Source organism: Pinus tabuliformis, chromosome 1_1, assembly GCF_031772625.1.
Source record: "Pinus tabuliformis cultivar Carrire ecotype Pingquan chromosome 1_1, CPIR1, whole genome shotgun sequence".
Taxonomy (NCBI): domain Eukaryota; kingdom Viridiplantae; phylum Streptophyta; class Pinopsida; order Pinales; family Pinaceae; genus Pinus; species Pinus tabuliformis.
Window position 1 is genome coordinate 443,317,948 of NC_142297.1, and position 144,179 is coordinate 443,462,126.

Here is a 144,179-nt window from a genome sequence, read left to right on the forward strand (position 1 = left end):
CAAAGTCCTCAGGAAATTTTTAGCGAATGCCTATGAGATACAGCTGCCACTAGGGATAGGCATTTCACCCATCTTTAATGTGGCAAAACCTGTTCCCTTACACTGCTGACCCAAAAGAAGAAGACAAAACCACACGGCCTACATGGAATACCCAGGATGGAGGAGAAACCTGGATGAGACAGATGCCTTACGTTCAGCCTCCCGAGATCGAGAGAATCCTCGACACTCAGGTGGCCAAACGAACTCGGCGGAAGGAATATCTGCAGTACCTGGTCAAGTGGAAGAACCGTCCTATTGAGGACAGTTCGTGGCTTGATGCCAAGCAAATTGAGCAGGCAGGTTTTTCAGTCGAGAAGCTCATGGACCGGAGTCATGATTTCTTTTTGCCCCGGGAGCCTGATGCAGGAGCATCCAGCTAAGGCACCATGACCGGGTGTTGGTCTCTGCCAGGGTGGAGAGTTGAATTAGCATATTGGTTTTCTTTATGTTCAGTTTGTCAAAGTAGGATGTAGGATTTTGTTTTTATTTTTAATCTCAGTATTAGTCAAGGGTAGTTTGGTCGGTTAGGGTCATTTATTTGTTTGTCTTTAATCAACAGTAGATTAATAATTGTCCTGTCATTTTAAAGGAAAAAGACAAATGTGTCCAATGTAAAATCTTGCCATATAGGCAGAACCGAATACTTAAATAGTTATGTAACTATAAGGTCTACAACTGAAAAAGTAACTACACAGTTCAATTAACTGTAGACAAAGAACATAAATGTAACATCGAAAATCATTGACAAGGTTCAGCATTTTCAGATACAAGTAATAAAAGAAGACAGAGAACAAATTTAACATTCATCCATCTGTACTATCATCTTCATACTGTGTAATTTTATTTCTCAATTATTAAATGCTTCAGCAATGACAAACAAAGTGCAGGCATATAGTTTTATGTTTTTCCTCTCTTAATGAACAAAGTATTGTCGAACGCATACAAGTTTCCAGGACCAGAATGGACAAACAGTGAACAAGCTCGTGGCCAGGAGAATGTCAACACAGCAAAACAATTGAACGAAGAAAACAGAATCCGAGTATTGATTGGACAAACCAAACAAAGGTAATTCGTTACAATCTGTTGTACACCATTTCTTTTCATTTCCAACGAAACAGAAACCAAAATATAACTGTTATTACTTAAGAGTCCAGTATTACATTGTCGAAGTAAATAGAGGAAACAGCGACCAAGAGACAGAGCAGACCCTAGCCAAGGGTTTTTCATCATGTAACCCTTGTGTCCAACTAAAACGTTCAACCAACACGAATTACAAACTGGAACTGTAAACAGAGGCATGCCCAGGTCATTTAGCGACTTAAAAAGAGGCAAGTGAACGAACACTGAGGCGTGGCTACCAGAAACTATAAACCCTAACTACAACCCTACAAGTTTGTGGTGATAGAGCCTACCAGAGAAGTACCGAAGGGTTTGGGAACCGGAGCGTTGAGGCCATCCACGCCCGAGGTCGAAACCTTGACCTGTGCAACCAGAACAGGCCATTGTCAATCACACCACGCATAACAGAGAAACGAGCAGAGTTATAATTCAAGCAAGGGGAGAACGAAACCTTACCTGGGAGTGTGTTTGACCAAGAAATCGCATGCCACAGAGCCACAGAACACAGAAATTACCTGAGACAAAAGGAGCAGACATTGTTAGCATTTGAAACAGGAGAAGGCAGAAGTAAATCATGGAAAGACGAATTACCTGAGAAGACATAGCAGAACGAACCATTGTGCCTGTAACCTGAGCACACGGGAGCAGTAACAAAACAATTTTAGCAGCAGAGCCATAGCAAAATAACCAACAGTAGGAAGGAACGGTTGGAAACCAGACAGAACCAACCAGCAATCGATTCTAAGTTCGAGCAGATGAAATAACCAATTGTGCAGAGGAAAACGAACAAACCAACCTCCAGAACATGTAACAGGACCATACAGCAAAGAACATAGTCGCCAATAGCACAGGCAAGCCCGTGGTTCCACATTCATTCGCAGACAGAACCAAAATAGAGCATCACCATAGAAACCCTCGCGGAGCTCTCACAGCAGAACAAAAATGTCGAAATGACCAAAATGCCAAAGGGTTTTGTGTAATGACCAAGCGGGAAACGAGGATCGAGGCAGGACAGGTCAGTATCACATTTACAATCCATAATAAATGATTGCAACCACCACCGAAAATATCCATTGATCATAACAGTGATTAAAAGCCAAATCATCAACCAAATCCGAGTTAATCAATAGTGTCGGACAAACATTGTGTCAAGTTATACATTGGAGTGTGACCTGGGTCCCATCAGTTGTGAAAGTCTCCATGTGGAATTGGCTCAAACCAAATATATCCAACGATGATGGAACACTCAGTGCGAAGAGGCTTTCAACTCAAATATTGGGAGCCTACAAGCAGAGGCATCCTCACTAAGGGAGACACTCAACAAGGCTAATAAATGCTACAAACACCTTCAAAAGGAACTCACTTATCTACAAGAAATCGTCTCTACCCAACATTGTCGAATATCCTCCCTTGAACAAAGAATATCTTTGTTGGAACAGAAAAATGTAGAAGTGTGTGATTCAAACAACAAAACCCAAAATCAAGCCATGGAATAAGACAAGTCCATCAACCAATCCGAGTAGGTATGAACAAATAGAAGTCAAAAATATAATTATCAGTACTTAAAACAATTTTGTATCTAGATATGAAATGCAAATATGTACTTCTTATGTCTCAATTTACACATTATTATATAAACAATACAATAAAAAATAGGTGATAGTTTAATGTATAATAATAAATAGCAATAACCAAGTAGAAACACTCTCTTGGGAACCATTTCCCTCTTTTGCACTTATGTGCTCAGGCATATGTCTCAACTTTTTTTTTTGAATTAATACAATATAAGTGTTCTTGTTAAAAAAAGAAAGAGAGGTTAGGGTAATACACTAACACAATGACATCTATAATAAAATACTTAGTATGCTAATATAATTGAAAAAAATAAACTAAAATAAAATACTTAGGTTATAAAATAAACTTTATAACCTAACATGAATAAAAAAGAAATCCACAAGTGTATTTCTCAAACACGTCTAATAAAATACTTAGTATGCTAATATAATTGAAAAAAATAAACTTTATAACCTAACATGAATAAAAAATAAATCCACAAGTGTATTTCTCAAACACGTCAGCCATGTATTCCATTGATAAATTTCCCAACCTTACACGCAATAACACGTCCATGACCAGTCTTACATTATTCACTACTTGCATCATTATCCAAGGTATTATAGTCATGTTTTATGGAATATGCTTGAATTTAGGACCTATCTTATGAGTGCTTACTATAAATATTTTACATCTTTGAACCCTTTGAATTTTTTATTACAATGTTATCCCACTTAATGGAGGCAATTTTACGGATCATACTCTCTCCTTCCAATGTTGGATTTTATTTATTTATTTTGTTTATGGTTACATTTCTTTTGTATTTTTTTTAGCAACATTTTTTTCCATTTAAAAAAAAAAAAAATCACCTTTTGTGTTTTATTTTGTTTTTAAGGTTTTGTTTTTTTTATTTTTTTGTTTTTCGAAAATATTGTTTTTAGTTTTTTAAATTTTTTCAAAAGTGGGTTGTAGGAAGAAAAGAAGGATCATATGATAGAGAAACTTCATCATTCCCAAAGAATCAACATCTTATTCGCACATTTCTTTGTTTGTTACATGCACATATTATTGATATACCTCCCATGTGAATTAAGAATTTATTTTTCACAAACCGGTAACTTTTTTTAGCACAAGCAATAAGACTAACAATGTTGAAAAAGAACTTCCTAAATTTGAGGAATTTCAAGGCATCACTAATGAAGGAGAATTGAAATGATGGTGATCATTCTCCTTAAAAATAATGATAGCATCGATGATGTGGAAAATATTGAAATTTACCTCTAAGTGTTTATTTTGATGACAGTTTAAATGATTGGGATGATAACTTTCCTTCTAGTGATGGATTTGATGAAAGAATATTTTGCTTTATGGAAAATATGAAGAGTTTTATTACCATTTTTAAGTTCATTCTTTGAGGATATATTTTGCATTTTGGAGGAGGATTATTGATCCAAAATCAATGACTTGATTTTCATTAATTAAGTGTGATTAGCTTGGTGAGTGAATGAAAAGGATGTATTGAAGAATTAGATAGAAAAAATAGAGACAAAAAGAACTTGGGTCGTTAATGAAGTTCACCTAGTGTGGGCTACATCTCTGGGCCAAATTCCAATGAATAGTTTCTCTATTAAGTGATGCAAAAGTGAAGTTACAATCACCAAGTCTCCAACTAGAAACGACACTCATCCCCCGCTTTACTATAGAGGTAGTGCTATCCAGAAAAAACCACTTTTTTCCCTTTGGTTGCCCAAAACAAGCCCAAAATTCCCACTTATTTAATTGCACAAGCTAAAACACATCTCAAAAGAACAATAGTTTGATAATACTTTCACATTTTCACTAGAGGCTCTAAGGTCAAGCTCACGAATCGTTGGGATATTTTAGCATTCGATGTAATTATAGTTTAAAAATAAATATATCATTGGCCTCTACAAATAGTATCATTGGTGCAATGGTTGGATTGCTAGTTTGTTACTATAGAATTTGTGGGTTCAAACCCACAAACCTCACCGGACATTAATTTTAATCATAGGTTAGAACCATAAACTTTAAATAGTGTTTGTTATGGAACTTTTTCAATGAACAGCAGTGGTGTACCTGTACATCGTTGGACTTGCGCCAAAGAGGTTGGGGTTTCATTTTCTCCTTGATCGTTCGTTTAGTAACCATTACTCAAACCTTCATGGCCAATTGGTGGTTGACACATAGTAGCTTCTTATTCTCCCACGTCACTGCATAGTCAACTTTTCATATCATCCTACCACATTACTATTGAGTCAGTTGCGATGTCACCTTGCCACTTCATCGTATGTATTGTCTAGTCAGCTTGCCATGTTAGTGCCATGTCATTTCCTATCAACATGAAATCTTAGTGCCACATCACCATGTGTACTACCATGTGTCAGTCCTTGGTGATGCCACATGTCCTCCTATGGTGCTGCCAAGGTAACCCTACAAACCTTTTGCTCTTTTTTCAAAATCTTCATAATGTCATAACTTCACATACAACATTCATTTAACTTCGTTCAAATGTCTTCAGAAAGCTCTCAATGAGATCTTCAACATGGATACCTTTGCATCAACATCAATTTACATCGATTGCGAAGATCCACTTGGATCAATTACTTTTGTGAACTTGCCTATTATTGCATGGGTCATCCTTCTCAAGAAAGAAAGTGGACATGAAAGAAAATTTTTGACACGAATAAGAGTTGGAATAGAATAGAACTTTTATTCCATACGAAAAGTTATGGTATTTTTGTAAACCTCTATGCCTATTTTATAAAGGAAAGATGGGTAGTGAGGGGAAGGGTTGGGTCTATTAGAATTTTGAAGATAGTGAAAGAAGCAAAACAAAATACAAGAAGCACAAGGGATTTTAATTTGGAAAACCTTTACAAGGATAGCTAGCTATTAAGATATCTTTATTACCCTTGGTCATTCTAAGAAATTTATCACCTCTTGGAAATATATAGTAGAGTATGCAAAGCCTTTAAATAGGCCTCATTACATCAATACAATATGTGAATACCATGGATCAAGTCAACATTATCTGAAAATTTCACCTTTTACACTCGATTTGGGATAAACATCCACCCCCTTAAGTTTTATAACCAGGTATTCCATATTACAACATATTCCCATTAATTATGTCACCTAGGCATACTTCTAGAACTTACATCAATGAACCAACAAACTTCTATTACACATGCCCAAATAATATTTTACAACCCTATGCCCATTTACATGTGATTAACCCCAAAAACAAATTACATTATATGCATGAGGATATGATGCTTAAAGCTTGTGGATACTTCATTACCCACAACACTCCTACTCTAAGCACAACTACATATGCCAACACGTGTACTTAGTATATTTCATTTCATATCATCTTTTGATTCTATGATGTCTAGTTTCCAAATTCCTACCCATGGTATATTGATTTTATACACACCACCCAAGTGGCTTAAGCCTTCAATATCTCTACTAGATTATGCTAAAAATGTTAACCAAATACATGCATTACTCTTGTGAACCATGATTTATTCCTTGTTCCACTTAGGATGAACATTGTGCACAACTAGTAGAAGGTAAAAAATCAAAATTGGGAAACACTTTTTGGAGTATAGGTAAATAGCGTTGTCATTTATAAGTTTCTCGACTAAGAAAAATGTCAATAAATTTTATTATACGAAAGTGCAAATTTTTTCTCGAATGAGAGTTCTACAATATTTTATTGAGGGTTTAGTTCTCAAGTTAAAAAATTCTCAGAGAAGAGTTAGACAAGTTTTCAACCCAGAAGTTTAGTGAACAATCTTCTTGGGACAAACTCTCAACTAAGAATTTAGATTCTATATAAAACTCAAAAAACAACTCAAATGCCATTACTCCTGAGACAGGAATTGGCCTGCAAAAGTGACCTGTCGACTGCAATGCCATTTCCCCTACGACAAAGTGTTGGGCCTAGGTAAGTGAATCTTTTTTCTAGGATTAGGGTTCGTTTGAATGGTATTGTCTGAAATTCGTTTGAATTTTGATTTGTTTGAGCCTCTGATAAGTTCAGAGTTTAGATTCTATTTAGAACTCAAAAAACAACTCAACTGACATTACTCTTGAGATAGGAACTCGCTTGTGAAAGCAACCCGTCAACCACCATGCCATTTCGCCTACGACAAAGCGTTGAGCCTAGGTAAGTGAATTTTTTGCCAAGATTAGGGTTCGTTTGAATGGTATTGTTTGAAATTCGTTTGAATTTTGGTTTGTTTGAGACTCTGAAACTCCAAACTTCGACTCCACGTTGGCACCCATTTAATTTGAAATACCATTCAAAGTTTGCCTTTGAAGGAAAAATTACTGTGTAACATGACTCAAGAGTAGAAGCATTGGTTAAGATTGAATTTGAGGCATAAAGGGGTTTTTCCAATCCCAATGGTTTAAAGGTCACATTCTAGAGACTCAAGAAGGTTTTCACCTTTGTTACTTCGATTACTAATAATATGCCTAATATTTGATACCTAATTTGTCACTAAGTTGTTTCGGGGTTTATTTACTATTTGAAAAATAACTAGGAAGAACCCCACTACAACATGCTTGGAGATTGTAAAAAAATTTGTTTATTGCTTTTCAAATAAATAAAAAACCAATTAGCCTTTGTTGTTGTGACCTTCAATTTGGTGACAATGTGGCGAATCATTTGTAATAATCAATGCCTGATTTAGATATCTCAACTTCCATACATTAAAACATTGATATTTCTCCTTTTTATTTTTATTTTTTACAGTCTGGTGCAATCATAAGTTGTTCCTAATGACTTGTATCAACATTGTATAACAATCTACCTTTATTTTTGCGATATCATTTTGGTTATTTGCAGTGTATCTCCTTTAACGAGCTATCTCAAAATCTAGTGTATGTATTTTAGTGATCTGATTGTGATTCGGTTGAAACAAAACCTAGTTGGGATCTTCATCTCATAGCACAAACACCATGATTTTGATGCATGTTATCTTCATACTTGATTTTTGGAGTCCTCTCAGCATTTTGTGGCAGTCCACTTCTTGTTTAAAGTGTTGTTTATGACCTTTCATTCCACTCCTTTTTACTTGACATGGTTTTTTTTAATGCATTGTTAGCTTCACTTATTATTTATTGACTAGCTCAACATTTCTTTTCGATTACCCATGTCTCACAGTTGGACTAAGATTCATTATATTGGAAGGAAACAGAAGGGGAATAGTTTCTCTCCAGGAAAAAGTATGTTTTCGGAGACATCTAATAAAATTGGAACGATACAAAGAAGATTAGCAAATCCCCTACCCAAGGATGACACACACGAATCGAGAAATAAGCTACTTTTTAGCCTTCCATGTGATTTGAGAAAATTTTCTATGGAAGCCTCATCATATAAAACATTATTGGAACACAACCTGCTTGATTGAGAATGACTTATCCTTTTGCACCAGTAATAAGATGGCCCTCAATTGGTCTATACCACAATCATATGAATCATATTTTCCCAACAAATGAATTTTGCTATGAGCATATTTAATAATTGACAAAAGATATGTCCATATTGCAAAATGATTTAAAACCATCTGCATATTTGCATTAATAAGTTCTCTAAGTTCTGAAATTGTTGCCTCATTAATTATGAAATATTCATAAACCTTGTCATATTTACCCTCTAAAGGAAAACATGTTCTTAGCAAAGAAACCTCTCTCTCATGTCAAAAAAAATCCAACCTATATGAATCCGCATATTGTGCTACATGCCATAGTATAGCTCATTAGGGGAATTTTGAGGTCTAAAATGGGCCTCCTAAGAAAAATGTAGAGCTAAAATAAACTTTATAAGAACCAATAGGATTCAAGATGATGATGTCAACCATGGGGGATGATTCACCATTTTTGGAGTAAAAAAATAAAAATATTAAAAAATAATAAATAATAAAACTACTTTTTCAATTCATATTTTCAACTTATCTCCCTAAGGTTTTACTCAAATTTTGAGCGAGAATACTCGTTAGATGTAAATTTAATTGCTCATCCAAGGAGTACCCGTGTTTCATACTTTTGATAGACCCTACTACACGAAAAATGAAAAATACATGAAAAAATGTGATTGCAATCATGTTTTTCATGTATTTATTATTTTTTCGTATAGTAGGATCCATCAAAAGTATGCAACATGGGTACTCCTTGGATGAGGAATCAGATTTTTCATCCAACGAGTGTTTCCACTCGAAATTTGAGTAAACCCATAGGGAGATAAGTTGAAAATACGAGTTGAAAAACTAGTTTTTTTTTTTCCTCTAAAATTTGATTATGTAATCTAATCTTATTTTATTTTTTCCACTATTATTTTATAATTTCCTTAGGAGATCCATTTTAGACCTCAAAATTTCCCTAATGACTAGCATGAGCTCAACCCACTTCTCTCGAAATTGGAATAAAAACCTCCAAGATCCATTCTAACCACGAGAATTAGAATATTTATATTCTATGAGATGAATGCAAGCTATAGATAATGACATCCTTGAAACGTAATCAAATCCAATGAAAAAGAACCAACAGAAGCTGAACACGCTCAAGAGGTTGGTTGGAGTGATAGAGATTTAGATGTACAAAGATTTACCTTTATAACAAAATTGGCTTCATCTGACTTTGTTATAACCTTAGCATTCCAAGTAGAATTTATGCAGCATACCAAATCATATTAGATTGATAATTCTCTATCTACTTCTACTCTATATGTCTCTTTTGTCCAAATAGATGGTACATTCATTTCCTCCCTTGTTATGGGAAGATTCATATACAATGGTGTAAAGAGATATCATTTGCGAGAGTGAGTGTAAAAGATTCTATATGGGAGAAAAGAGTATAGAATATTAGAGTTTTCTATGTAAATTTCTCAAGTTTTGTAATGGAGGATGTATATGATTTTTTTAGGTAAAGATCATGTTTTTGTGATAAATGATTGAAACATATGTCAAATATTAGCTATTAGCTTTTGTGAGTCTATATTATTAAAATGATTGGTCTACTTTTTAATGGATATTTAGTAAATTAGTGTATGTCTGGTTAAAATATAAATGTCATACATCATGTTAAAATACCTCATCTTCTAAACATATAATTGTCTTTGGTGAGACGTCCGGTTTTTTGGGATAGAAAGTGCTAATACTTACCCGGTTTTGTTGGCCAAAAAGTTGAAACCCTAAATTTGATTTCCTACACTAAAACTTAGTTATTTTTTATGTTGATAAGAAACCATTGGTAATGTCTTTTAGATACTAAAAACAATCATTTTAATTTTAATTTTTTAATAAAATTACTAAGGTTAATTTTCTAAACATTTCAAAATTATATTACCAATAAAAAAATAAAAATATAATTTGTGTTCAATAGACATAAATGGTTCTACATGTTCATAGATTGTTTTACTAAGCTACTTTGATAGGTATTTCTTGAGCGTTCTTTAATATTTTTTACATTTAGTAATTTGATGAGTAGCATTTGTATATATTTCTTAAACTTGCACATATATGAAATATTTGGAGATTATGAAGTTTACTTCTAATGTTGTTATCTTATAAAATATTAGTTCATTTAAATTTAAAAATTTCCATTTGGCATATTAATGTTTTGGAGTAATCACCATAATAATGATAGTGCAATAATTTAAAATTTTCCATTTGGTGTATTAATGTTTTGGAGTAAGATCCATAATAATGATAGTGCAATAGGTATCACATTGGTTATTACATTAATATGCATATGTATATTTTCAATTTATTTATTAATCAATAATTATATGTTTTTATATTATTAGTAATTTATTATTTTAAAATAAAAAAGCTATTTATAATAATAATAATTTAATTTTAATTTGATGTTTAAGTTAGACATCCCATTAGTGTATAGGATCTTTTTTTTGTAAGGCAAAGTTACCTCCTCAAAGCTACTTTATTGTTAATGTTTAAAGAGATATACATACTTTATCTTCTCTAGATTTCAACTCATGACCTTAAGATACAATAGATGATATATTTCCTAAAATGTAAATCATTATTTTTGTATTTCTACTACTTTTAATGTTAGTAAAAATTAACATATTTAAGAAAAATAAGAATAATAATAAATCAAATCTATCTATCGATCAGTCTATATTTATTTAATTCAAATGTATATATATTTTTATATGGATAGGGTGTTGATAAGTTGGGACACAACAAGCACTTTGGTCATGTGTCTACCACCCCACTTTACCTACCACTACTATCATCATCAAGGGTGGCATAGTCTTTGGTTTCCTAGTGTGAAGGGAATGCAAATAATAGGGATGAGAGGGAACTCACAATTGAGTTTCACGGGCTAACATTATGATAAGGTAATCTGAGATAATTGAGTAAGAATTACTAGTGTTCATTTTATGGAGTTCATTTCAATTATTTCCCTAGTAAATGTTTGAATGTGGTTGGTACTCATTTGAGTTTATGGGGAAGGGGAAGCAAACTAAAAACTTTACTAATAAAGCCAATTAGTCTACATGATCAATACACTTTTTTGTTAGTTTGTATAACTCTTGTTTTTCTTCATATTTTTGTCTCATTATATGTTGGTTGGGCTCTATTATTCACCATTAATTATCACCATTATGGGTTTATGTCAAGAAAAAGATGAAACTAAGGTTTGGGGGTTGTAAGCTAGACCTACCTTACCTTAAATTATTCCTATTTAGTGTTGTCTCTTGTTTGGTTTATGCAATGGTATGGTTGATAATTAAAGGAGTTTGTGTAACTAATGGGAATTACTGAGTTGACAAGGGTAAGACACACAAAATAAGGTTGGGTGTTGGTTAATCTTATGCTACTTCTCACCCCACTCACCTATACAAGGCCCCTATATTATGGCCTTTTCTCAAATGTGGCACAAAAAGAAATGGAGTGGGTTAAGAAGGCATTGGAAGAGAGAGGAGAAGTTATATCTGCGACATATATTTTGGAGAAGGTTCATGGGCTAGTCTGCGACCCAACTCACTATATCAATTTCTTTGTTTTGGTGGAGAATAAGGTTGTTACTAGGATTTCAGAGGATAATGGTGCTTTTTATTTTAGGCCTAGTTATTTTTCTTAGAGAACATTGATACTGATATTTCTAGATATAAATCCTTGCCATGTTGAGCATAGTGTGCCATTATGCAGATGTTGTTCATTCTTTCCAAGATTATGTTGATACAACTTAAACATGTTTAAGATCATATTAGAGAATACTTTGAGATGTGGATAAATTTTTCAACAAAAGATGAATTTAGCAGTGAGAGAAAAGCATGGAAGATTTTAGAAATTCCTCTACACCAAAATAAGTAGATTGGATCACCACTTTCACAAGGACAAATGTGGAACTTTGAGAGAGTAAAATATATTGGTGAATTTACATCTTTTTCTTTAAGTTTTCTTAGGTTCTATGTAGTTTTTTTCTGAAATTATCATTCATGTGCATAATTTAGGATAACCATGTACACATTCTACAATTATCATGTGCACCATATTCATGAGGTGATTCAACATTTCAGGTGCATGATTATATGCATTTAGGTGATACCACACATTATGTAGCATTTCCACCTTCACTTCTACCTACATTTAATGTGATTCCATCCTGAAATTACTATATATAAGGATGCTTGTAACCATTTTGTTCAAAGGTTGAGTGATTCATATAGAAAATTTCATCGCGCGTCATCACTCTCTTGGTTCTCGTGTGGATTTGAATGAGTGCTTCTTGTTTGTTTTTTTTTGTATTGAGGATAGCTTGTTTAGATTATGTTGGAATCCAAATTTCACAAGGTATAAAAGCAGTTGGTGCAACAATTATTAGAGATCTAAATTTTATTTAACTTTTTTCCTTCATTTGTTTCCTTCTTTTTTTTGTTTTATTATAAAAAATGAATCTTGATCACTTTGTATTTTTGGACTCACGGATCTTGTATTTTATCTCCTTTTTTTATGTGTGGCTACGGCCCCTTTGTAAGCTCATAGTTATTCTATGTTACATGCATCGTCCTCATACAAAATTGGTGTTTCTTCTCTACATTTCCACACTAACTCCATGCTACAATAATAGGCTCTCCCTCCTCCAATAATCAACAATTCAAAACAACCTCCACAATGCTCCAGAAGTATCAACAACAACAGGCCCTCAATCTACATTATCTAGTTAGAATATCCACTGCTAATCAACATATATATTTCTCGAATATGATCAGTTCTTGATGAATTTGATCAATTGAATTAGTATAAGTATGATGTGGGGACTATCATTCCTCTACAATTGCAGATGAAATTCTAATTTGTATGCACTCATTCGTCATCCATTCTTGCAAGAACATTGTTTTGAAGCTTCATATTATTGTGTTAGTGGTTCATGGATTTACACACCAGAAATGGGTTTCCAATGATATTGAATTTGACTAATTAGATATCAAGATCCATCATTTTAAAACTTCATGACAATTGAAAAATGTCTTTTATAAATTCAGTAATAAATCTTATTTTGTGGTTGATATGAGGGACTGAGATTTGTTTGGTTAGCATCTTTGTCTGTCTATATCCCAGCAATGTCTTTAACTGAGTTTGATTGATTCAATTAATTTAGTGATCATTAGAGAACTCGATGATTCATCATAGGTGTTTGGCATGGGGAAGGCAATGTAGGAAGTTATAGGGTAAGTTCCTCAGATAGAACACCAAAGGACACCGCTCACACACAGATCACAGATCAATACACCAATATTTTGACGTGGTTAAAACCCTCAAAGAGGGAAACAGTCCACGGCCTGAGCCAACGTGGCCACTTCAGGCAATTTATTAATAAAAGAATGAAATTTTACATAAGCTTCTCTCATGAACAGTTAACCTACAAATGACCCTCCATGCTCTTTAAATAGAGATCATGGACCAATCGGGTGTTAAGCCACGGATCAAGTGTCAGTAATACCGAGGAGAGAATGAACTGTCGGATCACTACATATCATGACCGTCGGATTGTAAGTTACAAAATGTACATAGTAAAGAAACACACTTTACCTACCTCTAGACTAGACCAAGTTATACTTAACTATTTCCTATGTGTTGGAATATCCTAACATCCCCCCTTAAGAACAACTTGGGATAGGATTGAAGGATTTACAAATATGACACAATAGGAGAAGGAAGGAGGCACTAGAGCCTATCCCCCCTTAGTGACAACTTCCTGAACTCCAACCATAAATCGAAGTTTAGTAAACTTCGCCTCTGTGAGAGCCTTTGTAAAGATGTCTGCAACTTGATCATCTGTTGAACAATATTGCACTTCAAGAACATGGTCGTGAATGAGCTTTCTGATGAAGTGCATGTGCAGTTCAATGTGTTTTTTGCACTGATGTTGGACTGGATCTTTGCATAGTTGAATGGCACTTTGATTATCACACCAAAGTGTAGTCGGATGTTGCTGTTGAAAGCCAAACTCTGACAGGATCTGACGAAGCCACAAGGCTTCCTTACCGGCTTCTACAGCACCACGATACTCTGCTTCTGCTGAAGAAAGAGAAATGGCACCTTGTTTCTTGCAAGCCCATGTAATAGGTCCTAAACCAAGAGTGAACACATAACCTGCAGTAGACTTCCGATCATCAGGGTCACCAGCCCAATCGGAATCAGTGAAACCAACCAATAGAGGAGCTGCTTCGGCACTGTAATGAATCCCAAACTGAACTGTACCTCGAACATAACGAAGTATTCTTTTAGCTGCTTTCCAATGACTTTCATGTGGGTTTTGCATAAACGAGCAATAAGGCCAACAGCAAAGGAAAGGTCAGGACGAGTATGGGTTAGATACAAAATTTTTCCTACAAGTTGACGGTATAAGGTAGCATCAACTTCAGGAGAAGGACAAGTGACTGAAATTTTGACTCCAGATTGAAAGGGAGAAGGGGTTGGCTTACAGTCTTCCATGTGAAAATGGCATAGAATATCACAGGCATACTTGGACTGGGAAAGGGAAATACCTTCCTTGGATTGCAAGACTTGAAGACCAAGGAAATAATGTAAGTGTTCTAAGTCTGTCATTTCAAACTTCCTTTTAAGGCTAGACTTCACATGGTTTATAAGGTTGGGATCACTACCAGTCAGGATAAGATCATCAACATAAAGAACAAGAAAGATAAGAGACTTGCCCACTTTCTTGGTGTAGACAGTATTGTCAGAATGACACCTAGAAAAGCCATTTTCTAAAAGAAAGTTATCCATTTTGGCATACCAAGCTCAAGGAGCTTGCTTGAGACCATAAAGGGATTTCTTAAGCTGACATACAAGGCTGGAGTCTGTTTGTATAAAGCCAATAGGTTGTTCCATATAGATTTCTTCATGCAAGTCCCCATGCAAGAAGGCAGATTTAACATCCATCTGATGGACTTCCCATTTGAAAGAGGCAGCAAGGGAAAGAACAAGGCGGATAGAGTTCATTTTGGCAACAGGGGAGAAGGTTTCAATGTAGTCAATGCGTTCAATTTGTGAAAAACCCTTAGCAACAAGACGAGCTTTATGTTTATCAACTTTCCCATCTAGTCCATACTTGGTTCTGTAAACCCATTTGCATCTAACAAGTTTTCGTCCCTTTGGTAGAGGAACAAGATCCCAAGTATCATTTGCCAATAATGAATGATATTCTTCATTCATAGCTGCTTCCCAATCTGGATGGCCTGAAGCTTCTGCAAAGGTGTCAGGATCATAATTCACTGAAGCTTGAGCCAGTAAAGAAGAGGCTCTATCAAACTGAGAACGTGTACGTCGCTGATCTGTAGGATCACCGGAAAGATCACTTTCTACATCCCGAGTAGCACGGACCCATTTTGAAAGTTGAGGAGCTGAAGGAGGATCTTGAGAAGGTGGGGGAGGATTTTCATCCTCGCTTTCATCATCTGAAGAAGAAATATTTTCAAAAGTATAAGAGATAGGGAGAGGTGGCACATCCGCCGAACTAGGCTCGTAGGCCGATATATTTTCAGCAAACTTTACATCTCTTCTAATGATAACATTTTTGGACTTAAGTGGAATAAGTCTATATCCTTTGACATATTCAGAATATCCAACAAAAATACATTTTTCACTCTTAGGTTCTAAAGCTTTATGTTTCTCATCTGGAATATGGGCCCATGCTTCACTTCCAAAAACACGAAAGTGACTTACATCTGGTTTAATTGAGCTCCATGCTTCTTCTGGAGTGATATTCTTTAAACCTTAGTAGGAGTGCGATTTATTATGTAATTTTCACAGTTAATTGCTTCTGCCCAATAATTAAGACTAAGTCCTTTAGATTGAAGCATACAATTAGCCATTTCCTTTAAGGTGTGATTCTTCCTTTCAGCTACACCATTTTGTTGTGGAGTATATGGAACAGTATGTTGCATTTGAATTCCATTCTCAGTGCAAAAGTTGATGAATTTTTTGTTAACATATTCTCCGCCATTATCAAATCTTAGCTTAAGAATTTGATGTCCAGATTGTTTTTCAACAAAGGCCTTAAAGGCCAAGAACATGTTAAATACTTCACTCTTGAGTTTTAAGAAGTATACCCAAGTGCGTCTGGAGAAATCATCAATGAAAGTTAAGAAATACTTGTAGCCAGAGAATGAAACAACTGGAAGTGGACCACATAAATCACTATGCACGAGCTGTAAAGGGGTTGAGGCGTGCCAAGAGGCACGTTTTTCAAAACTGTCCCGATGATGTTTTCTGAGTACACATCCGGAACAAACACCATCTCTGCAAGATACCATTGGAAGACCTGTCACCATATTTTCTTTACATAAATTCTGAAGAGAGCGATAGTTTAAGTGACCAAATCACTCATGCCAAAGTTTGCTCACTTCATCATTATGAGAAACAAATACCGAGGGAAGATTTGATGACCCAAAGTTGTGAAACTTATACAACCTTGTAGAATCATCAGCAATGCCAGTAGCTAAAATCTGTCTAGGATCTCTTAGGTCCTTACTTACAACATCGTGAGGTGAAAATTCAACGATTTTACCTTCACCTGAATGAGTTATCTGATATACAGATAGAAGGTTGCAGGATAAGGTTGGAACACATAATACATCATTAAATTGACCATTGTCTATATGAACAGTTCCATTCCCTACAACACTAAGAGATCTATCATCACCAACATATATATTTTTGGTGTTACAATCATTTAAAGAAGAGAACATGGCTTTGTTTTTGGCCATGTGATAAGAAGCTCCAGAATCAATGAGCCACTCATGAGAATGAGAAGAAGAAGATACATTTAGTGCATAGCCAGACCGAGACGCTTGACAACCACATGCAGAAAGTTCCATTCCTGAAGATGAAGTTGAAGTTGAAGAGTGCTCCAAATGGATATTATGTTTCTTCATTGTTGCTTCCAAGGCTTCCATCTTCTTAAAGCATTTGGATTCTAAGTGGCCATCTCGATTACAAAAGTTGCAATGTCTATCAGTCTTCTTCCCTTTGTTTTTATTTGTCTTATCATTTTGTTGAATGATTTTTCATTTTGAGGCTGAAATTGCTTAGGACCCTTGTTTGGTTTAGGACCATTCCTTTTAGGATACAACTTCTTAGGATTCTTTGAATTTGGTTGCTGTTGGGCGGCTAACGCTTTCTTAGAAGAGTTTCCAAGATTAAGAAGACCAAGGTGTAAGAGTTTTTCTTGTTCTCTTATTAAAGAATCACAAAACGAATCAAAGGAAGGGGACTTGTAGGCTTGTCCTTGAGAAATGAAGGCTTCTCTTGTAGAATGGAAGGTGGAAACAAACACAGAATAGGCTGGTCCCAACTTAGTAAGAATGGAATAGATAAGGCTACTATCTTCTTTCTTAACCTTAACACCTTCCAAGAGAAGTCTAAGGGTCTTGAACTTGGACAAAAAACTTCAATGCAAGAAAAATTATTGGGGTCTAATGTAAGCAACTCATTTTCGAGTCGATGGGCTTTAAGTTCATTTTTAATTCCAAAAACATTAGTGATCTGTTTCATTGCTTCTTCAGGAGTATCAAGTTCTGCAATATGGAATCTAAGATCTGGAGAAATAGACATCCCTATCAACCCACGTGCTTGATCTTGCCTATTTTCCCATTTAGCTGCCTTATCTTCATCTTTCGGTTTGGTTTCTTGGCGTGAGGCTATTCTGTAGAGACCTTTACTTCTAAGTAAATCCACAATGTAGGACCACCATTGAAAGTAGTTGGTGCTCTCAAGAATAACTTGGCATGGACTTTCCATTTTAACAGAAACTGAAGCTATAGATGCTGAAACTAAGTGTTCCAATGGAAAGATCTCGAAAAATTAGGTTGGTTCAAAAAAACGGCTTCCAGATGAAGAAGTTATGGCTTTTTGAAGAAAATTTGATGAAGATGCCGACGAAGTGCGGGAATGTGCGGAAATGAAAAATCTGCCCCCACAAAAAGGAGACTTGAACTCAAGACCTCTACTCTCATAAATTAGCTTTGGACCAAGTGAGCTAAACAAAAAGTTTGAGAGAGAGAGAGAGAGGGGGGGCGTTGAAGCTTTGGGTTGCGTGCTTGCTTTGAGAAAGCTCTTTTCCATACAAAACAAAGAACACAAAACCCAACACGGACATACCAAAAAAAAATGAACCTTGCGGCTCGAAGTTAGCTTTAGCCAGAAACTAAATATTTTCCTCAATGTTTCTGATTTTTTGAGATCACACTAAGGTGCAGCGGAAAAGAGCATACACATGAGAAAAATCCTTCCTTTCTGTTTCTGATTTGCCCAGATCGCACAGAGTCGCGGGGCAAAGAGCATATGCAGATATGAAAGGTACATATCTGGTAATAGAAAAGGCTAAATAAACCGAAACCGAAATAAACAGAGAGAAAATAATTGTAAACTGCAAATAAACATTGTATACCTCCAAATCTTAAAAATGACGTAGCTAGGGCTACCGGAAACCTTTTCGCGTGAAACAAAAGGGGTTCCTCACTGGAACAGATGCTCCCAACACAATAGAGCAGTCCTCTCAGCCCGAAAGTAGTCAAAAACAGTAGATCTTGGAAATGACAGTCGAATGCAGTTCTACCGGCTTCAGATTTGGATCACCAATGGACGTGGCCCTCAAATAGCTCGGATACCATGTAGGAATTTACAGGGTAATTTCCTCAGATAGAACACCAAAGGACACCGCTCACACACAGATCACAGATCAATACACCAGTATTTTGACGTGGTTAAAACCCTCAAAGAGGGAAACAGTCCACGGCCTGAGCCAATGCGACCACTTCAGGCAATTTATTAATAAAAGAATTAAATTTTACATAAGCTTCTCTCATGAACAGTTAACCTACAAATGACCCTCCATGCTCTTTAAATAGAGATCATGGACCAATCGGGTGTCAAGCCATGGATCAAGTGTCGGTAATACCGAGGAGAGAATGAACCGTCGGATCACTACATATCGTGACCGTCGGATTGTAAGTTACAAAATGTACATAGTAAAGAAACACACTTTACCTAACTCTAGACTAGACCAAGTTATACTTACCTATTTCCTATGTGTCGGAATATCCTAACAGGCAAATCATAGTGGTCACTTGTATTATTTTTCACAATTAATGCCAGATTCACCTTCTAATGTTTTACTTACACTGATGAATTGAGTAATTGTGAGATGAGTGGGGTGATCATCTAAATTACCACTATTTCCAACCACTGAGCATGAAAAATATAGTGATTGTCCTACGATCAAAATCTTATAGTCATATAGTTAGTATTCATAGAGACTCTAAAATCTACATTTACATTCCTACATGTTAACCATAACTTTGAAATTGTATGCATATGAAACATGATAACATATATTTAAAAAAGGATGTGGTTCTTCAATCAGGGTTTTGTCTATTAATGGAAAAAATTATAGATTCAAAAGAGAGACTAATGTTGGATTCCATTCCCTCCTTCCATATGGTTCTTGTCCTAATGTAGACTATGTAAACCATTCCCTCCTTCCATATGGTTCTTGTCCTAATGTAGACTATGTAAACATGTTTCCTCTGCTACCAAAGCTTGTTTGCATGTCAAAATAGCACGATACTTTTCTTGCATTCACATTCTTGCATGTTAATCATAAGTCTGAAACTATGTGCATATGAAAGCTGATAACATAGCTTTGAAAAAAGATGTGGTTCTTCAATAGGGGTTTTGTCTATTAATGCACAAAATTCCAGGTTCAAAAGATAGATATTGATGTTGGAGTTTGTCCCTTCCATATGTTGATATTTATTCATGCACTGTTGATATGAATATTTTTTTGAAATTGGTACTGTATTCATGTGATGCTAACCATGCTTTAAATTGCATATTACATCGTATGCAGGAATGATTTAGTTATTGTGGAGTTAGTTATTTTATATTGAAATTTAGCATCCAATAAATGGTATGTTAATTTCGTTCCATTTGGGGATTTCTTATTTTAATGCAAGTTTAATTTACCCCCTCGTGAACTTAAACTTGCCTCGGTTATTAGACAAATCCTTTTTAAGTACATGGGGTTGGCTTGAGGATGCTACTTAATTGATAGCATCTTTGGCAATCAGTGGGATAGTGAGAATACTTTCCAATGCCATCTTGGAGAACTACAACGCAACAATACATATAAGTATTGATTTCTAAATGTTAATTTATTTATTTGTAATAATAAAATGTTGAATTGAAAACTCTTTAGAATAAAATAAATACTCCATGATAAATAGTATAGAATATATGTTTTCATGATGATTTATTTTAAAGAAAACAAGTTGTATGCGAAAAGCAAGTTTGATGTTTATCAAAAGTAAATCCAATATTAATAACTAGTCCTCTTGTATATAGGAACAATGGCATCGAACAACCCCTCCAATGACCCCTTGCAAGGCCGCTCCATGGGAGGAGCAGTGTCAGGTACATTTGAATTTTAGAGTTAATCCATATTTTCAAATAAGCTATATTTAATTGTTATTGTGAAATCATGTTTTTAATTTGTGGAAACATTTTATCAAGCACAACTGTATATATCCATATGACTCATATGTTGACATGTGTCTCGTCATTGATGCATCGATGTGAGCCATTTGGATCCACTGAGAGCCCTGGTTTCCACACACATATTGAACGTCATTACAAGGGGTCCATTGGGCATGTTATAGGTACACATTTGATTTCCAGTTAACATGTTCAAGTCTACGCTATAAATTTAATGTTTAACACGTGAATAATATTTATTGACATGTGTTGAATGTGAAAAAATATCATCATCAATAGGTGCATGGGTTGAGCCTCAAGTTGGTCATATTGATTCAAACCCATGTGTGCATTTAGTGTCTTATTCTAGTACTCTACCTACAAGAACCAACCCACCATCTAATACAGTTGGCTAAGGTAAAATCTGAACATTAATATTGAAGTGAGATGTTTAATGCATATAAATTTTTCATGTGTTTCACACTTTTGATTGACAATCTGATGTTTTGTACAGGTCCTCCATATAGATCTATTAACAGGGCTTCCCTCATGCATAGACACAATTTTGAAGGGTCTATAGGGTGTGCTAATGTACATGTTCGATTACGAGTTAACATGTTGAAGTGTACAATATAAATTTAGTGTTTAACATGTGAATAATTTCTTCTTTGAAACGCATGTAATCTAAAAAATATCGGCATCCACAAGTGCATCAGTTGAGCCTTAGGTTGGCCATATTGATTTCAAGCCATGCGTCTAGGGGCGTTCAAGTGAAATCTGAACAAAAATATTGTTCAAGACATGTTTAATGTTAAAAGTTATATTTTGTTGCATACTTGTGCATAATTAATGATTTGATGTTTTGTACAGGGCATAATAGCTTTCAGTTTGTTTCCTCAGAAGGGTACAATCGTGCTCCAACAAATAGCTCAGAAAATGAGATGGTTTGTTTTTCCATTAAGTAATTTTAAATATATACATATTTTTTAACTATGAATTGTCAAAACACAATTTATTTACATTTAAATAATATGTGAACATTTAACATGTTACAGGTTTTGATCGTCCTCCTCCTACTGGACCTAATCATAGGAGAGAGGTCGTAGGGCACAACAATATGCCCACAATCCAAGCTATGACCCTCTTTACACCCATCCTAGATATATTCTTAAGGAGGTGTCTTAGGAAGACAACATATTCTTAGTTTTTGTTGATGGGATGAGGGAGCATTCCATGAGATTGTGCAATGAGCTAGAAAGTAGCAATCTCTTTAGCCCTACTCGAGATTGTCTCCAAATAGTTTTTTCCAAGTTTGGAGAGTCTCATAGAGACGTATCGTGGGGTTGGACCATCAACCAAGGTTTTTTTTACATGATATGTAGGAGGAGATCAACAGTTATTGGTAGACACTCTTATAATGAAGTGAAAAGTAGGGTCACTAAAGAAATGGCCTTGCCATTATTTGACTTGTGACCTAAAGACAAAAAACGTCTGAAGGTTGCAAGATTTAATGATCCTAATATTGCAACATTTGTTTATGAGAACTTCTTGTATGCATACGGGAAGTTCCCCAATAATGATGAGGTGCCACAATATTTTTCAAGGATGTTGTATGTTGAGTTTCAATAGCACATGGACCCCAATTACACAAATATAGGATCCAAATTTTATCGAGTTGGAAAAGATCGTAGATATGAATGAATTGATGCTATGTGAGATGTTGAATTTAGGGATCCAATAGCTCATTTATCACCTCGACTAATTAGAGTGGTTTCACTTCTAGATGAGCTTGTTGTTACATCCAACACAACAACTCAGGAAAGGGATAAGATTGGGGATAGTATTCAGGTTTCTTTGGGAAGGGTAGCAATTGGCTTAGGGAAGAGGCAACGTTCAGAGAGTGAGGAACATATTCCACCATTTGTTAGTAATCCAGATGAGGTGTTGGGAGGTATGGATCAACCAGATCTCGAGAGATATGCATCGCCTTGTAGAGATCATTGTGAATGATTCATGGCTCACGACATTCAGAGCATTGGCGAGGTATGTTCTAGAAAGCTATGATTAATGAACTAAAAAATCACATTTACAAGATTAGCTATAATGCATGTTACATAAATTTATTATGTTGAACTGTATATACATTTTGTCTCCAAATATCACCTACATATATATTTATTTGAACTTTTTCAGTTTTAATCCATTTTAAATAATGAATACTTCAATGTCATGGAATAATTTCTACATCATGAACATGCTAATGTACAAGCAACACATGTATTAATATGCATATATATTTTTTTCTTGAAATTGTGAATGACTTTAAGTCACATAAATTTTATGGTGTGATTGTTATATTTTATGTTCAATTTTTAGGTTAGCAAGATAAACCAAGGAATAATTGAGAAGATAATACCTACACAGTTTCCACTAGTTACACAGGTATCGATAAATATTTTTAGGAATATTTTATTATGTTTAGTATATTTATGAATTCCCAAAGTTATATATTTACTTTGAATTTCATTTTTTAGTTTATAGCAAATGATGAGATGATGGAAACAAAGGCCTAAGGAGATGGTACATTTTATTTTACTTTGTTCATGTGTTTTAAATTTTACCTTATATTTGATGCTTATTTTTAAAAAATGTTTTTTATGTGAACCAATAATGTTGTGCATAGATTCGCATATGCAAAAGCAAGGGATTTCTGAGGAGGGCCAACCAAAAAAATTCCACAAGGGGTGTAGGTTTCCATGATTGGTTTTAAGAATATTTTATTATGTTTAGTATATATTTATTTTCCAGCACATATAAAATTTGATTTTCACTTTTCAGGGAACAAAGACTGATGAGATAAGGGAAAATTAGGGCATATGGTATATCTACATGATTGGGTACTTTTAGTAATTTTGAATGTTTATGTTGTTCATCATTTCCAACAATATGTGTTTGTAGACTAATGCAGTTCAACTTTGTTGTTTTGATAAAAGCTTTTGGTTTTAAGCTACCTAGATTTATAGTTAATTTTTTCCTAGTAAAAAATTCGAATACCATAGTTTGAATTTTAACATGTAAAAGCACAAAAATGTAACTCAAGTCTTCCTAATATTGACCTTGCTTTGATTGTGATCTTTATCAAGGAAACAGGATTAGTACATGAACCAAGTCAACACTATCAGTTCTCCCATTTGTCCCCTACATGTATGAGAAAAACTCTTATATTGACATATTTTTGGAATCGGATATTAGAAACAAAAGAAAAGAGAGGGATGATGGAAACCTCACATATAATTTCTTGTACCGTAACTTCCTCCTACAAGAAGTTCAACTAGGATTAAAAGGGTTTTCCTATCAACTCAACCATGAATAACAATGTAGGGATAAAATCCTTACATAGATTTGAGCTCCAACTTATTTACAATATAATATCATTTATTATGGAAACCGTTGGGGGTTTCAAGTAGAGAAAATATATTTCTTTTCTGAAGGCATTGGCAGCAAGATGTTTGTGGATTCTCACTCACTCGCAATGAATGTCTCTCTAGAAGTGAGATGAAATCCAGGTATTTATAAAACCTATCAATCAAATTGGTATAGGTTTCCATGAAAGTCCTCGAAGGGTTCTATCATGTGGAAGGATTTGGTTGAATCCTTTCTTATTATGTGTTCTTTTTGCAAACTTTCAACCTCCTCGAGAGTTTCCACCATCATGATTCATAGAAGAAGAATATAATTTTTTAGGTTGTTTTCCTTCTTGATTTCCCTATTTACATTTTCATATTTCCCTTCCCTTGGCTCTTTTCCTTCTAGACGACAATGCAAAATATTGGTGTGCCTAGATAATGGTGTTTGACTAGAATATTCTAGTACATATATGTCACCACCTTTGCTCACAATGTCCCTTGCCTCTAATGCCTATGATATAGAAGTTGATTATCATCCTTTTAATACCAAGGCGTGCAAGGACTAAGGATGTGAGTTATTATCTCATATTTTTCATCCCTATTTCAAGTTCTTATTGAAAACCCAAATCATGTAATCCATTTTAATGAAGTAATATTACATACCACCAACAATTAAAGATAAGGTGTGGTTATGGTTACCATAAGAAATATCTTGTTGAATTTATGGTGACAATAGGCTTTCATTTGGCTAAATATCAAGTCACTACAACATTTCACATTCGAGGTTGCAAGAGGCTTAAGCGAAGGAATTCCTATCCTTGTCTTGATTATAAAATCAAGGGTTGTATAAGTCCCATTCCAAGTCAAAGGAATGCAGTCAAGGTAATTCCAATTTGTTTTCATATCCCTTAACCTTATGTTGTCGTTGAGACAAACACCCTCCAAAATTTTGTTTACACTTTAATTTTGGAGCCTACTTATGATCTTATGATCTGTCACCTCAAGTTGTCCATTGTCGCTTCATGGTCAGTTGATGTTTTTCTTAGTGATCAAGTCTTGTTTTGAGAATCTAAGTGTTGAAGCCACTTGCTTACACATGCTTAGCCTTTTGATGCATTCTCAAGCACACCTTTTCTGGCAAGCTCAATAGTCAATGTTTACCCTTGAAGATATGCATTGCGCAATCCTTGAGAGTAGTGCCTATGCAGTCTCTAGAAGTAGTGTCTGTGAGGTCCCTAGATACAATGATTACATAGTGCCCAATGACAGTAATTGCACATTTCCCAGTGACAGTAACTGCACAACTCTTGATGATAGTCACTGGGTAACCCTTGCTAACAGTGACTTCGTAGTTCATAAAGGCAGTGACTGTGTAATTCTTGTTGACAGACAGTGTGCAATCTTAGTTGAAAGTGCGCACTGAATCCCGTGACTTAGTCATTCACTCACTCTTAGTTGCAATTGTGTTATCATTACAGTGAGTTTCCTAAATTGTTGTTTTTGTGTGCCTTTGCTTTCACGAGTGTTGCTTTCACTTTTGCGATTGTCTTTTTTCTTGCTTTCATTTTAACAAGTGTTGTTTTTTCTTTTTCTTCGCTCTAGCATGTGTCGCTTTAATTTTTTCGAGCCTTTGCAAGTGTCATTTTCACTTTTTTCTTACTGTCGCAAGTGTCACTTTTGATTGTTTCACTCTTAGATGTGTTGCATCTTAGCGCACCACTAGAGGAAACTCTAGCACACATTTTTGCATTAACTAATCATATATATCATAAGGATATGCACTAGACACTCTCCCACAGCCTAGCGCACTTTCTAGTTGAAGTCGACATATGTTTCGTAACTTGTATTCTAAGTGTCGCAAAGCTACGTTTCAATTGTCGCACTTAGAAATAAGTATCGCTTCAAGGTATGCATGGTGATTTTGGGTAGTGAGCATTCCCTTAGCTTGTTATCATGTTATTTAGTGTGAGATCATTGTTTCGGGACTTGTTTGCATGTTTTTTTCTCTCTTATCTTGTTGGTCCCACACTCAGTCATTTTTCTGAGCTTTCATTATCTATGCAACCTATCAACTTTTCTCCCTCCTAGAATTGTGAATTGCTTAGTATTAAGTCACAGAAATCCACCCTTTCCTCCTATAATGGTGAATTGTGTAGTCACTGCCTCCAAGGACTACGCATTGCATAGTCACAGTGCTAAGTCTATGCCTCCTATCCCTGAAAACTGCACAATCTTTCTCCTAGTTAGTCTTCCATTATGCACTATGCAGTCTTATTCAACAATCAAGCATCACTTCCTCCATGACCTACGCAACTATGCAATCACTTGACTTATTTTTCCCTGAAATGTGCATTGTGCAATCACAGTGAGCAAGCCTTCCTCATTATGTCACAATCTCCCTCAACTGCGTAGTTTTGTCTTCCAATCCCTCGACCATTGTGCATTGCGCAATCATAGTGACTGGACCTTCATCATTACCTCCTGGAACTATACATTTCACAATCCCTGAGTCTCATCCTCAATCCTGACCTCTCAATTTAGCTTCCCAAATTCCAAAATTATACATTTTTACCCTGAATAATTTGGATACAACTTTGAGGAAAACAACATTAAATAAACTTCCCATAGTGTTGAAGATGAGGCATTCAAGGATTGTATGGATAAAGTTTATTGTTAGGATCTTACTGAAATATTGATCTAAAATTATTCTCTCATATAGTAATACAAAACCTCCCAAGGTTAATTTACTCCTTTCATAATGGTTAGCGCCAACTTAGTGTCTCCAACCTCCAAGTTGTTGGAAAATGTAACAAGGTTCGGTCCTCATTTAATATACTTGAGTCATCATGTAATGTACTTGTCAAAAGAATAAAGAAAAAAAATATTATTATTGTCATTGATTAAAGCATGGGTTTCATGCTTGGGTCACCATATTTTAGGTCAAAGTCTCCATTGAGGACTTCTAGGATTTACTCTGAGTCAATAGAGTCATTGTACTTAAGAGGCCCTTCTTGGGCTTTCGAATTATGTAAAAAGGTTTAGTATTGAGTCAAATATGATTTAGGTATCCTACACACCAAGTCGGATTAGAAGAAGATCAAGTCGGCCTAAGGAGACTAATTCGACCTCACATGGAGCCTATAAATACAAGCACATCGAATTAATTTGGGACACACTCTCTCACAAGAAGTTCAATATCTCTTGTAGCTGGGAAAACTATGAAGTATGTTGTCGGGAAGCTGAAGGAAGTGTGAGTTTGGGGAAGTCTAAGGAGAAAGAAAAAAATCAAAATTTTGGTGCCTCTCTCTCTCTCTTTCATGTCCTAGATTGGGAGATCGAAGTCTTCCAAGTTTCAAGTACTACCTAATCGAAGTTGCTAGAAAGGGGTCGAAATTATGGAAGACTGACTTGGTGTGGAGGGAAGGTCTGGTCTTGGTCTAGGGTGAAGAGTCTCAGAGAATACTATTGAAAGGAAGAATTTCTTGACTGGGTTTTCCCCTCAAGGGGGGTTTTTCCCTAGCATTGCGACTACATCTGGTGTCTATTGTTTTATGTGTTATTGCTTTGGTAATTTCTTAATGAACTAAAATAAAGAAGATATAAAGAATCGTAATAATAAAAAACATCACAAGTAATTATCAAGAATAAGGAAATATTTATGCATTTCTAATTTTCTAACATGGTATCAAAGCTTTGGTGAAGAAGGAAGAAAAAGGCAGTCTCAAACACTTGATCAAGGAACCATTCAAAAGGATTATCTCAGGGAAGGAGTCTACTATATTCAAGGAAGATGTCTAGCACAATCAAGGGAAAGAACAAAATTGAAGGGGCCTCTAACTACAGGTCCTGGAAGACAAGGATTGACCTCATCCTTGAAAAGAACGAGGTATTAGACTTGGTCAAAGGAAAAGTAAAGAAGCCTATAGAGGATTCTAGTGACGATGACAAAATGAAATTCAGGGAACTAGAATTAGTGGCCATGACTCTGATGGTAGACGAAATAAAGGACAACCTTGTCCCATTCATAGCTAACATCGATCATGCTCAAGAAATGTATGAAGCCTTGTCAAAGTTATATACTATTAAGAACATTGGTCAAGTAGAAAGTTTGAAGAATGAGCTAAGGACCACAAAGATGACTCAAGAAGACACAGTGGCTTCCTTCTTTGTGAAGATAGCAAGAATTAGGGATGATCTTTTGGCCATTGATGAAATTGTTCCAGATAAAGAACTCGTGATCATTGCTCCATTAGGTATTCCATCCTCCTAGGGTGCATTTGCTACAGGTCTAAATAGTTGGAAGGAAGCTCCCACTTTTGAAGAACTATGGACTGCCTACAGTCAGGAAGAATTGAGGATCTCATTAGCCAATCCTGAAGGAGTGTGAAATGCCTACATTTCTCAACACAAAGGAAGGAAATCAAAAGGACCAAGGAATAAAGTTGAGATGTCCAAGGTAGAATGCTATCAATGCCACAAGAAGGGTCACTACAAGAGTGAATGTCCCGACAATCCCAAGAATAAGAAGAGAGATAGATATTATGTTAACATTGCTGAAGAAGGAGACCCAAAGAAAGCCAAGCCCGAAGACTCTGACATTAGGGACTTACACTACTAAGTCCTTTGCTTGTAGACTTAGATATGTTATTTTATATTTTGATGTTTTGGAATTTATAGGTTTTTAACGTATTTTGGAAAAGGCATTTTTATTGTTTTTATAAGTTTGTAGGTGTCCCTCAAGTTTTGGAGGGAGCCCCCAACAAATCCCAAAATATAAGTATCTCATCTCCTTTCAGTTGTTGGTTTCATGAACTCATTTAGTTCTTTTATTATATGAAATACTAATCATCATTCTCCCTTTATTGTCTTGATTAGGAAGACATCTGCTATATTCTCAAGAAGTATGAAAGAGGACCTCTCAAGGCAAGGTTTGTCAAAGAACAAAGGTAAGCTTTAAACATTGATTTATTTTGTTTATTGATTCGACAATCTATTACTAACATCGTTGTGTCTAGTTATATTGAATCATAATGATTCTTGTTTTGGGTGATTCATCTCTTGATAAATCTACCCACCCCATTCATATTCTTTACTGATTTTGTAGAACCCTAGACAAGTTCTGGAAAACCCTAACCGAAGGGTATGATAATGTGAACGTCTAAAACTCTAAAACTGCTTAGGGATATTGTGAAATGTTGTTTGAAGTTTTTATTGATGATGTCATGCTTGGGATCTTGATATGATCAATAAAACCTAACTTAGGGTTGACTGATAAGGTATAAAATCATGAACCTTTGAAGTTTTACTAATTTTTGGGTTTGCTATATATTGAAACTCTAATTCATTAGGGTTTGGTGGAATGTGTAAGCAAGACCCTTATAATGTCTTAGAAATTATCTCTTTGGTATGTGTGTGTAATCAAACCCTAGTCTAATCAAGTTTGTTATATATCTAACTCCTTTTGATTTTTGTGAAGTTGGATTTGACTAACACATGATATGAAATGCCTTTGCATGATGATGAAACCCTAGGTATATATAGATATGTCCTTTTGGTCGAAACACTAGCTTGGCCTAGGTCAGATGTATTAATGTTGTCGGACATATGATATGCTTATGAATGATTATGAATTCCTAGATATGTGTGTTGACCTGATTATTAATGGTCATAAGTTTTAGGATTTAATGGAAGTCCTTGTCTGAGATTCTAGGATGATGATATTTGGAAATCTAGGGTTTTGTAACTAAACCCTAGTGATAGTTAAAGTTTCTATTATGTGTGATATAACAATCTAAGATCTATTTATTGTTGAGATTGTGAAAATGGAATTCTAGGGTTTTGGAGTTGAACCTTAGTAGAAGTAAAAATCTCTGATGTATGATGACAATATGATAATTTGATATTTGTGTAAGATTGTTGAAATCCAACTTTTGGTTGGGATTGATGGTTGATTGGAAATCTAGGGTTTGCAACTAACTCTAGTGGAAGCTGGTCATGTTATTGACTAAACTATGATTGGGTTTGACTGACTCTTTTTTATGAAATCTAGGATTTGTATGAAACCCTAGTGAATTTTGAAAAGTTGTTAGATGCTTTGTAGATCTATATTTGTTTAAATAGTTTCTAGGGTTTGCTATATGTTGAAGTAAGGTATGTCATACCTTTGGGAGAAACATTGAAACCCTAGATGGAATGAAAGTTGTTATGAAGTAGTCTAGGGTTTATGACAAAGTCCCTAGCAAGATGTTGAAGAGTATGTCTCTTGTTTAAAAGTTTGAGTATCTAATATATAAAGTTGAAATTATTTTGTGATTTTGATATGGCTAATTTCATGCTTCTATAGTTTTGGTTGTGCTTGCTATCTAAGTTGTGCAAGTACACAATCTTCAATATAGTGAAGATGCTAGTTGATGTAATAAGCGTGATGAGGATAGTGATATCTCTAATGAAATGGTTGGAAGCGATGAAATATTCCCCGATGATGAAAAGAAGAAGTTGATCTCCCTGAGGAAGCCTGAAGAGAAGAGAACTCCCTATGATTAAGAGGGAGTTTGGTTGAAGAGATGCTTCCTAGTTGAGAGGGAGGGCATAGCTTGGTTTTGATTAATGAATTTCGGAGGATATGTTGTTGCATGAGAAGTAGGAAAGGAAAGTATATGATTGAGGAATCTTCTGTCGAAGGTTCGGTTGATAGTCCTACTTAGTTGAGAAGAAACATCTAGAACGACCCCAGAGGTTTGTATTTGATTATGTACATATGAAAGTATATTATTGATTGGGGTTGTGTTTGTACAAGTAAATCTCTCAGAGGTTTTTTATAGCATGTTGGTTACCGATCAGTTTGATCGGGAGAGATTTTTGGTCCTTGATCTACTGGATCAAGGGGTGTTAAGGCTCTGTGAGTGAAGCATTGCCTGGGAGGACATCTGGTCGGCACCTTGTGTCGATGTCCAGGTCCCAAAGTTGGAAAGGTGGCGTTGGTCACTAAGCTCTAACACGCCCTTGGATTTTTGGGTTGATTGCTAGCGAGTAGGCCTGATGGTACCTAGAGGGGTTGAAAGCTTGAGTCCATCTTAGTCCCACCTAGATAGATTTACCTAGTCAAGAATCTAGTCTATGGCGTTGTGGTGCCTAAATTGTTGAGAGACAAATGGATAGATTGCCCAAGTCGGAAATCTAGTACACGGCATTGTGGTGCCTAAAGTTCTTCATGGTTCATATAGTTTGAGATCTTCCATTGTATTTGTACATTATGACTACCTCCCTAGTTAAGAGGGAGTGTTGGAAAATGTAACTAAGTTCGGTCTTCGTTTAATATGTTTGAGTCATCATGTAATGTACTTGTCAAAAGAATAAAGAAAATAATTTTTATTATTATTATTGTGACTTATTAAAGCATGGGTTTCATGCTTGAGTCACAATGTTTTAGATCAAAGTCCCCATTGAGGACTTCCATAATATATTTTGAGTCAATAGAGTCATTGTACTTTTAAAAAGACCTTTCTTGGGATTTTGAATTGTGTAAAAAGATTTAGTATTGAGTCAAATATGATTTATGTATCCTCCACCCCAAGTCGGCTTAGAAGAAGATCAAGTTGGCCTAAGGAGACTAAATCGACCTCACATGGAGCCTATAAGTACAAGCATATCGAATTCATTTGGAACACACACTCTCACAAGAAGTTTGATGTCTCTTGTAACTAGGAAAAGTGTGAAGTCTGTTGTTGGGAAGTTGAAGGAAGTGCGAGTTTGGGGAAGTCGAAGGAAGTGCGAGTTTGGGGAAGTCGAAGGAGAAAGAAAAAAATTAAAATTTTGGTGCCTCTCTTTCTGTTTTGTGTCCTAGATTGGGAGAACGAAGTCTTCCAAGTTGCACTGTTGCCAAAAGCTACTACCTAGTCGAAGTTGCTAGAAAGGGGTCGAAATTCTAGAAGGTTGACTTGGTGTAGAGAGAAAGTCTAGTCTTGGCCTAGGGTGAAGAGTCTCAAAGAATACTATTGAAAGGAAGAATTTCTTAACTAGGTTTTCCCCTCGAGGGGGGTTTTTCCCTAGCATTGTGCCTACATCTTGTGTCTATTGTTTTATGTGTTGCTGCTTTGGTAATTGCTTGATGAACTAAAAGAAATAAGATATAAAGAATTGTAATAATAAGAAACATCACAAGTAATTATCAAGAATAAGAAAATACTTCCGCCTTTCTGAGTTTCTAACACAGGTTACCCCGCAATTTGGAGCGCCTAGGCCCTCGCCACTAGGTCTCCTACATGTTAGGCCTTCTTAAGCAATTCCATCATTGAAGAAACTAGTTTACCAATAATTAAATTGAATCGGTATTAATGGGGGAAATACTTTATATAAGACTTATCAAACTATTCATCCATTCCATCTATTCAAATGTTACTGTTTACGTAATAAAGACAGCGAAAAAAATTTACAATATAGTTCTAGATTATTTTTTCCTGCATCCTACAACTATATATAGCCCTTCAAAGTGGCTCATAGTAAGTCCTTTCTTCCTATATCATTAAACCTTCAAGAAATCATAGTTTTTGCTCTTGGTAAGGGAGATGTAGCATTGACTTCTCTTATTTTAATCATAAACCTATTTTGAAAGAAATTAGTTTAGTGTGTTTTATAGTTACTTTTTACCATGCTCCATTTTACATAGTTGATTTAGATTTATCATCTATATTTCCAAATTATCAAATTTGTTGAAAGTTCCTTGGGATTTTGTCCTCCAATATAATAAGTGATTAGCCTCCATTTTTTGTAAGAAGTAGGGATAGTCCACCACTTGTTTCACCTAATCCCACAATTTTTACAAGATTGTGAGTTAACCTCACTCAACCATTTACCTCCTTGTATATGCTATAAAAGCTCTAAAATGTGATCTGATACTTCTTAGCATGAAAACTTGTGTGGACAACATGTTTTAAGCACATCTGTGAGACCAAAAGGCAAGTAAACCTTCTCAAATATATTGTGTGTGTGTTAAATTGGACCAAGTATATTTGACCCTTGCCAAAATCCTTTCTTTAAAAGAGTTAAAACTCACCAAGATATGTCCTTAGTAATGTAAAGTTAAAACACCCCATGCGCAACACACTCTAAAAGAAGTTATTATCCCATGATATTTTGACGATAATGCTCTAAAATGCCATTAAATTCAGTTGCCCCAGAGGGGCATAAAGAGCTAAGTGCTTATCCCACAAGTCTTTTGGCTCACTTGTGAGATTGTCGAAGTGAAAAAGGTTTCCCATAAAAGCGCCAGTCATGTCGCATCCACTTCACCTATGCAACATGAATTTAAAGTTGGGTGCAAGTCTTGTGTGCCCTCTGCAAAATAGTTACCCTTCAAACCTATTTTCGATGCTAAGGAATCCATTCTTTGCAATGCAGTTCCTTGGTGTATGCTTCTAAATGCACTTCCAACAATGCCCATTCTCATTCAACGTTGCACTTTTATAATTAATCATGAGTAGATTCTACGACATGGATAACATGCCTCTTAAAGCAACAACATAATATCCCAAGTGAAAGGATCCTCTCAAGGCAAAGGTATAATAATCCAAGTGAAAAGAGGCTTCACACCTCAACTTATTGACTAGTCTGTCTACATTATCCTCTAATAAGTGACATTAAACACCACTAGAAAAGTGATTCCATGCTTGGATAACCCATCTTATTTCCAAAGTTTATGTATTGAGAATTTAAACCACTCACATTCCAACATACGATATTTTAGTAGATACATAATAAAAAATTGAACATTTCTTAATGCTTTTTCTTCTCTTTTAGCTTTAGACTCATTAAAACCCTATGTACTAGATCAGGTTGTCCTACAGCCAGGCTATACGGAAAACCAGATCAGATCTAGACCTGACCTAAATCCATCGCAGGGCAGAGTTCTGAAATAGATCCTAAATGTTGATCCATCTTCTCATGTCATTTTGTGAAAAAGCGTCTTTTCAAAGGAAATAAAGATAACAACAATTTCCATATTGAATAAATAAATCCAACTGAAAATACAATTTATAATTAAAACTGATAAAAAAAAAAGAAGAAAAAATATGTAAATTGCATTATATATACTTTTTTTTCTTGCTAATATAAAATATCTTTTGTATAAATAAAAATATATAAAAGGTATCTTCAAAAATAATAATAAAAAAATTTAAAATGTATATAAAATAAAAATTAAAATATATATAATAACCAATGAAAAAGAAAAACCTAACTCAAAAAACACAAAAGCCCAACTGAAAACTATAAAATATCCCTCCCACGTATTTTTAATAAAATTTAAAATATAAATAAAATAAAATTTAAACATATATAAAATAACTAATGAAAAAAACCTGACCCAAAAACACAAAATATCAATATAAAATATCCCCTCCCACACATTAAAAAAAACCGGACCCAAAAAAACACAAAATATCAATATAAAATATCCCCTCCCACACATTAAAAATGTATATAAACTAAAATTTAAAATATATATAAAATAACCAATGAAAAGGAAAAACCTGAACCCAAAAAACACAAAAGCCCAATTTAAAACGGAGTTGTCTATAATGCGATTTTTTGGAGATTCCAGTGACGGAATCCGGTGGAAGAAATTGAGATTAAATCATGATTTGTTGCAGTTAAAATGGTTTTTTAACTGCATATTTGGATTCAGCACCCTGAAAAACCCCTGTGACGCTTTGATTGTGCAGAAACTAGCTATCAAACTTGCGATTCCAATAAATTACTGCCAAATTTTCACCGGAAAAACCTGCCGGAAAGGCTTTCAAAAAGTCGCGTTATAGACAACTGCAACTTAAAACTATAAAATATCCCCTCCCACATTTTTAACACTGTCATCTGTCACATCTTGAAAACAGTGCTGTTTCATATCTTTTTAATGTAAATACGCATGCATATGTAATTCTGATATATTTTTATATAGGATGTGTCCTAACTATTACATCTAAAACTTTTAAAAATTTGGTGAAGTTCCTGATCCAGATACAAATCCATATTTGTATCCATTTTCATGCAACTTAGTTAAGAAACCGTGTCAATTGTGCTTCTCGAGCGATCATCTCAACACCCGAGATTGTCCAAACTGAGTTATCTCATCTAAATTTTCTTATTCATCTTTTCTTATTTTATCTAAATCAATTGTTCTTTGTCATGCTTGATGCTTGAATTTCCATCTTCATATTACATTAAATAATCATTTTAAAAAAAAAACGCAATTCCCTAAATCTAAATTTTCCCTTGTAAAAATAATATCTAAAATGACATAATTTTGAAGTCTATACTCAAATCCTGTAGTGATAGTTGCTTAACTAATCAAAAATAATACCTAAAATGACATAATTTTGAAGTCTGTACTCAGCCTGTAGTGATAGTTGCTTAACTAATCATGTTAAAAGCACCAATGGAAAAGAGCCTTACAGCCGTAGGTCAAAAACGCTTGAAACTTTTTTACAGAAACTTTTGATTATTTATTTGGACCAACTTCATGAAAAATATAGTTTACGAATTTTACGAGATGGAAACTAACAGAATAGAATAGATTCCTCAGTATTCACCCTCAACGCTGAAGGCCGATTTACACTTCATTTTAGATACATGACAAATGAAGCGGCTGGCAGATTATATGAAACTAGGATTTTTTAAAGTAGGCCCAAGGTATTTTAAAACTGCAGAATTTAATCGAGATAATTCAGAATTACGCTTGACAAGATGCAATCCAGAACTATCTTCACTATTAGCTTAATTTAGACGCCTGTGGGAAACAGTCCTAAATCTCATAAAATATATGGAACATCATGAACCATAGTGCCTTGTTAAAATGTTTTACTACTTCACATTGAATTATAGCAAGGTTTGTCAAAAATAAAGCTTTCAAAACGAAGTAAATATTTCATAAAAACTGAGTTTCAACTATATGTTGTCGGTAAAAATGGCATGGAATGGTTTGACTGTCCAAGCAAATGGCTATTGAAAAAGACCAATTATAACCAAAGAAAGCAATATTTTTAAAAGAAGCAACTGAGAGTAGGGTACATAAGCCACTCCTCACCACAATGGCATAAAGTGTACAATCTGACCCAAGATAATCATTATATTATATTTTATTATGAAGGGCAGCCACTAAGTCATGAGCATCATCTAGAAGTTTCCAAACATCCAGATGACCTGCCATGTTGTTGCACTCTCTAAGAATGTCATCCATGCCAGTATACTTCTCTATTATAAGCTTCCTTTTTTGCAACACAGATGCAGATATGGCATACAATAACAAATCACTAGTCGGAGGAGCCCTCTGCTTACCCTTCTTCCAAGCTGCTTTCCCTATACCTGCTCTAATAGCTGCTTGATTGGCCCAAATGACCTCCCACAGACAGAGAGTCTGCTCAAACGTGAGCTCTCTCCTAAAAAGCACCACCACCATCCTATATACAAAGAAGCAATCTTCAGCCTGGAGTTTCTGTAAATGTTTATATAATTGTGGATCCTTTGCTTTAATAATTTTGGCAACAATCTCCAGTTGTCTGCGGATACCTGATTCATCTAATCTGAAATTATCACGTGCAATGCGCATAAAGTGGACAAAGCACCAAAATGCTTCATAGTCATCATCCATCAATGCAACAAAAGGGGACAGAAGATCACTCATTCCTTGGCAATATCCAATCTCAGAATCATAGAGAGCATAAGTCTCGAGGATTGCAACTAATCTTGCAGCATGATGCTTACGGCATGGTTCTAAGTGCTCATCATTTTTTAATCCAACATGACAACCTAACACCAATGCCTCTTCCTCTGAAACATTTGCCTGGGAAGGAGAATATGGGATCCATTCTGCGTTCATGCGTACTGCATCAAGACGAATTATCCTCTGCCATGTACTGAAATCTTCCAACGCCTTAGGACCCCTTTCCTTCAGGCTCTTTATCCTGTCAAACTTTACTTCAATGTCTGAAGATTTTCCATCTTGTGTGTGCCCATCATTAACATTAACAGAAGACTTGACTGGAATGAGATTATATTCATCCGTGGATTCACCATCCAAATGGTCCTCATTTTCTCTGTGGCTATCCTCATCACTAAGGTCATACTTGACCATCACGGAATCATCTTCAATAATGGATTCACAGTCCGAAGATGCCTCATCTGTTCTCTGCGAATTGTTACCAGTAGACAAAGGGTCTAGGAGCTTAGAACCCTTTTTATCTGTGCTTTCTGATTCTATGAAAACAGATCCGCTGGATTTTCCCACGTCTTCAGCAGACGCAGCAACTGCATTATCTTGTTCAGATCCAAGTCTCTTTTCTTCTACACTGCAATCAATTACCTCGCCGTTTGTCTCATCACTGTCCTGTTCACTTTGCAGAAACTCACACTGTCGTCTCAACTTTTCATACTCGGCTCTGAATCAACACATGTAACCATTAAATCTTCAAAAATAAAATGCTTTCCCTGAGAAAGCGAAAAGTTGTTTGAATCTCGAAACTGTACACAGTCCAAGAATAAAATTCCTGATGCTCTTTCAGGAAAAGATAAATAGAAGAAATGTCTCAACTTAAACCTTTGCAACAAAACAAATTTAAATTCATCTTAATTTTACCGTTCTTAATTTAAATTTTTTCCATGAACTTTGCCATATCACATATGTCCTGCTGACTAAGATTCAGATCCTATTTCTTTAGCATACCTCATGCGAATTCTTTCAAGATCCCTTTCTCTTTTGGAACTCATCAAGTCATATCTGTATCAAAGCATTACTTCAACTTAGAAAATATACAAAAGCTAAAGACCTTGAAGTACAATCAGAATAGCAGACACAAATATAGACAATATGGATCACTGAAGCCCTATTTCATCAATATGTACATTTTCTGATATCTTCCCACAATTCCAACACCCTCAGTGTTGAATATTTTCTGTTAATACACTGGTTATGTCAACAAATGTGTCTATTTCAGAACAGGCTTTCCACAATTTTAATTTAATTATCAGCGAATATTAGGTGGATGGAAGAGATTTAATCTCCATGGAATACACCTGAATATTCATAGTAGTATTCACAGATCAAAGATTAAGATTTATTTCCAAGTTAGTTATGCTCTCTTATTTAATTTATTTCAAATTAACTAATTAAAGAAAATGTTTTATAACCACCCGTCATATTGGGCATGTGGTATTGACAAGCCACGGTATTGGCCCATGGTATTGTAACAAGATCTATTTACAGGTTAAAAAATTCCATGGTAAAGTGGTGGTGAACCTCTATGGTTAAGAATATTGTTACATACTTTTTTAAATGTATATATGTTTAACTCATAGATTAATTATTGTTATAATTATTAATAATAATAATTTAAAATAAAGTTATAATTTAGTTAAAATTTATGATTTATTTTAATCTGAGCAATGCGAGATGTCTCATGAGATAAGTGTTATCATGCTTATCGGCGTTTAACGGCCATTTAATTTATATGGCTGCACTAGTTACTGTAAGATTTATTATAGTCAATATACTATCAAAAAGGTGCTAAAAGAGACTCTTAGTTGTAAGTTTGGTGAAACTAGTACAATAATGGTCATCACCTAGCAAACGCTACCAAGAACATTATATCTTAATGACACCAAATCAGCCTGGAACAATTGAAAAGGATGGAATGACGCACATACTAAAGCACTGAGCATAAGTTTTCCTGGAGATTTTGTGTTATGCCATCGATGTTGGCTCTAGCAATACATAGTTCTTTATGTTCTGTATTTCTCTAGGACCTTCCATGTCATGTCATTGATATAGTTTTATAGGAAGCACAACAGTTGCGAATATTATTCAGTGAATAGCTACATACTTAATTATTTCTTAGATGGTTATACGCATGAGGAATCACCTCTTATTCAGTAACACTTAAAAATAAAGATAACTACACATCCACATGAACAGAGATAGCCATGGAAAAACAAAGACAAAAAATTGCTATCACTTGTATTTCAGTCACAAATCTTGTACTACAATAATGAATATCTAAAAGAGATTTGTTGTCAGATCATGCACATTCAAATGAGATCAGTAAGGAGATAATGCTTACACTCCAAGAAGAAATGGCCAAACTTCTGCTCTTATTCTTGAGTCGATGCCCTGTAATTAAACAAAATTAAATAAGATCAGAGGACTGAAAATACACCAGGAGATCATGACATCAATAACATGTGTCTGTTGACATCAATGCAGGTGCCTATACATGATAGTGGTGAACAATTTAATAGCGGATCAATTAGAGGTAAGAAAACAGTTTTTATAAGCCCATGTGAAAGAGATCATCGACAGAAAAAGCAAAGTGTAACCATTCTAAGACAAAGAAAACCAATCAGAAGTTCAAACTCTAGAGGATGGAATAAATAAAACACATTCGATGAAAGACAAATGATAGACTTGATAATTATACAAGAAGTTCAAGGAATATTTGCCAAGAGTAAATGTCTTAAAAGTAGTATGGCCTTTGCCCTAAAGGTTGTTGGTGAGTCGTGACCTTATCATGTCTGTCTTAAAGCTGGAGCCATCACAATGATGTTTATAGTTGACAACTGAGCTTATGATCTTTCTAACAAACATTCTATGAGAAAACTCACACTGAGGGTGATCATGCACAAAAGAAGCTCCAATCTGGAGTCAACCCATCAGATAAACTAGGATGCTGACTCTGCTTAGGCAATACAAAAGTAAGTTACCATCAACCAACAGGAATGTGGGTTTCTATAAATGATGATAGACACTCTTAGCTATCTTTACAACGATCCAAAGAACGGTATCTGAACAGATTTCCTTAGAGTAACAGATTATGGAGCCTCATGGTCAACATTGAGGGAACTTTTCTTTTGCCTTTTTCTAAACCAAGCTAAATCTTGTCACCAGTAATCCAATAAGACAACATTAATGAGAATGAAAACAATTTTGTGGACAAATGAAAGGAATAAGAAATCCCTTTACAAGGAATCACTTCATCTGTATGTGACAAAGGAGATAGTATAGCATTTTGTGCTAGATAACAGAAGCCGATGAACCTAAACCCTTGGGTAAAATGATAGAGGGTTGATTCCTATTGAAGATAATCTGAAGTTGGGGAATATCTTTTTTGATATGTGCCACTGATCGTGACTCTGGAATTGATAATTTCTGAAAATATTTTGATAGGAAAGAAGCATTCCCCCATAGAGAATCAGGAAAACTACTACATTTATGAATTCCATATATGGAAAATAACTTAGGTAAAAAAATGACAATATTACAACTGCATGACAGCTTCAAACCCCTGACTTCCCTTCCAAAGGATGCAGTTCAATTTCTGTGTTCTTTGCAGCATGAACAAACCCTTGCATGCAACCAAATTACAATTTAGAACTGAAAGTTAAGCAAGTTTAACCTCTACACGAAATGATAGCATATATGTACAAACTAAGGGACACGACTTGATGGCTGAGAGAGATGTGAATTGTCCACCTATCAGTATCTAGTATCTACTATCACAATGAGCAGGACCAAAATGATAAAGCACAGCACAAATATGGTTAAAACCATACATCCGAAGATGACATATAAGTATGCTAATGCATCCAGAGAGATCAATATTTCAGATAGGATTATAAACTTAAAATTGAATGCTTTATAATGGTCCCTAAAATGGCATTCATAATTCATGAACATAAACTGAAATTAAGTCCTTGATAAGAGAAACGCAATCAGTCTATAGTACATACAAAACAGATATAGATGTACTGCAACAAGAAAAATATTTTAATTCAAATTAAAAGACTCAGAGAAAAAGGAGGATTGTCTTTGGAATATGCAGTGGGCCTGAACCTTCTAAAGTTTAGATTGCAACTAAGTATGTTAAAATTGGCAACTAGGGCCAAACTCCATGTGGGTCATCTTATTTATGACAGCTGATATTTTTCTCGGATCCCTCTCATCGAGAGGTGTACGATTGATCTAAAGATCATCCGATTCTGATAAGTATTCATGGAGATATGAATTTATTTGTGTTATGGGACAATTCATCAAGGTCGGCCAGCAACCAAATAAACCCCTCATGTGCTCAACGTTTTAGTATAAATAGAGGTGCCTTGAAAGTCATTTGGACACACACACAACTCTCTTGTGATCTCTTCCTCTCCATTCGTTTGGGTTTTAATGGAAGGAAGAATCCCTAAGAGAAAACGCTGATCTACGAGGTTTACCCTAGCCCTAGACGAAGAGATCTATACGCTGCCCTCATCTACATTCATGGAGAAGAATCTTTGCTGCCCAAAAGGGAGGCTCTTATATTGCAGCAAGGGTAGGGTTCAACGCTGCTATGGAGAAGCCCTAACGCTGCCCTATGGAGAAGCCCTAACATAACCTATGAAGAGGTATATGCAGTCAAGAAGGGCAGCAATGTAAACGCAGCCTAGAAGAGGGTCTCTACCCTAGATGGATGCCCTAGAACCTTAACGCAGTCTATGGAAGAATGAAAGGTCTGAAATTGCCCTAACCGCAGCAAGAGAGCGAGGCTCTAAGACAGCGTGGAGGAGGCCTGAGTTCCTCAATGGAGGCCGAGTTAATTGCTGGAGCAGTAGCTTGTTTTTGGGTCACTTTGGTGGAGGGCGTAAGGGCTAGTTGTGACTGCTGGGGTATAACAAGCCAACGTGTGGTTTAGGAATGCTGGAGAAGGGTGATCATAGCTTTGGGACAGATGTTGCCGCTGATGTGTGAGGGCTGGTAGGACTGTCATTGATGCCCCAACCAGTCCGTGACCTTATTGTGAAGGCTGTCCTAACAGTTGTTAGAATGATCAGAGAATCCCCTAACAGTGATCTGATGTAAGTGCAGCAACATGATAGCAACAGCAAGCATGCAAGGTACAGCAAGCATGCACATTGGGACAGCAAGCATGCAAGGTACAGCAAGCATACACATTGGGACAGCAAGCATGCAAGGTACAGCAAGCGTGCACAATGGGACAGCAAGCATGCACATTGGGACAGCAAGCATGCAAGGTACAGCAGGCATGCACATTGGGACAGCAAGCATGCAAGGTACAGCAAGCCTGCATGGTCAGCAAGCATGCACATTGGGACAGCAAGCATGCAAGGTACAACAAACATACACATTGGGACAACAAGCATGCACATTGGGACAGCAAGCATGCAAGTACTGCAGGCATGCACATTGGGACAGCAAGCATGCAAGGTACAGCGAGCATGCAAGCTCAGCAAGTATGCACATTGGGACAGCAAGCATGCAAGGTACAACAAGCATACACATTGGGACAACAAGCATGCACATTGGGACAGCAAGCATGCAAGGTACAGCAAGCATGCACATTGGGACAACAAGCATGCAAGGTACAGCAAGCATGCACATTGGGACAGCAAGCATGCAAGGTATAGCAACAGCAAGCACAATGGGACAGCATGGCAAGCATAGTGCTGCAAGCACATAGGACAGTATGGCAACATGGCGCAGCAATGGCACATGATGCAGTACAGTGATGGGTACAGTCATGATTGGTGAAGCATGATGAGATGCAGCATAGTGATGATGGGTGCGCATGGTGCAGCACAGTGAGGTGCGGCATGATGACGAGGTGCAGCACAACGATAGGTGAAAGAGTCACCTTGGAGAATCAGTTGAAGCAGCATGTCTTCAACTGATCTCTTGTATCATCTTCTTAGAGATGATCTATGCTCTTATCTAGATAAGTCAAAGTGTTGACTTTTGTTGTAAATGTACTATCTCTCTTTCTCTCTCTGCTGAACTATTGAAGAACATATAAGAAGAATTGATCAAGTGTTTCCCCACATTGGGGTTTGTCGCTAGCTAGCGCCACATCCTGTGTCCTCTTGTCTTGGCTTGTCTTCTGCGATTTATATTTATGTTCTATCTGCAGTTTACTTTAACGTTAATGTGATTGCTAATTTGGAAAAGATATTGAGCTAACTGTGAAAATTGAAATAAATTGCTCTAGCATAGAACATGCCTAAAGTTAATATGGAACCAGAGTTGAGGTGAAGACAAAGCCCAAGCAAGAGTGAAAGAGCAATCACCAAAGACAGTTGGGAAAGGACAAAAGGATCAATGGATTCCTCATCCCTCTTCTAATTCACCAAGGGTGAAGTCGAAGCAGAGAATATTATCAGAATGGCGCAACGGAAGTTTCTGATGGTCTACCTGAAGGTCACTTCTATGGGAAGTCCGGATCTAAGGGTGGAATGAAAGGCAGATTCCTTGGTTGAAATAAGTTTGGCCATTATGCGAAGGAGTGTCCGACTAGCAGGGACACATCACTTGATGATGATAACAATCATTCCAGGGACATCTTCAATGATCAGAGGAATGACAGGTATTGCAGGTCATCAAGTACACGGCCGACTCTTCAGAGAAAGCAAGGAACCCTTGGTATGAAGAATCAAATGTTGTTTCTAATAAGATAAAGAAGTGTTATCTTGTATTGGCCCTCTCCTTCAGAATCTTTGGGAATCTGGCTTAGTGATTGTAGCGCTTCAAGGCACTCCATCAGATAGAAGGGTGCTCTCTCTCTAATTTGGTAGAGATGCAAACATTCGTGGGATTATACTTGGAGCCGATGCCACCTATCCCGGAAAGGGTGTTACTCCTCAATTGAATGAGGGTAACTCGATTCATTTATAGAATCCCTTTTATGTACCTAATCGCAAGAAGAACTTGGTGTCCATTTCGGCAATGGAAGTCAAAGGTTTCAAGGTGGCATTCATCGATGGAAAGGTGTTTGAAAATAGAATTTTCAAAGATGCTTTTACTCATGGGTTCAGAGTTTGGCAATTTGTATCAAATTGCAGAAAGTCCATTGGGGACCATGTCAGTTGACACATAGCACCAGAGGTCTGTGAGTCAGATGATGACAGGGATGCCTGAATTCAAAAGGAGCATGAAGGTACATGTCTGAGATGTACCAAAGGAAAATCTCACAAGGGGACCATTCCCCTCATGTAGCAGGTCCACAGGTTTGGAACAACCCGAGGAGGTTTGAGATTCATGATCGGGAATCTCATGTGTGCAGGTGGAAGAAAGCCCTCTATGGCTTGAAGCAAATCACCCCGGGTTTGATATGAGAGGATTGATAGCTGTCAGATGAAGTTGAGATTCACTAAGAGTGAAGCCAATCCAAACCATTGTTTGAAGGTTGTGGATGATAGACCTCTCATACCAACACCTTCTAAGAATGACCTATTTCTAATAGGTGCAGACCCTCTCACTTCCAGAAGTAAGAGGGAGTTGGATTCCAGATGTCGAATGGTAAACTGCAAGCCCGTGACTACCTCGAGGATCTTAACTTTTAGAAGCTATATGATGATAATGCCGAACCAGATTTGGGAAATGCCTCTAGGATTCATAACTCATTTGCATTGATGTTCTTGGTGAACTTTCGTCTGGATATATGTTTTGTAGTTAGCATGGTGAGCTCATATTTGGTTGAGTCTCACTGGATTGGTGCCAAGAATATTCTGAGATATCTTCGGGGCACAATCTCTCATGGATTGAGATACACTGCCGAAAATATGAAACTGCATGATTATTCGAATGTTGATTGGGCAAGCAGTATGGAGGATCACTAGAGCACTTCTCAGTGCTGGTTCTCTTTGGATTCTGCTTCGATATCATGGATGAGCATGAAGCATAAGTTGGTTGCTATAAGCACCGCCGAGACTGAATACATAGCTACGAGTATGATCTCGTATGAAGTTGCTTGGTTACGGAAGCTCTTCAGTGAGTTGTTTGTACACATGATGAATACCACTGTGATTCTCTATGACAACTGGGGGAGTTCGATTGTTGAGGAATCCCGTATTCGATGATTGCTCCAGTAGATAGACATCAAATACTACCTTATCTGGGATATGGTAAATCGATGAGCGAGGAGGCTCCATCGCATTGAGATTGATGTATAAGTCGCAGACATTTTGTCAAAGCCTCGGGGAAAGGTCAAATCTTTGACTTTCCCGAACGACTTGGAGTCGTTGAGAGACCTTCGTATAAGGGTCTTGCATGTTGCATGCATTAAGCTCTGGGAGCTCTAGGGGGCTTGGGGTACTTACTGAAGCAACACACGACAATAGGGCGACTCACCCTCCCCTAATGGTGCGATGTGTACAGGGTGAATAACTCAGCCTTCCCTGTGATACCCCGAGGCGACTTTGGGACAAGATGATTCGTTCTCTTGTGAGCCAGGATGATTCATTCTCCTGTGAGCCAGGATGATTAGTTCTCCTATAGGACAGGATGATTAGTTCTCATGTCGAGGCATCCTACCCATGCAGTCTGGGACTCATGGGAAGTACCTCTCATCTGATCAATGAGTAGGGAAATGGGGTTAGGGACCATAGTAGTACTATCGGTGGACGTATCGTTGTATCTACCGTACTCCCTATGCTAGGATGACCTCCATTGATCTAGGATCAATGTAACTGATCTGGGATCAGTATGAGTGGTTTGAGACACTCTCTTGTGATATTGATCTGGGATCAATAAAACTGACTTCGGGTCAGTAGAGAATGGTATGAAGCATTCTCGATCAATTCTTCTTCTTCATGGTTCAGCAGTGCAGGGCACTGATGGCAGAGATAGTACAGTCTGGTAGATGGATCAGCAGATGGAGTTCTCCCTAGTTGAGAGGGAGTGTTAAGATTAGCAACTAGGGCCAAATTCCATGTGGGTCATCTTATTTATCGCAGCTGATATTTTTCTTGGATCCCTCTCATTGAGAGGTGTAGGATTGATCTAAAGATCATCCAATTCCAATAAGTATTCATGGAGATATGAATTTATTTGTGTTATGGGACAATTTGTCAAGGTCGGCCAGCAACCAAATAAACCCCTCATGTGCTCAACATTTCAGTATAAATAGAGGTGCCTTGAAAGTCATTTGGACACACACACAACTCTCTTGTGATCTCTTCCTCTCCATTCATTTGGGTTTTAATGGAAGGAAGAATCCGTAAGAGAAAACGCTGATCTACGAGGTTTTCCCTAGCCCTAGACGAAGCGATCTATATGCTGCCCTCATATACATTCATGGAGAAGAATCTTCGCTGCCCAAAAGGGAGGCTCTTATATTGCAGCAAGGGTAGGGTTCAACGCTGCTATGGAGAAGCCCTAACGTTGCCCTATGGAGAAGCCCTAACATAACCTATGAAAAGGTATACGCAGTCAAGAAGGGCATCAATGTAAACGCAACATAGAAGAGGGTCTCTACCCTACATGGATGCCCTAGAACCTTAATGCAGTCTATGGAAGAATGAAAGGTCTGAAATTGCCCTAACCGCAGCAAGAGAGCGAGGCTCAATGGAGGCCAAGTTAATTGCTGGAGCAGTAGCTTGTTTTTGGGTCAATTTGGTGGAGGGCGTAAGGGCTAGTTGTGACTACTGGGGTATAACAAGCCAACCTGTGGTTTAGGAATGCTGGAGAAGGGTGATCATAGCTTTGGGACAGAGGTTGCCGCTGATGTGTGAGGGCTGGTAGGACTGTTATTGATGCCCCAACAAGCATGCAAGGTACAGCAAGCATGCACATTGGGACAACAAGCATGCAAGGTACAGCAGGCATGCACATTGGGAGAGCAACCATGCAAGGTCAGCAAGCATGCAAGGTACAGCAAACATACACATTGGGACAAGAAGCATGCACATTGGGACAGCAACCATGCAAGGTACAGCAGGCATGCACATTGGGACAGCAAGCATGCAAGGTCAGCAAGCATGCACAATGGGACAGCAAGCATGCAAGGTAAAACAAGCATACACATTGGTACAACAAGCATGCACATTGGGACAGCAAGCATGCAAGGTACAGCAAGCATGCACATTGGGACAGCAAGCATGTAAGGTGTAGCAACAGCAAGCACAATGGGACAGCATGGCAAGCATAGTGCTGCAAGCACATAGGACAGCATGGCAACATGGCACAGAAATGGCACATGATGCAGTACAGTGATGGCTAAAGTCATGATTGGTGAAGCATGATGAGATGCAGCATAGTGATGATGGGTGCGCATGGTGCAGCACAGTGAGGTGCAGCATAATGACGAGGTGCAGAACAACGATAGGTGAAAGAGTCACCTTGGAAAATCAGTTGAAGCAGCATGTCTTCAACTGATCTCATGTATCATCTTCTTAGAGATGATATATGCTCTTATCTAGATAAGTCAAAATGTTGACTTCTATTGTAAATGTACTATCTCTCTCTCTCTCTCTCTCTGCTGAACTATTGAAGAACATATAAGAAGAATTGATCAAGGGTTTCCCCACATTGGGATTTGTCCCTAGCTAGCGCCACATCCTGTGTCCTCTTGTCTTTTGCGATTTATATTTATGTTTTATCTGCAGTTTACTTTAATGTTAATGTGATTGCTAACCTGGAAAAGATATTGAGCTAACGGTGAAAATTGAAATAAATTGCTCTAGCATAGAACATACAGTGTCTATCATAGAGTTATCAAAGCACTATAAGCATAGTAATCTTAAAATTTTAGGTTTAAAAATGCGCCAATGTTAGGCCTGTTCTGCCATTCATATTGATATACCAATCCCTAGATGGGGCCCCAGAGAAAATTTAACGATGGAAGTTTATTTTAAAGTTTAGAAACTTTGGCAAATAATATTAGTCCCTAATATGCAAATTGTAAAACGTCTAATGTTTTTTTTAAATATTTAGATTTTTAATTACTTTATATTAGTCTATATAAAATTTTGGCGATTTTCAAGGTAAACCGATTTTATACTATAAAATTTGGGCAAATTATTTTTAGAAAAAATGGAAATTGGCGAATCCTTTTGGAACAAACATGGAAAATTAGCCCACCTGCGAATATTAGCCCCTAAAAATCCCTGCAGATGGGAAAAGTTATATTATGGTAGTCTTTTGGCTTGCATGGTTTTGCCTAGTCAGCAAATTTGTACAGTTATTACAACAATATGACAGACTTGGATGATTAGATTCTGACCTTCCAGGTGTATCAAAATATGGTCTGAATGAACATGGGCCAAAGGCAGGTTCTTTCCTCATTTCTTTTTCTACTTTGAAATAAGTGCTGACTACTTGAGAAATCTTTAATCTGAGTTTTATGCATAACTTGTCTATCACTAAATAGTTCTCTATGAATGGAACAAACATGAAAATTCTTTGTTTCTTGAATTCTATGTTCTCAGCCCATTTAGCATATCTGGTTCTTCTTTCTTTCAGATCATCAGTACACCTATGTAGAAGACCTCCTTTTCTTCAACTTGCCTTTACTCGTCTTAAAGATTTTGCACCAAGGACCAGTTCTATTATAGATTTTAATTTAAATATGACCGTAAGTGTAAGCAATGCCTCCATGATTTTAGATTTAACATGGCCCCAATTAGAAACTAAGGCCTACTGTTATTCAGAAACCATGTCATGAGATGTGACATTCTAGAAATATTTGAATTCCCAGATTCTACCTACTTCCCAAAGATCGGATGTGGTTTCAGCAGTATTATAGACTTGGATGAAAATGGGGAGCGATAAAAAGTTCCGCTGAGAAAATGGGCAGCGAACCCTTCTGGTTCTGGCCTTAGCCGCTAGTGCTCTCCGCGCCAGGCAGCCCCGCTGCTGGGCCGCAGCCCTGACCTGGTTTCGTGGTTGGAGCCTCCTGCTCTCCCGAGCCCGGGTCTTCTTTCGGGCCTCCTGCCCTCCTTGCAGCAGCTCTGTGGCAGCTGCTCCCTCCGCCTCGTCGCCTCAGCTTGTTCTTTCTTCGGTCCCCTTCCCCCGCTGCCCTTTTTTCCTCCTTTCGGAGCCATGACTCAGCCTTCTCAGGAGCTCTCTGAAATGGAGAAAGCATTTGCCATGCTCGTTCCAGAAACCAATACGGCACGAATCCGTCCCACAGCTTCAAAGTTTATCAAGAAACTGGATGAAATACCGCTGATCCCTCTGCCCACAGCGCTACCAAGAAGAGCTGCTGTAACTCTAGCAGATCGTGCATTAGTTGGACAGTTTACAGGATTGTGGCCTTCCCCTCGCACGGTTCAAAAATGGGTGGAAAGAAACTGGAATACGATGGTCCAAGGGAAAATCGCTATAAGATTTTGTGGAAGGGGATACTACACCTTCCTCTTTGAATCAGTGGAAGATCGCAACCTCATATTCAGGAACGGTCCTTATTTTATGGACACCAGAGGACTTTATCTAAATCGATGGACTCCCGATTTTGATCCAGAAATGGATGTTCCTAATGCGGTCCCGGTATGGGTTCGCTTGCCACATCTCCCACTCCACTGTTGGGGAGATGAATCTGTTCGTGCTATTGGAAACGCAGTGGGGAAATATGTGGACAGATCGGAACCAAAGGAGAACATGTATGCCTGTGCGAGGATATGCGTAGAAGTGGACCTAAGTAAAGGCTTACCAGAAGCAGTCAAACTCCAAGTCGACCACTGGACGCACATTCAGCAAGTGGATTACGAGCAGCTCCCCTTCAAATGTAAGGTATGCCATGAATATGGTCATTTTGCTAACAGATGCACCAAATTTAGATCAGAAGATAATGTTAACAAAGAAGCCCCCGAGGAAGCATGGGAAATTGTTCGGAAAAAAAAAAAATCAAACCCTCCGCAAGATACAGCTGAGCCCTCATTGATAAAACCCTCATCCTCCATGCAACCATCCAGCTCTGGACCTCCTCCCCCATCCTCTCAGCAAGTTACTTCTCCCTCTCCTCCTTCCCCTCCTCGGGCTTCTGATCCCCCCATCCCCCCGTCCTCAAACCCCTTTGCATCTCTCTCCGAGGAAGATCCCTCTCATGAGCCTGAACATCAATCCTCCTCGCCCCCCCATATCTCTCAACCTTCACCGGATAGCACCTCAACTAGAATCACAAGAAGCCTTTCAAAGGATCTAGTTGTTTCCAACGAGCCTCAGAAAAAACTTGGGCCAGGAAGGAAATCTGCAAAACAGCATCGAGAGGAAAGTGCACAAAAGGATATTGCAATGGGATCCCAGACGCCAATAGAAACCTTCATACTAGGAATCTCGGACAAGGAAGGCAACCTCAAAGGCAAAGAGAGGCGAGCACCTCTGCACAACACAGGTAAATAATGATGAAAGTGCTGTCTTGGAACAGCAGGGGACTAGGGCACCCCTCCAAAAAAGCTGCCCTCATGGAGTTAATCCGTAGTGAAAAGCCAGATATCCTACTTATTCAAGAAACAAAGCTAAGTCAGGTTGAAATCAGTAAACTCATTGAACAACACAAGCAGTATGAAGGCTGTACCAGCGAAGCTAGGGGAGCATCAGGGGGTATTTTAACTATATGGAATGTAAACAGATGGAGCTGTCAGGTGACCAAAACACAGCAGCATTGGATAAGCACTAAGCTGGAAAACAAGGACAATGGCAAAGAGGTAAAAATTTACAACATATATTCTCCCAATCAATTTAGGGAAAAAGAGATCTGCTGGACCACCTTAGAAGAAGAGTTAGATGGAGATAATGATAACAATCTCATCCTAGCGGGGGATCTAAACCTTATCTTACACTCAAATGAAAAAAGAGGAGGGAACTTCACTGCCGACCAATGGCGAAATCGGTTAGAACGCATTATGCATGATAAGGATCTAGTGGATCTAAAGCCCAAGAATCGCAAGTACACATGGAGTAATAGGCGATTGGGAGCTGGTAATATAATGGAGCGACTTGACCGATTCCTCGTCAACATCGCTTTCCTTTCTTCCTTCTCTATTGGGCAATCTGAAGTCCTCAACTCCTCTGCCTCAGATCATTTCCCCATTACCCTCTCTTTGCAAAGTCAAAGCCCTCTTGGTGCCATTCCCTTCAGATATTCCTCCCTTTGGAATCAAAACCCAGCAGCACGTGAAATCATCAAGCAAGCCTGGCTGCATCACGTGGAAGGATCCCCCATTTACATATGGGAATCGAAAATCAAGCAAACAAGAAATGCGTTAAAGGCATGGGCAAAAATCTATTACAAGGAGCCCGAGGCAGCAAAAAAAGAAATCAAACAGCAGCTCGAAAAAATACAGCAAAATATAGAAGTGGAAGGACTCACCCAGCAAGCCAGGCAAAGTGAAATCAGATTGTATGCAGCATTATCTCAAACTGTTAGAGATGAAGAAAGCAAATGGAGGTTAAAATCTCGGCAAACTTGGCTACGTGAAGGTGATAAAAACACTTCCTATTTTCACAAACAAGCCACAATAAGAAAAAACAACAATACAGTGAACGCAATCCGAGATGGAGAAGGGAACATGCACGATTCTCAAGAAGCAATCAAGGAAGCGGCTACAGCCCACTTCAAAACTCTATTAACCAAGGACCACAATGAGGTGGACTATGCAAACTTTCTCCAGCACATGAGCAGAGAGGTCACTCCAGAAATGAATAATAGCCTCACAAAAGAAGTTGAAGAAGAGGAAATAAAAAAGGCGATTTGGAGCCTCCATCCGGACAAAGCCCCAGGCCCAGATGAATTTCCAATCAGCTTCTATAGAGAATTTTGGTCTTTGATCAAAAAGGACATCCTCAAAATGATACGTTGGGTCTTAAAAAAAGGTAAAATTGGAGGCTTTACAAACTCAACCTATTTAGCTCTCATTCCTAAAGAGAACCGGCCAACCTCCTTTGCCAGATTCCGTCCAATATCCCTATGCAACTCGGCCTATAAAATAATAACAAAAATTCTGTCCTCAAGACTTAAGCCTCTCCTTCCTACTCTGATATCCGAAAATCAGGGTGGATTCTTGGCCAACAGACATATTTCCGACTCTATCCTTCTGGTCCAAGAAGCTATTCACTCAAGCCTCAGCCGAAAGGAAAAAGGTTTTATTCTTAAGCTTGATCTAGCAAATGCTTTCGATAGAATCAATCATTCATTTCTATATGCTGTCCTAAGCAAGCTAGGATTCAATGATTCCTTCATCTGCATGATCAAAGCATGTATCTCCAACCCCTGGATTTCGCCTCTTGTGAATGGACGACCCTGCACAGCCTTTCAATCCTCACGAGGCCTAAGGCAAGGCTGCCCCCTCTCCCCCTACCTATTTATTCTAATGGCTGAATCTCTAAGCAAAGCACTGGACTATAATAGAAGGGCAGGACTGATAATAGGGATCAAGTTCGCGCATGGCACAAAAAACATAAATCACTCTCAATTTGCTGATGATACCCTTCTAATGGGAGGTGCTTCGACTATCATTGCTAGGCGCTTCAAAAGGATCCTGGACCAGTTTATGGAATGCTCCGGAGGAAAAATAAATCAAGATAAAAGCTGTATTTATGGATGGAATATATCGGCCCACAAAACTCAAAGTATTGCAAATATCTTAGAAGTCACCTACAAGACTGAATGGAACCACTTCACCTACCTAGGTATGCCAGTGAGCAAAGGCCCTCTGAAGACAGAAACTTGGAACACTATTCTCGACAAGATCAAGAGGAAAATCCAGCAGTGGGGAACCATGTGGCTGAACCCAGCAGGCCGTCTTGTCCTTCTCAAATCAGGTTTGATCTCTCTCCCTATCTATCGTTTTACTTTGCTCCAAGCTCCAATGAATTTTCACCATAAGTTGGAAAAAGCCCTTCGCTTTTTTCTCTGGCAAGGAGGGAAAACAGAGAAGAAAAAATTCAATTTGGTTGGTTGGAAAAGTATCATTCAGCCCCAAGAAAAAGGAGGTCTTGGAATAAGATCTCCTTATCTTTTGAACCTAGCGCTCGGGGCAAAAATAGTTTGGAGATTAATCACGAGGAGCCAGGCTTGGTGGAAATCAATTTTAGAAGCCAAGTATCTCAGTGACTCCAGGCACAAGCTACTAGAGAAAAACATACCCAACAGAGACAGCTCCAACATCTGGAAGTTATGCAAGAAAATTATCCCTATCATGGCACAGCATGTCTCCAAAGTACCAGGAGAGGGAGGCAGCATAAGCATATCTAAGGATAGAATTCTTGGTCAAAGTCCAGTGGAATCCAAAGAAGAGGTTCTTCCAGCTTTAAACTGGTTACAAGGCAAAGGAATTTGGAATCTTGCCCAAATTTCCAAGTGGGGAGACCCCCTCAAAGAATGGATTGGCTGGGAGCTGCCAGACTACCCAAGGGATCTTCATCCAAATTTCAGCGCTCTCAAAGAGCAGTTACACAGCAAAGCCCCGACTCAGAAAGGGGCAAGAGACAGCTTGCGATGGGATCCATCAGGCGCGGAGTACACGACCAAGGCAGGATATCACCACCTCTGCGCCAACGCCTTTCCACAGGACATATGGAACCATTGGAAGCTTGTTTGGAAAGCAGAGGCCCCCCCCAAAGTCAAATTCTTTTGTTGGCTCCTAATGAAAGGGAAAATTTTAACAGCTGAAAACCTCAAAAAAAGAGGAATCATAGGCCCCTCCAGATGTCCAATATGTCTTCAAGAAGAAGAGACAATGCAGCATCTATTTATCAACTGCAAGGTGGCAGCTAACTGTTGGAAAGAACTAGCCGCTGTTGGAAGAACAGAGTGGAATCCTAATCCAAGCATAGTAGAGGCAATCAAAAATTGGAAGAAGCTTTGTCCATGGAAGAGCAAGAAAATCAAGTTATCTCAAAGAATCTGGAATACTCTGCCCCTAACAATGCTGTGGAGTATCTGGATAGCAAGAAATAAGAAAGTGTTTCAAGACAAAAATCATAACATTAGAAAGATATGCCACAAAGCTATAAGCTTAGCCGTTGAAACTGTGACCATTCGACCTCACAGCAAAATCAATCTCAGCAACCTCAGTGTTGAAGAAAGAGACTTGCTCAATTATGGCAACGTAATTAACAGCTACGAAACCGTAAAGGAGGAGCAAAAAACAAAAGAGACAGCCACAGCGTGGAAATTGAGACCCAAGGAGGAAGAATTCGCCCTCTGGTTGAGTAACAGCAACAAATATTGTCTATTTTTTGATGGAGCTTCAAAATCCAACCCGGGTCGAGCAGGTGCTGGTGGTGTTATATGCAATGCAAATGGCACAACAATCTTGTTTTTTGAATGGGGGCTTGGAGACTTGACCAACAATCGGGCTGAAGGGCTGGCTCTATTTCAAGGTCTAATCCAAGTAATCAATCTGGGAATCAAGAAAGTTAATGTCTTTGGCGATTCAGCAATTATCATACGCCTTATGGAGCAAAAACAAAACACTCCTAACACTCTCCTACAACAAATCAACATAAGAAATCAAAATCTACATAAATTGATAGAGGAAGCCAACTACTATCACATTTTAAGGAATCTAAATAAAAAAGCGGACTCTCATGCTAATCAAGCATGTCACCACCCAAAAGGGCAGTTGCGCTGCAATGATCGCATCACTACTCAACCGATTCCATGAGTCACAATCATCCACTTGCAACATGTGATCTCATATCCTGCAGAACCAGCTGCAGCAATCACTCCAAAGGATCTCATGATAAGAAGGATAAGTATGACAGCGCAGAAAGGTGTAAACAGCAAGGAACCTCAACTCAAATCACAAAAGTTAAGATTTGCAATGCAGAGAATCGTCCTTGTTGCAGAGATGGCAATCCCAACCAAGATATATGCAACAGAACTCAAAATTGCGTTGGAAAGGGTAGCTCTAACTCCCGTCAAAGTATCGGGATAAGGAGAAGCCTCTCCCGCCAGTATGCCCACAGAAACTTCATAAGTACTCGCCCGCAGCATTCGCTCCAATGCACTTCTGGAAACACCCATTGCGAACTTGAAAGCAAAATAGGAGACGGAGGTCATCCTTGCAACAAAAGTTCAAGTAAGAATAGGAAGTGCCTCAGAAGCTCTGCTCTTATCCTGTTACAGAGCATCGTTGACTGTCATCAGAACATCAAGGGGGAAAGTAGCGGTCTCAGAAATCCTCTGTGCGATCGTGTAGGGGAGCCCACCGCAGTAAAGTGCCTCAACAGAAGCCGCAGCAACAATCAAAAGAATTGGAACAGCCATCAGACAACGCCAAAGAACGCAGCCCACATCCAGTCAAAAGAAATCATGGAGCACCCAGAGGATTGCTGGCATTGCCGAGACTTAAACAAGGAGTTTAACGAACTTCGAGCCCAGCAAGGAGCGCTGGAAGATTTGGTCCGTAGTATGGAAAACCAACTCGAAGACAAAATTAGCATTCTGGAACACAGGTTGGAGGAGCAGGTTAAGATCCTTCATACCAAATACAAAGCTGAAATGGAGCTCTTTTTGCACAGGGTACACACCCTCCACGAGCAATACAGTGCGTTGCACAACAGATGCATTAATGCAGAACAAAAATGCATACATGCTGAAGAGAAGATTGATGCACTCAAGAAAATGCTAGAAAAGAAGGAGACTTCCTCCTCCTCAAGTGCCAAACCCACTGAAGTCAATATGGATCCAGAAGGATCAACAGCCAGAAAAATAAGTCACATTGAGATCGATTGATCATGATTTGTAAGTGCAAATTTTGGGGAAATCAGTATGTCTGTATCTACAGTAGTTTAAGTAGCACTAGTAGTAGTCTAGTTAAGATAAGGATCAAGGAGAAATTCTTTTTTGTAACTCCTGGGATCAAAATTGCTCCAGAAGCAATCTATGTAAGGCTCTAGCCTCTTTTTTCAGTTAATGAACAGCAACCGAACTTGTCAAAAAAAAAAAAAAATAGACTTGGATGAATAAATGGATGTATTTCTTGGTATAAAATAAGACTTTACAGCTGAATCCACAAGTTAAAAATAGTGTTGCAAACATCCCAATTTTATCATTTGGCCTAGCCTATGTTTGCCAATTTTTACCGATATTTTGGTGGTATCTTAATTTTGCCGATGTTTGCCGGTATTTAGCGATATTTTTGGATTTTTACATCTTTTTGGTTTTGCAGACCCTTGCCGATATTATCCCAATGCCAATGTTTGAAACATTGGTTACAAAACAGGGTCCTTTCTAACAGGAAAATGGTAAATACCAGGGCAAACTTCCGTATCATTATATATTTGACTTGTCACTTGCCTATTGGTCGTTGTTTATAAAAAGGGAACAATAGATATATTACATGTTTCCTGACAATTGTGTTTTCCCATTAATTTCTATAGCAATTTTATTTCAAACTGTTAATTATGTGTACGAATTGTTTTTCATCACCTTGCCTTGCCCAAACTTGGCATTGTGTTGGTTTTAGATGCAGATCAGAAACACTTTGATCAAGTACATTTAAATCCACAAGCATGACCCCCAACAAAAATAAATTCAAATTAAGTCATCTCTAACTCAGAACCTGAATGTTGGTACTAAACATGCATCGTTTTATAACTGCATCCTGCCACCTTTCTTCACAAGATCAGATGCATGGATTACTTACCCCACTGCGAACTATTTTCAAGACCTTTAGTCCACCATCAACAAGCCGCCCATCAGGTGAAAATGCACGTGACCATTGCTGCGGTGAAAGAGGACGACGCTTCCTTCTCCAAGCCCATGGAGACCTGAAATGACCTCTACAACCATATACTGTATTAGTATGCTGTGCAATCATTTGTGAAAAGCATGCATAAAATCTTCAAGGTACAAATTTCCATGCAATGACTGAAACCTTCATGATCAGCTATGTTTCTGTCAAAAGAAACATCTTATTTTAAGACCTTTAGAGCGTCTTGGTAGGCATTTCAAATAAGTAGCAGGAACAGACACAAGAAACCGAAGGTTTTAGAATGCAGAGTTGCGGCAACCTGTTAAGTGTGATTAGAGGTATAGCATGGCCAGCTTTGAAGCTACGCTGGGGCATAGACATTTCAGTCTCCTCTAGTAATATCATTTATGAAATAAAAGGCCTGCAGAAATAAAAGTATTCTAGTTTTATAAAACTGGATATAAACCTATATCCTAAAATAGAATTATGTTATGCAGATTAGAAACAATAACTCGCTGACTCAAAAGATAAGTAGAGAACAATATTACAAAATGTCTTACATTTCTCTTACAAGCACATCTATATCTGAACATAGTAATCACATGATCAATATTGATGCTAATAAGAAAGAAACAATACAAGATAGCATAGAGTATATGTTAAATATCACTAAATAATATTCAACAGAAAGAAACAAATATAGAACAGCATGTGAGATAATATTGTTGGATTTGCCCACAAAAGAATAAGAGAATATATTGTTGTTTGACTATCGAGTTATACAACATCTCATTACATAGTTGGCGAGAGATGAGTAAGTTACATAACTCCCAAACACGTAATCATTTAATGGCTAAATTTAATAGCTCATGATTACTCACTTTATTATGAAGTCTCTAAGTAAGCCTTTTATCATATATGTAAATTCTTCTTCCTCTTTACATTTGGCTACAATGGCTTATTATTCTTAAATTGATCTTCATAAGAAGACCCTTGGTTATGTTTTTCGTCCCATGACCATTTCCTACAAAACTTGGGTTTATGTTGTAGCCTACCACATTAAAACACTTCATAGCTTTCTTAAATTTTAGAGTATCTGAATCAGCACTCTTGCTGCCATATTCATGCTCACTTTTCCCCTTGAACTGTGCATTTAAGGCTGCTTTTGAATCTCCATTCACATCGTTGCTCCCAAACTGCTTCTTTCACCTATCCTTCTGTGAAAGTTTATTACTCAATTGTTCAAATGTTAGATCAACATCTCCATAAGTTATATTTAAGGTCTCATCAAAATTTCCATATGAAGGAAGTAGGCATTTTAACAGAATTTATAGCATGTCTTATTCTTCAACTCTTCTATTAGTGGCTTTCAGTTGACCTCTAGTATCCATGATTTTCAATAAGTGGTCCTGAAGACACTCATATTCAATCACCTTTACTGAAAATAGCAAATTCTTCAAGCAAAATGCTCTACCTCAACCTAAGGTCTCATGCATGTTTGTCAAACAACTCCAATTTTTGAAAGCATTATCACCATCTCACACCTTCAGGAAATGTATCATCGATCACAGAGAGCTTGATCAGCATCCTAGATTCCCCATTTCTTGCACCATACTCGACTAGAGAATCCTCATTTGTTGTACTTTGCACCTCCTTTCCCAAAACAATTTGTCTAACAAACTGTAATAAAAAATCACAAGCATGCTTTGCTTTCATGTGTTAAAAATTTTAACGTTGAACCTCTGATTGCTGAAATCTTAACATTTAACGTTCTCATGGTGTAATTTTCCCTATTAGGGCTGACGTCATCCACCTAGGCAATTTGTGCCCTAAAAAACCTTAGTCTTATTTAAGGCTTCAACTTAGGGCTTATCTTGAAGGTTTGCCATCTCTAGTTGTTGTTTTTGTCATTAGCAAACCTTTTCTTCATGTTTGCATGCCTAGATATTCCATTGTTGAACTATACCTTGAAACCCTAGGTATCAAGCATTTTTTTAGAGGCTTTGTTTGCGGTATGTTGTTCCCGCACTTAGAGAATTTGTGCCCTTGTCCATCTAAGAAGTACATTACTTAGCCTCTCACACATATCACCTTGAGCCAATTGACTTAGAATATCCCTTAGGTGAAAAACTACAAAGCCTCCAACGTGGTGAAATTCAACTAAAGAGTAGGGGGCAGTTTGCTGAGGTGACAGTGGCAATCCACCTCATTGTTGCATTAGGGTCTAGCTCTTGTCTTGTGAAGTATCTCACAAGGCCTACTAGGTTTTGGGGCAACAAGCTTGAAGTGTAAGGATGTGGTCAATGCTCTGGTTCTTATGTTGAAATCCAACTTGTCCTTTGGCTCTAAGTTGCCTCTTCTCCAACTCTCCTAAAACCATCAGGTGAAGGGTAGCATAAAGTTTAGAGAATGTGTGGGCTACCAAGTTCATCTTGTAGTTGATAGGATACATATTGAAGACCAATCTGTGAATCGAGTGGATATGTGATGTGATAATGTGGTCTGACTTAAAGAATAATTGCCCATTTTCCTGCCTATCGTGCTGCTACAACCAATTCTTTGGAGTGTTTCAATTATGCTACTTGGGATCAAGTAAGATCCTCATCTCAGAATATCCTGTTTAGGGAGGAGCAGGTTACAGAAAAAGTGATGCAAAGGGGGTGACGGGTGGGAGAAATAGAAAAAGGAGATTGAGGTCTCAATGAACCCATGATTTCCCTAAACCTTGGTGGGCGATGAACTACCCAAACTTAAGGGGGTGTTCACTGCTATATCATTCACATCATGTTCTCATTCCCTGGAGCCCTGAGCAATGATAAAAAGAAAAATCAATAAAAGGCAAAAGGCATATGAAGAAGGGTGGAAAAACAAAGGGCGGGGTAACTTATCTACCACGATTGCTCCCTCCAACATCTATACACCCATATGTGGGTTTCCCTCATTATAGCTACCCTTGTACCATGGCATGTGGCTTAGGGTCTTCCCCTACTACTCCACTCCATTCAACCATTATTTCAAATGACACCTGCCATTTGATGGGTGTACAATGGACTTGTCACTCCCTTAGAGGCTAAAACCACCTAATAGGATCCTTTACTAACCACCCTATTGAGCCTGGGGACACTTGTACATTCTAAAGCCCATTATGGAAGGGCATGCCACTATGAAGTGTCCACTTGATTCCCTGATTTGTAAGCTCATTTACTCAACTGCACTAATGAATTGTTGTACTGGAAGGTGAGGAGACGCATTGGATCTTATACAGGATTGCAAGTGGGTCTTCGCCTTGGGTTTGGCCTCCCTATACAAGATCCAAGCCCTCCAGAGGGTCATGATGGCACTTGTAGGGTGAGCGTTGAGAGCCATGGGCCTCCTCCACAGCAGAGCATTGATTGCCACACCATGGGATCCTTCAGCACCACATTTAGCTTGTTCGTGCCCCACTCATGCAGAGATGATGATGCACTTGGACCACATTGCCCAACCAGCTACATACTTGCACCAGACACTTGGCATATGATCCAGGGCCCAGATGGGGTTTTGTCTCACCTAGGGAGACATGGGAGGGCTTGTATCATCATTCTAGCCCTTATGGATGGAGTATTGACATATTGATCCAGTTGGAGACCCATGAGACCATTCATTGTGCCCCCACAGCCACTTGGGAGCACCACAGATGTTTTGCTTGGAAACCAAGGGGCCAACCCCTTGGTCATCATCATGAGAGCCCTCCTCTTTGATTTGGCACATGGAGGACTTGTCTAGGCCTTCCAACGGCCCATTTGCACTATTGTTCTATCATTTCGGCCCTCTTGAGAGGCTTATCATTTGTCTTTGGAGCTATTTGGTGGGCTTGTCACCAATAGATTTATTATTTTGCACATTAGAGTCATTTTAGGGGCTCATTAGGCTAATTTGACCAATTTGAATTGTTAGAGGCTCATATAAATACAAGTGAGGCCTCATTTGTAAAACATCATCACTTGGATTTGGGATATCTCTCTCTAAAGAATTCGAACCTAAAATTTATGGAATGATTTGGATGATTAAATGCATTTTGATGTGTGGAGAGTTTTTGCTCTCTATAGGAGCTTCTCTTTGGCAAGATTGTGGATGGATATACTCTCCTTTGTCTTGTAAGTGCAGTATAATGCTATATTTCTATTTTAATAAGTGTCTAATGCAGGGAATTATTTTATTATGGTGAAATAATGTGCCCTAATTAATGCAAATTAGTGGAATCATTGAAACTATTGGAAATTTTAGCATGTGATACTCATTGGACAAAGAATGAAATTTGAATGAATGTTCCTAGAGGATAATGTGCATTTTCATCCTTGAAACTCCATAACCTTTGTCATTGAAGTATAAAAGTCTAAATTTCTCATGTAGTTGCATCCATAGTTAGTGAAGTTGCTCCTTTAGGCCTCCTTGAAGAGCAAAGTTTCCTAAATCGAGATCATTTTGACTCTAATTTTCCCAATAGCCAAGTGTTAGTCCTAGATCCTTGGTAATCACATTAACTCAACAAAATATCATTCTTTCACCTCTTTTCTTCCTCTTTTCTTCATCCCTCTAAGGATAAGGAGATTCTCTAGGGCTTGGTTTGAAATTTTAGAGAGGAGGAATTTTAGGATTTCGTCTAGACAAATTTCATCATTTGTGTCTCCTCTAGGCATCCTCCAGTTTTGAATGAATTCCAACGATGGAATTTCAAATAAATTGATGCCCTAGCTATCACACATAGTGGGAACCCTTGAAGCTACTTTTGACTTGAGAATTTCTTAAAGGTTTGCACTTTGTAGTTCATCATTCTAAACATTTTCTCTTAACTATAGTTGACCATTGGAAGATCCTTTACCTCAGTGTATCTCTCAACCCTGGGTCTCTAATTGTATTTCTATCAAGGAGTTTTTCATGGAATGTTATACTAGTTTCTCCCAAAACTCACTCTTTGATTGAATCTTCAAATTGAATGAGCCATCCTTGCCTCACTTTGAACCCTAGTACAGACATATTAATCACAAGCGAGGAATACTGGAAGTCTTGGTCTTAGGCACTCATCATTATCGAACATTCTCGAGCTCGAGGTCCAGTCATCCTTCATAGGTCTTTCTTGGAGAGCCTTTCAGCTTCTTGCAAAGCATTTTGAAGCATTAATTGAGCCTCTCCTTGAATGGGCCTTGGAAATCATTTAAAATCTCATCATTGATCCTATCAGAGTAAGTGATTTCCTCCATACTAGGACTCCTCATATCAGTGAAAGTCCAAGAAGAGAAGGGGACATAGGCTATGGTGACAGTGGGCCTTTGTGCCAAATTGTTGTTGTGCCCTCTAGCTTTAGCTTATTAACTAGGCCTGCTAGTTTGTGCAACAACATTTTTGGCGTCGTTGTTGGGGACACGAGATGTGTCTTGTTCCCTTACGACATTATTGACACATCATTTTAGCGACTAAATTGGAATAACGAAGCCCTAGTTCTTCATTGAACTCCAAAGTCAATGCTTGTAGGGTGAAGCAAGCATCTCTTTAAGCACCTTTGAATTCACCCTGGCGACTCCTACATGATTGATATGCCTAACTTAATAGGATGTCTTTCTTTGATGATTTCCTTGCCTTGGACATCATTTGCATTCCTAGGCACCCTAACCATCTCACTTGGACTATCATACGTGGGGTGCCCAAGTTTGATGGTGATCCACTATCTGCAGTTGATCATGTGGCAAGATTTGCCACATATGCCTCAAAAGTTGAATTGGTTCATCACGATGTCCTCATGATGCTATTTATGAGATCCCTCCATGGTCATAATTCATGGTTACATAATTGCAAACCTAAGAGTATCTCATCTATTGAAGCATTCTTTGATGGCTTTCTTAAACACTTTCAGGCATGCCAACCATTAGATATTCAAAAGAAAGCCTTCATTGAACATCATGATGGTCTTGGGAAAAATGATCCCGCTCCCCCTTTGAGCTTTGATATCAATGATTATTTACATATTGAAGAGGGAAAATAAGAAGTTCATGGGCATCGTTTTGACAAGGACCCTATCTATGACATCGATGATGATGATATCAATAGGACCCTTGTTTTTCCTCACGATCCTGGGAATGTAATTGAATCTCATGTGGACCCTTTCCTCAACCCTTCTTACACTATCATTGATAATGAGGAATCCTCTCTCTCTCTTAACTGTGATCATCATGGGAAACATGCTTGTTGTGTCTCTCCATGTCATCAATCTCCCTTTCCTTCCAGTCATGACCTTGTGGATGTCTCTCCATGTCATCAATCTCCCTTTCCTTCCGGTCATGACCTTGTGGTGGCCACAAAGGCCCAATATAAATGTGATGCAAATCTACTCGAGATTTGCTTAAATCAGCCCCCCTAGGAGTTCGTTCCTTAAATCGGCGCTTCCTTCAACCCCCGGGATCAAAATCCCTGTTAAAATACGCAGTGGGAAGCTTTAACACAAATGAAAAAATTTACAAAGGAAATAACGTAAAAACAACTTTGATGGTCTCTCTGTTTTGTACAAATCCCACGTCCCCAGGTTCCCGAAACTTAATGAAAATTCGATTAAAATCCCCTCCAGGATTCCGATCTTTCCACCTTCCGAGATGACCTTTAACAAAGGAAAAATCTCCCAAACGCAATCCTTCCCCTGCAGTCCCACAAGGTGTGTCACTTAACAGATCCAAGGGACGAAAAAAGAAAAGACTTTTCGTCACCGTCATTTGATGGTCTCTAGTCCCCTGGCCTTGGCGCTTAATTTAAATATCTTTCGAGATTCCGGGTTTCCGGGATTAAACTTTTGTCATGCGACTCCGTTTATTGACCATCCCTGGTCCATCACTTGACAGACTTCCCAGTGCACAATTAAAAGAAGTTACACGATCTGGGATTCCGGGCCTTCCAAGCTAAAACTTTGTTACGGAATTTCGTCGATAGACAGTCCCGGGCTCTGACAATTGATAGACTTCCCTTAAGCTAAAATTGACTAAGTGTTGGCCTTTTGCAGGCTTAATCCCGACTTGTTGCTTCGATTCCTCTCGACTCTTCGTGCCCCTCTGCCCTCTTTATTCAGCTCTGTGACCTCTGTATGGTGACTCCTCTCCCTTCTTCACCCACCTGCATCGCTCCGACGTTGATATTGAATGTTTAAAGATTTCAGGTTTATCAATTAAAAACACAGGTTACAAGTTGTGTAAAAAAAACAAAGTTGCAGAAGGTTTGCACAATACAGAGCTCTCGTAGGCACAATTTTCACTCTAACACACACTTGCTCTCCTCTTCCCTCCTTTCTTGATTTTCGCATTAATCAAATATATGAATATTACATCAATTTGGTTCCAATCCTCGAAGATAGGATCTGAGGACTAATTTGGAGAAAATTAAACTAAACTACAACCACTACAACAAATTGTCTAATTTAGAGAATTACATGACAAATTAAAACAAATCCTAGTCTAACAATCCACTCATTAAGGAACCAACTCCTCTAGTAAATGATTTTGACCTCTCAGTCAATGAGAATTACAGATGCCCCTGCATCATACTCCCAAGGAACAAAGATTTCACGGGCTCCTATCCATGAGGTCTTCAATTGATTTGCCACTTTTCTGTATGAGTGTGGCAGTCATCCAAGTTGCATCTCACACTAGTAGGTTCTTCCGTTTAACTAAGTACTCAGAGTACTCTTTGTCCCTGGTCTTCTTGATCAATATTTTGTCCAAAATCTTCTCTGTTTGTAAAGGTTCAGCTATTGACATTTTTTTTCCCATGGAGCTGGCAGTTGTTTCTGACACTGGCTAGTTGTTCTGTCTAAGGTTACTTGTACAGGTCTGCTACATTAAAAATGGGCGAAATTCCAACTCTAGGTGGAAGTTCAAGATCATAGGCATTAACAGAAAAATCCTTCAAAATTTAGCAGGGTCCTATCTTTTTAAATTTTAATTTGTTGTACTCCCCCTTGGGGAATTCTCTTTCCTCAAATGTGCAAGTACCAAATCTCCAACCTCAAAATCATGTTCCCTCCTACTAAGGTTTGCTCTACTTTTATATTTCAGACTGTTTTCATACAATTTTTGTTTGACTTGGTCATGAATCTCTTGTATTGTTGTAGCAAAATCCTCTGTTGTTGCACTACTCTATTTTGATCTTCCCAAATTTCTAAGTTCATGTACTCCTTTCGAGTTCATTCCATACACAATCTGGAAAGGGCTTTGTCCAGTGCTTCTGTTAGGAGTGTCGTTGTAAGCATATTCAGCCTGTGTTAGAATCTGGTCCCATATTCCTAAGCTTTTGTTTACTACTTCAGTTTTACCATCAATCTGTGGGTGATATGCTGAGCTAAATTGTAATTTTGTGCCAAATTTCTTCCATAGTGTCCTCTAGAAATGTCCCAAGAATTTAGTATCCCTGTATGAAATAATGCTCTTGTGAATTCCATGCAATCTTACTACTTCAAATAACAAATTAGCAATATGGCTAGCATCACTAGTTTTAGCACAAGCAATAAAATGAGCCATTTTTTAAAATCTATCTACCACCACAAAGATAGAAACATTACTTTTTTGTGTTTTAGGCAATCCCAAAACAAAATCCATACTTACTAAATCCTAATGTCTCTCTGGAATTCGTAATGGGGTATACAATCCAATGTTTTGGCTTCTTCCCTTGGCATACTGATAGGTTCTGCACTTTTTCACAAAGTTTCTACACATCAGATCTCAGCTTTGGCCAATAATAATGTCTCCTCAACAAGTCATAAGTCTTGTCTTGCCCAAAATGTTCTTCAAGGCCTCCATTGTGTTTCTCCTTGATTAGGTTCTCCCTCATGGAACAGCTCGGAATGCACAGCTAGTTGTTTTTGAAGAGAAGTCCATCTTGAAGTATATAATCAAGCCATAGACTCCTATCTCATGAAGCTAGACTCTTACAAACTTCATAGGCCTCTTTGAAATTTGCATCATTTTCATACAATTCCTTTATGAATTCAAATCCCAGCACTTGGATTTGGCTTTCCTGCAACAAAAGTTGTCTTCTGCTCAAAGCATCTGCAATTTTGTTAGATTGACCATTGATTTTCTTTAAAACAAATGTAAAACTCTGCAAATACTCAACCCATTTAATATGTTTTTGGTTCAATTTTGGCTACTGCATTATATACTGAAGAGCATGGTTATAAGTACATAAAATAAATTCTCTAGACAATAAATAATGCCTCCATTTCTTAAGAGCTTAAACCACTACATAAAACTCTTTATCATAGGTTGTGTATTTTTTCCTAGCCTCATTCAACTTTTCATTGAAATAGGCAATGGGTTTGTCCTCCTAGCTAAGCACTACTCCAATTGCATCATTGTTGGCATCAGTCTTCACTTGGAAAGGCTTACTAAAATCTGGGAGAGCAAGCACTGGTTGCTCTGTAATCTTCATCTTCAGCATTTGGAACCCTTTTTTAGCTTTATCAGTCCCCCTAAATGGTTGTTGTTTCTTTTTCACTGTCTCTACAATTGGTGCCCTCATCTTGTTGAAATTCCTAATAAACTTCATGTAAAAACTCGCCAAACCATGAAAACTCCTAACTTCAAAAACACTTTTAGGAGAGGGCCATTCAAGAATATCTTTCCCCTTACATTGATCCATTTTCAATCCTTCTCTAGAAATCACAAATCCTAGATACACCAACTCTGACTTCAAAAAGGAACATTTCTTCAAATTCACAAGCAACTTTTCTTGTTGCAACCTTTCCAAGACATACCTCAAATGTCTCAAATGCTCCTCCTTAGACTGACCGTACACTAGAATGTCATCTAGTTAAACAATCACAAACATCAAAATAAACTCCTTCAGTACTTCATTCATCAACCTCATGAATGTACTGGGTGCATTGAATAAACCAAATGGCATGACCATCCACTCATACAAACCTTCATTAGTCTTGAATACAGTCTTCCACTCATCTCCCTCTTGAATTCTTATCTGATGGTATCCACTCTTTAAATCCATTTTGGAAAACCAACATGCACCACTCAAACAGTCCAACAAATCATCAATATGTGGCAGGGAAAACGATACTTGATGGTAATCTTATTCAAGGCTCTGGAATCTGTGCACATACGCCATCCACCATCCTTTTTTAGGGGTCAGCACCGTAGGTACTGCACATGGACCAAGACTCTCCATAATTAGTCCCTTATCCAATAGCTCTTGCACCTGCTTTTTAATCGCCTCATTTTCTCTGGGTGTCATGCGATAGGTAGCCTTATTTGGCAAACTAGCTCCCAGTATCAAGTCAATGTGATGACTGATACTTCACACTAGTGGTTGTTCACTTAGCAAATCATCCACAAGAATGTCATGGTATTCTTCCAACACCTTCTGAATCTCTATGGGCAAGTCAAAAATAGTAATAGAAGTAGGAACTACTCTAGGCTTGCAAACAATAGCAAAATTTACCTCTTTTGGTACCAACTACTGCAAAAACTCCTTGCCACTTATCAACAATGCCTTTGAATCACTTATTTCCAAAAGTCCCTTCTTCCTGCAATGGCAACAAAGTATGGTTGATGCCATCCTTTTGGAACTTATAAGTGTTCCTCTTGCCATCATGCACCACGCTTCTATCAAACTGCCACAGTCTCCCAAGCAAAATGTGACACACATCCATGGGCATCACATCACATAAAATCTTGTCTCTGTAGCTACCAATTTGTAGCTCAACCTCACACTATTCATTAACCAAAATTTGATGTCCCTTTTGCAACCAAGACACCTTGTAGGGTGTTGGGTGCTTTTGCTTCTTCAATTTCAACTTCTCTACAACCTCTGTGGACACTAGGTTGTTTCTACTACCACTTTCAATCACAACTTTGCAGCACTTACCTTGGATCTTGCAAGCAATCCTGAACAAGGCTCTCCTCTAGACTGGCTCAACAACTTCCTTCTCTTGTTTGAGCAACACCTTCATGATTAAGGCTTCTCATGTCTCTGGCACGTTTTCTGCATCCTGCACCTCTGTCTCCACCTCTTCTACTAGAGCTACAACAACATTCCTTTGGCCTGGTTCTCTATTCTTTGGACAATCATACGCCATATGTCCAAACTTGCCATACCTGTAGCAACGGAGCTCTCTCCTTCCTCTTCCTCGTCCTTTGCAAAAGGATCTTCGACCTCTACACTCTCTCTCTTGTTGTCGTTGTGGACTAAAGCTACTAGCCCCATCTTTTGGTGCAATAGATCTTCCTCTACTTTGTTGTTGCCCTCTACTTCTAGCAACACCTTTTTCTCTACCTGTTTGTTTCCTTGCAAGCTTCTCCTCTGCTTTCAAGGCCAATTGGTAGGTCTCCTCCACTATTGTAGGTGACAGTACACTTATTTCATCTTGACTGTCTAATTTGAGCCCATTGATGTACCTTGCAATCTTCTCTGCAGAATCTTCCACATATTGAGCTCTAATGTTCGCTTTGTAGAACTCTTCTGGGTATTTCCTAACTGTCATGGCTCTTTGTTTAATATTTTGCATACTTCTAAACAAGGTTAGCATATAGCCCTTTGGCAAGAACTTCCCTCTCAGCTTTGCTACCATCTTGTCCCAATTCTTGATCTTTTGTTCATTCTTCCTTCTCCTTTTTGTTTGCACTCCATCCCACCAAAGAGCTGCATGTCCTTTCAGTTTTGTCACTGCATACTTCACCTTTCTTTCCTCCTCCGCTTCCTCATATTCAAAGAATTTGTCCATCTCTATAATCTAGTCAATCAGCTCCTCTGGATTCATACTACCTGTGTAGGAAGATAGATCTGATTTTGGTTTCATCACAAAACCCAACACTGCCTTCAGAACCTTAGCCTTTGTTGGTTTTCTACTTCTTCCTTTGTGGTTTCTTCCTCTTCGACACTCTCATCTCCAGCTTTTGGTTCACTCTGTCGACCAGTCTCCATTGTTGCCATTCTTTCCTCCAATCACTCCATCGCTCACAGTACCTTTGTTAGCAACTGGTCTTTGTCCTCGTCCTCTTGCACATCGTCCAACGCCTATCTCAACCGTAGGCGACATGGCTCTTGTTCATAAAGCAAATGCAAGATCTGCTCTAATACCACCCGATGCAAATCTACCTGAGATTTTCTTAAATCGGCCCCCTCTAGGAGTTGGTTCCTTAAATCAGCACTTCCTTCAACCCCCGGGATCAAAATCTCTGTTAAAATATGTAGTGGGAGGCTATAACACAGCGAAAAAAATATACAAAGGAAACAACACAAAAACAGCTATGGTGGAGTCTTTGTTCCTTACAAATCCCGCATCCCCGGGTTCCCGAAACTTAATGAAAATGCAATTAAAATCGCCTCCGGGATTCCAATCTTCCAACCTTCTGGGATGGCCTTTAACAAAGGAAAAATCTCCCAAATGCGATCCTTCCCTGGCGGTCCCACAAGATCTGTCACTTAACAGATTTGGGAGACAAAAAAAAAGACTTTACGTTACCGTCACTTGACGGTCTTTGGTTCCCTGGCCCTAACACTTAATTTAAACATCTTTCTGGATTTCGGGTTTCCGGGATTAAACTTTTGTCACGAGACTCTATCTATTGACCATCTGTGATCCATCACTTGACAGACTTCCCGATGCACAATTAAAAGAAGTTACGTGATCCGATATTTCGGGCCTACTCTATTACGAGATTCTGTCGATAGACGGTCCCGAGCTCCGGCAATTGACAGACTTCCCTTAAATCTAAAATTAACTAAGTGTTGGCCTTTTGCAGGCTTAATCTCGACTTGTTGCTTCGATTCCTCTCGACTCTTCGTGCCCCTCTGCCCTCTTTATTCGGCTCTGTGACCTCTGTATGGTGACTCCTCTCCCTTCTTCGCCCTCCTGCAATGCTCCGACGTTGATATTGAATGTTTAAAGATCTCGGGTTTATCAAGTAAAAACACAGGTTACAGGTTGTGTAAAAGAAAAACAAAGTTGCAAAAGGCTTGAACAATACAGAGCTCTCATAGGCACAATTTGCACTCTAACACACACTCGCTCTCTTCTTCCCTCCTTTCTTGATTTTTTCATTAATCAAATACATGAATATTACATCAATTCAGTTCTTGTTCTCAAAGATAAGATATGAGAACTAATTTGGGGAAAATTAAACTAAACTACAACAAATTGGATAATTTTGAGATTTACATGGCAGATTAAAACAAATCCTAGCCTAACAATCCACTCATTGAGGAACCAGCTCCTCTAGTAAATGATTTTGACCTCTCGGTCAATGAGAATTACAGATGCCCTTGCATCAAAATGGTATGGACCATGATGAAGATGATATGCCTGAGGTTGCCATTCATCAAAGATTCATGAGCTTCATTGTTGATATCTCTATCTTTTGGTTGAAAGAGAGGATCCTATGGAGTAGATTGCATCCCTTTATTCCCTCTTCACCCATGATCCTCCATGTGTGGTCATTTTATTTTCCCACCTCCTGCCCTTGTGACCTTCCATATAGCCATTCCTGCCCTTGCCTTTGGATCTATTGCATGAGTAAGTATAAGGGCAATTGTTTTCATATTGACTGGATGATATGTTGGTTGCATTGGGTCTATGATTACACTTAGTACTTGTGTGATGTAATATTCATATTAGAGTAGGATGCATTGCATATTAATTTTTGCATTAGAACTAACATCATATTATGTTATCATGCTAGAGTAGAATGCATTTAGATTAATTGCATTTAGAAATTATTTCCTATTGATTTTTAGGACTAAGAAAAGCATGGGCGATCAAAAGACACCATAGAAACATGTTGCCCCATGCGCTTTGCCTTTGAATGCGCAAGTAACAGGTCTACGGTCCCAAGAGATTGTTGGTGTTATCATGACCTCTCTGTTCGAGTATGTTTGTGCACTCTACTGAGAGCTCATGTCCCAATTGGAGCCAGATGTTACACACCACCAGTAGGTAACACCTGTTGAAGAATGTAACTAGTGTCTGTCTTCATAATTATATTTGTCAAAAGAAAAAATTTATTATAAAAGAAAAATATTTTTGAAGCATAGGTTTCATGCTCTTTCTAGGGCATAGCCTCCATTGAAGGCTTCTAGGTTTTGTCAAGTGTCAAGAGAGTCATTGTCATATTTATTAAACCCTTCTTGGGCTTTTTTATCATGTGAAAAAAATTATTTTTTAGTCAAAATAATCATTTTGTCCCTCCTCACTAAGTCGGCCCTGTCTTGGAGAAGTCAACCCTACTGGAGGCAATTCGACCCTATGGAAGCAATATAAATAGAGGCAGCCCGAATCACTTGAAAACACACTCACACAAGTTCAATCTACAAAGACAAAGAGGACGAAAAAGAGAGCGAAGTGTGGGAGGAGACCTAATACAAGAAAGAAGGAAAATCTAAGTTTTTGGGCATCTCTCTCACACGTGTGAATTTTACGGGTTTTTGGACTGAATTAATTACAAGTCTGAAATTCTAAAGCTGGGGGCCGAAATTCTGAAGTTGGGGGTCGAAATTCTGGATTGAAGCTACATTTGAGGAAGTTGACACTTTGGCTGAGATCATCTACTTGAAGGAAGGGCTAACTTGGTGATTGGAAGTCTTTGTCTAGGTCTAAAGGGTCTTGGCTTGTCTCATCCTGATTTGAATCTACTAGTGGAAGAGTTTGACTAGGATTTCCCCCTCATAGGGGTTTTAGTCATCGCTGAGTGCCTACGTTTGGTGTCCTTGATCTTCATGTTTTATTTTGATGATTGCTTGATGAAAAGAAGATACAAGAAGAACATAAATAAAGTTAATAAGAATTCAAGAATATCACAAGTAATTGTCAACTTAAGAAAATCTTTCTATCGTTTTGGTTTTCTAAAATGGTTTCAAAGCTAAGGTGGAGGAAAGAAAAAGGCAACTTGAAGATCTATTGAAAGGGTCAAAAAGAAGGATCATATAAGAAGGGGAAGACCTATTATCTAATAAGGAAAGCATTACAAAGTCTATGGCAACCTCAATGAAGTCAAGAAAACAAGCTAGAAGGAGCCTCCAACTATAGAGCATGGAAGAAGAGGATCAATCTCATGGGGAGCCCACCTCAATCCGCCTTAATCCTCGGCCTCTCCATCGGGATTATCTTCATTTTCTAGTCAAAGGGTGGTTTACATTGATCTTCCCACACAAGGAGGAGGCCTCCTGGGGACTTCAAAAAAATTAGCACATTCATTCAACACCCCTTCTCCTCAAGCATTGAAATCCACTTTTCGACCCCAACAAGGATAGGATGGATAAAATACCCATCTGGATTCACATGCCTGAGCTCCCCATGAAATTTTGGACACGAGGCGCTCTCTCTACAATTTGCTCCAATTTGGGTAAGCTACTTAACGTCGATACATCCTTCTTTGAAACTAAAGAATTAACAGTAGCAAGGGTTTTAGTTCTTATGGACATTCGTGGAGGATTATGGAGTGAAATAGAGTGAAACGTAGATTATACATAAGAGGGTATCGCACATGCAAACTCTAGACTACGAAGGAATACCATTTAAATGTAGACATTGCCATAAGCACAACCATAATGTTTTCCAGTGCAGGGTGCCATTCAAAGGAGAGAAGAGAGTCGTAAAGGTCCATACCTGTTAATTTTAGGTATGTTCTATGCTGAGAGCAAATTTAATTCAATTTTCCATATTAGCTCAATATCAATTCCAAATTAGCAATCACATTTAGCATGATAGTAAAATGCAAATAGAACATAAACATAAATCGCAGAAAACAAGCCAAGACAAGAGGACACGAGATGTGGCGCCAGCTAGGGACAAACCCCAATGTGGGGAAACCCTAGATCAATTCTTCTTATGTTCCTCAATAGTTCAGCAGAGAGAGAGAGAGAGATAGTACGTATACATCAGAAGTCAACATTTTGACTTGAAAAAATAAGAGCAGGGATCCTCTCTAAGAAGATGACACATGAGATAGCAGATCTGAACTCAGGGGATTCCATCACCATGTTGTACTTAACACTGTGTTGCACCCATCATACCATGTCCATCATCACTGTGTTGCACCATGCTGCATCCATCATCACTGTGTTGCACCATGTTGCATCCATCATCATTGTGTTGTACCATGTTGCACCCATCATCATTGTGTTGCACCATGCTGCATCCATCATCACTGTGTTGCACCATGTTGCACCCATCATCACTGTGCTGCACCATGCTGCATCCATCATGTTGTCACCTATATGTTGCATACTGCAATACTGCACTACTGTCATGGAACAGCCTTAGTTGCTTGCTATGGCTTGCATCCTAGCAAAGTAGCTAGCTACCAAGTTCCTAAATGGCAGCAATACCCTCAGACTTCTAATATAAAGACAGTTGCCCCCAACATATAGAACAGTTGTAATTAACATTGTTGTTGCTAGGCTTCCTTTGCAATGTTAGTTGTATTTGTAACAGTGAATTAAGGCTTCTTCAGGCATGAGATTAGGGCCTCTTCTAGGCCTCCTTCCTGCGGCTTAGGGCAGCGTATGATTAGCATATAGAAGGCATGTCTTAGCTAAGTATATGCATCCTTCTTGATTGTCGAAACTGTCGGGAATAGTCGGCACTGCCCGGAATAGTCAGAACTGCCAGAGCTGTCGAGAATAGCCGGAATTGCTGGAACTGCCGGAACTACTGGAATTCTTAGGAATAGTCGGAATTGCTGGAACTGTCAGGAATAGCCGGAACTGCCGGGAAAAGCCGGAACATCGTGAATTGTTGGAACTGCCGGGAACATCCGGAATTGCCGGAACAGCCGAGAACATTCCGAACTGCCAGGAACTGCCAGAACAGCCAAAGCATCTGTCTCCAAAGGAGTGAAGCATGCAAGGGACAACTAATTAACATTAAGACAGTTGTATGATACTTAGCAGCAAATACAACAAGCAAGCAAGATGCAGCCAGCACATAGGTTAGTATCGCAACATGGTGCAACAATGGCACATAATGCAAAACAGTGATGGGTACAATCATGATTAATGAAGCATGATGAGATGCAGCGTAGTGATGATGGGTGCAGCATGATGATGAAATGCAGCACAACTATAGGTGAAGGAGTCACCTTGGAGAATCAGTTGAAGCAGCATGTCTTCAACTAATATCATGTATCATCTTCTTAGAGATGATCTATGCTCTTATCTAGATAAGTCAAAGAGTTGAATTTTGTTGTAAACATACTATCTCTCTCTCTCTCTGATGAACTATTGAAGAACATATAAAAAGAATTGATCAAGGGTTTCCCCACATTGGGGTTTGTCCCTGGCTAGCGCCACATCTTGTGTCCTCTTGTCTTGGCTTGTCTTCTGCGATTTATGTCTATTTTCTATCTGCTGTTTACTTTAATGCTGATGTGATTGCTAATCTGGAAAAGATATTGAGCTAACTGTGAAAATTGAAATAAATTGCTCTAAGCATAAAACATACCTAAAATTTAACATGGTAATGAAGCTGAGATGAAGACAATGCCCAAGCAAGAGTGAAAGAGCAATCACCGAAGACAGTGGGGAAAGGACAAAAGGATCAGTGGATTCCTCATCCCTCGTCAAATTCACCGAGGGTGAAGTTGAAGCAAAGAATATTATCAGAATAGCGCAGCAGAAGTTTCTGATGGCCTACCTAAATATCACTTCATTGGGAAGTCCAGATCTAAAGGTGGAAGGAAAGACAAATGCCTTGGTTGCAATAAGTTCGACCATTATGCGAAGGAGTGTCCAAATGGCAGAGACACATCTCTTGATGAAGATAACAATCATTCCAGGGACATCTTCAATGATCAAAGGAATGACAAGTAATGCAAGTCATCAAGGAAATGGCCGACTCTTCAAAAAAAGCAAGGAACCCCAGGAATGAAGAATCAAATGTTGTTTATGTTTATATAAAGAAGCGTTATCTTGTATTAGCCCTCTCCTTCAGATTCTTTGGGAATCTGGTTTATTGATTGTAGTGCTTCAAGGCACTTCATTGGATAGAAGGGTGCACTCTCTAATTTGGTAGAGATGGAAACAATCGTGGAATTATACTTGGAGTTGATGCCACCTATCCCGGAAAGGGTGTAGGGAATGTTACCCCTCAATTGAATGAGGGTAGCTCAATTCATTTATAGAATCTCTTTTATGTATCTGATCACAAGAAGAACCTGGTGTCCATTTCAGCAATGGAAGTCAAAGGTTATAGGGTGGCACTCATCGATGGAAAGGTACGTGTTTGAAAATAGAATTTTCAAAGATGTTTTTGAGTTCAGGGTTGTATCAAGTTGCAGGAAGTCCACTGGGGACCATGTCCATTGACACATAGAGGTCTGTGAGTCAGATGGTGACAGGGATGCCTGAATTCAAAAAGAGCATGAAAGTACATGTCTGAGATGTACCAAAGGAAAATCTTACAAGGGGACCATTCCCCTCATGTACCAGGTCCACAGGTTTGGAACAACCCGAGGGGTTTGAGATTGATGATCAGGAATCTCACATATGCAGGTGGAAGAAAGCCCTTTATGGCTTGAAGCAAAACTCCCTGAGCGTAGTATGAGAGGATTGATAGCTATCAGATGAAGCTGAGATTCACTAAGAGTGAAGCCAATCCAAACCATTGTTTGAAGGTTGTGGCTGATAGATCTCTCATACCAGCACCTTATGAGAACAACCTATTTCTGACAGGTGCAGACCCTCTCATTTGCAGAAGTAAGAGGAGTTGGATTCCAGATGTGGAATGATAAACTACAAGCCTGTGACTACCTCGAGGATCTTAACTTTCAGAAGTTATATGGTAGTGATGTCAGACCAGATTTGGGAAATGCCTCTGAGTTTCATAAACTCATTCGCATTGATGTTCTTGGTGAACTTCCATCCGGATATATGTTTTGTAGTTAGCATGGTGAGCTCATATTTGGTTGAGCGTCACTGGATTGGTGCCAAGAATCTTCTGAGATATCTTCGAGGCACAATCTCTCATGGATTGAGATACACTACCGAAAATATGAAACTGCATGATTATTCGAATGCTGACTGGGCAGGCAGCGTGGAGGATCACTAGAGCACTTCTCAATGCTGGTTCTCTTTGGATTCTACTTCGATATCATGGATGAGCAGTTAGCAGAAGTCGGTTGCTATAAGCACCGCTGAGACCGAATACATAGCTACGAGTATGATCTCGTGTGAAGCTGCATGGTTGCAGAAGCTCTTAAGTGCGCTGTTTGTACACATGATGAATACCACTGTGACAACCAAAGGGGGGATTCGATTATTGAGGAATCCCGTATTCGATTATTGCTCCCGCAGATAGACATCAGATACTACCTTATCTGGGATATGGTAAGTCGATGAGCGAGGAGGCTCCATCGCATTGAGACTGATGTACAGGTCGCAGACATTTTGTCAAAGCCCCGGGGAAAGGTCAAATCTGTGACTTTCCCGAATGACTTGGAGTCGTTGAGAGACCTTCTTATAAGGGTCCTGCATTTTGCATGCATTGAGCTCTGGGAGCTCTGGGGGGCTTGGGGTACTTACTGGAGCAACATACGACCACAGGTCGACTCACCCTCCCCTGGTGGTGCACTATGTACAGAATGATAGGTTCAACCTTCCCCTATGATACCCCGTGGCGACTGTGGAACAGGATGATTAGTTCTCCTGAGGGCCGAGATGATTAGTTCTCCCCATGGCAATTGTGAAACAGGATGATTAGTTCTCCTGTGGGTGGGGATGATTAGTTCTCCCGTGGCAACTGTGGAACAGGATGATTAGTTATCCCGTGGCAACTGTGGAACAGGATGATTAGTTCTCCTGTGGGCTGGGATGATTAGTTCTCCCATGGCAACTGTGAAACAGGATGATTAGTTCTCCTATGGGCCGGGATGATTAGTTCTCCCGTGGCAACTGTGAAACAAATGATTAGTTCTCCTGTGGGTCGGGATGATTAGTTCTCCCATGGCGACTTTGGGGCAGGATGATTCGTTCTCCTATGGACAGGATGATTAGTTCTCCTGTTGAGGCATCCTACCCATGCAGTCTGGGACTCATGGGAAGTACCTCTCATCTAATCAATGAGCAGGGAAATGGGGTTAGGGACCATAGTAGTACTATCGATGGACGCATCGATGTATCTACCGTACTCCCTATGCTAGGATGACCTCCATTGATCTGGGATTAGTATGAGTGGTTTGAGAAACTCTCTTGTAATATTGATCTGGGATCAATAAAACTGACTTCGGGCCAATAAGAATGATGTAACACACTCTCTTCAGATGAAACTAACTTCGGGTCAGTAGAGAATGGTATGAGACATTCTCGATCAATTCTTTTTCTTCATGGTTCAGCAGAGCAGAGCAGTGCAGAGCACTGATGGTAGAGATAGTACAGTTGGACATATGGATCAGCAGATGGAGTTCTCCCTAGTTGAGAGGAAGTGTTAAAATTAGCAACTAGGGCCAAACTCCATGTGGGTCATCTTAGTAATGGAAGCTGATATTTTTCTTGGATCCCTCTCATCGAGAGGTGTAGGATTGATCTAAAGATCATCCGATTCTAATAAGTATTCATGGAGATATGAATTTATTTGTGTTATGGGACAATTCGTCAAGGTCGGCCAACAACCAAATAAACCCCACTTGTTCTCAACGTTTTAGTATAAATAGAGGTGGCCTTCAAGTCATTTCAACACACTTGGGATCTCTTCCTCTCTACTTGTCTTTGGGTTTAAGTAGGAGGAGAGATCCTAAGGGATAACGCTGCCTAATCTAGAGGGCAAAAGCTGGAACAGTCGGAACTGCTGGGAATTGTCAGGAATAGCCGGAATTGCCGAAACTGCTGGGAATTGTTAGGAATAGCCGGAATTGCCGGAACTGCCAGGAATAGCTGGAACTGCTGGGAACAGCCAAAAATGTTGGGAATAGCCGGAACTGCAAGGAAAAGCCAGAACTGCCGAGAAAAGTCGAAACTGCCGGAACTGCCGAGAAAAGCCGAAACTACCGGAACTAACAAGAATAGCGGGAATAGCCGGAATTGCCGGGAATAGCTGGAACTGCCGGAACTGTCGGGAATTTCCCTAACTGCTGGGAATAGCCGAAATTGCCGAAACCGTCGGTACTGTTGAGAATAGCCAGAACTGCTGGGAAAAGCCGAAACTGTCGGGAACATCCGGAATTGCCGGAACGGCCGGGAACTGCCAGAACTGCCGAGAACTGCCGGAACAACCAGAGCATCTGTCTCCGAAGGAGAGCAGCACGCAAGGGACAATTAACTAACATTAGGACAGTTGTATGGTACTTAGCAGCAAATACAACAAGCAAGCTAGGGACAATAAGCAAGCAAGATGCAGCCAGCACATAGGTCAGTATCACAACATGGTGCAGCAATGGCACATAATGCAGAACAGTGATGGGTACAGTCATAATTAATGAAGCATGATGAGATGCATTATAGTGATGATGGGTGCAGCACGGTGAGGTGCAGCATGATGACGAAATGCAGCACAACAATAGGTGAAGGAGTCAACTTGGAGAATCAGTTGAAGCAGCATGTCTTCAACTGATATCATGTATCATCTTCTTAGAGATAATCTATACTCTTATCTAGATAAGTCAAAGAGTTGAATTCTGTTGTAAACGTACTATCTCTCTCTCTCTCTCTATTGAACTATTGAAGAACATATAAGAAGAATTGATCAAGGGTTTCCCCACATTGGGGTTTGTCCCTGGCTAGCACCACATCTTGTGTCCTCTTGTCTTGGCTTGTCTTTTGCGATTTATGTTTATGTTCTATTTGATGTTTACTTTAATGCTGATGTGATTGCTATTCTGGAAAAGATATTGAGCTAACTGTGAAAATTGAAATAAATTGCTCTAAGCATAGAACATACCTAAAATTTAACAATTTTCCATTTTTCATCATCTTTTGTTAACCATAGGGGGTTGTTCATTCTCTACATAGTGTGCTGGCTGCAAATTTCCTATTCAAACGTTGAAATCTGTTACTCATAGGATGTCCCCTCTACTTTTAAGTTCCTATGTTTTCCAAAAGGTACTAGTATGTTCCTCACTACTCATTCTTCTTGCTTGTAGAGATCCAACTTTTGAGGAACAAAATAGCAAGGTACCATGACGATATGTCACTGCCATTCTTCAGTTCCAACCATATGTAACAGTGCTAAGTGTTGAACTTCCTCACCAAAATGCAATGATTGAGGGTGTGATTATTTCCTTGATGCTTGGTTCCACACTAAAACACTTCTTGTAACAGGACAAATTTGAGATCCTACAGCCATCATATTCATGGGTTTCTGCAAGAACAAGCAAGTCATGTCCTTCCACTATAGACCCTAACTTGCGACTCTTCTCCATGTTGAAAAGTGTAAATAGGTTCAATCTTCATAATTATCATTGTACTTGTATCATTATGTACAGTATGTAAAAAACAAAAAGAAGAAAAAGAAATTTTTATTATTAGTTAAGCATGTTCTTCATGCTTCTAGGATTTATTGAGTCAGAGAGTCAAAGTCCTATTTGGACTTCTGTAAAAAAAGGAAAAAGAATTTTTCCAAAATGTAATTTGGGTCAATTCACCTCAAGAAGCCAAGTCAGCCCTCTTGGATGACAAGTCGACTCACTCAAAAGATGTGCCTTTTCGCATATGAGCACAACTATATATTGGAACACATCCTCCATCAAATGGCAAGCAATTCAGTGCTTTTTCTGTGATGAGTTCTAAGGTAGTGATATGTGAGGTTCTGAAACTATACTCTTGTGGTTACTTGTGAATTCCTAAGGCTATATATCTGAAAAGAAGTGTGAGTTTTCTGGGCTATATATATGTGTGAGCTTTCTATGGTAGAAGATCTAAAATATATGCAAATTTTCTATGACAGAAGGTCTATGTGAGTTCTTTGTAGATAATCTGAAATAAAAGCAAGTCATTCGTGGCATAAGAGCTGATATTGATGCGAGTTACTATGGTTGAGATTGGTGTTATTTCCTGTGACTAAAATTGTTGGGTTCTACTATGATGATACAGAATTTGGAGGGCTTCACTTGGCTTCTTGGAGGTTGGATTCTTGGGTCTTGGATTTCTCACTTTGATCTGGCCCTATAATAAGAGGAATTTTTCTGGGTTTTCCCACTTGTGGGGTTTTGGCCCTGGCTTGGAGAGGTTACATCTTGTGAAAATTCCAAACTGGAATCCTATTGCAGCAATTGGAAATTATTCTCCTAATTTTTAATTTTATTTAACAATTTATTTGCAATTTGCTAAAACAAATACTGAATAAATCTCACTGCAATCTACACAAATAAAACCGCAGAAGAATAAAATGTTGGAAGAAATGCTAGCACACACACATAAAAAATAACACAATTATTTCTGGACAAAATTCCTCGGAAAAACCCAACTTGGGAAAATTGATGCAGCAAATGAGGGTTTTAATATTAAGCAGCAGCGAAAAATCTGAGTACAATCTGGATGCCTGAAACTGGCAATCCACAGCAAGAAAATGTGGGCAAAACACTGAAGGGAATTTCTCTTCTCTCACAGGCAATCTCTGGCATGACTTGCCTTCAGCAAACTGGTCGTCCAAACCCCAGTGTGGGCCCTTCTGCATTGCCTCTGTGTTGTCTCCTACACGTGTGGCTTGAAACTGCCTCTGATGAAGTCGTTATGCCTCCAACTGCTGAGGAAATTGTCTCTTCGGCCTTCTGGAACCTTTGCCCAACCTCTGGAACTAAGAACGATTTTTCTCACCAACAAATCAATCTGCCTTGCTGAAGCTACTGCGTAGAGCCTCTGCATTGCCTCTCTAGGATAACTCTGCCTCTCCGGACCTGGAAATCTTTCCTCCGGGCTCACTATCTCTGCCCCTCTCACACTACTTCGATCTCTAGCTCTCTCTCTGGCCACTGACTGATGCTACTCAAGAAATCGATCTGCTCATATATCTAACCTCACAAGTGTATTCTCCATCACCACATCGACCTCCTATTATGATCCTTTGTTGGAGCACAAACGACCAAGATTAAAACTTAGTCAATGACTAGGATCATCTCTGGATCGATCCGTGTGAGTTTTTAGATGTTTCACGCCTTGACTTAATTAATACTGATTATTTAACCATATTCCCTAAGTTTAGACTTAGGAAATATTTAAAAATGGTTAATAATCTAATTAAGTCATTTCTAGGCGGAATTTCTAGAAACGATTTCTGGGTTTTGGAGATCTCATGTATTCTAGCCTCTCCACAAAATTTCAAGGCTAGAACACATCTGATGCTACAAAAACGAACACTCCCTCTTAGCGAGGAATGTGTTCTAGTGCTACCTCACACCTTGTAGCAGCAGTCCTGTCACGTTGCTGATGTCTGGCCATACTGCCCACCAACGACTACGCAACTTTGATATACGCTGCATTTGTGTTGCTGCTGACCCTGTTGTACTCCTGCCAACACTGCAACTCCCTCTCATATGTTGTTGCTGCAACTGCAACATCTACAAGTGAAAAGCACCCAAAATACTGAATCAATTGTGATCAATATAATGCATTTGTCACCTAAGTCTCTGGCTGTTGTCAGCATCTGCACTATCACTAAAGAATCTGCGTTGTTGCCAACTCTGCACTAAGCCACCTGCTTTGTTGTCAACACTGCACTGCGCTCCTTAGTATCTGACTGCTACTAGTTTACAACTGTCACTCTAGCATCTGACTGCATCAACTGTCACTGACCCATCCTACTACTGAATACTATGGGCCCCCTGTAGCAAGGTATTGATCCAAGAGGTGGACTCGTCAAGTATCCTATCATCCTACCCATTTGGCACACTAGAGTCTCATACTCCCCTCCACCTGGACCTGGTACCCCATTATCTCCTTTTGAGCTTAGTCACTAACTAGGACTCTTCTTTTCTTTGCAACTCGCACTAGACAACTTGCACTTCGCCCGGCAACAGGAAGTCGATTTGCTGCCCATCTGCATTTTGGCTAACTTGTGCGACCTCCTCCAGCAATCTCGTACGATCATCCCTGCAAAGTTGCAAAATCTGTGAGACTTAAAACTGGAGAAAATAAATCCGAAAATCTCCCTCTTTCTGTTGCTCGACTGCTTCCCTCTTTCCGCTACTCGACTGCTGAATCTGCTATCGCGCTCCCTTCTCGAGTGAGAAGATCTTCTCACAACTATGCCAATCTGCAACTGGAAAAATTAGATATCTAAAACTCGAGATCCCCTAAGAGAAAATTTCCCTCTGCTTCGTGTGCTTCTTCTCTCTTCCACCTGACGCTGGTTCTACTCTAGCGAACTGCTGCAAAACCCTTTGCGTCCAACTAGAGATATGCCCAACGAAATGACTGAGTTGCTCCCTCTACCTCTGGAATCACTTGATCTGGAAGGATCGAATTTTTCTGCCCCTCACAAAAATCAGACTTCCTCAAGAACTCGGCCTTCTGGCAAAAAAGATTGCGCTACCCCAGGGAATTTTGGCCTGCAACCCACACTGAGCAGCAAAATTCCTTCTTTTCACCTCTGAGCTCTCCGGCTGATCAATTGCACTCTGATACCATGTGAAAATTCCAAACTAGAATCCTATTGCAACAACTGGAAATTATTCTCCTAATTGCTAATTTTATTTAACAATGTATTTGTAGTTTGCTATGGCAAATACTAAATAAATCTCACTACAATCTACACAAATAAAACTGTGGATGAATAAAATGCTCGAAGAAATGCTAGCACACACACACATAAAAAATAACACAATTATTTTTGGACAAAAGTCCCCGGAAAAGCACAACTTGGGAAAACCAGTGCATCAGATGAGGGTTTTAATATTATGCAGCACTGAAAAATCTGAGTACAATCTGGATGCCTGAAACTAACAATCTACAGCAAGAAAATCTGGGCAAAATACTGAAGAGAATTTCCCTTCTCCCACAGGCAATATCTGGCATGAGTTGCCTTCAGTAAAGTGGTCGTCCAAACCGCAGCGTGAGCCCTTCTGCTACCTCTTTGGGATAACTCGACCCTCTTATTGTTGCCTCTCCGGATCTGGAGTTCTCTCCTCCGGACTCATTGTCTCTGCCCCTCTCACATTGCTTCAATCTCTAGCTCTCTCTCCGACAACTCACCGCTGCTACTCTGCAAATCGATCCACTCAGAAATCAAACCTCACAAGTGTATTCTCCATCAACACATCGACCTCCTCTTATAATCCTTTGTTGAAGCACCAGCTGCCAAGATTAAAACTTAATGGCTAGGATCATCTCTGGATTGATCCATGTGATTTTCTAGATGTTTCACGCCTTGACTTAATTAAAACTGATTAATTAACCATATTTCCTAAGTTTAGACTTAGGAAATATTTAAAAACTGGTTAATAATCTAATTAAGTCATTTCTAAGCGAATTTCCAGAAACGATTTATGGGTTTTGGAGATCTCATGTATTCTAGCCTCTCCACAAAATTTCAAGGCTAGAACACATCTGATGCTACAAAACTAACACATCTTTGTGTTCTTTTGTCTTTCTGTGATCTTCATGTTTCATGTATTTTGATAATTGCTTGATGAAGAAGAATATAAATTTAATGAAAATGCCAACAAACTCTCACAAGTAATTATCATGAAAGAGGAATCAACCCTAAAACATAAGCACATTAGTTTCTCAACACTCCATAGATAGCCTCGACACTTACATGCCACAAACATAAGCATTCTCTATTGTTTTTTCCTCCTGAGAATGAGTATTTAGCATAAACTGTGTATAGACTCCAATAATTATGTGTGTAGTGATGCTCTAATACCAATTTGGTCTAAATGGGAATGCATAGGTGGAATTAGCATAGCCACAACAACAATTGTGATGAGCTCAACTTGATAGTAATACATAGTCCTTAGTAATTTGAGACAAGATGAATTATGAAGCAAACTTAGAGAGAAATGAATTCATAGAGCAAACATACACTAGCATGAAAAGAATTGGGCAGCAAACTCAACTACTATCAGTAAAGTGAGGTATGACCAATATGAAGCTTTACAACAAATAACTATCAATTCATCCACTCGCCACAAAACAAAACAACCAACCCCTTTACATCTTAGGGTAGTGTATAAACTATCTACTAGGGAATATAAATCAATACCATTTTTCGTCTATGCATATCCTAAATAACAGGTGTATAAAAGTTGGGAAGAAAAAGAAACGCAGGGAAGCTGATATGTTGTCATCATTGGGCTTTGTGCATGAAAACCTTGGGTTGCCCAATGTCTATCCACGTCAGTGCACTCACAATGTTTTGTGCTCGAGTGCTTGTGACAAGAATTAGCATGCCAAAATAGTAAAGCGAAGAACTAGCACATTCAGATTGCACGACTGGGTCATACAGCTAGAAATGCACAACTAGAAATAGCAACATGTCTATGACACAACACCAATATGCCACTCTAATTCACACTGAAGTTGTCCACTGCGGTGTGCATACTGCATTGATGATTTTGCATTATTTTGCACCTCTAATGCAGCGACCAAATCTATGCATACATACTTCAACAATTTTTTGGGTGACTTCCCATCAGCATGACTAATCCAATAATTAACTTAGTCTATCAATGACTTTTTCCAAGATCTCTTTTACAACCTTTACCAATCCCAAAGTAAAGATGGGAAGAAATATTTATCACAAATCCCCCAATATCAAGAGGGATGTCATTTTGGGTGTTGATGATGTATTAACTAAAGAAACTGGATTTAGTCAAATCGTGGACACATGCATAAAATTTGAAATCCCAATTTCACTAGTAATTTCTTAAAGGAACTCCATGAGAAAATGGCAGCAAAACTAGCCATCATATCACCCACAAACAGATGGTCAAACAGAAGTAGTCAGCATATGTTAAAAGGATATTTCCAATAGTATATTACAAATAAACAAGGACAATGGTAAAAATGATTGCCCCTGGTAAAATAGTAGAATGGAAAACTTAAATTTCAGAATTCAAAGAACACAATACAAATAAATCCCCAAAAAGCTCTTAAATACCTAGAAGAAATTGCATGCAGCCCAGATAGAATGAAACAACAAACCAATAAAAGGAAAATTAGACATGAACTGAAACAGGGGGATTGGATACACTTAAGATTACAACGATATCTCTTAAAACTAGATTAAATAACGCCAAGATTTTATGAAATGTAAGAAAATACTTCAAAGATCAGAAGTAGCTTATGAAATGGACTTGCCAAGTAACTCTTAATTCATCATATTTTTCATCTATCATGTTTCCCCAAAGTAATAGGAAAAATGTATTCCCACTCAAACCAACTTCCAGAGATCAATGAAGAGGGACAAGCTTGAGTAGAACCTCAAAGTATCATAGATTCATGCATTAGGAATTTCAGATCGACGAATATTAAGGAATACCTTACAAATGAAAGATTTGCCAACTGAAGAAGTTGCTTGGGGAAATAAACAATTCTTACAACAATAACTTATTCTACCTAGGTTTTTAGCTCAAAACCTTTTAAAGATGGGACAAGATATTGTTATGTATTTTGCTTATAATTAACACAAACAATTATCCGAAGGAGTTAGCTTAATCAGTTGTCTGGGCATTCAACTAGTTCCATCCAGCAAATGCCTTGTTCGAATCTCCATGGATGAAGCACACTAGAGTCTTTGCCGATGGGTTTATTAGGGATGCCATCCACGAACAAGGGGAAGCATCCCTTGGGTTTCCCCAAGAGGTTTTCCTTGGGAAAAAAGAACAAAAATTTAGAAATAAACTTATTACTAATAATTATTATTGAATCTAACTCAAGGTAGTGGTTGAATGTGCGGCTGCACCCAAAGAGATGATATTAAACAATCTTGTGACTTGACATCAAAGCCCAACCCCATAAAGTCCTTCAGATTTTGTTCCATGGGTTAGCTCAAGCAGTGATAAGCCAGACGTGAGATCTCTTCCCCAAGTTGGAGAGGTCACGGACTCAATTTTCTTTATTCCCTTGGGGTTATGTGCTGGGAACTTAGGCACCAACATTTTTTCCCATTTACCATCTGTGGATCATAGGTAGTAGGTACTCAAAGGGTTTTCTGCGAGACATTATTTGGAAAGAATCTATTAAATAATGGTTAATAATAATTAATGATTGTTATAATATGGCCAACATAGAATAATTCACTAATATCAATAACTATACGTATACAATAAGGGAATAGTGGAGAATCACAAATAAACATGGATACCCATATCTGGGACAAACATTACAGGAGACTAACACTCTCGAAGAAGTTGAAACGTCAGTGCAAAGCTATCGAGCCTTAGTCAAAAAACAAATTCAACTAATCTGAACTAAATTTTGAGCAATCTTGAAGCAGTTCATATCTACTTCAGGGAGATTGTTGACCTGACTTCCAAGCAATTTTTAAGTAGCTCGTGATCTATTTTAAGAAAACTACTGAAATTCTCTTGGTAAAAATTTGCACCCTCAGATTACATCTGTGAGTGTGCTAAGTTTTATTCAAATAACAGTTTCAGACTTCAGTACTACTAAAATTACTTTTGTGCAATGTAACTGACGATCCACTTTAACGAGATTGCTTGAAACAAAAATAATGTCTAGTATATTCTAGCCAAGTTTATCCACAGGTGAGGACATGGGTTTAAAGCGGCCTTTTGGTGCTGAACTAAGATCAACCTTACACACACTAAAATCTACCTTAACACTTAACACAGCAGTCTGTGTTAACACCAGCAACCTGCAAAATAATTGGTGGAAATCACCTTCATAGTTTGCAAAAAATTGATCAACCTGACATACTATAGTCTATGATTATGAGATCTAATCGAACACCGGTGTAAGTAAATATGTATATGTATGTGTTTGCCTTTAATGCCCTTTGAGACCTACCTGGTCTATAAAATCTCTCTTAGAATCAAACTCAAAAAACAGATTTAAGCAGACTTTAATCAGAAAATAATCAGAGACTTGATCAATGATGTCGTGCTTTCACTATCTCGTTACTCATATATTTGTTCTTCAGAATTTCCTCAGAGATTTGATCATAGGCTCAGCAATAAAAATTTCCTAATTCTGGACCTAGTATTGGCAATGGCAAACGGAGGAACAAAAGCATATAGATTTATGTCATCATTTATTTAATGCAAATGGAGTTTTCCCACTCCTGAAGATGAACCTTTAGAGGGATCGAAAAGAGAAAATAAAACCGCAGTCTCCGCTTTAATATCCAATTCTCCACTGCATAATCATGTACAGTTATAACCAGACAAATTAAGTTCTCGGCATTAGTTAATCTAATCAAATAGATTTCATCGTCAGCCATATTCCAGTCCAAATTTTTCGAACAAAACCAAATAGGGAGGGACTTACGAGGGAATTGTTGAAGATCTGGTTTAAATTTACAAGACGCAGTGAATTCGTTAACTAAAATCATGGAATCTATTTTTGTTTTTTACCTCAACATTTAAAACCTGTGATCCCGCAATATAATTTTGAGAATTGACAATCATCATCGTCCGAGGGTTTCTTTCTCATTTACCTCCTGGAGTAAACCAGAGCTCCGCCGATCGCAGCCGCCACTGCCAAGCCAGCTATGGCTGTGATCACCACCGTGGTTCCGGTCACATTGTTCTTCCGGTTCATGCTGCTGAAACTGCCAAATGAAGAGGAAGATGTCTCCATCAACTTCTGAGCCAGGAACAAGCCCCGGGAAGCTATATTCTGTATAAATTCGGGTTCAACCATGACAATATGTATATTTGTAAATGAAGGGATTCGATCCTAGAGCCTTTAAATATCGGTAGTTGTGAGCGACTTCTTATTTAGCCCTTCAATGTTTTCTGGTGCTGTTTTTGCTTCCGCGATATTTGTATGGGTGCGAGTTTTCCGGAGACCCTCTTCATCGTATATGTTTCAGGTCGTATATACGGTATTAAGGGCATACTTTTTTGTATATAGATTATACATCTTAAATATATTTAAAGTAATAGTTTTTCCGATTTTATAATACAGTTTAATTAGTTTAAAAGTTTTATGTATTTTTTTAATTATATTTTTTCAATTTTATTTAATATTTAATTAAAAATCGTGATAGTGATAAATTTAGATTATTTTAATTAAAAATGGTTATAGTTATAAATTTAGATTATTTCGTTTTAATAAATTAAATGTTTTAAAAGAAATTATAATATTAATTTTCTTTATGCAATTTAAAAATATATTTAAATAATTATAAATTATTTTTTAAAATATTGTATAAATATTTTTAATAATTATAAATTATTAAAAAAAATTATTATGTAAATATATTTAACGGTAATGAAAAAATTAAAATTAACTTATTAATAGACATATTTTATGTTCACCTGTGTTTAGATGATAAAATTGTAATAGTTTTACTTTAAGTTTAATATTATCACAGCTATATAAACTACACGAGTACACATGAATAAAAAATTATACATTTTATATTATCATAATATGAAATAATAAAATATTAAAAAAATTATTTTATTATATATTCTATATTATCATAATATGAAATATATAATTTATTTTAATATTAAAAAGTATTTATAGAAAAAAAAAAGTTTTAATATTTTTTTTTGGGATAAGATTGTATTTTATTTTTATTTTCTCATTAATATGTGATACTAAAAGAATATAAATTTTTCAATTTTAAAAATGAGTTGCAGAAATATATATTTTTAATAAAATAAAAAATGTATAAATATAAAATATTTTGATATATATAATAATAAATAAATAAAATTATTAATTAAACTATTATTATAAATTTTAATTATATTTATTTATTTCTGATAACAATGAACCATTTTGATACCAATTTCCATTATAAAACTCCAACTTATTATCATAAAAAAAATAACAAATTAATATCTCAAAAATAAAATTATAAAACTCCAACACATTATTATAATCATCATCATAAAAAAATAACAAATTAATATCCTAAAAATAAGACTATAAATCTGTAAGTTGCTTGCAGACTAAAAATTTAGATTACGGAATAAAGAGAATGGTGAAAAATTAAATAATCATTATAACTCAATAATATTTTATTAAAATATTAAAAAATAATAATAATAATATGTTGAAATTTAAATAATTATTATAATTTTAACATTATTTTATTAAAATGTTATTTTAATATTATTTTATTAAAAATGTAATCATGTTAGTTTATTTTTAAATTTTATAAATATTAAACTTTTTATTTTTCCTCTTATTTTTAATTTAAAAAAACAAAGTCAAACTTTTCTTATAAATTTAGAATTTATATAAATTATTCTAATAATTTTTTTAATTAAGAAAAACAAAATCAATCTTTCTAAATTTATAATTAATTAATTATAAACTATTTTAAAGTTATAATTATTTAATTATAAATTATTCTAAATTTATAATTATTTAAAAGTCCATAAAATCATAAAATTATATTTAATAAGATTATTTTCTTATTCTAAATTTATAATTATTTAAAAGTTCATAAATCCTCTAAATAAAATCAATCATAAAATTATGCTTTATTTCCTTATGCTCACATGGTAAAGTTATCTCCCCTTTCGATAACTTGTACAAATTTCCCTTAACTTATAACTGCTTAGATCAAATAAATTATAACAAATTTCTCTGAACTTATAACTTTTTTTTGTAATGTTTGACCACTAATTTTTATTGATATCCAAAAAAAATTACTTTGGCATATCTTTATTATTACCCTTGTAAAATGATTCATAACTTCTGCAAGAAAATACAAAAGAGCAACCAAGTGTTAAGATTGGTACACTACAAGAGTAAACTTAGTGGGTGGTCCCTGTAATAGCAAACATAAAAATATGCATAATTTCCACAAGAAAGTACAATAGAGCAACCTCTCAACTGTTAATATTGGTACATTACAAGAGTAAACTTAGTGGGTGATCTCTATAATAACAAAGATAAAACTTGACGAAGTGGATTTCCAACCATGCAAAATATCCATAAATATTTACATAACAGAGTTTTCAATCTAACGACAAGTAATACGCTAAGAAGTAGACGGTGATATCTAAAACCAAAAGACAAACACTAACTGCCAAACCAAAAGACATGAACCAAATCAAAGATGGACTTATTCGTCTAAGATGATCACAATCTAGAGAGGAGTTTACATTAGTTGTGTTGAGAGATGGAACATTGATAACTGCTCAGTGTGGATATTGAACTTATAATTGCTTTACAGTGGATACATCATTTAGATCAAATAAATTATAAAATTATGTTTAATATGTAATTTTTTATGTTAACAAAGCAAAGTAGTCAGTTATGAAGATTGAAGGTTTTTTTTTTAATTTTTTTTTTGGGTACTTACTCAATGTTAAGTGTGTACTTCAAGTCATGAGAGATTGTATTGGTGATTATTTATGTAAGTGTTGTCATATGTTTTTGGACAGATACAAATAAATTGTTATTCTAAATGGTGTATAATTGGACCTGTATGTGTTTTTGTATTCAATATAAATAGCAAAGAAGCAATATGATATCTTGAAAAAAAAACAAAACAAAGTCAATCTTATCTCTTTCGTCGTAGTTTCCTCTTGTTTAGTTAGTAAAGTGAATTCAATTTCCTCTTTCTTTAAAAGGAAATGGAAGAGTTTGTAAAAAAATTATATGTATATATAATTAATTATAATTATATTAAAAATAAATATATTTGCGCTTTCTAGCTAGTATGGTAGGGATATTGTAATGTAAAGTTATGTAAACATTTGACTCGGTCAAAATATAATAAAAATAACTTCAAACAATAAAAATAAAAATTCTACGTTATTATTATTATGATTTTTATTAATTTTTGTTTGGTAGTTAAGGTAAAGTTGACTTGGTCAAGTTATTGGTGGTTTTTGAGCTCCAGGTTTATGAGAACGCATGGTATTGACCCATGGTATTCATGTGGAATATAGCCTTTTTAAAGGGGGGAATTAAATCAACCTAGATCCATCTGAACTTTGAATTTACCAAGCACCTAGAGGCATCAAATCACTTTTCACTCTAAAAGAGATTTGTATCTTAGGACATGTGATCCCTCTCTATGCTTGGTAGATCTTGAGTTACAGAGAGGCGCTCTCTAGCCTAATATAGTAGAGATGTTGTAATTTAATGTCCTATAAACATTTTGACTCGATAAAAAAAGTATTTTATAATAAAAATAACTTCAAACTAAAACAGCGATAATAATAATAATAAAATTTACACCTCTATGGGGGCGAAGGATCATGGTTTAAATTGTCTAGTCCGACACGGATGGGACCCTTTCTCATGACAAGGGGCAGATGTAAAGCGAGCAGCTGTGACAACTAGCATTGCAGGCATAAAATTCTCGAGAAGGGAAAAATTTCGTATAAATGTTGGGTGGTAGTTTGGCTACATTATTTTTGGTCTCAATGTATGGTCGATTGTGTGGGTGGCGAAGACAACATAGAGTATGCATAGGTCACCAGCCAGTTCATGATCAATCGTCTTAGAAATACGGTCTATGTCATTGCAAATGGTCAATGATGATTAAAGAAGGGTCTTATTGGTAAGCATAACTGCTTAATTTGGGATCACGGGGAAAACATTTGTTCGTGTTTGTATTGCTTCTGGTTCGCATTGGCAGGTGATAGCTTCTTACTGGTTAGGTTCATGAGTATTTGTAGACAAACAAATTCTAGCATTCTCGGTGGGTTCAAGTAAGTCCTTTCTTATGGGTCTTTGCTTTTAAGCATTATGTCTTCACTCCAATTTTGGGAGTGGGTTGCGCGAGTCTTTTTTTATCACCCCATTGGTGGGGTGTTACATATTGGGTTAAAACCAGTGCAGCGAAGTATTGGTTTCCATACTCTAGGTGTTGGGAAGTGGGGGTTTGGCAATTGGTGGGCTATAGTGGTGAAAGGAGGCCTTCTCTATCTATTTGTGGAAACGTAGCCCCAAGAGGGTGGCGGTCAAGCTGGTTGTCTGTTTATGTGACTTGGGAGCTCATAGGGGTTGGATTATTGATACTCTAACTAGGTGTCATGGTCAAGGGGTTTTTGGAGTGGTGTCATAGTTGGTTTCTATTTATGTTTGTCGCACCTGTAGATATGATTAGGCAGTGGGGTCGAGCTCGTAGTGGGTTGGGGCCTCACAACCAGTTGGGGGGTCGTGGTGGTCAGGTGAGTGACAATGGGGAGTGGGGATAGATTTTGACGAGGAATTGGCTCACGATTGGGTCCCTTCTCCTGGATTGGTTGACCAACCACCATCCATGGAGTCTTTGGGCCTTCAAATGCAGAACATCATGGAAATGTTGGAGGATATGAGGCAACAACTACATGATGACCAAAATGAAGTTATTGCATTCATGAATGACTTGCAATAGAATCAATGGGACGTCCTTGACCACTTGTCATATATGAGAAGGATTCAAATGCGCACCAAGGACCGCCAAGATCAAATGGAGGGGCGCCTAACCCACCTAGAATTTCATGTTCATAGGGATGCAAGTCATGCATTAGATTCCCCTCATGTTCCTTAATGGTTGTTGGTTGTCTCCTCATTCGCTATGCATTATGGGCCTTATGGTCTTTCTGTTTTTTGTTACTTTGTAAAGCTTGGTAGTTTTTTCTTAGTTTGAATATTACTCTCCTAGCCAACTAATTTGGTTAGAGTGAGGTCGGGGAGAGTAGAAGATTTTATGTTTGTCTATTGTAAAAATTTGAAGAACTAATAGAAAAATTTTGACTCACAAAAAAAAATAATAATAAAATCTACATCATTATTATTATTATTTATTAATTTTGTTGGGTAGTTAAGGTAAACTTGACTTGGTCAAGTTACTAATGGTTTTTGAGCTCCAAGTTTATGAGAACCCATGGTATTGACCCATGGTGTTCATGTGGAATATATAAATTATTTAAAGGAGGAAATTAAACCAGCCTAAATCCATCTTAACTCTGGATATTCCAAGTATCGAGAAGGATCAGATCTCTTTTCACTCTAAAGGTGGTTTGTATCTCAAGAGATTTGATCCCTTTCAACACTTGGTATATATCTGAAGATAAGATGGATCTAGGTTGCTTGCGCTGAGAGGTGCTCTCCAACACAATACGAAAGAGATGTTGTAATATAAACATAATACATTTTGAATCAATCAAATAAATAAATAATTAATAATTTACCGTTGGTGGTTTTTGGCCTCCGGGTTTTGACAACCCATGGTATTTGTCCATGTTATGTGTTATGATGGATCCTATTTAAAGGCTTGAAGAAATCCATTATGGAATGAAAGAATACCAACTTCGAACAATCTTAACTCCAAATTTTTGTTTAATAATTATATATCATTATTAATAATTGAAAAAGAAAATGTTAATATGGAAAGGGCATATCTCGAGAGTGTGATATTGATTTATTAGTCAAAGACTTTGTTTCAAGCTTGATACTAGTGAAACTAAAGCACACAATTCAGCAGTGAAATTCTGTTGGCATATCCAAATCTTTGTGGCTCACATTCTTCACATTCAAAGAGTGGATAAATTTAAACTCAAGCAACACATGGACAAATTAGAGAAACACAGGCACCTATTTGTCACCCTATGTACCTGGTTAGAAAAGAACATAGTTGAGTCCTTCCAAAGAACCTCTACATAAGACGAGTATGATTTTGTGACTAGAAAACTAGCCCTGTGGTCTTACATTCTCAAAATTGATCATCTAAGTCCTTCAACTTTATTTTGGATAGGTTTCCTCACTGACAAGGTATTTTGGCTCTTTATTTTTCGATAAATCGCATAGAATGGCATGTTATAATTACTTTGGTTTCTCTCGAGATTGATGGCCAATAATATAGTGATCCAATTAAGATCATCTAGTTTATATATATATAGAGAGAGAGAGAGAGATTTTGATGACAAACAATATAGTGATCCAATTAAGATCATCTAGTTAATATATCTAGATGATCTTAATTGGATCACTATATTATTTGTCATTAATCTCGAGTTTTTGAAGCGGAAAAAATGGAGAAATAATCTTACATGATCACAATCATATAAGATAATTAAAAAAAAAAATAGTATTAGAGAGAGAGAGAGAGAGAGATGATGATGATTAATGTCCATTAAGACCTTCATGGTTTACCAGACTTTAAGAAGGTAAGAGATTAATCATAATTATTTAATATTTTATTTATATGCTCAAAAATAAGTGAGAGAAGTGTTTTTCTAGGCCACCATAGTTTTGTTGAGTTAAAATGATCCGAATTTAAACAGGAACACAACAAATTACAAATATAACCATAAATACAGAGATGTAGCAGAAATAACACTTCCTTTCGTTAATATCAAATAATGAAATATGCTTACAAACAGAATGGAAATGAGACTAACTCGGGCGATGGTAGCTTATCTCTGAGAAGAGATGTGGTGGCTACATGCCTCTTAACTCCGTTACAATGAGGCTCAAGGGCCTTTTTATTATTAAACAATAAGAGAAAAGCCTAAACAACCAAAACCCTAACCCGAGGAGATGTAACACCGTTTAAGGGCCCCATTGGGGTTAGTTGGGTAGCCAACTTCTCGGGGGCATAACTTGGTCATATTATCTCCATTTGACGCGCATGATATGTCATTAGAAAGATATTTTCGAGGACTACAACTAAAAATGTGATTTCAATGAAATCACCTAAAAGAATATTGCCAAAAAAAACGTCGTTTAGGGCCTCAAAATGGCTCTGAAAGCTCGGGACCTGAAAAACTGCCAAAAATAGTAAATTGTGCTACAATTAAGGAAACTGAAAGAAATAATGGTGGGGGTCCAAGTGGAATAGGCGGGTGGCCACCAATATCCACCTGGATCATAAAAGGTCAAGAAGGTTTAAGTGTGACAATTATTTTGAAAATTAGATTGAATGTGAATATAAGATGGACAATGTAAGAGAAAGTGTTTTTCATCTCCAACCCTCTTAGAATCGCACAGGTGACAAACTCTCTTATCCCATAACATATTGGGAATTTTGACCAACACCCAATTTTACTATGAAGCTCATGAGAAATAGTTTTATCTTGGCAATGTTCATTTTCTTCTTAACATTAATTAAGACAGAAATATAATTTTGGTTTTCAAGATTGGGGTTGATCACCTCCTTATTATATTATAATTTCCTTTTAATTTTTTCCCTCTATCTTTATTTCCCTAACATTTCTCCTTCAATTTGGAGCTAGTAATATTTTTAATATTATTTGGATTCTACAAGATGATCTCCTCCTTAATTTCCCAATGGTCCAGCCAAGGTTGGGCATCATTATACCACCCTTGCTTAAGCTAAAGGTGTGGATCTTGGCTAAAGTTAGAAGCAATTTTAGCAAACCTCTTAGTGTCCATGTTGTATAACTCTTTATATATAAGATACCTAGTCATAACCATGATTCAAATGGGGGAGAGGCATGCTTTAATCAGGAAGATACGGCAGTGTTGACGTTGTGTCAAACACCCTCCAAATTTTTGCCTACACTTAAATTTTGGAGCCTACTAAGAATCCTGTGATCTGTCATTCCATGGTTACTTTATGGTCAGTTGATGTTTTTCAAAGTGTTTAAGTCTTCTTCTCAGATTATAAGTGTCAAAGTCACTTGCTCACACATGCTCAATCTTTGATGAATTCATAAATGCACTTATTTCTATGCAAGCTTAGATAGGCATAGTGCAACTCTAAGAATAAGGTTTGTGCAGTCTCTTGGAATAGTGCCTACAAAATGTTGAGCTATAGTGCTTGTGCAGACCTTGATGACATTGCTTGCACAGTCCCTAATGACAGTACCTACGTATCCATAAGGAAAAGTGCATTGTGCAACATATGCCCACAGTCAATGCGCACTCTCCATTGATAGTCTCCTCCTCACTTTGGTTACAATTGTACTACTATTCTCGTGAGTTTTCTCAATTATCGCTTTTGTGCACCTTTGTTTTCACAAGCGTCACTTTCACTTTCATGATTATTTTTTTTGCTTGCTTCCACATTAAAAAGTGTCATTTTCACTTTATCTTTGCACTGACATGTGTCACTTTCCCTTTCTTTAGCTTTTTCAAGCGTCGTTTTCACTTTTTATTATTGTCGCAAGTGTCGCTTTTAACTATGTCCACTCTTGTATGTGTCACACCTTCATGCATCACTGGAGGTAGCCCTAGCACACTCTTTTGCATTAGATGGTCATATATATCATAATAATATGTGTTAGATACATTCGTACAACTTAGCACACTTTCTGGTCGTAATCGAAACTTTTGTCGCAATTTATGTTCTATGTGTCGTAATGCTACGTTTCCACTGTCCCACTTAGAAATAAGTGTTGCTTTGTTTTTTTTTAGCAAGTTTAGGTATATTGTATTCATTCCAAAATAAAAGGGAGCAGAACTCCCCAGTACATGAAGGTTGAAGCGATCAAGGAAGATGGAGAAACAAAAGTCCTTGATCCTTCTTTTCCAACCATTACATTGGCTTCAAAAATTCCTAATTTAGCTACTGCATTTAACTTAAAAGTTCTTACAAACTGTTGAAGAAGCATATTATATTTACAAAGTGTAGCTAAATATGAGTGAGAGTATAATGCCGAGAGCAAGGAGTGTTTTATGTCGATATGAAAAGAGTGTCATGGTGAGCCATGGAGCCGAGATTCCTCTTATTCTTTGTTAACTAAATTCTCCTCGAGCTATTGGTTCTTACTACCACAGTCCAAAGTATTGAAGCTTTCTCCAGGTTTTTTAGAGACCATATCTTGCATAATGCTAACTACATTTTCCAGATGTGTGTATCTATTGTTGATCTGCTCAAAATTCTTTATGTGTTCGTTGCACTAATGAAAGAGGTACCCCATTTCTGTTTTCCATTTGTCCCTCCATTGATTGTGGATGGATCGAATATGATCCAAAACAACCATATGAGACTTGCAGTGTGGGCATAACTGAGAATTTGGGAACATCTCAGAGGGATCCACACTGAAGGAAGTTGGGGAGTAGAGGGAGCAAAGGAGCACGAAGAAGGGAAGGGTTGGTGTTGCAGGGGAAGAGGAAAGGAGATGCAAGGTTGAGAAGATGAGAGAACGAGGGCGGCACATAGAAAAGAAGGAGAGGGCAGGAATATATAGGAGAGACGAATCAAATTTGAGGTCCAAGAGTCTTTGGAGACATGATTACGATAATATTGAGAAGTGTAATTGACAACATAATGAGATCGAGGAGGGATGCAGATCTGCTTTGTGATAGGAGCTTTGGCTGTTGAGGAGTTCGAATGGATAATGATGTTCACCATTGAAATGAAGTATGAGAGTTGAGAGAGATATTTCCTAATCACGTGATAAACAAGCGAAAGAGGGGAGGAGTGGGAGGAATTAGGGGACGATTTTGGAGAAGATATCATTATTGATTTTTACTTCTCCCTAGGGTCGGACATAAGCACTATTTGTGTGCTTATCAACCATCTTATTGTTCTCTCTTAGAACATGAAAGAAGGAAACATTTCCTATTTTTTTAGATGGTGTTGGATTATGGATATAATTTGACTAAGATCTCTGTTTTTCAACTTTGAATTCTTAACCATTTGTTGAATTAGGATTGAGGAATCCCCAATGTTGACTAGGCTCATATAATTTTTATTGTTGAGGATTTGAGATCCCAATAGAAACCCATACGCTTTTGCTTTGTTTTTTGTTTCTATACCGAGTCCCCACTCGAAGGAGATCGAGTTTACATTCTCATTATCGATGATCTAACCTCCAACACCTGCTCTACCTGGGTTGGACTTTGAAGCTCCATAAAAAAAATAGGCATCGGCTTTCTAGGGAATTTAACCATATCAAAAATTCCCTCTCTTTAAAATGAATTTTCCAGTCATTGGACTTACAATGAGTAATTATGCGAGGGCTACCTGTAACAACCCAAGTGAAAATTCCATGTAATAAAAGTTAATAAAGGTAAAATAAGACCACGTTTAAGGGACACTCATTCCAAGCTGAATGTTGGGTAAATATATCCCAGTGGGCATCACTGGATGCATGTTTTTGGCTAAGGAAATTGGAAAAGGCTAAGGCAAAGGCATTAAAAGGAAAAATGGAATTTTTTGCACATTTATTTATGAAAATAAAGGAAATTAGGAGAAAATTACGGTGAAAGGTCACATGTTGCATGTGAGGAGGGAATTGAAGGAAAATAATGGAAAATGAAGAAATTAGAGGCCTTTTTCATAAAAAGGCTTTTGAGGATCAATTGGTAACCTTTTGTCAGTTCAAGTTTGGATCTCTCTCTCTCTCTCTCTCTCTCTCTCTCACACACACACACACACTCTTGGTCACTTAGAGTTTTCTTGGAGCACTCTAGTTTTGGATCAAGGAAGAAAAAGCAAGCAAAAGGAAAGGAAGGAAAGCAAGGATCAAGGAAAGGAAATCAAGATCAAAGAGCTTCAGCGAGAATACTTGCACGTAACCTTTTGCATGTGTGATTTCCTAGCTGGTTTGGACATGCATGGCTTTGCATGTTGGTGTATGGTTCTCTTTTTGTCAGTGGCATGGTTTTTCCAGGTTATGATAGTGGTTTTCAACCTAGCCTTGCATTTTTTCGGAATGCCATGGTGTTGGGATGTTTATTATAGTTTTTAAGGTTTGGTTTGTTGGATGGATCTCAGAATCTAGGACGGAGGTGGTCTCAAGGTTCATTCCCAAAGGCCTGGGAATCCCTTGACCAGTTTTGGCGGGATACATTGTAAAGCTTGAGGGAGAAGTCTTAGTTTATGTTCTAGTGATCTGAGTTTGGATTGCGGTAAAGCCTAAGAGACTGGTCTCGGTTTAGGGCCTAGTGATTTAGGACTGGATTGTGGTAAAGTTTGAGAGACAAGAAGACGGAAATTTCCTCAAGGATAGTGATGGATTCCGGATGGCATTCCAAGTTCGATTCGATTGTGATCAGAGCATCGGTTTTGGTGTGATCACGATTTGATGAGCATGGAGGTGGTTTAACCTCTGGATTCCCTTGGTTGTTCTATGAGATCCCACATTCATGCTTAGAATATGGCATGGGGGTGACTCGATGAAAGAGAGATTTGGTTCAGCCATATCTACAATCGGGTGGTACATGGAAGTCCCGAACCTAGTCGGATTTGCCTATGGTTAATAAAAGCTAAGTTCTCTTACTTTTGCATTGGTTTATTGTTGGATTTAATGGTTGTCATATCTTTGATATTTATATGGTTTTATGTTAGTTATAACTATGGTTAAATTATTGGTTCATGTCATAGTTATTTCATGTATTTACTTGTTAATTGGATGGATGCAAGACCTAATTGATGATATAATAGTTCAATGGAGAAGGAGGTGATCCTTCTGGTTATGTTTCAAAAGTTATTTTAGTCATTCATGCTCTGTCTTGTATCCTAGACTTGTAGGTTGCATTGATGCCAAGTGTTTGACCGAATGTTAGTCCCGATTGAGGATGCTCAGGCCTAGTCTTGAGGTTGATTTTTGATTTGTTTATATTGTCATCTTGTGTTTGATGGATTTTCAAGGTTATAACAAGTTCTGGGTGGAGGCCGAGATTTTGGGCTAGAAAAGTGGCTAAAATCTTGGGGATGTTGGAATAGGTCTGCTGGACATTGGCACACAGGCTTGTGAGAGCGACTTTGGCTTTTGGTCGTTGTCTTGCCTATAGCATGAGAGCGACCATGGGTTAAAAGGCTTAAATCATCAGTGGGACTCAAGGAAAAGATGTCTGAGTGGTTGACATGTCTTCTAAGGGTGTTGTTGTTAATTTGGAAGGATTTGTTTAAGGTGTTCTATCAATTCCATTTCCTTAAGGTCACCAATGAAGTTGAATCCATTATAATAGCCTCTCTCGTCGCATTTTTATCCCGACTGGTCAGTTTCTTGGGTAGACCTGGGAGGAGGGGGTGTTATATATTGGTATCAGAGCATGGTTTCACTCTCCTTGGGCCAAGGTGCTTGTCATGCATGCATGTCAGTTGCATGTGTTTCTCTTATACTTGCATTCCGTGTGCTTGTTGCATTGCGTCATGTTGATCATGATTGTAGTAAGGTTGTCATAAGGAACTCGATGTGATTTTGTGGGATGTATCATCAGAAGTATATGACTGGTTTCATATGGTTATATGTCACTTACATGTTGATTATATGTCGCTTGATTACATCCTTGTATGTCAGGTGCATTATTGAATGTTTTGATTAAATGTATAAGTCTTGTAGGTTGATTACAAAAATTGATCGCTTATGCTCGACTACATGTGTTCATGCATATGTGTAGTTGATTAGGAATTGCTTATGCATGTTGATAGTTGCATGTGGCAATGTGTGCAATGAAGTAATGGTTGTTGTCATGCATGAGGTCATAGCATGCATTGTTGATATGGCCATGCATTGATGATGGGACCCTAACTAGAATGATGTTTATGCGTTGATGTATTTATTTGATATATGTCTATATTTTGTTATGATTGTGTTATACATGTATCACAATGATTTAATGATCTTGCAAATAGGTATCCTCCCTGAATTATGGTAAGGTATGTTGGTTTTATTGTGATTTGGTTTAGCTGACATAGTATGCCTTACAGGAAAGAGACCAGATGGCTAGCAAGGTGGTAGACCACATAGAATCTCCCTATGCATCAGATGGGTAGCGTGGTGCAGGGCACTCTTCTGACTTGGTAGACACATTGAGAAGCCTGAAGGAAGAAATAAGGAGTTACAAAGAAGACAATGACAAAATCATGGAGGCACAAGAGAAACAAGTAGAGGTGAATGCGATACTTCCTCATAGTTTGTCAAATTTGCAGCGACAGGGACTACTTCGGATCAACCATGGACATGAGGAAAGAACTAATGGGGCATATGGCAGTAGGTCTCCTAGTAAACACAAGTCACATAGACCTGACATAATCAAAGATGGCAGGCTATTGGACACTCTCGATAAGAGAGGTGATCGACAGAGGTACTATTCTAGTCCTTGTGCTAATAGGCATCATGATTGTCATCGTTATCATCCTTATATGAGGAGTGATAGGGGATACTTGCCGAATGAGTTTAAGAAGGCAAAACCACCTAACTTTGATGGGGAGATAAAGAAATCTCAGGATGAAGAAGCATGGTTGCTTGGTGTGAACAAATTCTTCCAATTACATGATTATTCAAAAAACATGAAAGCAAAGATAGTCACTTTCAGTCTCAAAGGTAAAACGAATATTTGGTGGGAAGACGTGAAGAATGTCAAAGGTATACATGAGGAGGATTTGACTTGGCATGCATTTGAAAGGCTTTTCAGGAAGAAGTACTTGTCTGAGAGGTACTATGATGACTGAGCTAAGGAGTTTTATGAGTTGCAGATGGGTTCTATGACATATGATGAGTATACTAGCAGGTTTTTGGGGTTGTTGATATATGTGCCTTACCTTAGGGAGGAGAAGGCCAAGGTTTAGAGAGTCATCAGGGGACTTCTAGTTACATATAAAGATTGGATTGAGTTCAATGAGCCTAGATCATTGGAGGAGGCCATCTGAAAGTTGAAGCATTTTTATGAGCAGTCGAAGCGCAAAGTTGAGCCTAAGCATGAATTGAAAATAAATTAGAAAGCTAAAGGAAAATGGCCACCAAGAGAGGAAGAAATCAAGATGCTAGTGAGAAAGAAAATGCAGTTCCTTACAAGAGATTCAATACGACTAAGAAGGGACGTGGAGAGAAGCAAGCTAGAGGCGGTGGTAGGGAACCATTGCAGTGTTAGATATGTGGTAAGGATCATCATAATATGGATTTTCCGCAGTATCAGAGTGGTGGTAAACCCCATATCTACAGTGCTCAGGAGGCACATACAGTTGGTGTTGTTGGTCATAACATTCCTCGAATCTATGCAGTCGTGGACAATAGGTAGGCAAATCATCAAGCATCGATCATTGAGATGGACGGTAAGCTTTGTGATCAAGTTGTTTCTATTTTGATTGATCTTGGATCTAACTATAGTTATATTAATCCTGACCTGGTGGATAAGTGTGGTTTGAGAAAAGAAGTGCATGCATAATCTTAGTTGGTATAGTTGGCTACAGGTACGAAGAAGAGAGTTCACCATTGGGTGAGAGCTTGTGCATTTGAGTTAAATGGTATGCCTACAACATCACATTTGAATGTATTTCCATTGGGATCATATAGTATGCTTTTGGGTATGGATTGGCTATACCTTCACAGAACCAAAGTGGATTGCTTCGACAAGGCCATTGAGTGTGTGGATGATAGTGGGGAAAAGAGGAATTTGCAGGGGAAGAAGAAGCCTACATTAGTGAGGATGGTTACCACTATGCAAGCTAAGCGTAGTTGTAGAAAAGGTTGTGTGATGTTTGCAGTACACATTTCTAGTGACAAGGGTAAGGAGGTTGAGGATGCATATGTGTTAAGTAGGTACCCAATTTTGCAGTAGTTTCAGGATGTATTTCCTGAGGACATTACAGAGTTTCCACCTCACAGGGAGGTAGAATTTTCTATTGAGTTGGTTCCAGGGGCAGCTCCAGCATCAAAAGCACCTTACAGGATGAGCACACCTGAGTTGGTTGAGTTAAAGTTGCAGCTGGAGGAAATGTTGGACAAGGGATACACTAGGCCATGTGTATCGCCTTGGCGCGCACTGATGTTTTTCGTGAAGAAGAAAGATGGTACTCTCAGATTGTGCATTGAATACAAGTGGTTGAACAAGGTAATGATCAAGAACAGGTACCCTTTGCTGAGGATTGATGATTTGTTCGATCAGTTGAAGGGAGCAACAGGGTTCTCTAAGATTGACTTGAGATCGGGATACCATTAGGTACGCATCAAGGAAGAGGATATCTTGAAGGTTGTGTTCAGGACCAGGTATGGGCATTATGAGTTTTTTGTTGTTCCATTCGGTTTAACTAGTGCTCCAATTACATTCATGTGTTTGATGAATAGTGAGTTGTGCCCTTATCTGGACAAGTTTGTTATTATATTCATTAATGACATACTGGTATATTCTAAAAATGAGGAAGAAAATGCCAAGCATTTAACAGTGTTGAGATTGCTAAGAGAGCATCAGTTGTATGCTAATCTTAGCAAGTGCAACTTCTTTCAGATTAAAGTACATTATTTGAGGCATGTTGTCTCCAAGGATGACATAGCAGTAGATCTAGAAAAGATAAGGGTTGTCATGGAGTGGGCAGATCCTAAGAATGTGGATGAGGTGAGATCATTCATGGGATTAACAAGTTACTATAGGAGGTTCATCAGAAACTTCTCACGCATTGCATATCCTATCACATCATTGCAGCTAAAATGTAAGGTGTTTGAATGGGCAAAAGAACATGAGGTTAGTTTTGAGCAGCTTAAGTAGTTGTTGACACACGCACTAGTGCTAAAGATTGTGGATCCAGACAAGGAATTTGTAGTATGTACATATGCTTGCAAGAGAGGACTTGGTGGAGTTTTCATGCAAGAAGGATAGGTAGTGTGCTATGAGTCACGGAAATTGAATGAGCATGAGCAAAACTATCTGACGTATGATCTTGAGCTAGCAACAATTATACATGCATTAAAGATGTGGGGACACTATCTTCTTGGCAAGAGGTTTACATTGATGAGCGATCAAAGTGGGTTGAGGTATTTGTTTGATCAGCTGAATCTAAATGCCAGGCAAGCTAGATGGTTGGCTACCCTTAGTGAGTTTGACTTCGAGATTAGATACATAAAAGTGAAGGAGAATCAGGTTGCAGATGCTCTTAGCATGAAAGTACAGGTAAATCATATAACAACTATGAGCTCCTATAGAATAGAGTTACAAGATAGGATCTTGCAGGCATGACAACGGGATGAAAAATGCATGGAGATCATGCACATGCTACAACAGAGCACATGTACAGATAGAGGTATAGGTGCAAGTACATGTACAAGTGATCGAGATGTGGACTATCATCTCACGGTAGATGGTTTGGTGACTATTAGAGACAATATCTATGTGTTGAATTGCAGTGAGCTCAAGAAGCTTATCTTGAGGGAGTTTCAGCCCAAGCCATGCTCCGATCATCCAGGATATCAGAAGACATTGACGACAGTAAAGAAGGTCTACTATTGGTTGAATCTGAAGAAGGAAGTGTGTTATGAAACCAGCTCACAAAAAGATAGAAAAGAGAGATCCACGCCTTAGAATTCAGCCTCTTCGAGGGGGCAACCTCCTTTACATTACATAAATGAACAATTCTTGGATGATACAAATGACAAAACCTCCTTTCTATATATAGGAGTCTAAGGAGTCACAATATAATCCAGCCGACCTAACAATAATAATATAAAGCCACAAAAATAACAATAGAGGGATTCTATGGGGCACAGAAATAACAATATGGGGGTAATAGGGGCACAACAATATAAATAGGGGTATAACTACAATAGTAATGGGGTAATCACTAGTATTATAGGGACCCAACATGCCCCTCTCCTTCAAAAAAGTGTTGTCCTCAACGCTTGAGTAGTTCTGGATACTTCTGCATAAAATTCTCATCCTCCCATGTGGAATCTTCAGCGGATAAGTTCTTCCACTTGATAAGATACTCTGAAATTGATCGATTTCGTAGCTGTCGAGTTCTTGTTTCTGTGACTGCTTCCGGTTCCAATATAATTTTTCCTTCCTCGTCAAGTTCTGGCAATATTGTTTGAATTGGGAGCTTGTCACCTATAACCTTCTTTAAACATGAAACATGGAAAACTGGGTGCAATCGAGAAGCTGCAGGAAGCTCCAATTTGTATGCCATAGTACCAATCTTTTGCAACACCTTGTACGGACCATAATACTTTGGTGATAATTTATTATCCTTCTTAGCTTGCTTTAGGGACATTTGCTTATATGGTTGTAGCCGTAGGAATACCCAATCACCTACATCAAAACTTCTTTCACTGCGATGTTGATCTGCCTGTTGTTTCATTCTATTTTGTGCCAACACGAGGTTATCCTTTAAGAGTTGGAGGACTTGTTGTTGATGTTCGATGTGATGTTCCACTGCCTGAACCTTAGAATTTTCTCTTAAATATGATGTGATGGATGGTGGTTGATACCCATAAAGTGCCATAAATGGGGTCATTTTTGTTGCTGTATGGAAGGAAGTGTTATACCACCATTCAGCCAGAGGCAACCATTTGACCCATTGTGTCTGTTTATCAGATACAAAGCAACGAAGATATCCTTCCAAACATTTGTTTACTATCTCAGTTTGCCCATCAGATTGAGGATGATAAGATGAGCTATGAGCTAACTGAGTACCAAGACAAGAAAATAATTCTGTCCAAAAATTTCCAGTGAAAATGGGATCTCTGTCACTTACAATAATCTTTGGGTTTCCATGTAGCTTTTGAACTGTTTCCATAAATGCAGTAGAAACTGTACTGGCTTTAAATGGATGTGATAATGCACAAAAGTGTGCATACTTGGTAAGTCTGTCAACTACCACCATGATGACACTCTTTCCCTCAGACTTGGGTAAACCTGTGATAAAATCCATTGAAACCTCCTCCCAACGTTGGCTTGGAATGGATAAAGGTTGTAATAGACCTGGTGTCTTAATTGTTTCAACTTTATTTTGTTGGCAAACCAAACATTCCGCCACAAACTTTTGAATATCTGATTTAAGGCCATCCCAAAAAAATTCCTTCTTAACCCTGTGGTAAGTTTTTAAAAATCCTGAGTGCCCTCCTAAGGGAGAAGTGTGCAATTCCATAAGAATCTTTTGTTTTAGCTGGGAATTCTTACAGAGGTATAAGCGATCTTTGTACCATAACGAATCATTTTGCCAGCTAAATGTATCAGAAGTACTGGAATCTTGTTGTAGCTTTCGAATAAGTGCCCACACTTCTTCGTCATTCTTCCATTCCTCCCTTGCTTCGTTTATCCAATCTGGTTGGATAATAGAAATGGCACACAACAATGCTTCCACATCCTCATCCTTTCTTGAGAGTGCATCTGCCACCACATTTTGCTTCCCTTTTTTGTAGATGATTTCAAAGTCATAACCCAACATCTTTGTGACCCACTTTTGTTGCTCTTCAGAGGATAATCTTTGTTCTAAAAAGTATTTAAGGCTATCATGATCCGTTTTTACCTTGAAGTGTCTTCCCATTAGGTAGGGTCGCCATTTCTTAAGTGCATGGAGTATTGCCAACATTTCCTTCTCATAAATAGCTTTGCTTAAAAACTTTCCCTTGATTGGACGACTTTCAAAAGCAATGGGTCTTTCATCTTGCATTAGAACAGCACCAATTCCATTTCCTGAAGCATCACATTCCACAATAAAGGTTTTTGTGAAGTCCGGTGTAGCTAAGACCGGTGCTTGGCACATTGCCTCTTTAAGATGTTCAAAGGCCTTTGTTGCTTCCGAAGTCCATGAAAATGAATCTTTCTTCAATAATGTTGTTAGAGGTGCTGCTATTCTCCCATAATTCTTAACAAACTTGCGATAATACCCTGTCAACCCAAGAAATCCTCGCAGATGCTTTATGGATGTGGGGATTTTCCATTCCTTAATGGCTTTAATTTTGCTAGGGTCTACCTTAACTCCTTCATGAGATACAATATGACCCAAATATTCCACCTCCTGGACTCCAAAGAAACATTTGGATCTTTTTGCATATAATTGTTTCTCCTCCAATAGTTGTAGCACCCTGTCAACATGTTCAACATGATCCTTCCAAGACTTGCTGTAGATTAGTATATCATCAAAAAATACTAACACAAATTTTCTAAGGAATGGTTTGAAAATTGAATTCATCAAACCTTGAAATGTTGAAGGTGCATTGGTAAGGCCAAAAGGCATGACCAAAAATTCATAATGACCCTCATGAGTTCTAAATGTTGTTTTCGGAATGTCTTCAATCTTCATTCTGATTTGATGATATCCTGAACGAAGATCCAACTTGGTGAAGTAAATTGATCCATGCAATTCATCCAGTAATTCATCAATGACAGGAATGGGGAACTTATCTTTAATAGTGAGCTTGTTGAGCTCCCTATAATCTGGACACATGCGCCATGATCCATCCTTCTTGTGCACCAATACTACTGGAGCTGAGAAAGAACTTTGACTCGGTTGAATTATACCAGCCTCTAGCATTTCTGCAACCATACGTTCAATTTCACTTTTTTGGACATAGGGATATCTGTACGGCCTGATGTTTGGAGGAACACTTCCTGGAATCAGATGAATAGCATGATCATGATCACGCATAGGTGGGAGACCTTTGGGAGTCTCAAATACCTTGGAATGATTGTCCAGGACTTTTTGGAGATCTGGAGAAATAGATGATTCCAATGTGGAAACATCTAGCGAACATAATTGTGCAATTACACCTCTTTGCTCCTTTTTTAGAAGCTTTGTCATGCCATTAGAGCTGATTATCTTTCCTGGTTTCCCTGCAATACCCCTTAATTCAACTTCCTTTCCTTCCACAGAAAATTTCATGAAAAGTTCTTGAAAATTAAAAGCTATTGTACCCAAGGATTGTAGCCATTGGACTCCTAGTACAACATCAGCACCTCCCATTGGAATGGAAAGCATTGGGCTAGTCAATACATATTCTCCCATGGATAGCTTGATATTATGGCACTTTCCAGAACAATTTATTGTTCCTCCATTTGCAATCATCACTTGACACTCTGGTGCTGGATATAGGAAGCAATTCAATTCTTTTGCTACCCTACAATGAATAAAATTGTGGGTGCTTCCTGAATCAATCAACACTATTACCTTTTTCTTCTTGATTTGTCCTTCTATCTTGATGGTTTGAGGAGTGGTAATTCCCGCCAATGCATTACAAGATATGGTCGGATTTATTTGTTCTTCATCTAGGCTTTGTTCCTGGAATATATCCTCTTCTTTTGACCTTTCTTGCTCCTTTTCTTCTTCCTCTTCACAATCTATGTAGAATAATTTCTTCTCAGCACACTTATGACCTTTTGTGTATTTGCTATCACAATTGTAACAAAGCCCTTTTGCTCTTTTTTCTTCCAATTGTTGTGGTGTCAACCTTGTAGGTTGTGGAAGACTATGGGCAACAACACTTCCGTCTTTATAGTTGTGAGTGGTATGCTTCCTAGTTGCCATAATTTTGCTTTCCATTTTTCTTGCTAACCTGAATGCCTTCTCTAATGAATCAGGTTCCCAAAGGCGCACATCATGTTGGATATTATCCTTTAAAGACCCTATGAACACATCAATCCTATGCTCCTCTGGAATATCTTTTACCCTTATGTTCAATTTTTGGAACTCATCAATGTGCTCCATTATTGAACCCTTTTGTTTGAGACTTATCAATTGGCTAAAAAAAGTGTTGCTTTTTGTATCCTCATAATGTGCTATCAATTCTTCCGTAAAAATTGCCCAAGTGATAAATTGTTTACGAGGACAAAGCCATTGATACCATACAAACTGATTTGGTTCCAAATATAAAGTTGCCATACGTACCTTTTGTGTGTTTTGCACATTATTGAGATCGAAGAATTGCTCCATCTGTAATATCCATGTGGCGGGATCCTTGCCATCAAACTTCCTCACATCGATTTTTGGAACATGGTGAGTCTTCGATCCAACATTAGAGTCTATGGAATCATGATTTTTATTCTCATCATGAGTTTCCTTTACTACCTTTTCACCATTAGTGACCCTTTCTTGTAGCAACTTCTTCAATTCATCCATCTTATCATCCATGCCATCAATTTTAGCGTCCATGCCATTCACCTTAGCTTCCATGCCATCCATCTTAGCTTCCATGCCCTTTATCTTAGATTCCACGCCATTTACCTTAGATTCCACGCCATTTATCTTAGATTCCACGCCACTTATCTTAGCTTCTGTTAGCTTTTGTGAGCGTGACATTTGTTGCACTTGTTCTTGTAATTTTGATATATCATGTAGCATTTCTTCTTCTTCTTCATGAGTCATGCTAGAGCTTTCAGGTTCCTTACTAGGTGTTTGCATTTTCTTTCCTCGGGGCATCAGTTACCGATAATAATGCTTTACTATGCCCGTTGAATTCCGTTAAACCAAGCTTAGTAAAAAAAAACTACACACCTTTTTTCACTTTATAGAAGCCTGATATTGAATCTGATGTATCTCTGTAATTTCGGATCATCCAGTTCTGAAATTGCTACCTGTAGTAGCCTTCTGCGTCCTCTTTCCAATGCCACAAGTCTGAGCCAAATTGGATTCTCCAAGGAAGAGTTATGTGAAATCTCCCACAGTGACTTGCTTTTAGACTAGTTCAGTAGAGCGAACTTGTACGACGTGCCACGAGTCACTGTTTCAACCTTTGAATCTGAAACACACATACAAGAAACTACAGTCCGTCCTCTTTCTGTACCTTTTTACGAAATTTCAATCCGATCCTCAGAGAGAGAGTTATGACGATTTTCCCCAGGTCACCTGTTTTGAATGTAATTCAGGAGTCTGCAAAAAGACCAACTTCCTCAGATCATATCTCCGAAAATATCGCGCAAAAAGCTCTGAAATTCGGACCCAAGGTTCAGCGCCAATTCTTCTCAAATGGGTTTTTTTTGCGACTTCTGAAACGTCACAGAAAAAAATTTATAGCGAAAATGCCACGATGACCTGTTTGGAGCAGCGAAACCCTAGAATCCAAAGCTCTGATACCAAATGTTATGAAACCAGCTCACAAAAAGATAGAAAAGAGAGATCCACGCCTTAGAATTCAGCCTCTTCGAGGGGGCAACCTCCTTTACATTACATAAATGAACAATTCTTGGATGATACAAATGACAAAACCTCCTTTCTATATATAGGAGTCTAAGGAGTCACAATATAATCCAGCCGACCTAACAATAATAATATAAAGCCACAAAAATAACAATAGAGGGATTCTATGGGGCACATAAATAACAATATGGGGGTAATAGGGGCACAACAATATAAATAGGGGGTATAACTACAATAGTAATGGGGTAATCACTAGTATTATAGGGACCCAACAAAGTGGCATAGTTCATGGCTAGATGTTTAGATTATCAACAGGTAAACGCAAAATGTAAGCATCTAGGTGGTTTAGTATAACCTATAGGGATTCAAGAATGGAAATGGGAGGTCATTTCCATGGATTTCATTATAGGTATTTGAGGACAGTGAAGCAACATGATTCTATTATGGTCGTGGTTGACATGTTGAGAAAGGTAGCTTACTTCATTCCAGTAAGGACTACATATTTAGCTAATGAGGTAGCACAGGTGTTCATCAAAGAGATAGTGAGATTGCACGGTGTTGCAAAGAAGATTGTGTCAAACAAGGATGCAAAGTTCACTTCCAAATTTTGGAAGGAGCTATTTGCAAGCTTGGGTATAGAGTTGGCCTTATGTACAACTTATCATCTGCAAATAGATGGATAGATAAAGAGGGTTAGCAGGATCTTGGAGGATATGTTGAGGATGTACGTGATGCACCAGTAGAAGAAAGGAGAGGAGTATCTTCCATTGGTTGAGTTCGCATACAACAATGGTTATCAGGAGTCATTGAGGATGAGACATTTCAAGGCATTGTATGGGCAGAGTTTTAACACTCCCATCAACTAGAGTGATCCAGTGAACATGGTACTTATTGGATCGGATATGTTGGTAGATATGGAGCAGGAAATGTAGGTTATAAAGAAGAATATAAAGGCAACACATGATAGAAAAAAGAGTTATGCAGATCAACATAGGGTGTTCAAGGAGTTTTAGGTTGGGGAGAATGTGTATTGTGCATCAAACCTAAGAAAATATCTTTGAGGATTGGTTCAAGTGCCAAGTTGGCACCACGGTATTGTGGGCCTTTCGAGATCCTTGGGAGGATTGGACTAGTGGCATATCGACTTACACTACCTCCAGCAGTGAAAGTCCATGATGTTTTCCATATTTCATTGCTTAAGAAGTATATAAAGGATGTTCATCATGTTATTGATTGGTATGTGTTGCAAGTGGAGCAAGATGGAGAGTTCCAACCAGAGCCTTAGTGCATATTGTAGCAGAAACACCTCATGATTAGGAACAAAGCCATAGATCAAGTTAAAGTGAAGTGGAAGCACTTTGGGCCTGAAGAAGCTACATGGGAGATGACGTATCAAATGCGGGCCTTGTATCCTTCATTGTTTACTGGCTGAGGCAAAGCAATTTTGGTTTGAAGTTGGTTCATGTTTGGCATAGGTTTTTCTGATGTTTTGGTATATGTATGTGGATGTAAATATCGCCACAAGATAAGTTATAAAGCTCCAATAAGTGGTATGGGTGTCATGTTATTATGGTTGTTATCTTGTCATGATGTCATGATGTTTTGCTTTTGAGCAGGTATTTCATTGCAGAAACTCCAACGAGCTAAGTTATAAAGCTCCATGGGAAGTATGTTTTCTTCAATGATTTTGCTGAGGTCATGGTGTGGTTTAACACTAAGGACAATGTTCCCCAAGGGGGAGGGTTCTATAACAACCCTGGGGAAAATTCCATGTAATAAAAGTTAATAAAGGCAAAATAAGGTCACGGTTAAGGGACACTTATTCCAAGCTGAATGTTGGGTAAAGATATCCTAGTGGGCATCATTGGATGTGTGCTTTTGGCTAAGGAAATTGACAAAGGCTAAGGCAAACGCATTAAAAGGAAAAATGGCATTTTTGGCACATTTATTTATGAAAATAAAAGGAAACTAGGAGGAAAGTAAGTTGAAAGGTCATAGGTTGCATGTGAGGAGGAAATTGAAGGAAAATAATGGAAAATGAAGAAATTAGAGGCCTCATTCATAAAAAGGCTTATGAGGATCAGTTGGTAACCTTTTGTCAGTTCAAGTTTAGAGCTCTCTCCTTATTCTCTCTCTCTCTTTCTCTCTCTCTCTCACACACACACACACTCTTAGTCACTTAGAGTTTTCTTGGAGCACTCTAGCTTTGGATCAAGGAAGGAAAAACAAGCAAAATGGAAGGAAGGAAAGAAAGGATCAAGGAAAGGAAAGGAAAATCAAGCAGCTTCAGTAGGAATACTTGCAGGTAACTTTTGCATGTGTGATTTCCTAGCTGCTTTGGACATGCATGGCTTTGCATGTTGGTGTATGGTTCTCTTGTTGTTAGTAGCATGGTTTTGCCAGGTTATGAAAATGGTTTTCAACCTAGCCTTGCCTTTTTCCAAGTGTCATGGTGTTGGGATGTTTATTTTGGTTTTTGAGCATTGGTTTGCTGGATGGATTTCAAAATCCAGGGCAGAGGTGGTCTCAAGGTTCCTTCCCAAAGGCCTAGGAATCCCTTGACTGGTTTTGGCGGGATATACTGTAAATCTTGAGGGAGAAGTCTCAGTTTAGGGCTTAGTGATCCGAGTTTGGATTGCAGTAAAGCCTGAGAGACTGTTCTCGGTTTAGGGCCTAGTGGTCTGGGATTGGATTGCGATAAAGCTTGAGAGACAAGGAGACCGAAAATTCCTACAGGATAGTGATGGATTCCGGATGGCATTCCAAGTTCGGTTCGGTTGTGATCAGAGCATCGGTTTTGGTGTGATCACAGGTTTGATCAGGGTGGAGGGGGTTTAACATCTAGATTCCCTTAGTTGTTCATGGATTGTTTGTTATATGAGATCCCAAATTCATGCGTGGAATATGGCACGGGGGTGACTTGATGAAAGAGAGATTTGGTTTAGCCATGTATATAGTGGGGTGATACGTGGAAGTCCCGAACCTGGTCGGATTTGCCTATGATTAATAAAAGCTAAGTTCTCTTACTTTTTCATTGGTTTATATGTGGATTTAATGGCTTTCATATCTATGATATTTATATGGTTTTATGTTGGTTATAAGCATGGTTAAATGATTGGTTCATGTCATGGTTAATTCATGTATTTACTTGTAATTGTTAAATGGATGGATGTAAGACCTAATTGATGATATAATAGTTCAATGGAGAATGAGGTGATCCTTCTGGTTATGTTTCATAAGTTCTTTCAGTGATTCATGCTTTGTCTTGTATCCTAGACCAATAGGTTGCATTGATGCCAAGTGTTTGACATAATGTTAGTCCCAGTCGGGGATGCTCAAGCCTAGTCCTGAGGTTGATTTTTGATTAGTTTAAATTGTCATCTTGTGTTTGATGGATTCTGAAGGTTATAACAAGTTTTGGGCAGAGGGTGAGATTATGGGCTAGAAAAGTGGCTCAAATCTCAGGGATGCTGACACAGGTTTCCTGGAAAAAGCCCAGGGACGTTGGCACACAGGCTTGTGAGAGAGACTTTGGCTTCTGGTCATTGTCTTTTCTATAACATGAGAGCGACCAGGGGTTCAAAGGCTTAAATCATCAGTGGGACTCAGGGATAGGATGTCTGAGGTGTTGACTTGTCTACTAAGGGCGTTGTTGCTGATGTGGAGGGGTTTTTTTAAGGTGTTCTGTTGATTCCATTTCCTTAGGGTCACCAAGGAATTTGAATCCCTTATAGTATCCTCTCTCATCGCATGTGTTACCCCAGTTGATTGGTTGCTTGGGTAGACTCGGGAGGAGGAGGTGTTACACTACCCATGATTTGAGGTTTGTCTAAGACAAAGTTAACGATTTTCTCTTCATGTTGAAGGATACTATTGTCCAATTTCTTTGCTTCTTTTTCAAAAATAAATTCAGAAGCCAAACCCCAAGTTTTGGCCAAAATTTTCTTGACTTCTGTCTCTATGTTTTGAAAAAATTGTTTATTTCTAGCAATCCATATTTTCCATTATAAAAATGATGGAAGACTGCTCTAGAACCTCTTTATCACATTCTTGTTTTTTAAAGAGTAGGGATAGGTTGCTTTCCAATTAGCATAGAATTTTGAGAAGGTGAGGTTAAAATTGATAGTGGGCTCGATCGGGCAGACCAACAAGAGCCAACATTCTTTAGAAAATTTACAACTTATGAAGAGACGTGGATTGTTTCTTCCTCTCTTTGACACAAGGGACATCTTGAGGGGTCATGAATGCCTTTTTTCTTAAGATTTTCTACAGTTAGGATCTTGCCTTTTAGCATAGTCCAAATAAAAATTTTGATTTTTGGATGGCCATATTCTTCTTAAAGCTTCACATAACCTGATTTTATAGAAAATTCTCCTCTTGATGGGTTCCATTTGAATTTGTCTTGTTGACCGAGGTTGATTGGTGTTGCTCCCTTGAGGTGTGAAAGTAGCAAATTCCATTGATTTATGAGATCAAGTGGAAAGGATGGGTGGACTAACCTTCCCAAGAGTTTTCTTGTGGGTTCCAATTTGAGATTTGAGCAAGAGAGTAGAATCTTTTATTTATCATCCAAGTCTTGAGTGGTTGAATTCCTTGAAGGTCAGAGAAAGGGGAATTCCTTGGGATACTATCTCTCCATAGGTTAATGTCTTGAACACCACCCAAAATTTTGGATGTGTTTTCTTTAACTAGAGACAGAGCTTTTTTGAGTAACTTCCAAATTTGTGAACATGGTCTTTTGGGCATTTTTGTTGTGAGAAGACACTGTCGAGAGGAGTTTAAATACTTTGCCTCCAAAATTTGCTTCCACTAGGTGGGCTCCCCTGTTATGAATCTCCATATGATCTTAGCTCCATAGGCGATATTCATTAAACCAGGAAGTCGAATGAAAATGCCTCCATTCTCATACAAGGTAGTTACTTGTTTCCAATTTACCAGACTAAATTTCTTGGTCTCTGATTTCCCCCTTGCCATAAAAAATTATAATAATTAGTTCTATTTGCTTTTGTATTCCAGCAGGTGCTTGTATGATAGCAAATTGATAAAGACGTAGAGCCGATACGACATATTTGATCAAAGTGATTCTCCCAGCTTGATTGAACCAAAGCATGCCCCAATTTTGACTTTTATTCTTAATTTTGTCTATGGAAGAGAGCCAAATCTATGACTTAAAGATATATTTTGAAATAGACAGACCTAAGTGTTTGAAATTGCCCCAGTTTGCTTTTAAAGGAACTCCTAAAATTTGGGAAATATGTTGTAGAGTTCTTGCAAGGGTATTCCATCAATGAATACTACTTTTTAAGTTATTTAGGAGGCATCTAGAGACCTCCAAGAATCTGTCCAAAAATGTTTTTGAATCTTTTAACAACAATACACGAGGCTCCCCCTAAGAATAAGGTGTCATCAACAAATTGTGAATGGTTTATGCTCTTTACTCCTTTGTTGAAATAAACACCAGTGATGGTGTCATTCTGTCTGTTATGCTCTAAGTTCCTGCTAAGAGATTCTGCCATGATGATGTAGAGGAAAGGAGAGAGTGGGAAGCCTTGTCTTAAGCCCCTTGAACTTTGGAAAAAACATTCAGGTCTTTCATTGATAAGGGGGGAAATCTAGGGGCCTATAATGCAGGCTTTTATGAGACCTATGAAATCTTAGGCAAAGCCAAACTTTTAGAGAACAACAGTTAAAAAGGAAAGGTTGACTCAATCAAAATCATTAGCCATATCGAGTTTCAAGATGAAGCCTTGTTCATTTCTAGACAAGCTGGAATGTATAGCTTCTTGGACAAGCATAATATTATCAACAATTTGCCTATTCAGGATGAAGCCTCCTTGATTTTCAGAAATCAAGTTGGGAATTAGAGGCTTAAGCCGATTTTCTAGAACCTTGGAAATTATTTTGTAGGAGGAGTTGCATAGAGATATGGGTCTAAAGTGGTGGAAGGTGGAGGGTTTAGATTCCTTAGGGATAAGGGCCAAATAGTTGGAGTTGGTATTGCCACCTATTTTCTTTTCTTCTAAAAATCCATCAGATCATCTTTAGAAGGTCCTTTTTAATGAACAACTAAAAGGAATGGTAGAAAGCAATGGAGAAACCATTAGGACCCATAGATTTATGTGGTTGTAGATTCCAAATGGAAAACTGAAGTTCATCTTCTTCCACTTCTTTTGTGATAAATGAATTTGTCTCCTCTAAAATTAATTTAGGGATATGTCTTATGAAGTCTTCGTAATTTGGATTCCCAAGATCTACTAAGAGACAAATTTTGAAGTGTTGATGTGCTTCCCTTTTTATTTCTTCCAGTCCCTTTATTTCAACATCCCCTTCTCCTTTAATGGTCTCTATATTCTCATTTTGGTGGTATTATGGAAAAAAGGTAGTGTTCTTATCACCAACCTTAATCCACAAGTTTCTGGACTTTAACCTCCAATTCTCTTCCTCATTTATATTATTCCTATATATTTCCCAATGTATTTATTTTTCTTTTAGATGTTTCTCTTTTGTTACTTCTCCTTCCTCCATGCTCTTCTACACATTTTCTAGCTCCCTTTGCAACTCAACATTCTTTTGTTGGGGTTCTTTATAGTGCAATCAAGCCCAATCTTTTAGATTTTTCCGACACTCTTTAGCTTTGATTCTTAAATGAAACTTGGGAGCCATTAATGGTTTGATTCCATGCTATGTAGACTAACGTTTTGACTTCTTCAAAATTGGTTCAAAGGGGATTGTAACAAAAGGGAAGAGGACCCAAATTTTCACCTTCCCTAAATTTTATGGCAATGGGCTTATGGTCCGAAGTTGTTGAAGGGATGATCTATGAGATCACTGAGTTATAATCTGAAATGACGTTGTCTTGGATTAGCAATTTGTTTGATCACTCTTTGATATTACTCGGGCCTAACCTTTTGTTGCTCTAAGTGAATTTACCATTTTTGGGCACTATGTCCATTAGATTATGAGTTTTTATGATTTTTTTGAGCTTATCTCTGAAATGGTCTGCTTGAAAGATGCCACCATTTTTTTCATCCGCATTCAATATCAGATTAAGATATGCTCCAATAACGAGTTTTTTATTGGTTTCAAAGCGTAAGCAACCAACCAAGGATTGCCAACAATGGTCCTTGTCTCTAAAATGAGAGGGAGCGTAAATGTTGAAGAGACAAATTTGATAACTGAAGATCTTATTTATGAATTCAATCTTGATCCAATGAAACTCTTTGAACTGACATATAAGTTCCCAAGAGGACAGTTTCCACATTATACAAATACCATAAGAAGCACCTATTGCTTTTATAGATGTTCCTTCATAATATTTAGTATTTTGGATTATCTTATTCATTTCTTGTTTGGAAGCCTTGGTCTCCTAAATTAGGAAAAAGTCTGGACATTCAGATTTAGCAAGATATTTTTCTATATTGACTTTCGAGGGATGCTCAAGGCCTCTACAATTCCAGGATACCATATACATTATTTACTTTGTGATGGAGCAGTGAGACCTTTCCCTCAAACTATCTGATATGTTTTTTCCTTGTTTCCAATACTTTTTTCTATGTATGTTTCCATTGGTTGTTGAGTCCCCATCGCCATTTCTCTTATTGCTGCTTTGTCCCTTATTTCCTTATTGATTTTCCTTCCCGGCTTCTTATGACTATTAGAGGGGAAGAGAGATTCCTTGGATTGATTTCTTATCAGAATTCTTTCAAAAGGAAGAGGTAGGGGGATCAATGGGGGCCAGGGGAACAAGGATGTGGGAGGAGGGGGGAAGAGGAAAAGGGGCAAGAGGGGAGGGAAGAGGAGAGGCCAAGGATTCAAGAGGGAGAGGGGGGAAATCCTCTCTAGCAGGGAAAGGGTCAGGAGGGGGGTCTAGAGTGGCAAAGGGATTGGAGTTAGAAGGAAATGAGAGAGAGGAGGAGGGAGGAGGGGCACCCCGAGGAGGGGCACCCCGAGGAGGGGGAACATAAGAGGAAGGGACTGAAGATTTTCAAGGCTTGGTTCTAGATTTTTTTTTTTCGTTTAACAGGTTCCCATTAAGGGTATTTAGATTTAGTTGTTTCTTCTATTTCTTTCTTTGGAAATATTTTTGCAAAATGATCGTATTCATGACATACCATACATTTGAAAGAAAGTTGCTCATAATCCAACTATTATATGTGAGCCCAGTTATATACCTTGATCTTCACTGCTTCTGGTATGCCTTTTCCCAAGTCAAATTCCACGCAGATTCGAGCACATGCATGCATATTTTCTTTTGGTTCACTACGGTCTATATCTTTTCCAAATGCATTGCCTATTGCTTTCACAGATTCATCTCCCCAGCATTGAAGAGGAAAGTGGGGGGGGGGTAAACCCAAATTGGAACAACATTAGGAACATTAAGCTCAGGATTGAAGTTTGGAGCCCTCTTGTTTAAGTATAAGCCTCTAGTGTCCATGAATTGAGGCCGATTTCTGAAGATGAGATCTCTATCTTCTCTGGATTCAAATAGAAGGTGAAATAACCTCTACCACATAAGTGAATAGATATTTTGCCTCGAGTTGAAGGACACCAGTTTCGTTCAACCCATTTTTGCACAGTTTTTGGAGAGGGCCATAGGTCAGTGAATTTCCCAACCAATCCCTTCTTAGACAAAGAGAGAGTAGCTCTTCAAGGCAATGCAGGAGGTAGAACAATTTCAGGAATGTCCTCAAGCTTTTTGACAAACTTGGAGACTTGAGGACGATCTTGAGGGGGTCCAAGGGAGGAAATGAGATTGGAAAAGGGAAAAGCAACAACGTGAGAGGGGGGTGCAGAAGCAAGGCGAGCCCACTCTGGATCGGAGTTTGGATGGGCCATGGGGGAGTGAGCAGGTTGAAGGAAGGGAAGCAACCTCAGAGGGAGAGTGCAGCGCAAGAGAGAGTAGCGTAATAGTTAGAAGGAGTTACTATTAGTAGGAGACTAATAGGTGTTGCTTTGTTGTCTTTTCAAGGTGAGATTGCTTATCATAAATCCTGTGCATTCCTTTGGCCTGTATTGATGGCATTCATGTGTGTGATCTATGTTTAAGTCTCGTTCATATGTTTTTTTCTCTCTTACTCTACTGGTCCCACACTTAGCCATTTTGGAGCTCTTCTTGGTCCTCTTCCCAGTGTAAGTTATGAAAGAACTAATTTCTCACCAGGTGTTGAGTACTACCTGTCCATGAGCCTCATTGATGAAATCTCCCCTCCCAGACTTGTGCATTGATTCTTTCTCAAGGTCAGCCCCTATGTTCACACATTGAGAAACTTCAAAGCATGGTCACCTAACCCTTGTTTCTTGTATTGACTCACTGCATTGAGCCTTGACCAGTTTTGCCTTGTATAGTGCATGAAGCACTTCTAATTGATAGCAAGGCCTTCTCCATCCCCTTGCACTGACAAACTATGCAATATTAGGCCTTCTCCCTTTCACAATGCAGTGAACACCTTCAAGGCAAAGTGACCTAACATTATGCTATCTATCATAGTTAACTACACAACCTTCTCATTTGGTGAGCCTCCTCCTATGCATGGCGTAGTTCTAGTGGACAATGATTCCACCTCTAGCTCTATGCAACCCTCAACTGTGCTAGCATAGGATTTTTCTTCTTAAGCATTGGGCACTACACAGTTCTAGTGCCTAGTCCTGCCTCCGCTACTGACTGGAACACCTCACTGCACCATGCCTTGTTCTACTTGCTTCCCTAGCACATGTCAAAATTATAGGGACAGTGCAACCTCTCCTAGATCACTACTAAAGAGAACTGTGCACTGCACTAAGCATGCCCCTCCTTCACTATGCATTGTACGGTCTCAGTTAGCAAACCATCAACCCTTGTCCACTAGACTCCCCCATTGCATATAAACTTGTCCTATCCCTCCTACATTACGTAGTGCATAATTCTAGTCTACAGCGAGACCTTCCCATAGTTTGATGTGAAGCTCAACTGCACTATCATTGTCTCCTTCTCCCTTAAGCTTTGAGAACTGCACAATTTCAGTCAACAAGCTCATCAACCTTGTCTCTTGCACTTGCTCATAGCGCTAAACCCTGAATAGCCCCTCCTTATAGCACATTGAATATTTCTAGTGAGTAGTGGTGTCCTCCCACAACCATTGTTGAGCCCAATTACACAATTCCCAACAAGCCTCCCTCTCTTAGCTCTCACAGAGGCCTGTCACAATCAGTTTCTTCCATGAAAAAAGTAGGGATGGAATAGATGATTGCTGGACTCGTCTTGCCTTGTCTTGAGTGAACTTCATTTGTAGAAATTTTGAATAATAAACACTTATTCACAGAGATTATCCGGATTATACACTATTGTGGAATACATGCATAATACATAACCTCCTCTACGTTGATCATCAATTTAGCAGCATCAAAAACAATGAAACATCAATTGCATGCACACATTAACACAATATGTAACCCGGGGAAAGCTTACAGCTGAAAACCCCACACTATCTATATATTAATGGTTGAGAACATGTAACAATACATAGTACAATACTCCTCACAAGTATCCAGCGCTATCTCCACCTGTTACACACAAAACTAGCTCAGATTCGAACAAGTCACAGGTTCAAATCTCCTCCACTACTTTGCCTGCCTCTATTGCACAATACCAAGTGAAAATCACTCACCCCGAAAATCACGTGAGCACAGGCTATATCACTGGGCATATACTGCGCAATCCTCATGGGCATACTCAATCCATTGATTGTGCAAGATCTCATGCACAACTATAGTCACAACTGATAGCAATCTCAACCTCTAACACCTGTCTCCACTGAACTGTACATGCACTGAGTTAACTGATGTATTCTTCAGTTGCATTATGAGTTAATAATTAATTCACACAACTCATCACTAGTCTATTTGCAGTTAGACTAATTACAACTAGTTCAACCAAGTCAAACTGAACACAACTCCATCAACTCCACATCCAACTCCACCAAACTCAACTGCTTGAGTTCTAACTGAAGTCCTGCATGCAATAGCTCAACTGACCCACAAAGAAAGCGTATTTCCTTCTGACAGCTGCATATGCCACATCTGTAGCTCAAACTGAAGTGCTCCAAGAGGATAAGATAAAGTTTATAGTCTAAATATTATTATGAGACAATAATATTTGACTTTTCTATTTTTAGCCTGGCAGTCTAAATATAGACTTTGATCACTCCGCTATGAACCAGAAATAGAAGTCCATCTATTTTTCCCAACATGACCAATCATCCATAAACAACATCCTGCAACTCATAGACCATGATCCATATGTCTAAAATTAGACATAGTCTAAAAATAGACTTTGCGCCATAATTCGCCTGTGGGCCCACTTAGTGAAGGCGACTCCTTTCCACTAAGCTCCATCATCTTGTTGCATTCTCAACACTCCATCTCAACAAGATATGGATTATCAGCAACCCCTATCCTGCCTCGGTGGTATTCGAATTTGCTCCTGGTGAGCGCCTTCGTCAAGATATCAGCATCCTGATCCTCCATTGGAATGTATGAAAGTAACATGATTCTCCACTGCACACAATCTCTGATATGATGGTACCTGATGTCAATATTATTAGATCTATCATGAAATATAGGATTAGCCGAGAGTTTAATGCAACTCTGGTTATCACAGTAGGCTCCAAGTAAGAACCGAACAAACCGACCAGAATCTTCCTCATCCATATAGCCTCGCATGCAGCCAAATTTGCTACCATATACTCGGCCTCTGCTGAACTGAGTGCCACGGATCTCTGCTTCCTACTGTACCAAGAAACTGCTGTCGACCCAGTACTGAAGACACCTCCTGATGTGCTCTTTCTGTCCGTTGGGCTCCCTGCCCAATCTGCATCCGTGAAGCCACATAGCTTCACCTCATCCTCCTTTCTATACCACAAACCATATCCCGATGTGCCTCTCAAATAATGCAATACATGCTTGCCCGCCTTCCAGAAGAGCTTGGTTGGCTTAACCATAGCTTGTGAAAGCTGGTTAACAGCATAGCATATATCGGGTCGTGTATTGACCAGATACTTAAGCGACCCCACCAACTGTCGATAAACAGTGGCATCCACTTCTTCTGCTGAAGTGGCATCCTCCTTCCTCTAACCTCCAGGAAGAGGAGTATCAACAGGCTTGCGGCCATGCATGTTAAACTTCTCCAGTATCTCCCGAGCATACTTACCCTGAGAAACAAATAGTCCATCACTGCGCTGCCAAATTTCCAATCCCAGGAAATAATGAAGGAGGCCCAAGTCCTTCATCTCAAACTCCTTAGCAAGATCATCCTTGCATGAAAGTATCAACAGCTCATCACCTGTTAGAATCAAATCATCTACATAAAGTACAATGATAAGCAACTTACCCTCCACCACAATTTGGTATAGGTTAGGATCCGCCTGACTCTTGGAGAATCCAAGTCCGGTGAAATAACTGTCTATCCATGTGTACCAAGCACGTGGTGCTTGTTTCAACCCATACAATGCTCTCTTGAGCCTGCACACATGCGATTCGCTACTGAAGATCTCAAAACCTTCGGGCTGCTCAATGTACACCTCCTCCTCAATGACTCCGTTGAGGAACACAGTCTTCACATCCATCTGATGAATGTTCCATCCCATCTGCGCTGAGAGAGCAAGAATCGTCCATATGGAAGAATACCTTGCGACAGGTGCAAAGGTCTCCTCATAATCGATCCCCTCTATCTGTGAAAAGCCTCGGGAAACAAATCTTGCCTTGTACTTCTCCACACTCTCGTCAGCTGCCTGCTTAACTTTGTAGATCCATCTCGAACCCACCACTGATTTCCCTTCTGATCTAGGAACAATCTCCCATGCACTATTTATGACAATTGAATCATACTCTTCCACCATGGCATCTACCCATGCGGGATCCTCCACATCTTCCACGAAAGAGGATGGCTCAGTCACAACACATTTGCTCATAAGAGCCATGTATCCAGTCTACCGATCAGGTGACTGTCTCTGCCTGCGTTGGGTTGTAGGTGGTCCTACAACTTTCTCTGCATCTTGAGCCAGTCGCTCAGCTTCTGTCAAGCGCTTTCGCCCTCTGATGGTCGGCACTACATGAGTGGTCTCTTCCATTCCATGAACTTCGTCCTGTGGCTGATCCACGTTTTGAAGCTCATTCTTAGGAACTAATAGCTCCTCATCTGCATGCAAGTGTGGCTCCCTCTCAAGCGAACACTTCATGGCTTTCTCCTACTGAAATTTTATATCCCGTTGCACAACAGTCTTACCACTGTCTGGCAAATACACACGATAGTTGTGGGGCATATCAGTGTACCCCACAAATATCCCAACCTCTGTGGTTAGCTCCAACTTCTTCCTGGCATCCTTCGTCACATGCATGTAAACGTTAGCACCAAACATCCTCAAATGAGAAAGATCAGGCTTCTTACCAGAATAAGCCTCCTCGGGTGTACTCATGCCAAGTATCCTGTGAGGACAACGATTCTGCACATATACTGCTGTATTGCATGCTTCCGCCCACAAGTGAAGGGGTAGGCCCTGATCATGCAACATCGCCCGTGTAGCACCCACGATCGTTCTGTTCTTCCGCTCAGCAACCCCGTTCTGCTGTGGGTTATGGGGAGCTATGAGCTCTCTTCGAATCCCTTCTGCACTGCAAAAGTCATTGAACTCGCCAGAGATGTATTCACCAACATTATCGCTCCTAAGAGCCTTCACCTTCTTCCCCGACTCCTTTTCAACCATTGCTTTGAACTCACAGAACTTTGAGTATGTCTGGCTCTTCTTCTGCATGAAGAAGATCCAGCACTTACGAGAGAAATCATCAACAAAAATCACATAATACTTGTGTTTTGCTGTCGAAGCTACTGAGAAAGGTCCACACACGTCTATGTGAATTCTCTCAAGGATCGTCGTGGCGTGACTATCCTTCTCGTGAAAGGTGGCTTTCACAAACTTTCCCAAAGTACACCCCTTGCATTGATCTGACTGCGCAAGAGTGCCTTTAGGAAGCCCTGTAGTGATCTGCTGCAGTATCTTCAAGGCTCCATGGTGAAGGTGACCCAATCTCCTGTGCCACAGCTCGCCATCATCCCAGCTCACCAATCCTTCTGCCTTGCATGCCATTGCTGCGCATCCATCTACATGCAACTGATAAAGGTTCCTCACTCGAACCCCTATTTTCCAGGTTTCTCCAGTTGTCTTGCTACGCAGGAAAGCCTTTCCCTCGCTGAAAACAACATCATATCCCTTGTCTTCTAACATCGCCACAGAGATAAGATTCTTATTCAATCCTGGAACATGCATCACTTCCTTCAATACGAAGGGTTTACCAGAGTCCCTCTGAAAGGAAATGGCACCGATACCAGTCGCACTGTATCTACCATCATTTCCCATCTCGATGTGCACTCCAAGATCTTTGTCCTCCAGATCAGAAAACAAATCTCGATCTCCTGTCATGTGAAAAGACGCACCACTGTCCAAGAACCACACTGATCCCATCACACTTCAAACCAAGCATGCGATCAATGAAAAATCAAGCTCAAACTGAGAGGCTAGAGCCTCTCCTGCTGTAGATCCAGCAGCTTGCTTGTTCTTCTTCTTCTGCGGACAATTAGTGGCATAGGTCCGTGCTGGTGACAGTGAAAACACTTCACCTTGGACATGTCCTGCTTCTTTCCTTTTGCACCAGACTGAGAATCTTTCTTGTTCTTCCCCTTCTTTGCTTTGGCAGCCAAAGCGCAATTTTCTTCATCAGGTCCCTTTGATGAAGATCCGTCCCTGGTATTCCGCCTGATCTCCTCCTGCATAAGATCTGACCACAGTCTTTCCCATCCTGGCAGTTTCTCCCGACCATTGACAGAGTCCTGATAGGAATGCCAACTCTTCAGAAGACCAAGGAGAGCCAAGCTCACTAAGTCCTCATCATCGACAGTCACCCCCACACTTCCCAGCTCATCCCTGCACTGAATGAACTTCGTGAGATACTTGGGCATACTGTCTCCCTTCTCACATATGATGTTTCTGAGTTTATCCTTGAGCGCCAGCTTCCTCTGGTCGCTCTTGCTTTGGAATAGATCTGTCAACGCTTTCCACATCAAGTATGGAGAAGCCTTTCCATGCAGGCTGGACACAATGTGATCCTTCACACCCTCCAACAGAATCCTTCGACACTTTGCTGTCTTCTTTTGCCAAACCTCAGCTGCAGCAACATCAATAAGCTTTGGGACATTAGCCTCTATGAAATCCTTCAGCCCATTATCATCCAACACTGCCTCCATCCTGTCCTTCCATGCAATATAGTTTGAGCTGCCCTCAAGAGCATACTCCAATCGCAATCCGTTGAAAGACATTGCAACGTTGAAACCAAGAACACACTGCTGCAAATTCGAATTCCACCAGCTCCAAACTCAATCGCCTCCAATCTAGAATTCATGAGAACAAAGTATTTCTCATACAGAGATTGACTGTATGGGCTTTTACTAGATATCTCACCTTCCAAAGGAAGGATGAATCCAGAGGCTACCTAGCCCGATTACAGACTCTGCCTGAAGAAATAAGATGTAAACACTTTCTGAATAGTAGATCTGATGATCAACAACTTTGATACCATGTAGAAATTTTGAATAATAAACACTTATTCACAGAAATTATACCGATTATACACTATTGTGGAATACATGCATAATACATAACCTCCTCTATGTTGATCATCAATTTAGCAGCATCAAAAACAATGAAACATCAATCGCATGCACACATTAACACAATATGTAACTCGGGGAAAGCTTACAGCTGAAAACCCCACACTATCTATATATTAATGATTGAGAACATGTAACAATACATAGTACAATACTCCTCACAAGTATCCAGCACTATCTCCACCTGTTACACACAAAACTAGCTTAGATCCGAACAAATCACAGGTTCAAATCTCCTCCCTGCTTTGCCTGCCTCTATTGCACAATACCAAGTGAAAATCACTCACCCTAAAAATCATGTGAGCACAGGCTATATCACTGGGCATATATTGCACAATCCTCATGGGCATACTCAATCGATTGATTGTGCAAGATCTCATGCACAACTATAGTCACAACTGATAGCCATCTCAACCTCTAACACCTGTCTCCACTGAACTGTACATGCACTGAGTTAACTGATGTATTCTTCAGTTGCATTATGAGTTAATAATTAATTCACACAACTCATCACTAGTTTATTTGCAGTTAGACTAATTACAACTAGTTCAACCAAGTCAAACTGAACACAACTCCATCAACTCCACATCCAACTCCACCAAACTCAACTGCTTGAGTTCTAACTGAAGTCCTGCATGCAATAGCTCAGCTGACGCACAAAGAAAGCGTATTTCCTTCTGATAGCTACATGTGCCACATCTGTAGCTCAAACTGAAGTGCTCCAAGAGGATAAGATAAAGTTTATAGTCTAAATATTATTATGAGACAATAATATTTGACTTTTCTATTTTTAGCTTGGTAGTCTAAAAATAGACTTTGATCACTCCGCTGTGAACCAGAAATAGAAGTCCATCTATTTTTCCCAACATGACCAATCATCCATAAACAACATCCTGCAACTCATAGACCATGATCCATATGTCTAAAAATAGACATAGTCTAAAAATAGACTTTGCGCCATAATTCGCCTGTGGGCCCACTTAGTGAAGGCGACTCCTTTCCACTAAGCTCCATCATCTTGTTGCATTCTCAACATCATTGGCATGTGTACCACCTCAACAGGGAAAAGGTGATGCTCAAGCAAGATGTCAAGGAGAAGAAACAAAGAGCATTTGCAAAGAGGAAGCAAAAAGGAGAACCATCATGAAGACATGAAGAGATCTTGGACCATGATAGAGTGATGACATTTAATGATAACTCAAAAGGTTCTAACATTGATCTAAGACCCTTTACAGGGTGAAGATGAAGTACAAATCAAATCTATCATCAAGAATGCAAGACATAGCAGTAAGGAGAGGCACTTGGCATGGATACATCACAATGAAGTCTTATGTCATAGTGGCCAACTCATGGCCTCTCAAAGTGTCATCACATAGTCCTAAGTTGTCCATGTACTTAGCCACATGTTGTGGAATGTAATGATGTGTTTTCAAGAAATGAAAAAATGTAAATGTGTGGAAGTCCAAGAGTCACCTATGGAATATGAAAAGTCACATGTGGAGCAAAGAATCAATAGAAGTTCAAAGGTCACTTGGGAGTCCAAAAGTCATTAGGGTAACTCAAGAGTCATGGGGATATGAAAGGTCATTCCTCTTGCTATAAAAAAAACCTCATAACTCAAGAAAAGGGATTTTGGAGGCTGAGACCTTGGAAAGAAACCTTGGCTCCTCTTGTTTGGAATAGGAGATAATATCATTCCTTGAAGGATCAAGTAGTGACTTAATATTCCACTATTGGAGCTAATGACTCACCATTATAACTATTACTTGGATATTTCACTTAATTATCATAAACTCATTGAGCTAGCACAATTTTATGCATGTATCGTGAATACTGTAAGATTATTCTTTAGATGTTTGCAGTATATGTTATGTTCATATGTACTAAAAAAATTGAACTACTTCATTGGCTTTGGTGCTTACCTTGTTGAATGTGTGTTGTATTTCCTCTAATGATCGTTGTGTCTATGTGAACTATTTCACTAGATAACTAGCTAATATTTCCTTGTTCTTGTATGTCTCTATTAGGACAATACGATTACATTCCTCCTAGAGGCTCACTCTCTCTTTCCCTCTTGTAAAAGCCTCCTTTTACACGTTGCAATTGGTGTTTCACAATGTTAACTTGTTTGTTTCAAAGGTTATGTGTATAATCTCTTATCTTACCCATTGAAGCTAAGGCAAAACTTTGAGTTATGGTGGTCGGGCCAAGTCTTTGGATGAGGCTCCTACTCCAAACAGTGTAAGGTCTAATTGGAACTTCACATCGGGGAGAACCCCTTATGTTGGCAAAATTTGGCATCGTCAACAGGTAGGGAGTATTTCCTTTCATCTTGGGGTTGTGGGTTATAAACTACTTTTGGATCTGTTCAACTTTCCTCCAATACTCTCTGGATATATTGCAACACTGAACCTTACATCCATATAAAATAACAGGAGTGATCAGACTCTCAAAGAGGAGTTTTTTATCCCAAATCCAAAGATATGTTGACTTACAAATTTTCTGAATCCCATAGTAAGTTTTCAAACCTCCATCTATCATTTTCTCAATGTTATAATTCCAATTGAGTTTATGATGAATCCTGATTCCCAAATATTTGTATGAAAGAACTTCCTCTAATGAGTTGTGATAAATGAAAGTATCATAGGAGATCTTTTTGGATTTAATGATCATGACTTTAGTTTTGTTGGTATTAAAAGTCATATCCATCTTGAAGCAAAAATATTAAAGGATTTTGAGTTGCTTTCTAAGATTGTTGTGGCTCATTGCCAAAAGAACAATATAATCAACATAAATGATAAGAGTTATGACTATACCAGTGGGCATGGGGGCAATACAACTTGCATTTTCCAAACACTCTTCTAGCTTATTGATGTATATGCCAAAAAGGGTAGGGGATAAGGGACACCCTTGCTTGACTCTAATATTGCATTTAATTTCTTTTGACCAACCCTTAATGGCCTTGAGATTAGAAATAACATTCTCATATAGCCTTGTCGCAACAACCCTAAACCTCATAGGAACCATTATCTCTTCTAGCCTCTTCCATAGCTTTGTCATAGGAATAGTGTCAAAAGACTTTCAAAATCAACAAAACAACAAAAGAGATCAATTTTATTATTGTTCCATTCATTTACAATTATCCTAGGAGTAACAAGATGGTGTATGGTTGAATGGTATCTCCTAAACCCAACTTGGCTTTTAGATCTTTAACATGGTTTTCAAGCTAAAGACTAATCTTTTAAAAAACAAGCCCATATAGCTTGACTAAAATGTGGCTAATCATAACAATCTTGTGATTAGAGGGAATAATTTTATCCTCACTCTTAAAGACATACAGAATAAGGCTCTACTTCCAAGGTTTAGGGAAGCCTTACTTCACTACCAAAATTGAAGAGCTTGTGCATGTGCAAGATGATGACAAGTTCTCCCATTTTTTTTTTTTTTTAGTAGACTTTAATGTCTTTAGCTTTCCCATTAGTGAATTGCATAACCCCAAACTCAATGTCTTCCAAAGAAAATATATCATCCTTGATAGGAGATTTCAAAATGATGGCCATGACATTAGGGGATTCATAGAGTTTTTTAATATAAATATTCTAGTTCTTCAAGGGCTCAAATGGTTTTCATTAGGTATACGAATCAAATATTTCCTCCAAAACTTTATAGGGTCAAACTTAGAGAGCTGCAGTAACTGCTCTTGATTTCTACTTATAGTATATATTTTTTTTCTTTAAATAAGAGCTTTGTATGTATTTTTCTTATCATGTTTTAAGGTTTCATTAGAAGCAATCCTAATCACTTTTCTAGCAATTTTACAATCATTATCATACCAAGGGTTGGTAGTTCTACTATTCTTTTTATATGACACCTTGGTAGAAAACTTGACAATGGTAGCAAAGACGATAATAGTAAAATTATAATAGAAGTTTTCAATGTTATCCTTATAAGTTAAGAGGTGTAAATCCCTATTTAAATCCTTTAAGAAGATATCCATTTTACTCCTGTCAAAAAGTAGGTGGCTTTAACTCTCACAATTCTCATGCATGTGCTTGTTTTGCATGGAAAATTTTAGAGTTAAGGTTAAAGGTCTATGATCATAGTCAAGCTCATGGTCATTTAAAAGGTCAAAGTTTACATTTTGGTTGGAAATAGGGATATCAAATATCACATAACCAACAACACTACTTCCAAGCCCATGAATACAAGTCCCTTGGTTGGAGTTTGGCCACCTGATTATGCCATTGCAAATTATAAGATCTTAAGAACTACAAATTTTGACTAACTCAGTACCAAGTAAATTCTCGATTAGGCCTTCAGAGATTCTTTTGAATATACTAGCTAAATCAATGTCTTTATCTAGCCAAAGAGGATTAAGTTTTGAATCCTTAGACTATGAATATCCTACTCTAAGGTCTTATAAGGGAAATTATTATCTATATTATTTTTTTATAAAAGGTAGAGTTGATAGGTGCGTAATAAAAAATTGTGATAAATCCTCTTAGTATTAATGTTAGGGGTTTTGATCCAAATGTATTGATTGAGGGGTTCTACCTTATGAAGTTGAGATTGAGGAGAGACACTCTTTTTTATTTAATAGAATATTCCTCGAATTCCTCTGTGAAAGGACTTCTTGTTCCAAACTCACCACAAAATGAATCCATCTATGTGAGGGACCTTAGACTCATCATGCTCACAAGTTTCAAGTAAAAAAATAATATCAATTTCATTCAAGATCCATCTTAACATAGGAATTTTATGCCATGGAAAGCCACAACAATTCCAAAAGAGAATCCAGAATATTCCAAATTCCTATTTATTGCTCCCCTTTTGGTATGTATATCTAATAATAACTTTCTTATTTATAATGATTACCCATTTGTCTTCCATCCTAGTTTTCTTTACCTTTTGAATCTCCTTCCTTAGTTCATCTTGGTATGTTGAGATGAGAACCTTATTTATAAAGATTCCTCTCTCTTTTAGGCTTTGAGACTTATTGAGTATGCCAAATTTATGATCGCTACATCTTACTCTAACATGGATCAATATATCTTTATGCTTGAGTATCTTATAAACCTTCTTCCTTTTATGAGATAAGTTGTTTCAATTGTGACTTATCTTTTAATTCTTCTTTTACTATTTCTAAGGCATCCTCATATTTCTATTCTTTTATGCTGTCAATTATGAGATTCAAGGCTCTTTTATTGCACTTATGATTTAACTCAATCAAGTCTTTGATGGGTTTGATATCTAATTTATTATCTGTACTACTCAAGGCTAGATTATTATTTAGTTTTTCTTTTAACTCTTTAATCTTATCTCTCAAGGTGCAATTTTCTTCAACCATTGCTTGTTTATGTTTTTCCATTTTTTGTTCATATTTTCCATTATTTTTATCTCAGTCTCAAACCCTAATATTTTAGTTTCTAACCCTTGAATTTGTTTTCAGATATTATAACTAATTCTATTTTATGTTTTATTTCTTTTTCTTCTCCTCCTTCTTCTCTTTTTTTTTCTACTAAATTGAGATGGTCATAAAAACTTTTTAGATTGACTTTGCTTGGCCTCCTCTTTCTTGGTTGAAGTTTTTTTTTTTTTTTTTTCTCGGTAAATCTAATCTATTTTATTATGTACAGAAGAAAAACATTACATGCATATATTCAGATTGCCCAAGGCCAACTGTAGCTCTTTGGAGCAAGATTTCTCAACACCAGACCCGCCCTCGCAGGGGCTGCTTGACCAGACTAAACTATCCTCACAGTACATTAAAATATGACAGTGAATCTTTACCATGCAAAAAAACATCCCGCGCAGGGGCACCGGAGCAGAGTAGTACAGCCCTCGCAGGGGCAACAAAAGAGTTATAGACACAGCCAGAGCCGACATAGACATAACGTAAACTAGAGAGACATAACCATAGCAGACATAGACAGAAACATAAACCAGAGAGACATAGACATAGATATGAGACCGGAACAGGACCTGCACAGTTGTGGAAGACGACAGATTGAACCAGTGGAGGTTAATCCTCCGGCTTCTCCTCGACAATTCTGCACCATCCATACTTCTCTCGCTCTTCTGCAGTGGGGAAGGAGTCCCAGTCTTCAGCAGTGTTCTCCTTGGAGGTCGACGCCTGCTGAGCCTGAGGGCGAGAGGAAGCTTGCACAGGAGCCCCCGCCGGTCTTTCCTCGTCACCTTCCATGCTTTCGTCTGGGACCTCCTCCTGATTGCGCACACCACCTTCACCATCCTGAGTTTCCTCGATGAATAAGACCGAAATGTGAGCATTGATGCGTGGTTTATTCTTCGAGCTGCCAAAAGTAAAGATGGCAGAGCCAAACGCAGGAAGAGGGTCTGGTTCGGAGCTTGGACTGCTTGCATCCATGAACTGGCTCGCCTGGAGGGGGTTGGCCTCTGCCCTTCTGTGGCAATTACAGCGGCAACATTGGAAATGGGGCTCTGTAGCCGGAGGACGAGAAGACCCTCCCCGAGCAGAGCCTCGTCGACTGAGCAGTCTTTGCCGGGGTCTAACCATGTTTGCAGGTGAACCAGCGGCTTGAAGCAGAATTGCAATTGAAGACTTTCCCAACTGAATACGGCCCCCAACTGAATTGGCGCTGCTCTCAGCAGACCTGGGACAGCACTCAATAGAGCAAAAGCGGCTACCAACAGAGTTTCCACCTTGAAAACTGGCCTTGACAGCAAGAGCCGTGGCCTGTAAAACAATACAACACGCAGGAGCCTGAACCTTGTTACCACAACACTGAGCTTGACCCTGCTCCATACCTTCCACCACCTTAATAACCTCAACATTCCCTCGATAATTGTTCGCCATAACTGCAGATTGCAGTAGCACCAATGAACCAGGACGCTGCATTGAATTCCCATCACCCTCACCTGAGCGTTTAAACATCGGCGGCGAGAGACGCATTAGCATTTAAGCGTGAGGTTAAGGCTCCACATGGCTGGCATGTGGCTCCTCCCTGCCACCCGTACTATCACCCGCATCCGGGATTCTTGGTTGAAGTTTTAACATATAAAGTCAAAAACTTATATATTTATTAAAAAAAAAAACTTATGCACTTGAATAATTACCTACATTCACTACAAAGTTAAAAAAACCCATCATACACCATTCAATAAAAAAAATATATTAAATTTACATAAAAAAATAATAATATTCAAATTATTAAATTTACAAAAAATCAATAATATTCAAATTATTAAAAATAATATTTTAAAAGATATTAATAATATTAAAAAATAAAATAAAAGATCCCGATCGGGATGCAGGCCGACAGTTGGGAGAGCAAGGGTGCAGTAATGAAGGGTACCTGGGCACTTAATACCGCCGTCCCCCACATGCTCAAGGCAGGGGGTGTGGTGACCCTTGGCATGATTGCATGCTAGGGAGGTGGGCAAGGTGGCGGGACTGGAGGCAAGGCAGGGTATAACAGAGGGAGAGGCAATTCGACGTGCAGTCTTAGCACAATAGCTTGCGGAGAAGGGTGGTGGCTCAGAGCTGGTGGAGAACGTCGGAACACGAAGAACCAGGGTCGTCGTCGAACACCTGCGGACTTCGGGTATGTTATTCGGCTCCACCTCAAAACTGTAATTATGGTCTTGCTGGGGTTTAGCTAGGGTGCAAGGGGTTCTGTCTGGGGGATAGGAAATTGTTGGTGGCAATGGGGCAGGCAATTGCTCGCCATGGCCTGGTTCTACGTCTTTACCTTATGTCAAATGGGTGAAACCCATGACAACTAGGGGGGAAATTGCTTGTTGCTAGGATGGGAAGCTTCGCGCTCTGTGAACAAGGGTGGGGGGAAGCTTGACCGTCACAGGGTAATGCAGGAGGGGCGATTGAGCATAGATGGGGGTAGGGGAAAGCCGCTGGTAGGCGGCCTGGGATGCAGTCATACCCGAGACTCGCAAAGTAAGTGCTGGGCTACTTGGAACCCATGCCGGAGTGAAGGTAAGGTGTAGTGTCCTATTTTTCTAGTATAGTTTTGTCACTCCTATAAAGGGTTATTTATATATGATAGGTTGATCACTTGATTGAGGAATAACGTTTTACATACATAGTTATATTTACTTTTATGTTTATGTATGACAGGTTGATCACTAGATTGGGGAACAATGTTTTATATAGTTATATTTCCTCTTATATGTGGCATCATTGATTATCTGTATTAGATGGTTTTGGTTAAGTAAAATGTTATACATATGTTTTTATGTTTGTATCTGATTTATGAAGCAAGTGTATGACATGGATGGTGATCCAAGATTGAGACACATATACCCATGGATTCTCATGGTTATGCGGAATAGATGGTTAATTATGATTTATGGATGATACATGATTTGTGTGATTATATATGTCTAATATTGTACTAAGCAGGATGTGGTAGGGTACCTCGTCATTTTCCAACAAGGATGTTCAGTCATTTCTTCAAAACCAAAATGACTGTGGAAGCCATGCACCATTCTGGGTAAAATGTGATTAAGTTAATTTCATTATGAAATTCATTTGGTTCCTTTAATCTATGAGATCGTAATGTGTGCAGGTCTTTGAACAAGGCCTTACTAGTGAACCATCACATGGGTAAAAGCTCACAATCAGTACCGTAAGGAGAAACCCAAAGTTTCAAAGCACAGTAGACAAGAGGGCATGGAAGTTAGGGCGTGGAGTCCTAAATCCATGAAAGATAAAGACATGGAGTCTTGTATATTTAGGGCGCGGAGTCCTCAATCTACTAAGGCACGAAGATGCATGCAATAGGGGTGCAGAATCCCTATTCTCTAGAATAAAATACCACTCATGGATGAATTTCCTTAAATAAAATTTCATTCTCACAATTCTGGAATGACTTTCTAAAAATATAAAGTCATGTCCAACATCTCAAGCACAACTTTCCAAAAATAGTAAATCACTTTACATAAATTGGTAATCAAGCGGAGTTGAAGAAAAACGAATTAACTTATCATTAATCAATCCTAATAGTTCAATCTTGATTGAATCCTCAATATTATTATTATTATTATCTTTTACGAGACTATGATATTATTATTAAAAAGGAATTACAAGTCAATTTTATCTCCTCAATCAATTCACACATCTCCTTCATGACTCTCATTGATCTATGTAACTCTCTCTCTCTCTCTTTTAAATAATTCATTATACTCTATTTTATGCACTCATCAAAGAATGGCATATTCCTTTTCACTCATTAAAAATATGTCATAAAATATTCCTCTTACCCTCTCTTTAATGCATATGTTACATTCCTCTAAATGGAATCCAATGCATGCACATTACTCCTCCTTTATGACAAGAATTGGTTGCTCCTCCTATATATGAGTCTCATGTATTCTCACTTGGGGATTAGAAGGCCAAGAGTGGAAGAGACTTGAGGAAAATAGTGAGAGGGAGAGATATGGAGAGTATCCAATTGCTTCCATAATAAATCTGAAATTATTGTTAAAATCCTAAGATCTTTAGCTATTGAGGTTGGCCATGAGTGGTATTGAGAGGAAGTGAAAATTTTCTTCCTTAGTTTGCCTTGCAAATCTCTCTACTATTGTCTTTTGGTACTGCTTGTGAGCTTTTGCAACTCGGGGGTTCCAGGGGGAGAAGTTCTTCTTGGATATGGTTGGGAGGAAAACTGGGTGGTTCACAATGAGTTGGTAAGGATATTGGAGCTGGAGCATACTCTCATTGGAGTTAGAGCATACTCCCATTTTTTGAGTTGTATAAATTCACTACCAGGTATGTTGACAACATTATATTGTGTTTCTTTTTGTAGTTCATCATATGGTTTTGCTTATTTGGTTGTTGACTGAAACTTAGATGTATATCAAATGCTACACACTAAATGTTGAAGGAATTTTGCAATAACTGTAGTTTATTTTATGTAAGCTTTTTTTTTTTTTTTTTTTGTACAGTTTCATTGCAAGTTGATTTACATCATGTCTTAATGGCTGAAGCATTCAGGCTGCCATGAGTTTTATGAAAACATGTGAATAGCATCAATTTGGGTTTTCCTTCACTTTTTACAGCAGTAGATAAGTTTTCAGAGTATATGTTTGACAAAAGGGATAAATGAGATAGTATGAATTTGTTTTCGGTTGCGGTTTTAAATAATCGCATTTTTGGGCATTTCTGTTTCGATTTATTTTAACTTTAGGGGGTATCTGTACCTTACGGTCATGTCGTCCCAACTTTGATTTCAAAAAACAAAGTTTCAGAATCTAGTTTTGTAATCTTCTATATTTTACAGATTTGCTGCTGCTGCGTGGTGGTTTGTCTTGCTGCTTTTTTTTTTGTAGCTGTGATTTACCTGGTAATCTCTTTTTATGAAATCAATCTATTATATAAACTTGGAATTATTATTTTAAGGTATCAATGGTTAATACATTGATAGTTTAATAAACTTGTGACTGCTTGTTTGATAGTTTAATAGTTAGCAGCTTGTTTTGTGACTGCTAACCGTTGTTCAAAATTCCCAATGGTTGTAGCTACATCGTTGCGAGCTATTTGTAAAAATTCTTAAATATTTATAGTCATTATGTGCCTAAATTTTTGTATATGCAACAATCAACATGGATGACAGTTCTACTTATGTATTAGGTTCACTTCTTGGCATTACTGACAAAGAAAAAGAAATTATGTAATCTTAGATTCATGTTAGTTAATTTTGGTGAAATTGCCTTAAGGGTTATGGTTGTAAGTGTTTGACAAAATGCCTCAATGGCTATACATTTCATGCTTGCAAATTGTTTGACATAATGCTTCAATGGTTGTAGCTAATTATATCTATGAATTGTCTATAAAAATGACTAAGTAAATTTAGGATTTTCAACCAAGGTGTTTTTGGAAATATCTCAAAGAATAAGCATGATGATTCCATTGAAGTAAAAATCCATGGAAGGAAAACTGGTTAGGTGTAACGTTGTAATCGTTAGCTCACATATGAATTCATAATAATTGGAAACCACTCCTTTAGAAGTTGAATTATCTTGTTTTTCTTCCCTTTGTTTTACCACAGAATTCATAGGCATATTATCTAGAACAAAATCAAATTAGTCACTCTTAAACACTCTTAGTTGCAATAGAATGAACAATTAGCTTATTGGAAATCGTGGTTTGCAAATATTGATATTATTTATCCCACTAAAGACTCTTATCATTTAAATGTGATTTTAAGACTTATGGTTGTAAGTTTTGGATCTTGAGGAACCATGACCCTGTAGCCTTAATGAGAAGTTTAATATTACCATGGGTTAGTTAGTTAGTAGAAATTAGTATGTAGTGTAAATAATACCAATAAAAATAAAAATATAGATATATAACCTTGCATTAACTTTTACGTCTTAAAAACTTAAACTTAAATCGCATTTTGAGTCAGCCTTAGTATAATACTGATGGTTGGTAAGGTGGGACCTTACATATGGTATCAGAGCAGGTTAAAACTCTAGGACCTAGGGCTTGCCTGCTAATATTTATTTACTTACCTAAATTTTTCCTTGGTTAGGTTAAGTAATCATGGATAGAACATTAAGGAGGAGGAAGGAAGTCTCATCTCCACCTCCCCAAGATAAAGAATCCGAGAAAATATCCATCAGGGAAGTAAGGGATATGATGTTATCTTTCCAAAAGATGACTGAAGTCTTGATTAGTAGGGTTGGGGGAAATCCTTCAGTGTCTGGTTCTTCATCTCAATTAGAGAGGCAAGAAATACCATATGATGGAGATGTACATAGAGAGTTGGAAAAAGTTAAGCTTCCTATCTTTAAGGGCACCACAAAAGGGGAGGTAACAGAAGCTTGGTTGGAAAAAATGCGCCTATGTTTTGAGTTGCGGAATTATTCCAGCAACCAAAAGGTAAAGTTGGCTATATACCAACTTAAGGAGAGTGCACTATTATGGTGGAGGAACTTAGAATCCCAATTGGGATACTCCATGTCTACCTTGAAATGGAAATGATTTGAAGAGGAATTTCGAGCAAAGTACATTTCTGTTGAACACTTGGAGAGGAAATTGAATGAGTTCCATAATCTTAAGCAAGGAACTAAGACAATCCTTGAATATGAAGCACGATTCATGAAGTTGCTTAGATATGCTACCCATCTAAATACTGAAGCCCTCAAACCTCCTCGAAGGGGAGGCCAATATGTAAGACATAAGTCAGGTGGTTCACATCATCAGGGATTTCAAAAGAATCATACTTTTAAGAACCAAAGAAATAACCCAAGGCAACATCTTCAACAAAGTAATGCTCACACTCAAGAATCACCTAATAAAAGGGTCAAATTTATGAAAACTGCTCCCACTAATGGACCTTTTTTTTTTTTTTTTTTTTTGCGCGCACGCGTGGTTCACGGACACCTTTGGTCAATGGGGGGGCACTACGTCCATTGGAAAAATCTGGGCTTGACGCCCCGTGGCCTACTGCAAGACCTGACCCCAAGAGCTTTCTGGAATTGATCCCGTGACCTCTGATCTAGCAAGGCCCCGTCTTGACCGATTGGGCTAACCCTTGGGGCTACCCACTAATGGATGTTGGACTTGTGGAGGACCTCATTATGAGCAAGATTGCCTTGAAAAGAAGACTGAAGCACAATCAAAGCAGGAACAAGCAACTGTTAGAGATATGGGCATAGCCCATAGGATTCATGCAGTTGTGCAAAATCGCCAGGTAGAGCATCAACCTACAGTGCTTGAAGCATCAGGTAAGCTAAATGGTATGATCGTTACTATTTTGATTGATCCTGGCGCAACTGAAAGTTTTATTTCTCCTAATGCTTTATTGAAATGTAAATTGGTGGCAATAGAGCAAAATGATTTTGATAAGGTTTAGATGGCCTCAGGGTGATCTCAAAAGGTTGAATGCTTAGTGCAAGAGTGCCCTTTAGACTTGGGAGTGTGTGTCACAAATGTGAATCTTTATGTGATGCCACTTGGTCACTATGATGTGATAATTGGGATGGACTGGCTTGAAGCCCACTAGGCTGTGCTTAGTTGTCGAAGCAAAACCTTTCATTTTTTGAGTGACAGGGCCAACCTATGGTTATCCATGGGGAAAGGAGACTTGTTTCTTTAAGACTTATCTCATTCTTGCAGATGAAGAGAAGTCTTAGGAAAAGATGTCAAATGTATGTTGTAATGACTTTAAATGAGGGAGAGCTTTCATCCTTTGAACAATATCCTTTCCTTTCAGAATTCTCTGATGTCTTTCCAGAGGAGTTGCCTGGTTTACCTCCAAAGTGAGAGATTGACTTCTCCATAGAGATAAAGCCTGGTACCGAACCTATATCCAAAGCTCCCTACCGAATTTCTGTTGTTGAACTTCGTTAGTTGCAAGTGCAACTTCAAGAGTTATTGGGCAGGGGTATGATTAGATCTAGTGTTTCACCTTAGGGAGCTCCAGTGATATTTGTAAAGAAGAAATATGGATCCCTTCGGCTCTATGTTGACTACAGGAAATTGAATCGAGTAACTATTAGAAATCAATATCCTTTGGCTCGCATTGATGATCTATTTGATCAAATGAAGGGAGCCACCGTATTCTCCAAGACTGATCTTCGATTTGGATATCATCAGCTCAGAGTTAAAGAAGAGGATATTTCCAAAATTGCTTTTCGAACTCGTTTTGGTCATTATGAGTTCATGGTTGTTCCTTTTGGGTTATCTAATGCCCTAGGAGTGTTTATGAGTCTGATGAATGGTGTATTTAGGAATTACTTGGACAAATTTGTATAAGTGTTCCTCGATGACATCCTAATCTATTCAAAGTCCCCAGAAGAGCATGAGAAACACCTGAGATTGGTGTTACAATGCTTAAGAGAAAATAAACTTTATGCAAAAATGTCCAAATGTTATTTTTTCCAATCAAAAATTCCATTATCTTGGACACATTATCTCCAGTGAAGGCATTGTTGTTGACTCAACAAAGATCGATGCAATTTCAGAATGGCCAACACTCTCTAATGTGCATGAAGTGCGTAGCTTCATGGGTATAGCAGGATACTATTGGAGATTTGTGGAGGGATTTTCAAAAATAGCAACCTTATCACTCCATTTTATTTTTTATTTTTTTTTTTCTGGATAAAGGCTAAACTATTATATTAAAAGAAAGAAAAGTTATGTACAAAGAGGAACATGCCTCTGAGGGTGCAGGGGGTCACCCTCTGTCAAAAAACACAGCAGGTGCTCATGGCTACCTGAATTACAAAGATAGAGATGATAACGGAGAGAATGAGCAGAGCTATAGCTGGTAGCCTTCTGGCTTACAAAAAGAGATCCTTGCAAAAGAACAGCAGCAGCATAATTTGAGAACCTTGCATGTCGATTGTGTCCTGCTGCTGATAACATTATGCCAAACGATGGTAGAGAGCCCATTGAATCCAGAGTTCTTGATGAACTAAGAACTCTAGAGGGCTCACTACCTGAAAACAAACAGCTGGGCCCTTCTATACCGGAAGGGGTCCCTTCAAAATTCCAAAACAGGTTCATTAAGCGGCAGAAGAAGCAGAAATTAAACCTTCGAAGGCTCACCTTGTTCAGTGTTGTCAATTCCTGGCTTGATAGCCTCTTCATTCATCTCCAGACGGTTGGTGAGCTGATTACTGAAGCGAACAGGTTGCTGAGGCACGTGATCTAGATGCTGAGGCGAACCCAGGTCAGATACAGGCTCCATAAGGTTGACATCATCAGGAGTATGATTGTCAATATTTTCATCCACAGCTGGTACCCGAGCTTTATCAATTTGCTCCTGCTCCCCATCAACCTCTTCCTGACTGTCCGAGTCTTCCTCCTCCTCCGTCGCAATGACCGTTATCAGCAGAGAGATACGAGACTGGTTTCTCCGGCATCGAAAAGTGCAGCGAGATGTATGAACTTGACTGTCTAAGGGGTCCGACTCCTCTGAGGGAGAAGACGGAGGCTCCAGCATGGCAATCGGCGGAATTGCTCTTGCCTGAGCCTCTTGCCGACGCCGAATCCCCCAAACACCTCCACGCCTTGGGACTCCTCGTTGTCTCGGCGCCATGAGCAGGGGATAACCCGCTTTACTTACAGTAGGAGGCGGAGATTCAAGACTCAGAGTCTTAATACTACCACCCAGATCCTCCTCAATAGCAGCAATGACCCAATTATGGATCCTTACAATTCCTTCCTCGGTCAAGAGCCAAGAACGCGCTGTCTGAGCAGAGGTTAGACCTTTGCATCTACTTCCACCGCCAGCGCTCGGCTCCTTTCCATACTCAGAAAACCTCATACCAAAAGACCTCACATAACATACCTGGCTCATAAGCTTGATTAAATAGGACTCGTTGCTGAACATTCTGGATGCGACAGAGCCGAAACTCCTCGAATCAGCGTACATGGTATTCAATTTGCCTCGCTTGAGGCCATCTCCCTTCTGCAGAGCCATCGTCTCAACATTTACCTGCATTAATGCTTGGCAGGAACGTTTTATGTTACCGTCCTGACAATCAACCTCAGGACACCAGCTGCCCCTCATCGCAAATTCCCAAATTTGTCCAGTTGTCACCTGCATCCGGGTCAACCTTATCACTCCATTGCTTTGGAAGGGAGTACGGTTTAATTGGACAAATGAGTGTGAGCAAGCATTTTCCAAGCTCAAACAATGTTTGACTACAACTCTAGTACTTAAAGTTCCAGATATGGATAAACCATTCATAGTATGTATCGCTGCATCAAAAGATGGATTGGGTGTGGTATTGTCACAAGATGGTAGGGTGATTGCATATGCCTCTAGGAAGTTAAGGACGCATGAGGAAAACTGTGCAACCCATGATCTAGAACTAGCAGCTATAGTTCATGCCTTATGACTTTGGCGACATTATCTGGTGGGAAAGAAATTTGAATTGAAAATGGACCACAGAGGTTTGCAACATATATTTACTCAAAGTGATCTAAATGCTAGGCAAAGAAGGTGGTCAGAACTCCTAAGTGAATATGATTTTGACATAACTTACATCAAGGGTACATTGAACAAAGTAGCCGATGCACTCAATCGAAGACCACGAATATTTTCAGTAATTCCATTGAAGATTGATTTACGGGAGCGCATATTGAAGGCACAAGATGTAGATGAATGGTGCAAGGAAGTTAAAGTTTCTCTTTCTGGGGAGGGGGCTAAGAAAAACAAGGTAGAAGGGTATTCTTGTGATGATGACGATATGGTGAGATTCATGCAAAAGATTGTAGTTCTAGATCAAGATGGGTTTCGTGAGTTCATTTTGAAAGAAGCTCACCATGCAACATATATGGCTCACCTAGGAGTCCAGAAGATGTATGCTGATTTAAAGAAAATTTTCTTTTGGGCAGGCATGAAGAAGGATGTAGCAAACTTTGTGGAAAAATGTTTGGAATGTCAGCTAGTTAAAGTCATCCAGCAGGATTGTTGCAGCCACATAACATTCTTGAGTCCAATTGGGAAGCAATATCTATGGACTTTATTGTTGAATTACCTGAAACAACCAAAAGGCGTAACTCTATTTTGGTGGTGGTAGATAAACTTACTAAGAGTGCCCATTTTATACCCATTAGAGATACTTACAAAGCATCTGAAATAGCACAAGTATTTATCAAGGAGGTGGTTAGAATTCATGGTTTTCCTAAGAAAATCATATCAGATAGGGCCTTTATTTATAGGAAGATTTTGGACTAGTTTCCAGGGAGCCCTTCAGACACAATTAAATTTCAATACAACTTATCATTCAGAGACTGATGGCCAAACTAAAAGAGTAAATCAAGTGTTAGAGGACATGATTAGAATGTACATAATGGATCAACAATCTAAGTGGGAAGATTATCTTCCTATAGTGGAGTTTGCTTACAATAATAGTTATCATTGCTCCCTTGGTATGACACCTTATGAGTTGTTGTATGGAAGACCATGTAGAACACCTTTAAGTTGGGATAGATTAGAGGAGAAAATCTCAGTAGGTCCTGAAATTCTTCAAGAAATGGAAGAACAAGTGTGTCGTATAAGGCAAAGATTAAAGTAGGCACATGATAGATAGAAGAGCTATGCTGATATGAATAGAGTGGATCGTAGTTTTAAAGAAGGGGAATTTGTTTTTCTCCGAGTAAAACCTCATAAAAGATCTATTAGGTTTGGGAAAGGATCTAAGCTCTCTCCTAGATTTGTTGGGCCTTTTGAGATCATCGAAACGGTTGGACCTATGGCATATCGTCTTGCTTTACCACTAGTCTTTCATTGTATGCATGATGTATTTCATATTTCAGTACTATGTAAGTATGTTCACGGTCCTTCTCACATTTTAGATTGGCATCAATTACAGGTAACGACGAAGGAACTCTTAAGGTAGAGCCAGTTTACATTGACCATCGCACTCGACAACTCAGACGTCGCATGGTGGACCAAGTAAAGGTCCAATGGGACTCGTATAGTCCTAGTTTCGCCACTTGGGAAGATGCATATTCTATGCATCTTGAGTTTCGTTTTTTGTTTAGTTAAACTTCGGGCCAAGTTTACTCCAAGAGGGGGAGTATGTAGTGTCCTATTTTTCTATTATAGTTTTGTCACTCCTATCAAGGGTTTTATATATATGATAGGTTGATCACTTGATTGAGGAATAATGTTTTACATACATAGTTATATTTACTTTTATGTTTATGTATGACAGATTGATCATTGGATTGGAGAACAATGTTTTATATAGTTATATTTCCTCTTATATGTGGCATCATTGATTATCTGTATTAGATGGTTTTAGTTAAGTAAAACGTTATACATATGTTTTTCTGTTTGTATCTGATTTATGAAGCAGGTGTATGACATGGATGGTGATCCAATATTGAGACGCATATACCCATGGATTCTCATGGTTACGCGGAATAGATGGTTAATTATGATTTATGGATGACACATGATTTTTGTGATGAATATGTCTAATATTGTACTAAGCAGGATGTGGTAGGGTACCTGGTCATTTTCCAACAAGGATGTTCAGTCATTTCTTCAAAACCAAAATGACAGTGGAAGCCATGCACCATTCTGGGTAAAATGTGATTAAGTTAATTTCATTATGAAATTCATTTGATTCCTTTGATCTATGAGATTGTCATGTGTGCAGGTCTTTGAACAAGACCTTACTAGTGAACCATCAGATGCGTAAAATCTCACAATCAGTACCATAAGGAGAAATGCAAAGTTTCAAAGCACAGTAGATGAGAGGGCATGGAAATTAGGGTGTGGAGTCCTAAATCCAAGAAAGATAAAGACGTGGAGTCTTGTATATTTAGGGCGCGGAGTCCTGAATATTTAAAAAGATCAAGTTGTGGAAGCTTGGATCTTTGGAGTAGATCAAGGCGTGGAGTCCTCAATCTACTAAGGCACGGAGATGCATGAAATAGGGGTGCGGAATCCCTATTCTCTAGAATAAAAATACCACTCATGGATGAATTTCCTTAAATAAAATTTCATTCTCACAATTCTGGAATGACTTTCTAAAAATAGAAAGTCATGTCCAACATCTCAAGCATGACTTTCCAAAAATAGTAAATCACTTTACATAAATTGGTAATCAAGCGGAGTTGAAGAAAAACGAATTAACTTATCATTAATCAATCCTAATAGTTCAATCTTGATTGAATCCTCAATATTATTAATATTATTATTATCTTTTACGAGACTATGATATTATTATTAAAAAGGAATTACAAGTCAATTTTATCTCCTCAATCAATTCACACATCTCGTTCATGACTCTCATGGCTCTATGTAACTCTCTCTCTCTTTCTTTTAAATAATCCATTATACTCTATTTTATGCACTCATCAAAGAATGGCATATTCCTTTTCACTCATTAACAATATGTCATAAAATATTCCTCTTACGCTCTCTTTAATGCACATGTTACACTCTCCTTAACTAAGGCATGCATACCTCTCCTTAATGGCATAAGTTACACTCCTCTAAATGGAATCCAATGCATGCACATTACTCCTTTATGACAAGAATTGGTTGCTCCTCCTATATATGAGTCTCATGTATTTTCACTTGGGGATTAGGAGGCTAAGAGTGGAAGAG

At 38.2% G+C, this 144,179-nt stretch overlaps 1 protein-coding gene and 1 non-coding gene across 8 annotated transcripts; one reads left to right on the forward strand and one right to left on the reverse strand.

Moving 5' to 3' along the window:
* Positions 1 to 7,968: 7,968 nt before the first annotated feature.
* LOC149213641 (U6 spliceosomal RNA) lies at positions 7,969 to 8,073 on the forward strand. The gene has a single exon (XR_016251597.1). It is a non-coding gene; the product is annotated as a U6 spliceosomal RNA (small nuclear RNA).
* Positions 8,074 to 36,165: 28,092 nt separating this feature from the next.
* LOC149213642 (rab GTPase-activating protein 22-like) lies at positions 36,166 to 87,494 on the reverse strand. 7 transcript variants are annotated; one of them, XM_089392074.1, is made up of 6 exons: positions 87,174 to 87,313; positions 56,925 to 57,026; positions 56,558 to 56,681; positions 39,262 to 39,311; positions 37,869 to 37,922; positions 36,166 to 37,584 (listed from the first exon to the last, which is right to left on the reverse strand). In XM_089392074.1, exons 2-6 carry the CDS (start codon positions 57,008 to 57,010, stop codon positions 36,279 to 36,281), a joined length of 1,620 nt encoding a protein of 539 aa, XP_089248200.1. In that variant the 5' UTR covers positions 57,011 to 57,026; positions 87,174 to 87,313; the 3' UTR covers positions 36,166 to 36,278. The 7 variants fall into 7 exon arrangements, with proteins under 7 accessions (XP_089248200.1, XP_089248199.1, XP_089248201.1 ...); XM_089392073.1 differs by having other exon boundaries at positions 56,558 to 56,693; XM_089392075.1 differs by lacking the exon at positions 87,174 to 87,313 and adding an exon at positions 87,091 to 87,107.
* Between the last annotated feature and the right edge of the window lie 56,685 nt (positions 87,495 to 144,179).

Bases quoted from the DNA above. Each gene is read 5' to 3' on its own strand.
- LOC149213642 (XM_089392071.1), bottom strand. From the start codon at position 87,379: ATGGTTGAACCCGAATTTATACAGAATATAGCTTCCCGGGGCTTGTTC. The intron at 56,694-87,173 runs GTAAATGAGAAA...ATATGGTTGTAG, and splicing joins GCTCTGGTTTACTCCAGGAG to AGGTCATTTCAGGTCTCCAT. The intron at 39,312-56,557 runs GTAAGTAATCCA...GTTTAATTACAG, and splicing joins TGAAAATAGTTCGCAGTGGG to GGCATCGACTCAAGAATAAG.